Source organism: Neodiprion virginianus, chromosome 3 (assembly GCF_021901495.1).
Source record: "Neodiprion virginianus isolate iyNeoVirg1 chromosome 3, iyNeoVirg1.1, whole genome shotgun sequence".
Lineage (NCBI taxonomy): Eukaryota > Metazoa > Arthropoda > Insecta > Hymenoptera > Diprionidae > Neodiprion > Neodiprion virginianus.
This window is the reverse complement of record NC_060879.1, coordinates 9,671,693-9,815,871: the sequence shown is the minus strand read 5'-3', so window position 1 is coordinate 9,815,871 and position 144,179 is coordinate 9,671,693. Positions and strand designations below refer to the sequence as shown.

The window sequence follows — 144,179 nt, the reverse complement described above, 5'->3', positions numbered from 1 at the left end:
AGAAACGCAAGCTCCACTCAATGATTCGTTACAAAACAACATCAAGGGCAAAGCAAAAGTCAACTGGACACCAGCAGCTACCATCGCCTTCGAGAAAACCAAAGAAGATCTCGCGAAAGCCACTCTTCTTGCACATACTGAAGCAGGAGCGCCACTCAAACTAGTATGTGATGCATCGGACAACGCTGCTGGAGCAACATTGATGCAACTCGTCGATGGAAATTGGCAGCCACTAGGTTTCTTTTCTAAGAAATTTAGTCCAGCCGAAAAGAAATACAGTGCCTTTGATCGAGAACTCCTCGCAATGTACTTGGCAATCAAGTATTTCCGATACATGTTGGAAGGACGCGAATTTCAAATTTTTACGGATCACAAGCCTTTAATCTACGCTTTTAGACAAAAGTTAGATAAAGCTTCTCCGCGACAATCACGACATCTCGACTTCATCGGACAGTTTTCCACGGATATCCAACACGTGTCCGGAAAAGACAACGTTGTAGCCGACGCACTCTCGCGCATCGAAGCAGTTTCGCAGCCTCTGGACTACATTCTTCTCGAAGCCTCACAGCAAGATGACGAGGAACTGAAGAAATACTTATCTCCAGACTCTCCACTGCAGCTCAAACAAATACAAGTTCCAGGAACGAATGCCACCATTTTCTGCGACCTCTCAACGAAAAAAGCGCGACCATTTCTCACCGCGCCCTTCAGGAGAGCAGCCTTCAATTCTGTGCACAATCTCGCACATCCAGGCGTAAAAGCTTCGGTCAAGCTCATAACTCAACGTTATGTATGGCCGAAAATGAAAGTCGACCGCAGAGAATGGGCCAGAGCATGCATTAACTGCCAACGTTCGAAGATTACACGCCACGTGAAATCACCAATCCAGGACTTCCAAGCACCTTCCGGACGTTTCAAACATGTGCACATCGACATTATTATCATGCCATTGTCAGAAGGTATGAAATACTGTCTTACATGTGTCGATCGATTCACCCGCTGGCCAGAAGCTTTTCCAATACCGTACCAAGAAGCTGAATCCGTTGGACGTGCTTTCTACGATGGATGGATTTGCCGTTTCGGACCTGCTGATCGCGTAACCACGGATCAAGGCCGGCAATTCGAGTCGAAACTTTTCACCGAAATTAATCGACTTTCAGGTAATCAACGCCTACGTACGGCAGGGTACCATCCCGAAAGTAACGGAATGGTTGAGCGTTTTCATAGACAACTCAAAGCAGCAATACGGTGTCATGAAAACAACCAATGGACCCGCAGCCTCCCAATAGTACTACTCGGAATAAGAGCAGCCTGGCGAGAGGACATTCAAGCGACATCCGCAGAATTGGTCTACGGTGAACCACTTCGTTTACCAGGAGAATTCATTGCATCGACACCACAACAATCCGAAGATACAAGCAGTTACGTCAAAGACCTTCGACGAAGAATGCAAGAATTGCAACCAACTCCAGTCATTCGGCATGGTCAACGCAAAATCTTCGTTTTCAAGGACTTGCGAACAACAAGCCACGTTCTCTTGCGTCACGACGCTATCAAGAACGCACTTGAGAATCCATACGATGGCCCTTATCTTGTCATCAGTCGCGGCACCAAGGACTTCGTAATCAACAACAAAGGAAAAGAGATCACTGTATCCATTGATCGTCTGAAACCAGCTTACATTCTACACGAAGGTGACCAAGACGTTTCTCTTCAATCAACTGCTGAACGAACTACACAACAAGCTCCACCGCAGCCAACAGATTCGCAGTCCCAAACAGCTCCACAGCCACAAGTGATCGAATCTCCAATGCCAAGCAGTTCAGCACCACCGGCTCAAATCCAGAGAAGCCAGAACGAGAACAACAATCGCCGGACCAAGCGGCGAGTCAGATTCACCGAACGCTACCAAGCTGGATTCAATTAACATATTTAATCGCGACTTCATCACTGGCAGGGGGGTACTGTGGCGGCTTCGCCTCACAAAAATTAAACAGAAAATTACAACCGGACGTGACAAATCCCAAAAATCCCAAATGCACTTAAAAATCCATATTTCTCCTAATCCTCAATTATTGCACCGCAATTATGAACTCCTAAGTACTTAAATGTATTCTCGTTTTTTTTCTCTCAATACACTGTACTCTAGCCTTTACAACCGACGCCGCCGCGCGTCTCGAGTTTTTACAACTCGACCGCCCGCACGCAGATCCAAGTTTTATGACTTGATCGTGCATGCGCAGTTTAGGCACGTTTTCCTAATTACTGGGTTTTCCCCATTTTTTCTGCTTGTCATCTCCCTTGTACCTTTTCGTCCTATCACAGACAAGAAATCTCTTCCATCCACCTACTTCCTAACTGTTTCTTCGTGCATAAAACCGATGCACGGACACAGCGCAAGGACAGGACTCGGGGGACTCACTCTGACACTAAACAGTGACTGACGTGCACACTCAACAGTCACCCGCGCTCATCAACTCTGCCAGCGCGTATTCAAATATTACATTACATCATTTATTTTCTTTGTAATTTAATCAAGTGTTTTATAATAAATAATTCTTCTGTGTTAAAGTAAACCAATTGTGTCATCTACCTCAATCACTCGACCACTAACCCTAAAGATGTAAGAGTTCGAGAGAAATCGAACTGCAAAAAACTCAACACCATAAAAGGTAACAGATTCACTGTATTTTAATATTATTATTATTTCAACTATATTAATATTATCAGTATTCGACCTCGTATTCAACATTATACATACATATACATGTACCGACTGAATTGATCAGGTAAAGTACGTATCATCTTCCACATTATATTACATATAGAATACTATGTGACGTTGCACCTAGAGTGCAAGTCACAACAAACCCCAAACCCGCGGGCGCCCAAATTGGCGCCCAACGTAAATTACCCACATTTTTACCACAAATCCAAACAATTAAGAGACAAAACACAGGAATAAACGCTAACAAAATACACATAGACTCACGAAACAAAACTACACAGTCACGAAAATTCAAATAACGACAGTTGAACACACACACTACCAAACACGATACACACAATGGCAGACCAAGGACACAGGGAACCGCAAGGCCTAGCGCGCGAACACATGGACATACACACACCCGAACGCAACCAAAACAACTCGACACAGAGCGGGCCGCGCGCGACACGAGATCAACAAACGCCGACCCAACCGCAGGAAATAAATAGACGAGGCACGATAAATTCACCAAACACAATAAATAGAATCGATGCAGCTATCATAGAGAATACACACAATTTACACAGTACACAAATTCAACACCAAGAAAGCCCAGAACCAACAAATCACACACAAACATACAATACAATCCCCACACCTACACACACGCAAACTAACACGGTAACAACCAATCAAACGAACCGACACTTCACAGGAACAGACACATTTTTAGCCACCAACACACGTAACACACGATTTATACAAAACCTAATAGACCTCGGAGCATCACCAAGCGACAGAAACGTATACGAAGATCCACACATATACAGCACACAGTCAATACACCCCACAAACACAAACCACACATCAAACCCAAACAGTACATACTGGAATCAGCCAGCAATGGCAATGAAAACAATACAAACATGGAACATAAAATACTCAGGAGACACAAACGAAGACATAGACGAATTTTTACAAAATCTCCGCGACTACCAAACGGGTTATGAAATACACGATACACAATTAATCAACAACCTCAGCCCGATACTCGAAGGTGACGCAAAAAACTGGTACAGATTAAATAGAGGCAAATGGCGAACACTGGAAGAATTCGAGAGAGATATTACACACGCATTTCAAGACATACAACATAGGGACAGACTGGAACAAAAAATCAGAAACTACGTACAAGGACCAACACAAAAAATCACACAATTCCTAATACAATTTAGAACACTACTATCACAACTAAAACCACCATACCACCCACGAACACAATTAGACCTGGCATACAGAAACATGAAAATAGAATACAAGGCATACATAAAACCATACGATTTCGCGAATTTCGACCAACTGGAAATGGCCGCAAAAGAATGGGAAGCAAATATCGAATGGGAAAACACGAGACAAACAATATTAAACAACTACACACACCCGCGAGAAACCTACACACACCAAACACACCACACACAATACATCCCATACAAGTACACACAAACACAACCCCGCCCAGCAATACTCCCAACACCAAATATACCACCGGCACTCACATACAACATACGACGAAACCAAACAAACCAAAACACGCAACAGACTCGATACCCCGCAATCACGTATAACTCACCACACTACACTCAGCAACAAACACAAACGAACCCAAACACAGGCACAACACCACGTAGATGCTTTAACTGCAACCAACCCGGACACTTCAGATGGCAATGCACACAGACACAGAACCAGGGAAACGAGTAAGGGTTGACCCAGCAAGGGTGGAGGGCAACCCCACAAACAACACAAACACACCCGAAACAGTAGCACCTACGACAGACAACAACATAACGGAAAGTAGATTCCACATCAGAATCGAAATACACGGTCACGAATTTAACGCACTAATAGACACAGGCGCAACACACTCATACCTAGGCGCAGAAGTAATACAAATACTACACAACACAGACACACAAATAAACAACACACCCGACAGAACAGCCACAATGGGAAACGGAACACAGGTGACGATAGAAGGAGCAGTAACACTCCCAATACGCCTCGGCAACATAACAAAAGAAATTAAGTTCGGATTAATATCAAACTTAGGCTCGCAATGTATCATTGGTAACAGCGACTTAATAAGATTTGGAATATTAATAAATTATGGAAAAAACACATGGTCACTGATAGACGACCCACAGACACACTACCACATGCAAACTAGACCACAAGAACTACCAACACCACTCAAAGAATACACACAAATACATCAAACACGAGAATCACGACACCAATCAACACAAACACACACAAAACAAGCAAAAGCAGCAGAAAAATTAGAAGCAACGAAACAACAAACAAAGCCGAAAACAACAGAAAGACATGAAAACACAAAAAAAAAAACAACCATAAAACAAAAACCACTAACACCAACACTACCCAACACAAAGACACCACCGGAAAACACCCCCCAAAAAGACAACCCACAGAACACACAAATCACAAATCAAAAAATCATACCCACAAACGCACAAACAACAGACGACACACAAACCGACAAAGAAACCGAACCACAGATATGCGCAGGAATACAAGAACTCACACAATCACAACACACACAACTACAGACGACAATACAGCAGAAAATCTCAACACTACCAGGCCAACTCGGGCTAACACACCTAATTAAACACAAAATAGACACACAAGGACACGCACCCATAAAACAAAGATACTATATGGTATCACCAAAAATTAGAGAAGCCATCCACACAGAAATACACAAAATGCTGAGAGAAGACGTGATAGAACCATCAGAAAGCGAATGGTCGAGCCCAATTGTCATGATAAGAAAACCAAATAACACATATCGCTTCTGTCTAGACTTTAGGAAGGTTAACTCAGTATCAAAAAAAGACGCATACCCACTACCATACATGACAGCAATATTAGACAAACTACGGACAGCACAGTACATATCAAAAATCGACTTAAGCCAAGCATACTTCCAAATACCACTCGACAAAGACAGCAAACACATAACAGCCTTTACAGTCCCGGGAATGGGCTTATTTCAATTTAAAAGAATGCCATACGGACTGACAGGCGCACCAGCGACATTCCAAAGACTACTAGACAGACTCATAGGCCCAGAATGCGAACCATATGCATTCGCATACCTAGACGACATCATAATAGTAACACAAACATTCGACGAACACTTACAAAGACTAGAGCAAATACTAAAAAGAATTACAGACGCAGGACTGACAATAAACCCAGAGAAGTGCGAGTTCGGATGCGCACAAGTAAAATATCTCGGATACATAGTAGACAGACACGGACTACACATAGACCCCGACAAAACACAACCCATAGAAAACTACCCAAGCCCAAAAACAATAAAACAATTACGGAGACTAATTGGCATGGCATCATGGTACAGACGCTTCATACCCAACTTCGCACACATTACAGAACCACTAACACGACTACTGAAAAAAGACCAGAAATGGCACTGGGGGGAAGAACAAGAAAACGCAATGAACACAATCAAACACGCACTCACATCACCACCCACACTCGCATGCCCAGACTACACACAAACATTCACACTACAAACAGACGCTAGCGGAACAGGGATAGGTGCCGTACTAACACAATCTCTCGATGACGAAGAGCATGTCATAGCCTACGCTAGCCGTGCGCTAAGCGAGGCAGAACGTAAATACTCAACAACTGAGAGAGAGTGTTTGGCGGTACTCTGGTCCATCAAAAAATTCAGACCCTACGTCGAAGGTTACCATTTTAAAGTCATTACAGATCACCACGCACTGAAGTGGCTTAGACAATTGAAAAACCCCACAGGCCGACTTGCACGATGGGCACTAGAACTATTAGAATACGACTTTGACATTACACACAGAAAAGGTACAATGCACGACGTGCCAGACGCACTTTCAAGACGACACGAAGACGAAGAACACATAGACACAATAGAAGACACGACAGACAAGTGGTACACATACAAAAAAACACAAGTACAAACACGCCCAGAGAAAAACGAGTCGTGGCGAATCAGAAACAATCAACTATACTTCCACCGCCCGAACCCCCTACACTCAAACCTCCTACCAGACACAAACCCATGGAAACTAGTCATACCCAAAGACAAAATAACACACATACTACACGAAAACCACGACGTAACACAAGCAGGACACTTAGGGATCGAAAAAACATACCAACGAGTAGCAAAAACATATTATTGGCCAGGGATGTACAGAGACACAGTAAACTACATAAAAAAATGTGACACATGCCAAAGAACAAAAACAATACAAGCGCGACCGGCAGGACTAATGGGCATGAGAATTATCGAAGAACCATGGACAGTAGTAGCCTCCGACATCATGGGCCCACTCCCACGATCAAAAAAGGGAAACCAATACATCATAGTGTTCGAAGACCTATACACTAAATGGGTGGAAATCATACCCACACGCAAAGCAAACGCCAAAACAGTAGAACAGACATTCCACTCACACGTAATATCACGATGGGGTACACCACGCATACTACTGACAGACAACGGCACACCATACATAAACAAACTCATACGCGAACTGACACAAAAATTCAACATAAGACACGCAACAATCCCCCCATACCACGCACAAGCCAACCCCGTAGAGCGAGTCAACAGAACCGCTAAAACAATGATCCAAGCCTACGTAAACAACGACCACACAGAATGGGACATACACTTACAAGACTTACAATTTGCAATCAATACATGTACACACACATCAACTAAACACACACCAGCCTTTTTAAACCTAGGAAGGGAATTAAATCCCACACAATGTCTAAGAAATCAGTTAGAGAACCACGACGAAGTAGAATTACAAGACACAGACAGATGGACAGACCACTTAAGACGACTACAAATACTTAGAGACGAAGTACAGAGGCACTTGATAGAAGCAAACGAAAAACAAGCACACTACTACAACCTACGAAGACGAGACATTCAATTCAAGGAAGGAGACAGGGTACTAAAAAAGAACCACACACTCTCATCCGGACCAGAACGAACGACAGCTAAGTTAAATAAAAAATTCATAGGCCCATACATAATCACTAGAAAAATCTCACCCACAATATACGAATTACCAACAGAGAGCGGTAGAAATATAGGAAAATGTCATATAGAAGACCTAAAATTATATACATAATCAAATAACACACCCCGAAAATAAACTAACATGTGTATTCACTCCACAGAAACACAACATGGAAAATAAACAACCAAGAATACCGGCCCTAATGACACTACGACTGACGAGACCGACGACAATAACGACAAACACAGAGAGAACACCACTACTACAAACACCAGGACAGGCCCCACACTCACACAGATACGGACGCGACGGCACACACCAGACAGAGACCCGACGAACTCTACTACCGACACCCACTACACACACACAGGTAACAAAGACCGCCACGACAGTAACACACATAACAACCATTGCACCCACAACCACACAGAGACACTCACAAACACACACAACGATGACCACACACACAATTACACCCTCCGGACCAAGGCAATGCCCGAAGTGCAACGGGCTGGTCCGGGGCACCAAATACACAGAACACATACAAACATGCACACAAACTAACACAGACACACCACACCCACCACAAACTATCACACACCCACCAACAGTTATCCACACCACACGAACCACGGCCACACACACGACTACACACCCACCCACCAAGAAACAAACACCCCATACAACCACACGCCCCACACCCACACCAACACCACGGTACACACCACCCCCCACACCGACCCCCCAATGGGCACACACTAGATTCGCGAGACCACCACAGAAGACAGAGGACAGGATCTTACAGACATTCGCTAACATGGACAGACACACAGAATCGACACAGACAAAACAAACATGCAAACAATACACAGGACCAAACCCCGAGATAATAGCCATAATCGCAAGTTTAGTACCAGCAAGCACCCTACACGACGAATTACGAGCACATAAAGAAAGATACATGACCAGACGCGCACACGAACGCACAGACACTGACGAAACAGAAGCCAGCACCTCAACACACCAACCACACACCACACATCAAACAGCACCACACAAAACACAACCCCACAACACACCAGACACCGACAGCGACACAGATTCCACCACCTCCACCGCAGAGACAGTGATACACATCGAAACCACACACACAGGCACGCTACAAACACAAACGACGGACAACGACACAGACAGTAACACCGACACCACCTCACTCACGGACACAGTCGAACATACACGAACACCCCAACCAGCCACACACACCACACGAGACTCAAAACGATACAAAAAACGAAAATCAATACGGAAACAGAAAAAAGAACAAAACAGGAAACACTAGACAAACTGACAACACCAAACGGACGGACAAACAATGACGCACACACAACACGGGACGCAAGACGATACAAAAAAAAAAAAGGGACAAAACAGAAAACACCAAATACACTAACAACACCAAACCGACGGACGAACAACAACAGACGGAGGCCAAAGAAACAGAACACAACCCAAAAAGAGAGAAGAGAAGGGAGAAGAAACCACGAGCCACAAGGTACAAAGAACAACGCAAAAACTCACCAGGACCCACACCGACGAGAGCCACCGTACTGTAGGATTTTGGAAAAACGGCGACAGCGCCACGAGCGAGTGCGAATGATTTGTGTGTGTGTGCGAGAGTGCGTGTTTGAAAAGATCGCCGCCAGAGAGCGCGCGAGAGCCACGAGGCAGTTGACACGAGGCAGTCGAAGAGTAAAGTCGACGTCGCGAAATTAGCATCGTAAGATTCTTTGTTCAATTCAATAAAGTATTTTCCTCTTTTTTCATCAACCCCATGAATTCGTCATTACCCGCGCGTATGTTCCAATAACACCAGGAACAGAAATTAATCCCATAGTACCAAAACCAAAAATTCGAGTACAAAATAATATAAGAATAAAATAAGTTTATATAAGAAAAAAAAGAGACTAAGTAGAATAAGTAGATATAAGACGACCCACAACCCACACCAAACACACACCCCGCAAATACAACCCAACCTCCATCCCTTAACCCCGACAGATCGGAGCAGACAACACAAAAACAACAAAAATAACAAAAGGAGAATACACAGACGAAAGGACCACAAAATCCGTCACCGAAACCGGCTCACCCTATAGGCCTCGCCCCGCGTGGGGAGGGGGGAGTTGTGACGTTGCACCTAGAGTGCAAGTCACAACAAACCCCAAACCCGCGGGGAAGAGCCGAACGGGTGAGCCCTGTCCCGTCGGGAAAGACCCGAACATCACCGAAGCCCCCCGACGCTCGGCAGAGCCGAGCGCGAGATTCAGTACGATCACGGCCGTAAACGCAGCAACACCGTCGAAGCCAAGGATACGAGCGAAAGAGAGAGAGAGAGAGAGAGAGAAAGAAAGAGAGCGAAGCACAAATACACACACACCGATACAACCCCGCTACACGCACGCCGACGACTCCAGGAGAGAGAACCGGAGAGGCCCAACTACACTCCACCACACCTCGATACACACACACACGTTGACGACACCAGGTTAGCCTGCATTCTACAGCCGATCTGCTCCTCCCCTCGCAATACCAACCCTTTCGACCTCACACTCCCCGTCACACGACATCCCCCGTCCCCTGGCAATATCAACCCTCCCTACCTCACATTCCCCGGCACCTCACACTCCTCCCCCCCCCCCGCGCGCGTATCTGTAAGTTAGTATTAAGGAACGCTAAGGGCTGAGGCGTGATCAGCCACCGCTAACGTCTACAACCCTTTTGTACCTTCCGTAGTTTAAGTCGACTCATTCCCCCGATCGCAATACCTGTACACCCCCCCCCGTCACAAATATACACATCAAGTTTTACCGATTATATCCGCCCCGTCTCTAATTGTCTTCCCCACCCATATTATTCGTGCGGACTCAAAACCCGTCACAACTAAAAAAATATTTTCTAAAGGACACAAACTGAAAGTACATTTTTGTTGCAAGAAAAAAAAATATCTTAAAAAAATTACGATACCGTAAAAAAAAAATGAATATAATTTTGGGAAAATTCGGAACTTAAAAAAAAAATTATAATTAAAATAAATAAGGAAAAAGATTGAAAAACAGATTAGAAAAAAAACAATAATAAAAAATGATCAGAGAAAATAATAATAAAAAAATGATGAAAAACAAATTGAAAAAATACATAAAAAAAATAAAAAAAAATTTTAAATTGCAAAAAAAAACAAAAAAAAATCAAGTAAAAACAAAAAAAAACCTCTACGATAACCATTACCTTGCCGTCGGTGTAGAGGCCTAAACTCAGATTTATCGAGTGAACAAAATATGGTTGGCAACATTCATCATTATACTGTTACCATCAACAGACATTGTCATGATCAATCTGCGGTATTCATTGGTCGGTTTCATTTGATGGTGGATATATTTATGGCATTTTTGAAGAAACGAGGTCTTTCTGAGTTGTGACAGTTCGATTCTGGGGGTTGACATCTCGCCTCTTTTCGTCTTTTTCCGCCTTTTTTAGCACAAAGCTTGATCTTTGCGACACATACCCGAAGAAAAATGAAACAATTCATACAGGTCTGCGGGCTCCGTTTATGCATTGGCGTGAAGTAATTACATCATATGTCTCGCTAATGACGAGGATACAAAGCGTTATTTGGGTGGCACAAAGTAGAACAAAACGAATGCCTCAAGTTCCGTACCACCCGAACTCGTTGGGCCGTTTGCATACCTCGTCGGAGGCATATATCTCGGTAATGACGAGGGTACAAAACGTCATTTGGGAGGCACAAAGTAGCACAAAACAAATGCCTCAAGTTCCGTACCACCCGAACTCGTTGGGCCGTTTGCATACCTCGTCGGAGGCATATATCTCGGTAATGACGAGGGTACAAAACGTTATTTGGGAGGCACAAAGTAGCACAAAACAAATGCCTCAAATTCCGTACCACCCGAACTCGTTGGGCCGTTTGCATACCTCGTCGGAGGCATATATCTCGTTAATGACGAGGGTACAAAACGTCATTTGGGTGGCACAAAATAGCACAAAACGAATGCTTCAAGTTCCGTACCACCCGAACTCGTTGGGCCGTTTGCATACCTCGTCGGAGGCATATATCTCGGTAATGACGAGGGTACAAAACGTTATTTGGGTGGCACAAAATAGCACAAAACAAGTACATAATGTTGAGTGTCTTCCAACCTTGCGGGTTCTAACTTAACATTAAGTTGGAACCCGCTCCTAATTTCTTGCATATTTTGAGAATACTAATAGTACAAAACTTTTTTTTTGCGGTACAAAACAGCACAAAACGAGCACAATATGTTGAGCAAATTTTGATCTCATTTGGTCATCGGCGGGTTCCAAGTTGATAGAGCATTAATCCTGGAGTTAGAGTCGCGGTCGAAATTTGTTTGCCGATTTCCTCGATGATGACCGTAGCCTGAGTTTTCGCGATAACGCGTAGAGTCAAGTTGATCCCTGCAAAGTCTCGCGTAGAGTCGCGGTTTCGAGTGGGGAACAATTTCGGTTCGAAATTGAGTGTGGCCAAATTCCGCTGCACGGGGTCTCGTCGAGTCTGCGTATGTAAAAAGGGTCACCTCTCGTGGGGGTCGCGTGTTACTGTGCGTAGATGCTCGGTTTAGCGGGAAGGGTGGCGATCTTTGTGGAAATAATGACTATGACTGGAGCTCGGATGCGTCATAATACGCTATACACCCGCACCAAAAGAAAAGCTTCCTAGAGTTATTAATGCGGTCGCGATCAGCGCTTCGAGTCATGTCTTTTTGGTTCATTTTATGAATTATTGTGTATTAGTAATGTGGCGACTAGTGCACGTAGAAGTGAGACATCACCTAGATTTAATCACGATCGCGATTAGCGCGTCGATCATGATCTCGATTACGTTTTTGTCTAGCGGTTTATGATCAAGTGACAATTAGCGTCGTAGTGGAGGACGATCGCGGGCAGCGGATCGAGTCAAAATTTTGTTTTTGGTTTTTGTGAGTTAGGGTATTATTAAGACGGCGACTAGCGCACGTAGGCCGTAGAGGTCTTCTGGATTTATTCGTTTTTTTTCATTATTTTGTTTGTTCCTTCTTTTTTTTCATTTGGGTTAAATTCAAGCATTTGTATTTGGAATCGCGAAGAACGACTTTCGCAGTATTATTATCATTTTCTTTTTTTTTTTTTTGTACAGTGAAACCTCGTTTATACGATTCGCACTTGTACGTTTTTCTCGTTTATACGTAACATTCATTTGGCCCCGGCGGTTTCCGCATATAAACCATGTAGAAAGATTTCATTTCTACGTTTCTCGTTTATACGTTTTTCACACTTATACGAATACTTATTCGGTTCCCGAACGGTATTTTCTATTCACTTATACGTCATTATGACAGCTGATTTTCTGATGGATACTCGCGTTACTGTATTTCATTATCCTACCGCTAGATGGCTGAGCCTAATGTTTCGCTTCGCAACCGCTAGATGCCGCGGCTTACAATTTATGCGTATTCGCGTATAAGTTGTCTCGAACAAGTTCTGGCGTGTTCTGGTGTGTAGTGTCACCCAATATCGTGGTACATCATGGCAAATCCAGCAGGGGGGAGGAAAAGAAAAGCAATATCGCTGCAGAAGAAGCTGGAAATTTTAGAGGAAGTACATGATAACCCACAAGAACCGAAGATCAGTGTTGCAAAGCGGCTCGGTCTTCCATATTCAACACTGATGACAATTATCGCCAATTCGGCAGACATTAGGTCAAGTACGTCTAAGGCAGGACCTTTAGGCGAGAAAAGAACACGAACTCAAGAGGGCCGATTTTCAGACTTGGACAAAGCATTGCTCACATGGTTCCAACAAAAACGGGCCGCGAACATACCCGTTAGTGGTCCAATGCTGCAAGAGCAAGCTTTAATTTTTGCAAAAAAATTAAATGTAACTGCTGACTTCAAAGCATCGGCTGGCTGGGTGTTCAAATTTAAAAAACGTTGCGGCATAACCGGCAGAAGTGTTTGCGGGGAAGCTAACAGTGTCGACGAGGCTACTGTAGAGCAGTGGAAGAACATCGATTTGCCTCGAATCATAAAGAACTACGATCTCCGAGATATTTACAACACCGATGAGACAGGTCTGTTTTTCAATCTCCTACCATCTAAAACATTGGCTGAAAAAGGAGACCCCTGTCACGGAGGGAAACAGAGTAAACAGAGACTGACGGTGCTTCTAACAGCGAATGCAGATGGCTCCGATAAACTTCGTCCCTTGGTCATCGGGAAATCACAGAAGCCGCGTTGTTTTAAAGGCGTAAAAAGCTTTCCTACAGAGTACGCAGCAAACAAAAAAGCATGGATGACTGGAGCATTATTTGAGTCGCAGTTAGATAAGCTGAATAACAGAATGCGTCGTGAGAAGAGGAAAGTCTTGTTGTTGCTTGACAACTGTGTCGCTCACCCCCCGGCACTCCGTTTTAGCAACATTGAACTGGCTTTTTTTCCGGCCAACTGTACAAGCCATCTGCAGCCCCTGGATTTAGGAATCATCGCTGCTTTGAAGGCCAAATACCGCAAGATGCTGGTACAGCGGGCAGTCGCGGCACTCGACGCGGGAGAAACGATGCCGAACTTGCATGTTCTGCAGGTGAGTTCGTGATGTTTGGAAATTTTCAACATAAGCACATAAGCCTATAAAATCGGTATTATGCATTCAAATAAGAATGTTTCCGACACGTGATGTTTAGGCAGTGTTTAAATCTTGGAATTTGTTTCTTGTCTATAGGCAATGCAACTGACCGGTATTGCATGGAACCAAGTACAGTCTGACACCATTGCCAAGTGCTTTCAAAATGCAGGAGTCGTAAAGGCGAATGATCTCGATGCCTCTTCTAACGAAGAGAATGAGCTTGAGGGTTTCGAAGAGCCCGGAGATTGGGCACAAGTGTGTGCTGGGCTTCAGTTCGAGGATTTCGTTCATTACGATGAAGACTTGAGTACATGCGCGGTACAGGATGACGATGACATTGTAACTGAAATTCTTGCACAAGACTCAGACGGGGATTCGGACGAAATAGACGAAACTGTCAAAGAAGTCCCGGTGAAATTTTGTGAAGCTTTGTCGGCACTGGAAATTACAAAGCGATATATAATGTCCAAGGTTATCGATGGTAAAGGCATGCAACTCGTCAGTGACTACGAACGTTTCATGTACGAGTGCTCGTTGGCAGAAAAGAAACAAGCCACCATTGACAGCTTCTTCAAACCTAAATAACTGAATCAGCTTTCCTTATCTGACTTTTGTTCCTATTTTACTGTGATTGTTTTTAATCCGTACTTAAGACTAAATAATATATATGATACATAGTACAAATGTAAGAAATGTGCAATATGTACAATACGAATACATATTACTGATTAATTGCGGCGAGTTTCGTTCATTCAATAATGTGTGTGGGTGTATGATTCTAACCTCGAAATGTACCTTGATTTTCTTCGGAACATACAAAATTGGGTTATATGTATATTCCAAAATTCGAAATTTCACTTGTACGATATTCTCACTTATACGTAATTTTTAGCGTACCCCTTGAAATACGTATAAGTGGGGTTTCACTGTATCATCGTTGACTAGAAATATATTGTTGGAATTTTATAGTGATTTGATCAAACCACGCGTTGGCTTACGTGAGTTGTATCTCTCTCTACCCAAAAATTACCCCTCCCCTCTCCGCGGTACTGAGCTATCGAGTATATGGTCGCGGTATTTCGCATTACCGATTTCGAGGCGTGTTAATCACGCCAGGCGCCCAACAAATTTCGCGATATTGTTTTAGGTCCAGGGTACATCGTGGACGCCGATTTATTGTGCGCGAGGTAAGTTCTCGGTCATTTTCTCCGAGTGACCGAAGAGCGGGAAAAATCCATGGAACAATATATAATATATATATATATATATGAAGAGAACATTATTACAACACATGTAGCAATTTCATCTTGCGTCCGTTCCAGTCGCAAATGGTGCCAGAAGAAAACAGAAAATCTTACTTCTCTTGTTGGAATCTGCTCAATGACAACAAATTCTGTGCTGAGGTTGCCAGCGATCGTGATCATGCAATACGTATCATATCCACCCTGCAGGCCAATGATGCAACACTACCAATGGTTTTGACAGCCATGCAGACTACCTTCAAAACTGGCAGAGCTGTGTAGTGTATATTGAATTCCTAATTTTCATTTTAGGTTAGAATAAGTTTAGTTAGTTATACACTGTAACGTGGCGTTTCAGAGTCGCCCGTCACAAGAGCACACAACCGTTATTATTTCTTGTCTACGCGTCCTCAGTAGGGTACTCCAACCGAACTCGATACCAAATAGGCAATAACTATTTTCAACTTATTGTCCCCTTGTGAATTCTGTATTTCGCGCTTCGGCGCACGCCAATAAGGTACTTGGACGACAACGATCCCGACCACCGAGAGACCGATATCTACCGTTTCCAGCTCTCGACAACTTCGCCTATCGATACTGGCTACCAGACTATACTGGCTACCAGACTATATTGGCTACCAGACTATACTGGCTACCTCGCTGCACTTCCCTTGCTACCGGGGTAGCATCCACCCGAACCTTTCGTATCGCCTTGACAGCCGGTGAACAGGGAGATAAAAATCCTCCCGACGGCCGAGGGGATCGCTCCTCAAGAAGGAACCAGCCGCCCGCTCTATCGGATTTCGTTAGGATGGCGTGAAGGGCAGACCGTAGCCTGCCATCTTCCGACTTACCCGCCTGGTGCCGGACCGACCCCAAACCACCACGTCCACATTGATAACGCCATCGTTCCAAGAATCGACGCAGCCTTCCTGTCGGCAAGGACTAATTGTGTGGGTCGTGGTCCACGGTTAGCGAACCGTCTGACTGCACAACCTCGGGTATAGGCAGCCGGCTACTGCCTGTACAAAAGCCGGTGGAAGTGAACAGTGAGGCGTCACTCTCCACCCGGAAACTTTGGCCGAGAGGCACCCTGTGTATGCCTCTGTCAAAGAAGTCCCCGATGATAGGCAACCTGGACCGTAAACCGAAGCAGCTACAAAATCGTAAGAGTTGGTGTCAACGACGAAATCACGAGCAGCACATTACGCATCATCTAGCGGTAATTTTCGAAAACGCATGACCACACCGTGACTAATATTCGCCACAGGGGGATGGCCTATTTGCAGTGGGGGTCAACCCAACTAATCAAAGGGAAGAAGAATCACCTCACGACAACCGCGAGATCGGCGAGCCGAACTGCGACCTCCTTCTATTCTACGCTTGACCTGCTGAGCGACAGCTGTGTTTTCCGTATCCTCCCGATTATTCTCTCGCTTTAAGCTGCCGATCCTTCTTCCTCTCATTATACCGTTATTTTATCTATCGTTTTTCCATACCCTTTATCGTTGCACTATCGTTAACTTCTGCATGTAAATTCAAGTCCTTTACTTCCTTTCTACTTCCGTTTGGTTGTTCTAAGTTCGATTCAAAATAAATCCAGTGTTGTGTGCCTGAAGTCACCAACCAAGGTAAGGCTTCTGCCTCTGTATTGTATCGTTACGAAGTTGCTCATAATTTCTCTTCTTTCTTATGGTATTCATCGACTTTGTGTGAATCAAGGTCCGCGGCTTAGAGTTGCAGTAAGCCGCCGTGTGACTGCATGATTTCAGTAATTCATTATTTTATTGTCTGAACGACCTCGTAACTGCCGAATAATCATTTCTTCTGTATTTATGATTCTTCTGATTATTTGTGAATCACTATTAGACTGCTTCTCTACTTTCTATCGTATTTGGAGCCATATTGGCTATAGGTTTTATTCCGTACTCGTTTGCAATAGGAGTACGCTTCAAATTTTAATTCTGTTATTGCTTATTATATTTTTGGCTTTCGGCAATTTTACATCATTTCTGTCTGTTATTCTTTTCTCTGTATCTTGTTAAATTAAGTTCTGCAAATTATTCTTCTGTACTGCGGTGAATTCAGTGTATTTCTTTATTTTGAAAACTATTCGAAATTCTTACTCTCTCATAATTTTGTATTTTGTATTCTCTCAAAAGTTATGTTCAGGAATTCATTGTTTAATTCCTCAGGTCTGTGATCATTATAAATTATTGATTCTACCGTTCATGAATAATTCTACCGAAAGCTATTTAGTCGATCGTTTGCCGACTTTGTGAATTGTTAATGAATGTCAATCTCTCGTACTGGTTATAATTTATGGTAAAATCGTCGTATCATCTACCGAACTATCGTTACGTTGTTTTCTACCGATTGCAGTAAAGTTCTCTCGTTTCTAATTGACAGAATAATAATTTTCGTAGCGTCATTGGCAACTTGGGTAAGATCACGTCGCCCAGTGACGTGTAGTTTCAAGTAAATTCTTGCATTATATCGCATCTCCCGACCTACGTTCATTTTCCTCTCTTCACTGCCGTCTCTCGTTTCAAAGCAACCGTTCACTGTTATTCTACCGAAATTATTGTGAACAACGATTGTTTATTTGATTAACTACCGCTGTCGATATCATTTTATTTACCTGTCTCAACCATGTAACATTCTCGACAATGAATGATCGATTGACCTGTTCATTTTTCTTTTTGACTTGAGTTTATTCTTTATTTCGTTATCTTCTTTAATTCTGTAATTACTGTTAGCTGCCTTGAATACCGCCACTCTACCGGGTTGTACGTCTGCGTACCTGAGCCTAGCCAGCCATACGACGGGTTTTCTATCTATTCTATGTACGGTTTTGTGTTATTTTTATTGATTTGTATTATTGTTTGAAAATCGACGCTAACGGTTCTGGCGCTCAACATAATTGATTTTGTTATTTTGAATAAGTGGAGAATCGCGCCAAAGTGTCAACGGTAAGTCCTGATCCGAGGGCAATAGAATTTAGCGTTACAGCACATTACATTGAAAACGTGGTATGTACTGCTTATTCATTTGTAAAGTGCCCGAAAAACATGGCGGAAGTTAGGGCATGCGCACAAAAATTTTCAACTATTAAAAAGGCTATATGATTACGTATTATACTAGGAACGAGACTAGTTGTCGACTAATCATCAATATAAATCATTTTATTATTTTCATTTACAATTAAGTAAAAGATTTCATGTCATGAAAAACAAATGTCCGCTTTAATTGCAATAATTCATACTTTTCTAGTATTGTAATATGATGACGTATTATACCAGATAAGAGACTAGTTGTTGACTAATTTATAATATAGATATTTTCATTTTTCATTATTGATTCCAAAAAATTTTAGATTACATAAATAGACGTTTGAACTCTTCATGATATACCTTGTTCTTAAAAAAAAAAAATAAACAGAACTTGGTATAACCATAAATATATTTTTCTCTATTCAATTGTTTTGACTAAATTGTTTTAAAAGAGGAACGAATAAACTAATAGAGCGATCTAGCACGCCATTGGATTAGGGACGTGAAAAAATAATCGATTATGGAAATAATCAATTAACATTGATTTTTTTTAAAAGTAAAAATCAATTTTTATACTCGATTTCAATATTTCAAATAATCGATAATTAATCGATTTTTTTTTATACTGAAAAATCAATGATAATCGATTTTTTATCTGCCACCACCCGACATTAGGCCTGGTCTTTTATAACCCGGAGCGCGAACTATGAAAGACCATTATCTCCACGGAGATAATATTGCATTAACGCCATCTGTGCGTTTACGATGACGGCCCTTCTGTGCTTTTGAAACATTACTTCATGAATTTAGCTAATCAAACATTCACTAGATGGAGTAAGGCAACGATTGTACTAGTTATTTTACCAACATTCGGCTGATATGTCATTCGTTATTCGTTATTGAAGCACCATTTTTCAAACGACAATTTTGAAACTTTTTCGTGACAAAAAAAAATTAGTGTTTCGAAAAATCTTGTTTTCAACAATGTCAACAACCAAAAGAGCGACATGTTGACAATAATTCTGGCAATGCTAAATGTAAATATTGCCCTAAAATTTCAAATACGTGTAGTAATACAACCAATTTGAAGCAACACATGAGAAGGAAACACTATGGTATCATAAGTAGTATTAGAAATAAAGAGGTAAGTACCTACTATTTTCTGCTTTGAACCATCCAAATGGTAAATCAGGGCACTATTTAAGATGCCCGGGCAATATGAATACACATGTTTATATGAATAAACAGCTGGCAGGAAGAATCAATTGCAGCTTTGTCTGCTAATTGTAAGCCATCGACATCTACATATTCTGAAGACTCTATGATTGTGATGCCGACCACTTCCGCATCTCAAATTGAAGATCCTGTAGGGCCTTCATCTCCTGAACGACATAAAATGGGCATAGAACCATCATTCTCAAAAATATTAGAATTTGGATCGGGGGGTTCAAAAAACAAACGGATCCAGACGCTATAGCGCTATTGGTATAACGCGATAATTATTCCTTTTAGCCTGGTCGAAGTAGAAGAGTTTGGAAGATGGATTAACTTGCTTGCACCATCGATAAGTTAATTCATACCAAATGATTGTATTCATACAGTGCGAAATTATATGTCGGAATCTCTTGGACGGTTAGAGTCGATTATCATTGTCACACAAAATAGATACTCATCTGTCTACCAAGATCACAGTGCCAACCTTGCCGGCGGACCGGTGTGCGAAATGACCTTTCGCAGCTCAGCCGGCCGGCGGGTTTGGTGCAGTGGGATATATACCTGGCCGGCGTCGCTGGAGTTACGAGAGACGCGCGCCCCTAGCGCGCGCGTGCGGTACTTGAACAGCGCTCGGGGTACGGCGCGCGGCGACAAGATAGCGGCAGCGGAGGTCTGACCCTGAGACGTGAGGTGTTTCGGAGTGAGTTCCGAGTCGCTTCGATCTTTCTCTCGATAGTTCCGGGATAATCAAACACAGCTCAGGCCAGAAATATACTGAGAGAATACGCGTCTTGGATAACTCTAGTGGCGCGGCTCGGCGGCAGATTCAAACAACACATGGACGTGCGAGTGCGGTCAGCTGTGCGATTTATGTATTAATTCAATTAAAACGTACTCTCCGAAATAACCAAAAAATGGATGATACGAGGCACCATTGTGTTGTGGATTGCAAAAATACCCAATCGAAATATCCAGAGTTAACTTTTTATTCGTTTCCGAGACGAAATTGGGAAATCAGCAAGAGAAATGAGTGGATGAAGGCTGTCAGAAGAATGTCAGTAATATTATAACAATTTGATACAAGGAATTAACGTATTGAAAATATGCAAACGTCAGATTTTCTGTAATCTTTTATTTTTATAATACACCAGTAGTCCGGTCAAATTAGACCAAAAAATAGGGATGAGGTTACAAAAATTCACACTCGGCTGAAAATTGATAGGATTGTTCGAAACACTATTATACATGAAATATGAAAAGTCCTCATCGATCCGACGCCTGGAAAAGAATTTACTCGGGTTCAAAGATCACAAAATCGGGTTTTTCGCGATTTTCAGCAAAACGGTATGTTTCATCATAAAATTAGCCCCGACAAAAATCGTAGATCAGATAATTACCCATAAAAAATGTTGAAATACTTGTTTCCTAGGAGCCACTGTTTTAGAGATATAACGATTCCAAAAGTTGAAGGAGTTGTAACCGTCATTACACGTATAAGTACACCACGTTTACATATACATCACTGAAACTGTAATGCAAGTAAAAATATCGTTCTATCGCTCAGTGTAACTTACACATAAAATATTATCAATATGAGAATTTCGGGCGAAAAGAAACCCTGTCCCTCATTTTATACGCCAGTGTAACCTTGAGCAACATCTGTCTCCCGTTCAACTTATAAGGGATTTTTTATGGTTAACATCAGTTATGAAAATATTAGTGAGAGAACATTTTTATTTATTGGCGTTTTGACACAGAAACCGACAAAATGGGTTTACAAGGTGACTAAAAAATAAGAAAAAAGAAACCATTCACACATCACTCACACCAAAAAACTTAAAATACGCCCACCAGCCTGTGGTTTTCCAAATTAGAAAGGCAAAAATAAGGTTATACTTGTGACTCTAAGTACGAAAGGCAAATGATTCTGAGTTAAATGAAATATGGGTACAGGAAAAGATACTGAAAGGCTAGAAAAAGGAAAGTAGAAAATGACGTTATGTGTGACTCGATACAATGTTAAAAACTTATCTTGTTCGTGGTCTAATGGCCTGAGTAACGAACTGTGACACAAGACGACTACTAATTCGTTACTATCGACGTTGGCTCTCGCTGCGTTCCACGTGGCGACGATCGGAGAATGATAACGAATATTATGGTGTTCTGGTCAGATAACATTCCATCAGGATTCGACGTGCTCACTGGACAGTGTGCTAGCAGTTATATTCATACGATTCGATTCGACGAAGGAATTTAAATTAAAAAACAAAGAAAAATGGAGGCGGTCTACGAGGTATTAGGTGTGCGACTCATTGCCGTGGCGTCTTCTCGCAGAGTCTCTTTGCCGCGAACGGATATCCCGTGAGTTTGACTAGTATTGCTATATTTGTGAAGTATTAGTAACCAGGAGGTAGATTGAAGAATGAGGAAGGTTTAGTCAAAATCCGGTCAGGTAAATAGATATATTTAATTGTTGGGCAAACGAACATGTTTGCGTTTGCAACGTTTCAGCCGGGCCTTGCCGACCATCATCAGGCTATAATAATTACAAAATGTTTCAGAAGACAATTCTAATTGGAACAGAAATTTTATTTTTTAAATGTTGTCACGTCTGTCCAATATAACTTTTGCTACAGTCTCCACATGGTATTTTAAACACTCAATTGATTTTATCTAAATTAGGAGTTACATATCGTAAGTGAAAAAAAAAGAGGATATTTAGTAGTATTATTAGTTCTAAACGTAATTTCGATGCCTTCAATTTTCAAAACTTTTTCAATTTGGCTAGATGGATTTTCAACATAGGGTATAGAGATGGTGTTCTTAAATTTGTCATTATCATTAGGTTGATTGTTGGAGTCTATATTCCAATCAATAGAATTGTACATTTTTTCAACTCTATACTTTTTAATATCATTGATGAATTTTAAAGGATAGCCATTTGAAATAAGAGTTGTTTCCACGAGTTTTGAGTTTTTTTTTTTTTTTTTTTGAGAAATTGAGGGTTTGAAATTTTAAGACAACGATCGAACAAAGCTATGGCGACAGATTCTTTATATTCCATAGGATGTTTTATAGGATGATTTGAACGATAATGAATGTATCTACCATGTATCCATAAAAATCCACTCGAATCTTTGTGTCAAATAACTTCCAAAATAAATCAAACAAAAGAATTTTTAAAACATCATAATCACTTAGTCGTCACTGATGATGACAAAGGCAACATAACAGTCGTCATGGACAAGATGGATTTTGAACAAAAATGCAAACATATTCTTAATGATTCCAACACACACAATCTTATCTTTAGTGATCCCACCAATAAGATACAAAAACAAGTCAATGATATGATAAACCTGTGGCACCAGAAAAAATTTATAGATTCAAACTCGGCAAAAAATCACAAAACCTACAACTCTCTGCCTCCTAAGACATATTTGCTACCAAAAATACACAATATCAATGTACCTCTGAGACCAATTGTATGCAACATCAATTCACCTACGTACAAAATCTCCAGATTCTGCTCCAGTGTACTCTCTAACATCACAGGTAAATCCAACTATCACATCAAGGACACTTGGTCCTTTGTAAATAAAATCAGAAATACACCGATCCCTAGAGAACACCTATTGATCTCCTCAGATGTCAAATCACTGTTTACTAACATTTAGCAATTTCTATAATCAGTAAAAATTGGCCCAAATTAAAATCACACACTAACATCAACAAAAAAGAATTTCTTCTAGCTACAAAACTTTCTTTCAACTCTTGCTACATCCCCTACCAAGAAAAATTTTACCAACAAATTTTTGGTGTAGCCATGGGCTCACGAATTAGCCCAGTGGTAGCAAATTTAGTACTTGAACATTTTGAACAAAAAATTATCTCACAGCTCTCCTTTAGTCTCCCTTTCTACTACCGTTATGTAGACGATATTATAACTTGTGTAAGAAAAGAAAACTTACAATTCCTTCTGAATAAATTTAACAATTTTCACCCTCACATACACTTTACAATTGAGTTGGAAAAATATGGTGAAATCAGTTTTCTGGACACCTTGGTGATTAATCAAAATGATACTGTAATCCAAGATTGGCATCACAAACAAACTTGGTCTGGTAGATACAATTATTATCGTTCAGATCATCCTATGGAATATAAAGAATCTGTCGCCATAGCTTTGTTCGATCGTTGTCTTAAAATTTCAAACCCTCAATTTCTCAAAAAAAAAAAAAAAAAAACTCAAAACTCGTGGAAACAACTCTTATTTCAAATGGCTATCCTTTAAAATTCATCAATGATATTAAAAAGTATAGAGTTGAAAAAATGTACAATTCTATTGATTGGAATATAGACTCCAACAATCAACCTAATGATAATGACAAATTTAAGAACACCATCTCTATACCCTATGTTGAAAATCCATCTAGCCAAATTGAAAAAGTTTTGAAAATTGAAGGCATCGAAATTACGTTTAGAACTAATAATACTACTAAATATCCTCTTTTTTTTTCACTTACGATATGTAACTCCTAATTTAGATAAAATCAATTGAGTGTTTAAAATACCATGTGGAGACTGTAGCAAAAGTTATATTGGACAGACGTGACAACATTTAAAAAATAAAATTTCTGTTCCAATTAGAATTGTCTTCTGAAACATTTTGTAATTATTATAGCCTGATGATGGTCGGCAAGGCCCGGCTGAAACGTTGCAAACGCAAACATGTTCGTTTGCCCAACAATTAAATATATCTATTTACCTGACCGGATTTTGACTAAACCTTCCTCATTCTTCAATCTACCTCCTGGTTACTAATACTTCACAAATATAGCAATACTAGTCAAACTCACGGGATATCCGTTCGCGGCAAAGAGACTCTGCGAGAAGACGCCACGGCAATGAGTCGCACACCTAATACCTCGTAGACCGCCTCCATTTTTCTTTGTTTTTTAATTTAAATTCCTTCGTCGAATCGAATCGTATGAATATAACTGCTAGCACACTGTCCAGTGAGCACGTCGAATCCTGATGGAATGTTATCTGACCAGAACACCATAATATTCGTTATCATTCTCCGATCGTCGCCACGTGGAACGCAGCGAGAGCCAACGTCGATAGTAACGAATTAGTAGTCGTCTTGTGTCACAGTTCGTTACTCAGGCCATTAGACCACGAACAAGATAAGTTTTTAACATTGTATCGAGTCACACATAACGTCATTTTCTACTTTCCTTTTTCTAGCCTTTCAGTATCTTTTCCTGTACCCATATTTCATTTAACTCAGAATCATTTGCCTTTCGTACTTAGAGTCACAAGTATAACCTTATTTTTGCCTTTCTAATTTGGAAAACCACAGGCTGGTGGGCGTATTTTAAGTTTTTTGGTGTGAGTGATGTGTGAATGGTTTCTTTTTTCTTATTTTTTAGTCACCTTGTAAACCCATTTTGTCGGTTTCTGTGTCAAAACGCCAATAAATAAAAATGTTCTCTCACTAATATTTTCATAACTGATGTTAACCATAAAAAATCCCTTATAAGTTGAACGGGAGACAGATGTTGCTCAAGGTTACACTGGCGTATAAAATGAGGGACAGGGTTTCTTTTCGCCCGAAATTCTCATATTGATAATATTTTATGTGTAAGTTACACTGAGCGATAGAACGATATTTTTACTTGCATTACAGTTTCAGTGATGTATATGTAAACGTGGTGTACTTATACGTGTAATGACGGTTACAACTCCTTCAACTTTTGGAATCGTTATATCTCTAAAACAGTGGCTCCTAGGAAACAAGTATTTCAACATTTTTTATGGGTAATTATCTGATCTACGATTTTTGTCGGGGCTAATTTTATGATGAAACATACCGTTTTGCTGAAAATCGCGAAAAACCCGATTTTGTGATCTTTGAACCCGAGTAAATTCTTTTCCAGGCGTCGGATCGATGAGGACTTTTCATATTTCATGTATAATAGTGTTTCGAACAATCCTATCAATTTTCAGCCGAGTGTGAATTTTTGTAACCTCATCCCTATTTTTTGGTCTAATTTGACCGGACTACTGGTGTATTATAAAAATAAAAGATTACAGAAAATCTGACGTTTGCATATTTTCAATACGTTAATTCCTTGTATCAAATTGTTATAATATTACTGACATTCTTCTGACAGCCTTCATCCACTCATTTCTCTTGCTGATTTCCCAATTTCGTCTCGGAAACGAATAAAAAGTTAACTCTGGATATTTCGATTGGGTATTTTTGCAATCCACAACACAATGGTGCCTCGTATCATCCATTTTTTGGTTATTTCGGAGAGTACGTTTTAATTGAATTAATACATAAATCGCACAGCTGACCGCACTCGCACGTCCATGTGTTGTTTGAATCTGCCGCCGAGCCGCGCCACTAGAGTTATCCAAGACGCGTATTCTCTCAGTATATTTCTGGCCTGAGCTGTGTTTGATTATCCCGGAACTATCGAGAGAAAGATCGAAGCGACTCGGAACTCACTCCGAAACACCTCACGTCTCAGGGTCAGACCTCCGCTGCCGCTATCTTGTCGCCGCGCGCCGTACCCCGAGCGCTGTTCAAGTACCGCACGCGCGCGCTAGGGGCGCGCGTCTCTCGTAACTCCAGCGACGCCGGCCAGGTATATATCCCACTGCACCAAACCCGCCGGCCGGCTGAGCTGCGAAAGGTCATTTCGCACACCGGTCCGCCGGCAAGGTTGGCACTGTGATCTTGGTAGACAGATGAGTATCTATTTTGTGTGACAATGATAATCGACTCTAACCGTCCAAGAGATTCCGACATATAATTTCGCACTGTATGAATACAATCATTTGGTATGAATTAACTTATCGATGGTGCAAGCAAGTTAATCCATCTTCCAAACTCTTCTACTTCGACCAGGCTAAAAGGAATAATTATCGCGTTATACCAATAGCGCTATAGCGTCTGGATCCGTTTGTTTTTTGAACCCCCCGATCCAAATTCTAATATTTTTGAGAATGATGGTTCTATGCCCATTTTATGTCGTTCAGGAGATGAAGGCCCTACAGGATCTTCAATTTGAGATGCGGAAGTGGTCGGCATCACAATCATAGAGTCTTCAGAATATGTAGATGTCGATGGCTTACAATTAGCAGACAAAGCTGCAATTGATTCTTCCTGCCAGCTGTTTATTCATATAAACATGTGTATTCATATTGCCCGGGCATCTTAAATAGTGCCCTGATTTACCATTTGGATGGTTCAAAGCAGAAAATAGTAGGTACTTACCTCTTTATTTCTAATACTACTTATGATACCATAGTGTTTCCTTCTCATGTGTTGCTTCAAATTGGTTGTATTACTACACGTATTTGAAATTTTAGGGCAATATTTACATTTAGCATTGCCAGAATTATTGTCAACATGTCGCTCTTTTGGTTGTTGACATTGTTGAAAACAAGATTTTTCGAAACACTAATTTTTTTTTGTCACGAAAAAGTTTCAAAATTGTCGTTTGAAAAATGGTGCTTCAATAACGAATAACGAATGACATATCAGCCGAATGTTGGTAAAATAACTAGTACAATCGTTGCCTTACTCCATCTAGTGAATGTTTGATTAGCTAAATTCATGAAGTAATGTTTCAAAAGCACAGAAGGGCCGTCATCGTAAACGCACAGATGGCGTTAATGCAATATTATCTCCGTGGAGATAATGGTCTTTCATAGTTCGCGCTCCGGGTTATAAAAGACCAGGCCTCATGTCGGAGGGTGGCAGATGAAAATCGACCGTGATTGATTTTTTATTATAGAATAAATCGATTAGTAATCGATTATTAATCGATTATTTGGAATATTAAAATCGAGTATACAAATCGATTTTCATCGATTATTTCCATAATCGATTATTTCCATAATCGATTATTTCCATAATCGATTATTTCCATAATCGATTATTTTTCACATCCCAAATCCAATGACGTACTTGTTCGCGCAACTGTGTTATTATTATATTAGTTTGTAAATTTATCACAGCAAATACTTTAGTTTCGTTATATTCGTATGTTGTACTTATTTACCACGTATAAGGTGACTAAAGAGTCACAACAGTAGATTTACTTTCTTATTCCACATGACAAGTAGTTCAACGTTACAGTTATTCAAATTACGTACTTATCGTCCACGCCAGAAATTCGTGGGCCGATACTCGAATCGGCAGTTACGTACGTTCGCTTGGCCGGTGAGGGCACAGCGCAAGTTAGATAGTCTCGAGCGCTCGAATAGGTGGGACGTGTTAGATTTGCCTTAGACACGCGCGTCGATTATTTCGTTTCGCGTAGTTTCAAGATTTATCCGTTTAACACGGTCGGGGGAGACGTGGTTCACCCTCCGGTTGGGCCGGGGGTGCCCGTCTCCCGGGCGAGTGTCATTGCACTTCAGCGTTGGTTCCCGAGACGTCGGGACCGCTGACAGCACGGCATTGTGCCACCATGACTGTTGATGTATGTACTATACATTTATATTGTACACACATATATCTACACTCTGTAATGTATACTGACATTGAGGAAACCGAATCTGACCTACACGTATGTATTCTAATACCGAGCGAGTGTGTGAGAAGCAAGAGTGTTGTTTTTCTGTACACAGAGTCGAAGACAGTCGAAAACAAGATCGCAGACAAAGCGCCACGAATGTCAGGTGTTGTCCCGAATATTCGAATATTAACTTAACGTATTTCTATATAATAAATATACCAATAGAATTATTGGAGTCTCGTTTTTACCCAACCATTCTAACATGGTAGCAGAGGTCCGCGGTTCCTTCTTGGCCTGAAGTAAAGTGAAACGAGAAAGTGCGGGTATGTGAAACGCAGAAAATTCGAACACGAAGGAACATTCGAGAACGTTGGAGAAGATCCAAGATGGAGGAAAAAAGGACCACTATACCAGTGTTTGACGGGGAAGACTATAATATGTGGAAGATAAGAGTAATGGTGTTCCTAAGAATGAAAAAGTGTGATGAGGTGACATAAAGAAAAAAAACAAGTACAAATAAAGAAGAATGGGACGACAACGATCTAAAAGCGATCAACTATATCTACAGTGCGATTTCAAACAAGCAGTTGGAGTTCATGTGCGACGAGACGTCGGCTCACGGAATAAAGTGCGATGAAATATACTTGAAAGAATCTACGGCGCTACAAATTGCTTATAGAAACAAACTAGAAAAAATGAAGCTTGATCAATATGAAGACTCGGCGACATTTTTTAGTGAATTTGAAAAATGCGTGAATGAATTGAAAAGTGCGGGCGCAAACGTAAATGAAAGAGAAAAATTGAATTACATGTTGAATACGCTACCAAGTCAGTACAGTTACATTGGTGACTTGATCGATGCACTGAAAGAAGAAGATCAGACTGCAGCTTACGTGAAGAATAAAATTCAAATAGCAGAAATGAAGAATAAAATTCAAATAGCAGAAATGAAGAATAAAATTCAAATAGCAGAAATGAAGAATAAAATTCAAATAGCAGAAATGAAGAATAAAATTCAAATAGCAGAAATGAAGAATAAAATTCAAATAGCAGAAATGAAGAATAAAATTCAAATAGCAGAAATGAAGAATAAAATTCAAATAGCAGAAATGAAGAATAAAATTCAAATACCAGAAATGAAGAATAAAATTCAAATAGCAGAAATGAAGAATAAAATTCAAATAGCAGAAATGAAGAATAAAATTCAAATAGCAGAAATGAAGAATAAAATTCAAATAGCAGAAATGAAGAATAAAATTCAAATACCAGAAATGAAGAATAAAATTTAAATAGCAGAAATGAAGAATAAAATTCAAATAGCAGAAATGAAGAATAAAATTCAAATAGCAGAAATGAAGAATAAAAATGATCTCGGAGAAAGAAAATCGAATGTATTTGCCGCCAAAAAGGAAAAAAGGGAATACTGTTTCAAGTGCGGAAAATTTGGGCATTTCGCACGCGATTGCTATGCGGGATAAGATGGTGTCAGCTCTGGACGAAGCAATGGTTGGAGAGGCTCGCTACATGGTCGGACCAGAGGCAGAGCAGGAACAGGAAGCTATGGCAGAGGGCACGGAAACTCTCATCGGCAGGGAGCCAACATAGGTCAACAACAACGACACAGCAACGATTCGGGCGCAAGCGTATGGGTAGCGACGGCGCATGCAGCGCAGGGCGAAAAGTTAAGTAACAATGAAATTTTGTGGCTACTAGGTAGCGGATGCAGCGCTCACATTGTCAACGATGAGAAATATTTTGAAAAGAGTATAAAACTAAAGAAACCGATTGATATCTTCTTGGGGGATAATAGATCAATAAAAGCAACGAATATAGGGAACGTAGTGTGTTATTTTAATGCGTATGGAACAAAAAATGAAGTGAATATGAAAAATGTATTTCTCGCGGAAAAAATGCATGGAAATTTAATTAGCTATTGAAAAATAATGGAAAAAAACGTAATTGTCTCAAAGGGTAATACGTCGGAGATTATTGATAGTTATAATGAAGTAATTGCAGTAGGGTTCAAAGAGGATAAAATTCTAAAACTAAAAGGTACATTAAAAAATAATATGGGTAATGTTAACAATATCGAATGCAATAATACATATAAAATGAGTTTAAAAGAGAAATGGCACAGGAGGTTAGGCCATGTTAATTTTGGGTATCTGAACACATTAAGTAAAGAACAATTGGTAACAGGTATCCCTTGTGAGTTGGAATCCGAATACATGAAATGCAAAACCTGTATTGAGAATAAAATGCACTGTTTACCTTTTAATAACAATAGAACTAAGGCTGAAGACGTATTAGAAATTATCCACACTGATGTTTGTGGTAGTGTCAAAACAGCGGGTTTGAACGGAGAAAAATATTTTGTTTCCTTCATTGATGACTACAGTAAAGTAGCTAAAGTGTATTGCATTAAAACCAAGCGTGAAGTGTTTGATTGTCTAGTTCAATACATTAATGAAGTCGAGAACATAACGGAAAAGAGAGTAAAAATTTTGAGATGCGATAATGGCAAAGAATACCTGAATAACAGATTTTATAGCTATGCAAGAGAAAAGGGAATAACACTAAATAATTTCCCACCGTACGTGCATGAACTAAATGGTACGGCTGAGAAATTTAACAGGACAATAATGAATATGGCACGTTGTCTGTTAACAGAAGCAAATGTACATAAAAGATTTTGGCCTGAAATCATTATGGCAGCAACGTATTTAAAAAATCGTACCTTGACAAACACATTCGAAAGAAAAACACCGTATGAAATATTCTTTAAGAAAAAACCAAATATAGAGAACTTGAGGGTATACGGGAGTAAAGTTTTTGTGAAAAGGCCTGAACAATGTAGGGATTCAAAATTTGATAAGAAGGCCGAAATGGGTGTATTATTAGGTTACAGTGATGTTGGCTATCGAGTCCTACTCAATAACAGAATAATAGTTGCTAGAAATGTCGATATAATTGAAAAGGATGTAAAATGTATAGGAATTGACTATGATGATAATGATCTGAATAATAAGTATGATACTAATGAAGATGAGAACTCAGATGATGACATGTTGAAGGATGAAAATGAGTTGAATAAAACTGTAGTTGAAAGCCCAGAAAAAGATAATTTGCTAGAATTACAACTTCCACTTAGACCTGCGCGTGAAAGAAAGATTCCGGTAAGATATCCTTTAAATAGTGCACATAGCATTCAAGTAAATTCTTGTAGAGTCGATATACCTCACACATTTAAGGAGGCGATTAATAGTGAAGAAATAGAGTCGTGGGTTGAAGCTATGAACAAAGAGATAGAAAGTCTAGATGAAAATGGAACATGGGTCCTGGTAAATGAAGAAAAGGATATGAAAATTTTAGATGTAAAATGGGTTTATACGAGGAAATCTAATGGTTCGTATAAAGCAAGATTGGTTGTATTAGGATATCAACAAACAAATGTAATTGACGATATATATGCACCTGTAGCGAAGGCTCAAACTATGAAGATTCTATTTTCCTTTCGTTGCCAATATGGATTAATAATTGAACAATCAGATATAACTACTGCTTTCCTTAACGGCTTAGTAAGCTCAGAGATATATGTACGTCAACCTAGAGGTTATGAAGGTGGTACAAAAAGAATATGTAAACTGATTAAAGCACTGTATGGACTACGTGAAAGTCCAAGAGCTTGGTACGAATGCCTGGATGAGTATTTGACAAAGTTAAACTTTAAAAGGAGTGAAATTGATAATTGCTTGTACAGTCATGGAGTGGGTGAAAATATTATGTATGTGTTAGTTTATGTTGATGATTTACTGATTTGTTGTAAAACCGAGATTAAATTAAAAAAAAACAAAAGTATTGCTGTCAGAAAGATTTAAAACGAAGGATTTGGGAGAAGTCAGAGTATCTTGGTATAAACATAGTGTACGATTATAAAAGAGGTGATATGAAACTAAGTCAGGAAAAGTATATCGAGTCATTGGCATGTAAATATCAGCTAGAAGGCAGCAGACTATACAGCACTCCTATGGAAACCAATTTGAAATTAGAAAAGGCTAATGATTGTGAACCACACATCAAATATAGAAATTTAATAGGTGAGTTGTCTCACATAAGTACGAAAACAAGACCCGATGCTGAACACAGTGTAAATTATTTAAGCAGGTATCAGAATGAATATAACGAAACACATTGGAAGTATGCAATGCGTGTACTGAAATACTTGTACCTGACTAAAAACCTAAAACTGAACTATATTAGAAATAAGAATAGTGAAATAATTGGTTGCTTCGTAGATGCGGATTGGGCTGGGGATATTATTGACAGAAAGTCCACTTCCGGGTATGTTATTAGACTGTTTGGAAATGTGATCGACTGGAAAACGAGAAAGCAAAAAGGTGTAACGAAAGCGTCAACATATGCTGAGTATATAGCTCTTTCAGAGGCGGTGAGCGAGATAAAGTTTGTCAAAGAATTGTTAAATTTCTTTAATGTTAAAATGTTTGAAGCGATAAAAATTTTTGAGGATAACACTGGCGCGATAAATATTGCAAATTATGGGAACTTTACAAAAATTTCTAAGTACATAGAAATTCATTACCATTATGTACACGAGAGCGTAAAAGAAGGACTGATCAAAGTATGCAAGATCGATTCTAATGAAAACTTTGCGAATATATTCACAAAGGCTTTATGTAGGGAAAAATTTGAAAGGTTTAGAATAATGATGAATATCGTATAAGATAAAATGAAAATGATCAAGTGTACAATACAAATGTAAGGAGGCGTGTTGATGTATGTACTATACATTTATATTGTACACACATGTATCTACACTCTGTAATGTATACTGACATTGAGGAAACCGAATCTGACCTACACGTATGTATTCTAATACCGAGCGAGTGTGTGAGAAGCAAGAGTGTTGTTTTTCTGTACACAGAGTCGAAGACAGTCGAAAACAAGATCGCAGACAAAGCGCCACGAATGTCAGGTGTTGTCCCGAATATTCGAATATTAACTTAACGTATTTCTATATAATAAATATACCAATAGAATTATTGGAGTCTCGTTTTTTCCCAACCATTCTAACAATGACGCTCCGCATTCCCTGCTTCCACGAGTGCGTGGAAGTTGCGGAGCACGGTTTCTCATGGAGACTTAGATAAGTTGGCTTAAGATCATTGAATGATCATTCAATCTAGTTGACAAGGAACGCACCAGCGACTGTATCATCCTGTTTTATGATGATCTGATTTGCAGTTAATAAACACTTGTCTTGCTTCGGCTTTTCCCTCTGCACCGTGAGGGTTTTTTTGCCGAAGCAAGCGTCTTGTCTTTCCCGCGAAATCGTGTTATTTATTTATTCACCCCCTCACTCACTCATCTCATCCCGATTGAAGTTAGAGAAGAACTCTGGTCAAACGACCCAAACATGAGGTCAGGTCGCGGCCATTATTGGTATGAACAAATTTGTCAAATTAATCGTTGATCCGAACAAAAAATGAGTTTCGTATGAACAACGTGATATTTGAATTTGCAACTGCGTTGATGCTAAGTTATGAATCAATTTTACTGTAATAATTGATAGTTAAAAATGGATCAATTGCTTCTATTATCATTGTTATTAAGAGATTTCTTAGGAAGATATAAGATACTGTATCTCAATATTCAATCATACAAAACATGTATGCCAATGCTACTCCCTGCGCGTCCTTTTTGGACGTTGACTAACACCTTCGTCGCTACCTCTACCTTTTTTACCAATTTGTACCTGGCTTTGGGCGGTTAGTTGCAACGATATTGCATGCGTGTTCAACTTCTCGGTTAGTAACAAGTCTTTTAAGCCCTTCATTTTCTGACTGTACAAAGTTATTCTTGGCTTCTCACTTTCCAAATCGCTTTCAATTTCAGGATCAAGCGGTTCCTGCGATGTGGATGGCTCAACAGGCAAGGCGTTTTCTGGTGGTGCTACAAACGGCTCCCCACCTCCTTGTAGCAAGTAATCCCTGTTTAGTATTTTTTCACTGCATGCGGCAGTCAGAGCTTGAATACTCGGATGCATTGGCGCGGGAGTCGCGGGAACTTTTGATTCGAGACTTTTTATTAAATCGCGAGCTGTGTTATACCCCTCTCCTTCGTCTTGCAATAATTATTATTGTTGTTATTTAGCGTTTCGTCAATATTTGTCTCCCGCTTTTGTGCCTTATCATCTTCAGACTTCTGATCTGCCTTATAACATTCTATGATAACCTGAGCTCTGATACTCGCGTCAAACTTCGATATTGTGTGCCCCTGAGTCTTATAATCTCAAGGCCGTCAGTTCGATCCTGACCCGGGGCACCAATTCGAGTACGAGAACACTCACTAAACAGTGTGTGCGCCAGATTGTAAAGCGTCACGAATCAGAGAACGAATGAAAGTGTATTTGAACGAGACCAGAAGTAGCCTCTAGGAAGAATAACCAAACTCCACCCGGGTCCGGATAGCCTTGTAAGGGTGGTCACGATTGAAACCGCAACTACCACTCTACGGCGGCTCATCTCTCGTCTATGCCCGCTGCACCTCGAAGATGGTGGCAAAGGGCGTAGGGCAATGTCGGAGGCGTAAGAATTCGTCTGTTGGACGAAGGCGGGCGGGATATTCGCGCAACTTTATTATTATTATATTAGTTTGTAAATTTATCACAGCAAATACTTTAGTTTCGTTATATTCGTATGTTGTACTTATTTACCACCTATAAGGTGACTAAAGAGTCACAACAGTAGATTTACTTTCTTATTCCACATGACAAGTAGTTCAACGTTACAGTAATTCAAATTACGTACTTATTGTCCACGCCAGAAATTCGTGGGCCGATACTCGAATCGGCAGTTACGTACGTTCGCTTGGCCGGTGAGGGCACAGCGCAAGTTAGTTAGTCTCGAGCGCTCGAATAGGTGGGACGTGTTAGGTTTGCCTTAGACACGTGCGTCGATTATTTCGTTTCGCGTAGTTGTAAGATTTATCCGTTTCACACAGTCGGGGGAGACGTGGTTCACCCTCCGGTTGGGCCGGGGGTGCCCGTCTCCCGGGCGAGCGTCATTGCACTTCAGCGTTGGTTCCCGAGACGTCGGGACCGCTGTTTGCACGGCATTGGGCCACCGTGACGCTCCCCATTTCCTGCTTCCACGAGTGCGTGGAAGTTGCGGAGCACGGTTTCTCGTGGAGACTTAGATCAGTTGGCTTAAGATCATTGAATGATCATTCAATCTAGTTGATAAGGAACGCACCAGCGACCGCGTTATCCTGTTTTATGATGATCCCATTTGCAGTTAATAAACACTTGTCTTGCTTCGGCTTTTCCCTCTGCACCGTGAGGGTTTTTATGCCGAAGCAAGCGTCTTGTCTTTCCCGCGAAATCGTGTTATTTATTTATTCACCCTCTCACTCACTCATCCCATCCCGATTGAAGTTAGAGAAGAACTCTGGTCAAACGACCTAAACAGTACTAGATCGCTCTATTAGTTCATTCGTTCCTCTTTTAAAACAATTTAGTAAAAACAATTGAATAGAGAAAAATATATTTATGATTATAGCAAGTTCTGTTTATTTTTTTTTTCAAGAACAAAGTATAACATAAAAAGTTCAAGCGTCTACTTATGTAACATAAGATTTTTTTGAATCAATAATGAAAAATAAAATGATCTATATCAAAAATTAGTCAACAGCTAGTCTCGTTCCTAGTATGATACGTAATCATATTACAATACTAGAAAAGTACGTGTTCAGTGCCTGAGCGTCGTTTTGTGCCCGTGTCATTGCGATCTCCGTGCGAGCCGCGCTCGAACGATTCGTCTCCGCAGGGATGCCAAATCTCGCGTAGATGAGGAGGCGAGCGCGCATCACCCATTTTTTAAAACAGTCGAGTTAAGTCGTCCGTCTAGTGACGATCGTGAGTGACGCCGTGCGTTCTCTCATAACACAACCAAAAGACGAGAGGCCCAAATATCCTCTCGTATCGTTCGCTCCTCGGAGTAAGGTAGATGAGTACGGCCCGAGTGTCTCTCATTCTACACGGGACCGAGTGCCCATACACGCATACCAAGGGTCTTGCACCCTTCCATCATACAACGAGCCCGAGCGCTCTTGGTGTACTATCAACACCAATCATACTCTCATACACGTTCGCTCCTCGGAGTAAGGCAAATGCAAATCATACGAAATTCGATCGAATCGAATAAAACAAAAATCGCAATACGAAACGCACTCGAGATCGCGGTGGCATGAGCCAAACGGGCTGTAACCGGCATTTACACATTCATATACACAATCGACACATGCTTTTATACGTTTACAAATACACGTTCATACTTCGTGGGTTTTTATGCCGCAAGGCTTTTCCCACAAGAGCCAATAAACATTCATAATTCGATGGCTCAAACGCGAGAGTTTTTTTATTCAAGAAACCTCAACCTCTATCCTTCATACTAATAAAAAAGGTTCTATTCAAAACTACGAGGCAACTTCGCCTATGAAGAAGCTTCGACTATACAGTACGAATTATTGAAATTAAAGTGGACATTTTTTTTATGACATGAAATCTTTTACTTGATTGTAAATGAAAAAAATTGAATGATTCATGTTGATAATTAGTCGACAACTAGTCTCGTTCCTAGTATAATACGTAATCATGAAGCCTTTTTAATAGTTGAGAATTTTTGTGCGCATGCCCCAACTTCCGTCATGTTTTTCGGGCACTTTACAAATAAATAAGCAGTACATACCAGGTTTTCAATGTAATTTTCTGAAAAAAAAACAGTAATTTCAATCACTTATATGCTATAAGTAATGAAATTTTGATTAGTACATACTTGTAACAAAACGAAACAAGTATTTTTTTGAAATCAAGAATGTCATCGGTCAAAAAAGGTGCAACAAACATTGTTGTTATTGAGTATGCTTTAGTGATACCCGAAGTAAATCCTTTTTGGAGAGTTTGTGTTATCTTGTTGGTTTCCTAAAGCCGTGTTTTTATTATCGTCAACAACGTATTATAACAACAATAAAAAATATATAAACTTGCCCCAAGTGTGCCAAATGTGATTTGTGGGTCAAACGATGTGGACGAGGTGATGGTCGATTTCAAGGGATACATAATGTTAATAAAGACACATACATTTGTTCACTTCATTTCGATGGAGGAATGGACCCAACAACAGAATATCCAGACCCTATTAGTTCTGGAAAAAATGAATCTTGTATTAAGGTAATTAAAATACATTTAATTATTAACGTAACAGGTAATACTTTTACCTCAAGTAATAAATTTGCTTTCAGCTAAAAATCACAAGGACCTCGTTGGATCAAAAATATAAAGAAACAAATGATGTAAGATTATTTTCAATAATAACTGATGGTAAAATATTGCAGTTTAGTGAAAAAAATTCACATCTGCTCCAAACTAATGAAGAAAAATTTTTCTGTTTTAGAATAGCAATCGAAGTACTGAGACCCCAAATAATCCTACAGAAAACATGGATTGTGAAGATGGAGATGTTTATGAAGAGTCTATCAATGTTGGAATAAATGAAGAGACTATGAAAGATTTGTTAGGTCAAAATGTAACTACAACATTGGATTCTAACTCTTGTACTGCTGATGACACATCCAAGTCAACAGTCATCAGTGCTAACTGTGAGATTTTAACAACAGGAACTCACGAGGAAGATAAAATATCCCCGTACTTTACATGCGACCAAGGTATTCGAAATGACATTAGAAAATTTACTAGTAAAAAAATTCAAGTCAGTGTACGTTCAGCTTTAGTGATGTACAAATTTGAAGAGTCTTTGAAAAGGAACATTGAAAAAAGTAAATTTTACACGAGCCTGGAGTACGATGAAATTATTGCTTGACACAATTTTGTAAATTCGGATTGAAAAAGTGTTACAGAAAAAAATAATCAAGATAAGAAAAGTAATAATTGTCACAAAAAATTGAACCCAATACAACTGATTTTAGTGCTTATCCGATTACGTCTTGGCACACTAATTAAAGATTTAGCTTTGAGATTTGAAATTTCCACTGCTTTAGTTTCTAAAACTATCGAATTTTGGATACATCATTTATTCGATGAATTTACACGTAACTTGAAACCATTTATGTTCCCGTTCAGGAAAAAACTTGCCGAGACTTTACCAAAAACTTTCAAATCTTTCAAAAATATCAGAGTTATCGTTGATTGTACGGAATCCTAATGTCAGTCACCATCTAACTCCGAACATCAAGGAAATTTATACTCTTACAAAGCTCGAACTACTTATGAAGCACTAATTGGATGTACTTCAAATGAAGGTGTATGTTTTGTGTTTGATGTATTTGGAAGTAGTATTTCGAAGTAGTATTTGGAAGTAGTATTTCAGACCGTGAAATATTCATCAAATCAAATACTTCCGATCATCTGGAGCCAGAAGATTTAGTTTTGGCTGATATAGGGTTCACCGTTCATGACATTGTTGAATCGAAACAAGCATATTTAAATATACCACCATCTTTAAATGGCAGAGAACGATTATCAGCTCAAGAAGAAATGCTGACAAAACGAATCGCCAAACAACGTATATACTGTAACGCTAAATTCTGTTACCCTCGAAGGAAGACTTACCGTTGACACTTTGGCGTGATTCTCTACTTATTCAAAATATCAAACTATAACAAAATTAATTATGCTGGGCGCCAGACGCGTTAGCGTCGATTTTCAAACAATAGTACAAATCAATAAAAATAACACATAACCGTACAAAAGAATAAATAGAGAACTCGTTGTATGGCTGGCTAGGCTCAGGTACGCACACGTACAACCCGGTAGAGTGGCGGTATTCAAGGCAGCTAACAGTAATTACAGAATTGAAGAAAATTACAAAATAAAGAATAAACTCAAGTCAAAAGGAAAATGAACAGGTCAATCGATCATGTATTGTCGAGAAGTTTACATGGTTGAGACAGGCAAATAAAATGGTATCGACAGTGGTAGTTAATAAAATAAGCAATCGTTGTTCACAATAATTTCGGTAGAATAACAGTAAACGGTAGCTTTGAAACGAGAGACGGCAGTTAACAGAGAAAAATGAACGTAGGTCGGGAGATGCGATATAATTCAAGAATTTACTTGAAACTACACGTCACTGGGCGACGTGATCTTACCCAAGTTGCAAATGACGCTGCGAAAATTTTTATTCTGTCAATCAGAAACGAGAGAACTTTACTGCAATCGGTAGAAAACAAGGCAACGATAGCTCGGTAGATAATACGACGAATTTACCATAGACTATAACCAGTACGAGAGATTGATATTCATCAACAATTTACAAAATCGGTAGCGTAAACGATCAACTAGATAGCTTTCGGTAGAATTATTCGTAAACGATAGAATCAATAATTTATAATTATTACGCACTTGGGGAATCAGACAATGAATTCCCAAACATAACTTTTGAGAGAATACAAAATACAAAATTACGAGAGAGTGAGAATTTCGGAGAGTTTACAAAATAAAGAAATACACTAAATACACCGCAGTACAAAAGAGTAATTCGCAGAACATAACTTAGCAAAATACAGAGAAAAGAATAACAGGCGAAAATAATATAAAATTGCCGATAGCAATAGAGAAAAAGTGAGGTGATATTTAGGGGCTGATTCTACTCTCAGTTGTACTCCAAGGAACTCGATATATGATACAATAAGCACAAAAATAAATAAAAACATAATAAGCAATAACAGAAATAAAATATAAAGCACACTGCTATTACAAAAGAGTATGAAATGAAATGTAAAAGCCAATAGGGCTCAAAATACGGTAGAAAGTACAGAAGCAGGCTAATAGTAATTCACAAATAATCAGAAAGGTCATAAATACAGAAGAAATAATTATTCGGCAGTTACGAGGTCGCTCAGACAATAAAACGATGAATTACTGAAATCATGCAGTCACACGGCGGCTTACTGCAACTCTAAGCCGTGGACCATGATTTAAACAAAGTAGATGAATACCATAAGAAAGAATAGAAATTATGAGCAACTTCGTAACGATACAATACAGAGGCAGAAGCCTTACCTTGGTTAGTGACTTCAGGCACACAAAACTGAATTTATGTTAAATAAAACTTGGAATAATCAAACGAAAGTAGAAAGGAAGGAAAGGACTTGAATTTACCGGTAGAAGTTGACGATAGTGCAACGATAGAGGGTATGGAAAAACGATAGATAAAATAACGGTAGAATGAGATGAATAAGGATCGGTAGCTTAAGACGAGAGAATAATCGGGAGGATACGGAAAACAGCTGTCGCTCAGCAGGTCAAGCGTGGAATGGAAGGAGGTCGGAGTTTGGCTCGCCGATCTCGCCGTTGTCGCGAGGTGATTCTTCTTCCCTTTGATTGGTTGGTTGACCCCCACCGCAAACAGGCCATCCCCCTGTGGCGAATATTGGTTACGGCGTGGTCATGCGTTTTCCAAAATAACCGCTAGATGATGCGTGATGTGCTGCTCGCGATTTCGTCGTTGACACCAACTCGTACGATTTTGTAGCTGCTTCGGTTCACGGTCCGGGTTGCCTATCATCGGGTACTTCATTGACAGAGGCATACACAGGGTGCCTCTCGGCCAAAGTTACCGAGTGGAGAGTCACGCCTCATTGTTCACCTCCACCGGCCTTTGCACAGACAGTAGCTAGCTGCCTGTACTCGAGGTCGTGCAGTCAGACGGTTGGCCAGGCAAGGCAGCGTCGATCCTCGGAACGATGGCTTTATCAACCTGGACGTAGTAGTTTGGGGTCGGTCCGGCACCAGGCCGGTAAGTCGGAAGGTGGCAGGCTACGGTCTGCCCTTCACGCCATCCTTATGGCATCCGATAGAGCGGGCGGCTTGTTCCTCTTCGAGGAACGGTGCCCTCGGCCGCCGGGAGGATTTTTATCTCCCTGTTCACCGGCAGTCGAGGCGATACGGAAGGTTCTGGTGGATGCTACCCCAGTTGTATATAAAGGTGCACCAAGGTAGCCAGTATAGTCTGATTGGACCGTCGGTAGGCGAAGTCGTCGAGAGCTGAAAACGGTAGCTATTGGTTCCTCGTTGGTCGGGATCGGTGTCGTCCAAGTACCTTATTAGCTTGCGCCGAAGCGCGAAATAAAGAATTTACAAAAAAGAATTAGTTAAGAGTGGTCATTGCCCATTTTGTATCGAGTTCAGTTGGAGTACCCTGCTGAGGACGCGTAAACTAAAAATAATAACGGTTGCGTGCCCTTGTGACGGGCGACTTTGAAACGCCACGTTGCGATATATATGTACATTATACAGTTGTATAAAACGTGCACCCCGACTTACGTTTTTTTCGACTTACGCCGTCAATGCCGGAATGACCCATAGCGTAACTTCGGGGTATTACTGTATCGGAATCATTCTGAAATTGTACATCGCTTGTTACACACAACTCTACTGACAATAATGAAATAATTTTACGTTCGAAGCTATTTTACTAGTGAAAAGGGTTTCAAAAAATGATTATGTGTGATATTGTAACACTTTATTCATGTTACTATGGATTGTGACGTGGTATTTCGTACCCCGTCACTTTATTTAATTATCGCATTCCCCTAGGTACAGATATCGCTAAAAATAACAAAAGCACGTCTGAGGCCAATACTCCAAAAATGAACGACTAATTATCTTTAAGTTGATTTCTCTTTACTAAGCTAATTGTATGCTATTTTCTAATTCTGTAATGCTCTTCGAGAACCATCCGCGAGACCTTCACGTCAAGATACCAGGACACTGCCTGACAGGGGTCACGTACCAGCTCAACATCAACACCACCGCCTACAGACGAACGAATACCGCTGAAACCACTCCCGATGGATGCCTATCTAGTTGTCGAACAGGGTCGTGCGTGATGCACAAACAGCACCTCCAACTATTTGAGACTTATCGGCCAGGAGCCGAACCACGAACGAATGCTTCTACCGCTCGGATGCATCGTCAGGCGGCGTACAGGGCTGTGCGTCAAAAACACAACGAAGCCTCCCGTCGACGATACTTATCAGCCTGGAGCTGAACCGACCCTAACATCTACTAAGTCGTTGACTATCCAATAGAAGACGGTTTTCTCTTCACGAACCGTCTTATCGAAGGACTGCGGCGTGGAATAGGCTAATGATATGCTGACCACGTGGATCTGGTGGATCTAGTGTGGGGATCCGGGTTGAGGGCCATCACCACCAGATCGTTCCGGCATGAGGGCTTCGATGAGCGAGGGCCGGGATGCAGCGCCGACGAAATAGCTACAACGGGGAGTACCAGTAAAGCAAGGAGTGAGTTACAGTCTGTCGCAAGTCCAGGAGACCGGTGACGTAACATTGCCGCACGCCTCAATATCGCAATACCTGAGCAGTACGACCCCACCCCCTTCTCACCAACGATACCGCATAGCTACAGGAAAACATCTCTAACCACCTTCCGACGTCCTGATACCTCGATACCTGTCGTCGAGGGAAAAGAACATCAAGCGGCGAGGGATTATCGCCGCCTATCCGTGGACCAGGCCACGAGACCAGCTGGTCCAATTAAGATACCGCAAATTTTGGGAAGAATCACGTGACACCAGCTCGATGAAAATCAGGATCATCGCTCATCTCAACACTCTACGTTCAGTTACCAAACATAGCAGACGTGCCTTTTGTAACTCGACTTCCAGTTTCGTACTAGCGCCTTTATTAATCCGACCTTCAGCTTTGTTAATTGTACCAGTGTTCCCATTATCGCTTTGATTACCGCTATCGCATCGCTTTCTCTCGCACCTGTTAGATCTTCTTTTACGTAAGTGAGGTTCCTTTTCTATTTTGTGAAGCCACGAGATTACTTGCAATATATCGTACCTTTACCTTTATCTCTTTCTCTCTTTACCTTGCAGTTGGTCTGCTTGAGCCAATTGGGCTCGTATCTTTTCTCTTTACCTTGCAGTTGGTCTGCTTGAGCCACCTGGGCTCGTACCTTATTACCTCTTATCTTGTCCCTTTCTCTGTCTTATTGCAAGTAACTTCGCGACTGGTTGATTATTACTTACGCATTGTAGTGACTATCGCTTTATCTTATTATCTTTCTCTTTTAGAATATTTGAATGTCTAATATCGCTGTCTAGCAGCGCGTTCCGTTAAAGGATCAATTTTTATCTTAGCTATTGAGCATTGCTATTTTGTTATATCTTCTCTGATTAGTTTCTATCTGTCTCTTTACCTATTAGCGTTGATTATCGTATATTAGTGAGAGTACCGCGGGAGCGATCTTACATCGCTGCGCGGTCCCGCTCGTCGTTCATTTGACATTGGAGTATTGTGCCGTATCGCATAACATCTTTTTCATTATATTTTTCGCTAATATCGCTGATCGTAGTTGTCCGTAGTCTATTTGGTTTGCCGTACGTGGCATATTAATTATCTTGAATATTGTTTGTCTGATCTTGAATTGCCTTTTATCGTACCGAATATTATCTATCGTTCTCTCGCACTTACCGCAAACTATAGACTACGTATTATCTTTTATTCTCTATATTTTATAATAATTTTCTATTTGACCTGTCGCTTGAATCTACCTTGTAATTCATAATTCCTTGTCTGCCTATTTCTGATTATTCTGGTAATGTGATAACTATTACAATTATTGTATTTCGCATGTGGTTATAATTGCTTTTCTGATTTTATGATTTATTTGCTTACCGCTTAATCTAAGTACAGTATATCTTTTTCTGTTCTGCCTATCTATCATAAAACCGTGTTAATCATTACCTTTTTGTATCGCGAGCTTGCGCTTATTTCCCGCTTATTCGGAAAACGTTCCGTTAATTGTTAACTCTCTCGCTTAACCTTTCTCTGGCTGTAACTATTGTTAATTATCGCATTTATCGTAATTGTATCGCAACCTCTTCAGCTACTTGCTTGTCAGTAAACTTATCGCTTCTTGTTTAATATATTTGATATTATTCCTGCTTCACCTGTTTCTTATTTTATCTATTGGATTCGACTCCGCCCCTCTACCATTATCTTGTCTCTCTGAGCGAACTGTGCAGAACCGTCGTAGAACCTGACCTTACCTTTATCTATTACCTTTACCTTTACCTTTGTCTTTTTCTCTAATTATCTATTTTTGACGCATGTGCGTCTGGCGCCCAACAATCGTATCTTTCTCCCTTAGTATCTCTCTCTATCTAATTATTTAGGTTAGCGACTGCGCCGTAGGGTAACCAATTATCGTTATATCGTTTTACCCTCAAAAAAATATTGGTTACAGGATATATGAAACAATTGTTGACATCGACGTTGAGGATTATTTTTATACCCTCTGAGATATTGAATGCAAGGAAATAGTATCTGAGATTCGAGATATCTATGAAGCTGCGGGTTGTGCGAAACAGTTCCTTCTCCCGGTTGATGGGAGTTTCTAACATCCTGTGCGAAGTAATGTAATTCGAACACAGTTTACTACTCCATGAAGATTTCCTCGCGGCATGTGACATTGCGTCCGTCCGACGGTTACGACGGATTATCTGTAAAATATAAGCGTGTTCATTTGGTTGTTTCGCTTTTTTAATGCAGAATCCATAACACGATTAGTACTTGTCGATAAAAATATACTTTGTCACACAATTCGTGCCCTGCCCTCTCTATCATACAAGGACTCATACAAATACATGGGTCCTTTTCTGTTCTCTTACAACGATGTGTCGGCGCTATCTCAATATACCCAAAAATGTTTAAAGCGGATGGTCGAATCTGATGAAATGGAATAGTGTAATTAAAAATTCTGATCATCTTGAATAATCTGAAAAGTTGAGATAATTCTTTTGAAATTAAGATATTCATTTTTTAGAAATCCATCTAAATTTCACCGTGTTCAATATTTTACTACCGATAGCAGATATCTAATGTATGGTCATTCGGAATAAATATGAATGGGAAATTCCTCGTCAAACCCGACGGATTATTTGTAATCGGAAAGATTTTTTACAGAATGTATAAAATGGTAGAAGCCTCGCCAAAAAATGCTACCATTAAACAATTCGTTCGTTAATAACAATTACAATGTTCAATGTTTCCGGATAAACCAAAGTTTTCTACGAAAGCTTATCCTCTCTGCTCGCGAATGTGCTGTGAATCATTTTTCTACGTCAAATAGAACCGGAGATGAGATATTGATTCTTCAAGTTTACTGGGCGCTCATTTTGCAACAAAATTAAATGACTCGGCGCTTCCGGAAAAAAAATCGTAGAAATAGGTTTTAGTTGATTACTGTTATTCTTGGATATGAAGGTCACAACTCAAAACACTTTTTATCGTGTTAACGTTTCGGCCCTGGTGGGGGCCCTCCTCAGAACAATTTTATTTAAATATCTGTCACGAACAAAAACCAAATGATATACAAATAGGTTTTGACAAAATAAGACATATAGGTGTAAATAATATGCAAGGATGTTAAAGCAAATATAAAAGAGGAATTACCTCGTATGAGATGACACTTCCAATTACATAAATGCGTGTTGGTAATTGATGAATAAATAGAACAAAAAAACATTGAGGACAAAAACCGAAACACACTGCGTTCGCGACACGTAATTCCCACGAATTCATATTTATTGTTGGTTTGTTAAAATGAAATAAAACACACAGCCGTTATGGTTGAGTCCAGAGCACATAGGCACAAGTCGAACATCTAGTGTGTAGTGGGAGGGGGTCGATCACGATAGTTATCAGAGCAACGCAGAGTCAACGGGTTAAAAGGAAACCAAAAAATTTTTTTTTTGTTAAGGAGGTAAAATCAAGAGCAAGCTCAGTCGGTAATGGACAATTACAATGGTCGTATCACAGAGGTGTAAATATTACTTAAATGTTCTATGTCTTGTTTGCGGTTGACAGAATTAGGATGTGCTACAATATTGCACATTTCTAACAGAAGCCTATTATAATACAAAGGTTCTACGTCAATAATGCTGGCTTGAGAATAATTAAAAGAGTGGTCGAAATCGATGGCATGTCTCGTCAATGCAGTATAATTATCCTCATGTTCATGGATATTGCGTTTATGTTCCGTTATCCTGGTGTGTATTTGTCTACCGGTTTGGCCTATGTAAGCCATGTTGCATTGGTTGCAAGGTATTTTGTAAACTACACCCGAGCGCATACCCAGGGGTAAGGGGTCTTTACCCGAATCAAACATCGAGGATATATCATGTGCACATTTGCCCACAAATTGAATTTTGTACTTGGAGAATGTTCTGTTGAGTGACTCAAACAACCCCGCAACATATGGGATGGAAATATAGCTTTTTGGTTGGTTTGTGTAGTAGTTGTATCGAAATTGTTGTTAGGGCTGGTAGATGACAAGATGGAATCATATTTAAACTTTATATGTTTGTTGAGCAGGCGAGGTGGATAATCATTTTTACATAGTACCTGCTGAATCAAGGACAAATTTTTTTTGTGAAATTCCATACTTGAGAGTCGGATCGCTCTGTCAACTAAGCAATTTATTGTTCCAATTTTGTATGATCTGGGATGGTGAGAATGGTAATTTAAATACCTTTGTGACCAAGTAGCCTTGTGGAACCAATCAGTTTTAATGAGCTGATTGTTATTAATAATCAGGACATCTAAAAAGCTCATTTGGTGATTAGACTCTAATTCAGATGTAAATTGTAGTCTCGGATGGAAACTGTTGAAAACTGAAAGCATTTCTGCGACTTTATGCGACGGGACAGCTGTAATTATGTCGTCTACATATCTGAAGAAGAATGGAGGCTTGAAGTCTAGTTTGTTAAGACAGTATTGTTCAAGGTCATCCAAAACCAAATCAGACAAAATTGGAGAGAGCGGTGAGCCCATCGGTAAACCATACGTTTGAGCATATATGTTGTGGTTAAATTTAAATATGGCAGCCTTAAAACATATATGCAATGCTTTTAAGAGTTCGTTAAGTGGGACCGGAATTTTGTCCACCAGCTGATGCCAGCGCTGTTTGACAGCGTCTATAGCAAGGTCTTGTGGTACATTAGTGAATAAGGATACAACATCCAGCGAAACTAAAATATGGTCAGCTGGAAGACGAAGGTCCCTAATAGCATTCACCACAGCAAAACTATCTTTTATCCGTGACAAGGGAGGTATGATGTTGTTACCTATACATTTACTGAGGAAACGAGCCAAATTAATAGTCGGACTATCAGTGAAGGACACAATAATTCGTACCGGTGTATCGGGTTTGTGAATTTTCGGTAGTCCGTAAGCTCTAGGTGGTAGGCAATCCGTTTTTGCAATTTGACGTCTCAGTTGATCAGAGATAAATTTGCTTTTAAACCACTCAGTTGTTAGTTTTTTTACTTCTTGTTGCAAAGTAGAGGTGAGATCGTATCTAACAACTTTGTAAGAAATATTGTTAGAGAGTTGTTGCAACATTTTATCCTCGTCCATTAGTTTGTTCATTACAACAGTCTTGTTTCCCTTATCCGCCTTCAGAAACAGTAAGTCCTGATTGTTGTTTTGGAAGATCTTGGTTTCTTTGATTTTATGAAGGACATTCTTATCGGCATAAAGGGGAGCAGGAGTGTTGATGAACTTTTTTATTGTGTTGGTGAAATCTTGCCGGGCCGTATTACGAGAATTAGAAGGAATGCAGGAAATCTTTGATTCGAAATCCGATATGAGTTTTTTGGTTGGGATGCGGTTATTCTTAAAAGGAATGCCATATTTAGGTCCCATTTTTAGCACATCGATAACATTGACAGGAATATCAGTGTTACTGAGGTTTACTATCCAATTTTCAGATGTCGGGTCAATAGGATTAGAATTAAGACGTTTTTTGTTGTTAATCAGATTGGCTAACTTGTTGATGTTAGCCGTCTTGTAAGTGTTGAAGGCCGGTTCTAATTTCAAGTATTGTGTGTCAAAGAATTTTTTTGACACTTCAACCGGTAATTCAATTAAGATGTCATTCTCAAGTGACAACAAAATATTTTGGTATATGACAATGGTCGCGTGAGCGTCACTGATCTCTAGATTGAGTATCGACCTTTGAAATTTGTATACATTCTGTGAGTAAACAGTACGCGACTTAGACATTTTAAAATTAATAACGTTTGAGATAAGCTTAGGGAATTTTAAATGTGTGGGTAAAATCGATCGTTTCTTGCAGTTTAGAAGAAAAATGCGGTGGTTTTTTAGCTTCAACAAGGACTCGGATATGGTGGCCCAACGTCGCAGCTTTCCCGCCAAAGTCTTTCCATATGCGAGAGAGATATCATGAAAAAACCCCATGGTTCCCACGTTTTATTCCGTTAATATGATGAAGACGATTTATCTTGACCTTGGAGATTAGTTGATTACTGTTATTCTTGGATATGAAGGTCACAACTCAAAACACTTTTTATCGTGTTAACGTTTCGGCCCTGGTGGGGGCCCTCCTCAGAACAATTTTATTTAAATATCTGTCACGAACAAAAATCAAATAATGTACAAATAGGTTTTGACAAAATAAGACATATTGGTGTAAATAATATGCAAGGATGTTGAAGCAAATATAAAAGAGGAATTACCTCGTATGAGATGACACTTCCAATTACATAAATGCGTGTTGGTAATTGATGAATAAATAGAACAAAAAAACAATAAGGACAAAAACCGAAACACACTGCGTTCGCGACACGTAATATATAATAGGTTTTAACTCTTTATGCTCATACATCACTTCGAAAAAGCTTTCATTGTTTTGGAAAATACGCGGTCATTTTTTGTCAGGATGATATTTCTGACTCAAGAATCTAAATTTCGTCCCAACTGAAGTTTTATGGTTTATATGATGAAATGACAACAGTCGTAATATTTATTTTTCTCAAGATTTGAAATTTCTCGCATATTTGCATCGTACTTAGGGTACATGTCACACGTGAAAATTTCACCAATTATCGGGAAAAAAATTACCGTACGATTGTAATAATTGAACCCTCCGAGCATTCGAATCTAGGCTCCGACAAAATTCTTGTTCTGCACATTTCTAACGAAAAATCAAAATGATTATATACAAGTATATCAAGAAAACAAAGAAAAAAAAATTTGCAACACGTATGCAATTTGGTTACTGAATATTTTGTAAAATGTATAACAAATCATTTGAACATTCATAAGCGATTACCGGCAAACCGCCAATGCGCCAGTAATCGATCTGAATCTCTGTAAGTCGTAATTTGAATCGAGAGCGGGTGTCGTTCTAGCTGACAGTCGTATGACAGGCTCGATAAACATATTTCCCATCAGGATGTTTAGAGATACTAATGTCTTTATGCCATGATTCATGTAATCATTTCCTGGAATTCTTGTAACGGGTCGCGGCATGCTCACAGGAATGTGTAATGGCTATGTACTTCAATAACATAAAATTGTTCTAATTTAAATAATATTCTGATCATCTCCAATATTTCACAAACGAATGTCACGCCCAGTACTACAAATTTAGCAACATAGGCGGCTGAAATATTTTAAATAGCTCACAACTAAATACATATGATAGATATATTCGCAAGCTTGATTGTATGAAAAACTCAAAATTATATTAGTATGGAATTTTGTATTCTAACGATTACCTGCACCACGATGAAAGTACAACACAAATTACGTCACAGGAGATTCGTCACGAAGAATTTTTATCTGTCACACGACTGCCCGCTAGAACGATATAACCCTATCTCTCGATTGAAATTACGGACAACTGTGAGTAACCGTGATTTGTACATTCATCAGAAACGTGGTACGAGGACACATAACTGTAATATTATTTATTTGGCTTGGTCCTTTGCCTTACTTGCAGCCCTGTTTTCTTTTTCCTGACAAGCGTCTAAAATGTACTGTGGTTCTCTGGTCTCCATATTTCTTAGCAGGCGGCTGTCAATGATCTGAAACACCATACAACATCTATAGAATCTCTTCAAGAAGGGCTGCATTTTTTAGACCAGAAGTCGGCGTTGCTTTCAACGACTATACTTTTCATACCTCGTGGTGTCCAAACAGCAAAGATGCGGTACTTTCTACGGGTGACGTGCAGCTGTCCTTGCACTTGGTAGAAGTACTCGTGACTCTCGTTCATTTTCTCGCCTCGGCTGTCAAAAATACGATGCACTTTTCCTTTTTTTGTGCGATCGCTTCTTCCGGGGCGAAGTTCTTTATGGAAAACGGGCACTTGATTTCCACAATCCCATCCTCGCCGATTACACCGTTTGGCGACGCGCCGATTTACGGTAGCTCCTCATCGATGAACAACCCACACTCCGTGTTGTTGATATTGCGCTCGGTGGCCCATTGTTTTCGCGCCTGTTCTTCGCATTGCCGGCCATATTCAATAGCAGGAAGCCGCAACGATGTCGGAAACAGCAGCGATTTGACGGTGTTTTTACACGATGTATCACTTCGCATGCGACACACGCGTCCAAAATTCGATGCAGTCAATATCTTTTTCCGTATTGACAGCCAACGCTCGCTTTGTCCTTGCTGCCTTGTTGTCCGTTCAATTTTATCGCGGTCCGCTTGCCATTCGAGCAGCTGATCGTAGTGATACTGCGTTTTTATTGCATTTTCTTCCGCCGATTAGTCGGGACGTTGACAATTAGGTCCGTAGTCTTCGGTTGTGTTTGAACGTCCAACTTTTCGCGATGTTGCAGTCGAGTCGTTTTTCTTCTCAGCTTTTCGTTTCTCGGCACACCTGTCTCTGCTTGCTGCTTTATTCTCATTCGTCCGAATGCGCCGCTCTTCCATGTGCCTCAACGTCGCTGTTGGTTCCTCATTGACAGCTTGTCTCAATACGCTCAAAGATTTATTAGTATTGAACTGTATGACAGCCGCGGCACATCTTCCGGTATACGAATCTCTGGCCCCGTAATTTATTCGTTTACCACCGATGTATTTGCAAATTATGAAATTGTACCTCTCCACGCTATTGCTGTTTACGCCTAATATTATGCTGTCAGAGTAGCAACTCAGACTAGAAAAGGCTTCCTGTATCTTGTCGTTCAGTCCGAAAGCCTTTAGAGCTGGAACGTGGTTTTCTTCGCCTTCTTTCAACGATCCATCGCAAAAGTACCCCAGTTCAGCGCACTTTTTATGCTCACCAAACACGTGGCTCGGGATATTCAAAATATTTCCAGAAAGCTCCCGGGCCTTCAGGTTTGTGGGGCCGCCTTCCGTCGATCTGAATTTTGCAGCCTTTGATACGGCAGTTCGCGGCCTGAGTTCGCTACCTTCTACAACTTGGCGCAATTTCCCTATGCGACCTTTATTTTTCAGCGTGTCTTTTATTTTCGTTGCCAGATTACGCAACAAATGATTGATGCATTCGACCTTCTTGACAATCATATTCGGGTACGGATTGCTGTCCAAGATCTTCTTGTACACGCTACTGTCTCCATCAGCGATCAAAGTGGAGTAGATAAGTCCATGCGTATCAATGCTGGATGTGAATCCGTCGACGATAGCGTCACTCTCCATGCTGGTCGAACCGCGGTTTCGATCCCAATTTTTGTCGCACGTGTGCTCCGTAGGTTCCTTCCCAGCACGGGCCGCCCTCTCACACGTGGCACAAAATTTATTACGCACTCCGATGAAGAGGACCTTCTGCGTATGATACCCGAGTATCGCTCCAACTCCAGACAGAGTACCTTCCGGTTCGGTAAGATCGTTTCATTCAGCTACCATCCTCTACGACGGGAATATGAGGGATGCCATCAATGACGTCACCTCGTTTGAGAGCTAATTCCTTCTCAAGTTCTCCAGCAGCTCGCATTTCATCGTGGGCGGCATTCATGAACTTGACAGTTATATCGTTCTCGTACCTCAGATAGGTCCGCTGCGAGATGTTTGGGATATCAACCGCTGCAAGGAGTTGTTCCAATTCTGAATACCCTCTTCCGCTCGTTATGCATCCGGCCACCGTGCTATGATGTATGTCCGTGGATTGACGATTTTCCGGTTCAGTCCAGACGCTGTCTTTGTAAAGGCACATTTGACATTGAAAAAATACTCGTGTCTTCAAGCCTTGCCGGCGCAAATCCACGATTACCAGGGAACGCATCGGACAATTTAGGGCCGGTGCGTGATTCCCGAATTTCCGGATGAAATCAGTGAAAAGATGCTCCAAGTTTACAATACGGCGGCCATCGATGTGCGCTTCTTCTAAACGGTACGAGTCGAGTTCAGCGTCAGATACAACCAACTCGTAATCGGACAGGCCATTCAAAGTCGGATACTGCAGCGGCTCTCTCTATGTCGCAATCATTGTCGCGAACGTTATCGTGGTCCCCAAGTTCTTCGTCGCTATCATCATCTTCTGATCGCAAGATGCGTAACAGTTCGGGAGTCGACATGCGTCGGCGAGTACCTCCAGACGTGCTCGGTTCGTCGAGGTTCAATACGACCTCGAGTGGTTCACCTGCCTGCGCAGGCGGGGTCTCTGCGTGCGTAGCAGCAGCTATCGTAGCCGAAGAGTTGGCGGTCTCTTCGGCTGTTGGACGATTGAACGCCGCGCGGCGCCGCCTACACAAAGAGAAGATGGACAAATTCATTAGCAAATACCCCGCAGGCCTCACTTCTAATTATCTTCGGAAACTAAATTTGCCGAAAATAGCTCATTGCCCGGTATAATCAGAGATACAGAATAAAAAACAATTTCTCCACGGCACGGAAAATGAAAGCCAAAACAAGTTTTCTCATCTTATAAAATACCGGCGTTTGTTGTAATGAAAACAATAATAAGCAAATTGTTGTAAACAATATGTTGGAACATTTTAATCATTGTATGTCGCGTCACAATACTTAACTAACCGTGTTACAACTTGATCACCATGCAGTTGTCTAACGCTATCACAACTTGTTTTGGTTTCATTACGCATCTTTATCACAAATACACCTTACTGATAATTTTCATAGTTTCTGAAACACGAGAGGTCATTTTTGTGAAAGCAAAAGACATTTTTTCTCTCATTTCAAATCGGCGTAACTTTGTTCAGTATTGATATTTATTTTTGAAACTTTAACACGACAAACTTGAATGTATTCCGCGACTTTGAAGCCCAATCACAATCCTGAATATAGGATACAAACACAATTGCGATTTTTTCCAAAGATTTCATGCAGGATTCCGTATTATACTATACATTGAAAAAGTTGTACTTCGAAATTTGAAGTTTTCATTTTTCAATCACACCAACATTTCAACAATGCTTCGAAGAAGTTTTGTGAGAGTTTTCGGCTTCCTACCTCTTATTGTTCTGGAGCATTGTTAATTTTTCTACGAGCGCGTGTCGCAGTCATCATTATTTGTCCAGGCAACGCGTGATTTCGCTGAGAATTTTGGGTAGAACGCTATTTTTTTTTTTTCATTCTCTGGGGGGTCGGCCATGAGTGTGAAACTCAGTTTCCGGGTCCGAAAGGGTTAGCGAATGGCCGCCATCTTGAAATTGAGGAAGTGATTGGTTTTTGTTATTTGCCTCCGTAAACCGTGAGGCTGACAAGAATTTTGTTAAGAGCTTTTTTGTAGTTGATACAATTATCCATAACTTTTTCCCATAACTTTTTGCACTAATGTTAATAATATAAAAATTATAAACCAAAATCGATGAAAAATTAGGGAATAGAAAAATTTTGAGGCAAGATTATTAATTCATTTGAAATCTGACAATAAAAATGCAGCCAACCGTTTTTTATAGAGGATTTTGTTCTAAACAATTTAAATTATTATTTTTTTTTTCGCTTCGTTGTTATTGATTCTTACGGTAATTTTATTCTATTATTTCTTCTTCATTTAATATGAACGGAATACATCCGAATTCCTTTCTTATTTTATTTGTACCTGAAAGTAAATAATAATAATCCGAAGTTTAGAAATTTATAAGAATATAAAACTCGTATGATTATTGAATTCTTAATTATTCGTAATCGAGAAAAAAACTGTCGTTTCTCGAAAGTTTATTCGTTCTGTTTTTAGTTTTAGAAGGTATCCATTGCTTACGGATTATTGGAATTTATTATATGACGTTGAGCTTTATTATTTATTTATTTATTTTTTATTTTATACATGAGCTTTATTATATATTTGAATTGACTGAACACTGAGAGAAATTGAGTTCGATTTTCGGGTATTGTAAGCCCGAAATCTAGGTTTTCATTACCCAAATTTGTATGGCAGTTGAGGGACACATAAATATTCTGGTAACATATGACATACACGCGCAGCCATATTTCCATCAAGGTTTTTAGCGGATTGTCCTTATATGTATGGCAAACGATGCATTGCAAGACATCAGACATCACTTGAATGAGTATCTGAAAGTGTACAATGCGTACTTTACCGAGATGTAGAACTGTGAAGGAATGGTAACATATTTGATTAGCATCATTCACTGGTTTGATAGGATAAACTTCGCAGTAGTGTATGTCATTACACAGTATATAAGTATGTGACTTGATACGTCTCTCACTTGCAGCAATTGCCTTCCAATGGTGAACTATTCGTACCCACACCTTGTGACTATACTTTACGTTGCATGGCAATATCTACGTCAATAATATATGAGACAACACATTTCTGGTGATAGTAAGATTTGCTATATGTATGTGGAGTAGTTCCTCGTATACGTAGAGTGATGATTGATATTCTTCGAATAGATATTATTAATCGGTCTAGTAATTACCATTTTTCACTGTTCATATTATCCAAAATTTAGTCATCCAAGTCTAAACAAATATTCGATCGATGTATATTCCATAATTATCAGAAGTTTCAATTGAAACATATATCAGCAAATATTTAGTTAGAAAATTTATTTCTTGACGTGTTTCCAATCGCAAGCGTTATCGTTGTAGACAAAAACAAAACTTGTATTAACATATGCTTAAGAATGTTATATTTTCTCTTATATAAATTTGAGGAAGTGAAGGCAGAGATCAAAATACAATTTTTTTGGCGTAGGGTTTATTTACAAAAAAGTCCGATGCGTCCAAAATAGAACCATTATCTATTGAACAAGCTGTATATGTGTATATACTATGCAGGTACGTGTTTGCAATACTTATACTATTTTTAAAAACTAATACCAGTTCTTTATAACATAGGAACTGCTGTTATTTGTCGCAACTATATGCGATATTCGAAATGCATACCGAAACTGTGACCATGTAGTACAACACCATGAATCTTCATCTGTAGGTATAACCTTATAGGCTTGATAATGTACATCGAAAAAGCATTGTTCTAAAGTTTTAGCCACCAGAACAACTTGATTTTCTTTTTCCAGGAAAATAGTTTTAATAATAAAAAATTTCGGACCAGTTTTGGAAGCGCTCACTAATACCGAATTAGTCTTTAACCGTTGGCCTGAAAATTCTATCCATTCGGTAACATTCACATCTTGACTGATATTTAATGGCAATGCGGGACAAAAATCTGCATAGTTAGGTAACTTGGTCAAAAGGACGTTCCGCGTCAGGCCATGGGCATATTCAGCGTAGGGAACATAATTCATTAACCGATGATTTAGTTGAAGTTGATGTTTAATAGCTATGGTTCTACAAAGATTAACCCGACTGATCGAAACGTGAGATGTGATTTTTCCCTCTCTATGCTTACTTTCGTACCGCATTGAAGCCAGTTTCCATAATGGACCCATTTGAGCATTAATCCGAGGGTAATGAAGTAGGAAGTGGTGTTTTGGTGTCAGAGAATTCGGAAACAATTCGGAAACTAGTGTCAAATATTCAGTGATCAATGTTTCCAAATAATCACGTGTTGTCGGTTGGTGTGCTTTGCTCAAAATAATTTCAATTATGGCTTTTAATTGTATGATTATTTGCCAGTGTATATTTCCTTCCGGAACTAAATCACCGATAATAAGTGGTAAATTTCGAACAAAGATGAACATTTCTGAAGAACTCATCGACAAAGAACCGCTCTTCAAACGTGCGAGAGTGATTTCAGGTGGTTTGTTTGATTTGTCGTGAAAACTATAATGGAATCCATTAATTCTCGAATTGAGTTCTTCCAAGGTAAATAATTTGACAACACATACGAAGTAATGTAATACCTTTGAAACGTCACGTGGACATATACCTTCACCAAGATCATGCATTGGATCTACAGATCTGTTCCCAATAAACATTGCTGGTAAATAAATCGTAAGAAATTCGTCGAAAAATAACGTTGTATATAGTTGAATAATCGTTCAGCACATACGTTTTTTCTCGTGAAAAATGTCCGCCCTGATATAGGTTTTTTCGACTGCGCTCATCAACGTTTTCTGTTAGTGATTATGATCCGGATATTCCACGGTTGAAGTAAACGTCGAAATTACGGTTTTCGGAAACGTAATGAAACAAGTATGAAAGAACGCAATTTAAATGTTAACGTAGACGTTTAATATATACCTGTTATAGCCACCATTTTTCGTGGTTCAAACACGTTTAATAAGCGTGTTCATTGGAAAATTTTTTTTATAATAATACACGTACTTAATGTGTGTTGATTTAACGTAAAAACGATATCCGTAAACAATTATTATACGTTTAATTGAATACACTTAATCGAATATCACGCGGTTCCGATAAACGTGTAACAACCAACTTGAGAATATGTTTTCGGTATAATTTTTCATGTACATACTATATTAATACACAAGCTGTTAAAAGCTTCTTGTATGGTCAATATGGACTTATCTCAGGGGTTAGATGATACAGCAACGCTCACATTCTTAGCTATTTCAGTAATGGTAACTTGCACCAATTAAATGATATTAATTATTTTACATCCACACCTATGTATTCTTATGAGAAATACAGGACAACTAAATGAGATAAAGCACACACCTTTGCGAAACATGATATATATTTATTATAAGGTACTTTCATCCAAGGCAACAATGACAATAGTTACATTGCACACGTATCGAAATATCCGCTTTAACAATGTATCCGAAACATAACAGTAGTTTTTTATATACCAGTTTGTCTGTATCGTTGATGCGGACATTTTATTATGCCAACGATGTAACTGTGTGAATGTTGACTGAGATGTATAAATAAACATACAGTCTTTTACATATACGCATACCTCAATTGTACAGATGTACTCACAAGAGTATAGAAGTATAGCAAATAGTAAAATTAAGTAAACATGAACAAACAAAAACTTATATCCGATACAAGAGGTTTGATAACAAATAAAACATGAAACAAAATAATCATACAATGATTATACCCTAACGAGGAAAATTGTTAACTTTCATCTCGGGACTAGGTAAAAAATCACAATCCTGACAAAGTAAAATAATAAAAAGTATTGGCACATTATTTCAAAAAAGAACACAGACGCTATAGAAAGCGTTGTCTAGGTACGCAGTACGCATAAGTTTTAATTATTATTCGACCGCAGCTGGAGCATTCACTTCCTCGATATCACTGCTAATCCGTCAAATACCTGAAAATACATAGTATTTAACACCTGTATTCTAGGTAGAATAATCTTTATGTGCCATTTCAACGTTCTCTCAACGTGTCTTGACAGGTCTATTATATATCATTTCAACCACTGTGTGTTTATTGGGAAAAGATGCAGCCACTAAATGATCGTTCATTCGTACATGATACGTATGTGTTAGCGATCTATTTCACTGGATAACCTTATAAAAGAAAAACGATGCCTGCACAAGTAAGAGTGAAGCTAACAATAAATATCTGCGGCTTCTATTTGCAATCAGTATATATTCCATACCATACACATGCTTCTTATAGAATTATCTACAAGCAATTCTATTGTGCCTACATCCTTTCGGCGACGTTCAAAAGCAAGTACGACGCAATCACAAAGTATTTGTTTCTTCTTTTTATTGTCAGGTTATTTACGCCTGTATTGTCATTTTCGTCTGTATTGAATCATCGTGATAAATTTTTCCAAATAGAAAATACATTTGTACTTACCAGCTTATGAAGGCTCACATAAACACGGACGTGCACTGACCTCGGAAGTTGGTCAAATTAGACTGATTCACTGATAGCGTGAGCTGAGAGCCTTCGCGAACGGTGGTGGGGGGGGCATTCTGGCGCGTCGTCCTCGGCTCTCAGCGTGCAGGAACCGTACGAGTTACAACACGCTGACCTAGCGAGCCAATCAGAGGCAGAAAAAGAGGCGCGAGTATTTCACGCTAGGACATTCTCGATTCTTCGCGACCGCTTGTCGTTTGACACATGCGCTCATTATACGTATATGTAACATCCATGGTACACGAGCTTCATCTACGGCCACTCGCTTTCCTAGCATGGGTTATTCCAATATATACATTATGGTATAGGAAAGCGTATGTTTTACAATTAATAAAGACGTCGCGAAGGGATGCACTTATATGCTCAACTACGTAATTTCTTGGTGACCTTTGTAAAAAAATCTGTTCATCGATTTTTCAACTTTTTTTCCTATGTTGGGGAATTAACAATAACACAAGGAAAAGAATTTGAAAAAATGGAGGTAACATATTGTTCTACTTTACAATATTACGTAGAATAAAATTATCACTTCTAGTGTTATGTCACCTGAATTTTTTCATATTTTTGATGATACTTACTAGTTTATCGAATGAAAAAAAAGATTGGAAATCGAATGACCAGTTGTTTACAAAATTTAAGGTAATCAGAAAAACGTGCTGAGGAGGATAACAAAACGTTGAATTTTAGTCACTGCTAACACGAGAAAAACTTGAATATAATGATTATAGTTCCAAATTCAAACATCGCAACATGTAAGTAAATGATGTAAAAGTTGATTCCTGCCCTCACTATGTTGAAAAGGGTAGTATTCTTGGATATGAAGGTCAGAAAGGTAGGAAACAAATCTTGTTTACGTTTCGGCCCGAGTAGGTATATAATTCTGTGTATCGATATGACAAGTCTATGTACGACGTAATTTTCACGTATTACATGTGATCAGTAGATCAAAAGTGTATTGACTTAATTATTAAACAATTAATGAGAACATATTGGCAAGGTATGGTAACTATACGAAACGTTGAACTTGTGTTACTGGTGAAGGAATAAAATATGTATATTAGCTGTTCATGAGACTAGAAATATAATGGATTTTACCACACGTTTATACTACGGATCTCGCTTACCACAATAAAACGTTAATGATGGAACGCAGAAATTTCGTATTTTAATACCTACAAATATACCGATTTTTAACGAATTTAAATTGACAATTGAGCTAGTAAACAAAACGTTGATTATTAGTCTAGAAACCGTTGTTTAAATGTTGTAGAAAAGCAGTGAATGAAACGTTAAGCTTGTGTTACCGGTGAAGGAATAAAACATGTATATTAACTGTTCATAAGACTAGAAATATAAACGGTTTTACCACACGTTTATACTACGAATCTCGCTTACCACAACAAAACGTTGACGATGAAACGTAGAAAATTTGTATTTTAATATCCATAAATATACCGGTTTTTAACGAATTTAAATTAGCAATTGAACTAGTAAACAAAACGTTGATTATTAGTCTAGAAACCGTTGTTTAAATGTACGTGTAATGAAAATCGTATAATATTTGTGGAGAGACAACGATTAATATTTTACTGAAAAATTACCGTATATCGAACACGGTAATATTTTCTACCTATACCATAATTATACGACCTTATCGTTTCTTCAACCACATTTTAACCGGCTCATGTTTACTGGGTTGCGAGTTGAATGAAAATTACCTAGTTCGTGAAAAACACATTCCTCCACGATTCCTGTACGACTTACATCATTTAATGTCAAACCATAGTCATAATTACAAATATCTCGCAAGGCGCAGGATCGTTCATCAAAAGTGCTGTTGATTTGATCTCTATGAACCAAACAAAACCTACACGGAAAGTTCGCTCGGAAGCACTCCACGAAGCCCAACATCCCATGCATACCAAGATTGTCACCTAATATTAATGCCAATTCAAAGTACATGTGTATATTTCCAATTGGAGTAGACACCGTTATACCCTGTGCTCTAAGAAATTTAAGTTCATCAATAGCTCGAGAAAAAATTATTTTGTTTTTGAACACTTTTCTGTCAATGGTATTGAATAGAATGAATAAAAAAATATTTTCAAGTTTCGATTGATATTCAGCTGGCAAACAAGGTATACTCAGATACACAGCACCACACTTTCCTATTCCAGCATGGCTCCCGAGAGGATTGTTATTTTCATAATCATCAAAGTATAAGAACAGAGGTAAAACAATTTTATTTTCAAATGCTGACATTTTCTCTTTCCAAAATGAGCCTTGCACAAAATTTGAAATTATGTCCGAATTTTCGTGAAGACGTTGAAGGTAATTCATCGTGTCCCGAAACACGTTTGGCATCTCAAAAAACTTTTTGAATACTTGGCGAATGGGTACGCACTCGGCAGTGACAGGAATATGTATCAATTTTTGTACACCGTTCTCTTCTCTATATTCATTTCTTTGACCAAGTAGAACTTGTTCCGGTAGAATTAAGTTTCCAGATGAAATAAAGTATTTGAAATGAAAGTACTCAGTTTCGAAATTTTTGAATGGATTTGCGAGTTTATCGAACAAAGCAGTTATTTCGGATAAATTTTCAGGATTTTCATTAAGAGCTTTCAAACGACTTAGTACATGGTCTCGTACCACATATGCAGCACTTCCATTGGCTAGGTTAGTGACTTCCTCTACCATGAACTGTACTCTCTTTCTCGGTAAATCGGACAAATTGTATAACTTGCTTACGAAATGACTTGCTTGTTCCATTAAATATTTACATAATTTCTCTGTGAGTGTGTCCGTAGATATACTAGGAGTGACAGAATTTGAAGGTACTATCAAATCGGGTTCTTCATCATCAGACGTTCTGGATGAACAGTCTGAATTGTCTAACGCATGCAATACCTCCGCAATACTATCATCACCTAATTCGTTCGACGCACACTGTGACTGGAAGTCGAAATTTTTTGAATCAATCTTTGATGTGGAATTTGAATCGTTATATTGATCGATCGTACCTTCTAGGCTACTGACTGAAGGAAAGTTATTGGGCACTGTTAAAGACGAGGAAGGCGTACTTGCCAAAAAATGTGTTCTATGTCTGTGTTTACGGAATGAATTAAATAAAGAAAAACCACGCCGACAAGAATCTTCGTTACATCTAAATACAGTGGACGCTGGATGTGAAAGTCTTATGTGCCGAAGTAGTTCGGAGTTACTAGGAAATATACACTGGCACGCAAAGCACGACATTACGGTATGTTAATCTAGAGGGCTTGATTATAAGAGAGCACTTCTCCAATGAGGGTATTTATATTGGTACCAAATTTGTCACCCGTGTTTGTGATGTCATATGCTACCTTCTGAATGAAGAGCCAAATGTGAAACGCATGGATTGGATACTGGCAATCGGTAGCGTAAAATGTTTTAAAGGTAAGATCTAGTGCCCTCAGCGGAGACGTCGTCGTGTACCTGACATCATCTACCACTACATAGCTGGCTTGAATATTATCCAGCGGTCCGACAAGCACTATGTGGGGTTGCGCCGTTAGTCCTTGCTGTAGTAGCTGTGCCTTTTTATTAGCTATTGCCGGCTCCACGGACGCAGCATTCTGTAACCCGTTATAAATGAAAATTAATAATCAAAGTAATCATTATTTATAAATGACATGTAAAAATCAACTGCCTCAAATTTGTGAGTTACACACACATTATAGCCAAATTCATAAGAAGCACTCGTGTGTAAATTCAGTAACATTCCATGTCCCGGTAAACGTCACAAATGCTTGTGCCATGACGTTGGAATGTACCCTTTCGTGCGCAGCAATATACTTACATAGACATGTAAAACAAATGCTTCCTGTGACTCCAAGGTTGACGGTTTTTTGTTTCGTCCTTTTCCTACGCTGTTGCAACTGCTTTCTGAATCCGCGATTTTTCGTTTCTTGGTCACTGGCTGGTATTTAATTTGTGTCGCTTCAACCAATGTTGGTAGAAGGTATAATATCAGGGCATCTTGATTCTCTGCAAATATTTCTAATAATATGCTATTTGGCGAATTCCACGCTAAATCGACCTTCCAAATTGAAAAAGAAAATTCAGACGAACACCAAAATACGTATCTAATGGTTTTATATTATATATTTCATGTAAAAAAGAGTGTGAATCGATATAAGAGACATACCAAGTCATTTCTTCGACGATTTGAAGTGAAATTCCCCGCTTATTATACCTATGTATGTGTATACACCTGCATCGTATAGTGATTCTATACAGACTTTTAATTCCACACTTGACTAATTTTACTGTCCACGTACCATTTAGATACATTACTTACCAGGACTCAACGTTTTCAGTTTATTAACCAGCAGTTCGTTATCCAAACCTTTCGGTTTGCGGGGACCCTGTAATAATTCAGAAAGCCGTGTGCGAATAGCATCCCATCTGTTGAGCAGCGAATCACTTTTTCCAGGATAAAGTTTTTCAAAATCACGATGTATCTGAAAATTCATTCGATATTTATAGTTGTTATGTGTGCAGTTCATATATATATATATATATATAGATAAAATATAGGTGTATATATATATATAGATCTTCGCGTAATATAATAGATATAGATCGGATTAACGTTTTGGCTTTCCAATTGATCCATACCAATTCAGCTCCCAGCTCTTGCCGCAAGCAGCGGTACGTTTTTATATAATCCGCAACGGATGTATTATCTTTGAATAAATTGCGCCGTCTGATGTGATAAGTTCTGTCCCAATATTCCACCACGTGACCCCACGGTTCAATATAAGTTTTCAGCCAGCTAAGTTTATCATTATCCTCATCTACAACAATTTATAAAATACATCTAGACGTATCACTCACCCAGAAAAATTATGTCAGTAATGGTGCAAAAAATTAATCATTATTTAAATAAAAGCACCTGTAATTTCGCATGTTTCTTCGACGTTTACTTCCGGCTTGGTGTATTTATCTTTGCGCTTATTACGTAACAGGCCACTCTTATGCAATAAAGTTTTGGTGTAGTGGAAATGTTCCCAGAGCTTTCCGGATGCACAGATACGCTGTCCTTGTACTTTTGCATAAGGGATGTAATACGTTGCTATGGATTCAGTAGGAAAAACTTCGTGGATTTCTTTTGCCCAGCTTGTAAATTCATCTGTTGTAATTCTGTCAATATAGAATTGTATTTATATGGATTTGCCCAGATCAGTCTTTTCGTACGTCATGTAGCCTGTATAAACACGTGAAAATCCCTCATCTCCGCAAAATGCCATACAAGAAATCTAGAGTAATGCACATTTTAGACTGCTCAATCTATAGGAGAATCGGTATACAAGAATTCGTTTCAGGAGTGGTGGACTACCCCATATACCTACATTGCAATGACACCCGAATTAAAAAATATACCGTGGTTAACAATTCAATGTACCTGAACTCAGGAAGTACTTCACCAATCGAAATATCTTCAAAGGCTTCGTCTTGTTTGCATTTAATTATTTTTTGAACCAAGAGATTTCGAAGGCGTGATGTTAAATATCCTGTTTTACGGTACACCATTAAAATAGCTTTTCCATCGCTGTCCTTTTGCAATAATGTTTGTAGATCCTATAAAAATTGTTATGTAAAGCAGACTGTAACAATTCCAAAATTAAATTTAAAACCATCTATGAACGGCGTACAATTGTTGTACGAATATCGATTCCGTAGGACGTAATAATTTCGGCATATTCGAGGTAAATACCATAACGTTATATAAGGGGAATATTGATTGATAAATATAAAGCGTCCAGCGTCTCCCTTTAGAAAGGTGAACATTATTCTGCAATTGTAGATACCCGTGCAGAAATTTGAACTGGAAAGCCAGGCTACTCTCTAGCACCTCGTAGTGATTTACTGGCTAGCGCAACCTGTACAGGCCCTGCCTCGGCATTGGCGAGTTCGGCCCAATTCCGCGTTCCCTAGCCAACACTGTCCAGAAACTGGTCGTTGTTCGCTGATGAAAACTTATTACCGGTGTTTACCATTATTTATCAGTACTCCAACTTATAATTTTTAAAGTTTACTCCAGACGTCCACTGTGATATTTGTGAGTTGATTTTCGTAATCTTCGTAATGGGAATGTAGAATACCATAGTAAATATGTTTTGAAGGTAACATAACCTAAAAATTTCTATCCTATCATTTTTATGTTTTATTGTCTATCTATTTCAGCATAATGAATAACATAATTGAAAAACGACGACGAACACGCGACCGTGTGCGAAGGCATCGTTTCGTTCATCAAAACACTATTGTGCCACAGAACCATCCGCTAAATGATGACAGTGACTCTGACATCAACTCCGAAACTGAATGTGTGTAATATAAGCATCAACCTATAAGTGAAATAAAATTTCAGTTGTTATAAAGCAAGTATGAATTGCAGGTGTCAGTGATCAAGAAAATAGTAATAGGTCTGAAGAAGATGTATCCGAGGGTGGTATTTCTGAACAATTACTTGAACATAGCCAAAGTGAGATCGACGAAGAGAATGGTGACTCAGGTGACGGTTCTCAGATAGACCACGAAGAAAGTGTATCATCAGCCAGTGTCATTGATGAAAACAGTGATATCGGCTCATCTATAAATGAAGCGACTGACGATAGTTTGAATGAACGAAATGAAGCTGAGGAAATTCGAAAATGGGCAATAAAAGAACACCTTAGTCATTCTCAATTGGATGGGCTTTTGGTGATTTTGAGGAGAAGATTGCTGCCTGAACTTCCAAAGACAGCAAAAACATTTCTACGTACATCGGCAGTGGCCTATGATATACAAGACATGGAAGATTATGATGGAAATATGGGACAATTCGTGTACTTTGGTATTGCTGAAAGGCTTCGAGCCTGTGTCAATGAAGAAGTGCACTGTAACGGTTTTTTTTTTTGAGGTTCAACCGATACGTTTTGATTTTATGTTATATTAGAAATCTAGATATATTCAATAAACAAAATACATTAAATCAGGAGGAAACAATGTAGAACACAGATTTATTGAGTTTTGGTATAACCTTTTAAAAGAACAGGCAATCATAGAAAATCTCATTCACTCTTTCATTCACACGTTAAAATTACTCAATGCGATTACCGACGTTTTGTATATAATTATTCTGGTAAAATTTTTGTACCACATTAACGAAAGACTGGCTCTCTTTTCCTTTATGCTTCAAATTTAAAAATGATTCTAGTGAAAGAATGAATCTACTGACAAAGGACTCTAAATTATGGTGAGATTACAATAAAGTTAACAGACGAAGATATAAAATACTGACTTAAGAAGGCTATTACAGATTTGTGGCACAATCCACCTACAAATCAGTAATGAAAAGATGACTTAGCTCGGAATATCTCTGATGAAGAGAGGTGGCCTAACGGCTCCGTAGATGATCATGGATGTTGAAGTTCTTTGATATTCCTTTTATAGAATCGGTCTTCACCGATTATACTGCGTGGTCGTTCGTCGATCAGATATTTGGATTTGTTCTTTAGGCTCACAGGCTCCGAAAGATTCGGATTGCGTTGGGTTACACTTCTGGTATGAATCGTCGTCTTAATTTTTTTTTTTTTTTTTGTTTCCCCTTTTTTTTTTTTTTTTTTTTTTTTTACTTGTTTTGTTTTCCCAAATGTTAACGAAATTATAAGAATGTGAATATGACAGGACTAGACTTTATATCGACCGTTCGCTTCGACCCCGGCTCGCAGAGAGAGAGAGTTACACTTATTTCACCGGATAGGTGATCTTGACCGACGTGACACCTAGAGTTAAGCGTTTGCCCTTTATTTTGAAACGTTGTATGTGCTTAAGGCGCGTACATACGAATTACTTTATATTCTATGTGACTCGCATGTAATATCGTTACATCACCCCCCCCATTTTCGAGATTGTTGTGAGAACGAAAATATCGAAAATTACTCGTTATCCTATATTTGCAGTAAAATCTAAAAACCTCTCTTTAAATTACTTCTTACTTATCAATCATTCAATCCATTCATCCTTCATCATTCATCATTAAAATTATCATTTTAAAATCTAATCACATTTTCTTTTAGCAAACATTTTGTTTAACTGGACTTACATCTAAAAAATTCTATAATCTATGCATGTTGGACTTATTAGAACATTTGAAGGATTCATGACGAGTTTTTCGTGAATTTTCATTACAAAAAATTATCTGTTATTTAGCACTTGGATTTGTGGGCTGATAATATTTGCGTAAACTCACACGATTGAAAGTTCCCAAGTTTTTGTTTTTATTTTTTGTATCTATTAAATTATATGCATTTTCATTAACTTTTTTGTTTATTTTGTACGGACCTTTAAACAAATGGAAGAATTTGTGTGTTAATTTATCGATAGCGGAGGATGGATATGGTACACGTAGTAAAACTAGATCTCCTTCATTTAAAATTACAGTTGAAATTGATTTTTGATTCCGGCTTCTATATTCAAAATTTTTCTTCAAGTTTTCTTTGGCTAACAATATTTTAATATCGTAACTATTTTCAATTCTGTCTGGAAATTTTACAATTTTTGTTAATTCATCATGCGCTGTTTTATTAAAATGAAGTTCGTATGGAATAAAACCGGTGCTATGGTGTGTTGTTAAATTTAATAATTTTTCGATTTCTTTGACATATTTTGCCCATCTAGTATGCTTATCATTGCAGAAGGTACGGAAAAATCTCCCCAGTTCTCTCATCACTCGTTCAGTAGGATTGGATTGTGGGTGTCTAATTGATGAATAGCAAACTTCTACTCCTTGTTTTTCTAATTCGACTTTCCATCTAGCAGCTGTGAATTGAGTTCCATTGTCGGATAGCAATCTTTTTGGTTTTCCTACGTTTTTAAAGTACTCGTTGATTATTTTATTTAATGCTATTGTTGTAGTAGCTCGTTTTATGGGGTATAACGTAACTAGTTTTGAAAATGCATCTATTGCAACTAACAAATATTGGACTCCCCCAATAGATCTCGGCAGAGGGCCATAGAAGTCAATTGTAGTCAATTCGTTCGGGTGATCAGCTGTTACCTGCTTGTACTTTCCTTGCATGCTGTAGGATAATGCCTTTGTTCTTTGACATGTGTCACATGCTTGAATACGTTTTTTGATACCTTCTCTCATTTTTCGCCAGTAATAATATCTGTTAATATATTGGTATGTTTTATATACACCCATATGACCTATTTTTTCATGTACAGAAATTGCGAGTAAATCTACTATACTTTGTGGGATTACTACTCGCCAATTTTGATCGAATTTACTTTTATAAAACAACAAGTCTTCATGTACTTTGTAACAACCATCAGATGAATCTGTATTGCATTTATTTATGATATTTTTCAATTCCTCATCTTTTATTTGCAATTGTTTTAAATTTTTCAGGTTTCTTATCAACGTTGGATTCATTTTAATAGTTTTAGATGCGATTTTGTTTAGTTCGAGTTCTACATTATCTACTAGCAGTTGGTTTATTTTTGCTATTAGTAACTTGTTACGTTCGTTTGTACTTTGTTTCCCGTTGATATTTCGGCTGAAAAAATCTGCCACCACATTATCTTTTCCTTTGCAATGCTTGACTGTGAATGTGTACTGTTGTAAGATTACAACCCATCGTGATAATCGTGGACTTAAAAACGGTGCTGTATTTATAAAAGTTAATGCTTTATGATCTGTTATTATTTCAAATGGACTTCCAATTAACCAAATTCTAAATTTATCTAATGCATACATTATTGCCAGTAATTCCTTTTCCGTAGTTGTGTAATTTAATTCTGCTTTCGACAAACATTTACTTATAAGTGAAATAATTTTATGGTTATCTTCCTCATCAATTTGGTACAAAATCGCACTTATTCCAAGATCGCTTGCGTCTGTTTGTACTCTACATATGACGCCAGGTAAATAGTGATTAAGGGTTACACAGTTTATAAAACTTTCCTTTATCTTTTTAAATGCTTTCGTATGTTTCTCTGTCCATCTAAACGGTGTATTGTCTGTTAATAAATCTCTCAAGGGCGTGACATAGTTCGAATATTTTATGCTAAACTGCCGGTAAAAGTTACACGCTCCTAAAAATCGTTGTAAAATCAATTTACTTGTTGGTACTGGAAATTCTCTAATCACCTTGATTTTGTCTGGGTTGGGACTAACTCCCTCAGGTGTTATAACGTATCCGAGAAATGCGATTGACTTCTTACAAAAAAGTGACTTATTTAGACGAAGTGTAAAATTGTGTTTCATTAAACGATCAAATATTAGGCTTAGGTGTTTCATATGAGAATCAAAATCAGTTGAGGTTATTAAAAGATCATCTATATAACAAGTCAGAAAGGAGGTAAATTCATTACCTAATGCCATATTTAGGGCACGTATGAATCCACTTCCTGCCGTCTTGAGACCAAATGGAATTCTGCAAAAGTGGTATAAAGTGCCACCGTGTAAAAAAGCTGTATATTGACGTGAATTTCTCTCTAGCGGGATTTGCCAATATCCATGTGTTAGATCAGTAGATGTCATGTATTTTACACCATGATATTTTCTTAATAATTCATTTATTGGTGGTGGACATTCGTTATCAGACTCAATTATGTCATTTATATATCTGGCATCTAAACATAACCTCACTCCATTCTCCCTCTTTTGTACTATTCGCAATGGATTGCAGTATTGACTATTTGATCTTTCTATAATTCCTGCTTGAAGCATTTTCTTTATCTCTGCATCTACTGCTTCTCTAAGTTTAAATGGTACCGGGTATGATTTTTTAACGATTGGCTTGTCTTTTAGTAATTTGATAGAGTGTTCATAAATGTTTGTACATCCGGCTTTCTCTGAAAATAGTTTTTCATATTTAATTAGCAATTTTTCCAGCTCAGCTTTTTGCTCTTCACTTGTACCCATAAGATTATTCGCGATCGACCGGACAGATTCGAAAAAGTTTTGATCATTTGTTTGAGATCTTGTTACTTGAATTTGTTCTATTAAAATTGATTCGATATTTTCATCCAATTTATCTTTAAAAAAATTGTGATCTTCCGATTCTACTGTTTTCTGGCAAACTAAATTCTTTTTGTAAAAATTATGGTCTTGTGATTCTATTGTTTCTGCGTTATTTTGTTCATGTTCGTTTACATTTTGAAATACAGATTCATTACATTTTATATTATTTTTTACACACATCAAATTTAGATTTTCTAATTCATTATTTCTCGGATTATCTCTTTGATCTACCGATGCAATTTTATCAAATTCACTTATTGCTACACATATATTTTCCTTATCTACTAAAATATTTTTATCAATTTCATCATTTTCTACAAAGATATATTTTAAATTTATTTCTGTTTCTTCATCAATTTTATTCTCCTCTACACAATCAGATTCATTGTCAATTTGCATCACATTTTCATGTGTTTCTGACATTTTATCATCATTATCACATTCAGGATCTTTAGTTGTGATATTTTCAAAAACTGTTTTTATATCTTCATCATCATTTTTATTTTCTTCATTATTATTCTCTTTCTTTGAATTCTTTTTAAATATTTCTTTGCCTATTTTTTCATATTCTTTTTCTGAATCTTCAGTTCTTAAAATTTTGATATATATTTTCGCGTTTTGTGCAAATGAGCTCAACCTTTCCGCAGGTTCCCGGTCGTATGAGAAAAGTGGTGGAGCTATTACTTTACCTTTAATACTAATTGTTTTCTGACCGTAATCTAAAACTACTTTATTAATATCAAGCCAATCGTTACCAAAAATCACACTACTAGACAGATGCGGTATAATTAAAAAAGCTGTTGTGATTTTCTGCGATCCCATATGAACATCAACCAAAATTTGTCGCTTAACCGCTGTGGGCTTTTTCCCAATTGCTGGTAAAACTACTACATTTGTAACTGGTAGTTCATTTAAACTATGATTACCTTTGAGAGATTTATATACTTTTTCAGACATACATGTTACTTGGCTTCCTGAATCAAATAAAGCTACCATTCGATAATTTAACACATTTATTACTACATTTGGACCATTCGATAAGTTTTGTTTTACTCTTTCAATTTTTTCTTCAGCATCACCAATTTCGTGCATTAAGTCCTCAACTAAATTTGCATAATCCCAACTCGATGTCGGACTTATACACATCGAGCTGTTTATTAGTTTAAATTTCTATTTGGACTGGTTTGTAAATTATTGGTGTTAGTTTGCATTTGAGTTTGTAATGACTGTATCTGATTATTGGTTCCTGAGAAATAAGGTGGTGGATAATTGACGTTTGGTAAATTCATTTGGTTGCTTGTTGATGCTTGAACTTGCGGTTGATATTGCCATGGTGATAAGTTTGTACCAAATTGAGGATTTTGATAAAAGTTGTTTGCAGCATTTGGATAATTTTGTTGCCTACTTGTATTATTTATCTGTTGCTGTTGTTTATGTTGAATTTGCATGTTGTTTACATTATTCACTTGATTGTTGTTACTTTGATTTTGATATTTGTGTTTATTATTGTTTCTTTCTTCATAATTTACATCTAATTGCGATAAAGCTTGTTCTATTATTTTTGTATCCGCCATATTCACAGTTGCTAGAGTATCACGAATTTTATATGGTAATTGTTGGATAATGGTATAGTTTATTTCGAACTGGTCTAGTTTCGGTAATAGGTATTTTGCTTCCTTAAGCTGTTTAAAAAAATATGTTTGAAGTGAACCATCCTGTTGATTATACCGTCTTGAACTCCACTTTGTTTTGACTTTAACTTGGATTGGAATGGAATAAAATTTATTTTTAAAGGCTTCTTTAAAATCATTATACGTGTTGATAGTTTCTTTACTCGCTTCCCACCATATTTTTGCTCTACCTGATAATTTACTTTCGACTATCGACAATTTACACTCTTCCTTCACACATTTTAACCTGAAATAATTTTCCAAATTTTCCAAATATTCAATAGGATTTATAACTTCTTCATCTGTAAACTCGGGAGCTTTAGCATCAATGTGACTTCGTTGCAAACTTACTATTAACTCACTCACCGATATTTGATCGTTATTGGTAACTGGTTGTTGAACTGGATTCTGTATCTGTTGAAGAGCCTGTCTTTGTTGTTCGTTCTGGAGCTTCAACAATGCGACTTCGTTTGCCAGCTGTGCGTTAGTTGCTTGTTGTGCCTGTAGCTGTTCAATCGTATTTCGTAAACCCGCGAAACTCGCCATTTCCTCCTTCAAACGCTCCAGTTCTCCCTCCATCTCGCCTGTATTATTTCGTATTTGACTATTGCCTGCTTTTGATATGTCAGGTTCTGACCTCCTTGGTTTATTTGTGATCCTTGACCTAGTTTTAACAGGTGTTCTTTTAATCGTTGGTGCCATGTACTTTTGAAATTCTTATATTTCTATTTATCGCGTAATATATGTTTCTTACAATTACTACCTAAGGTCAATCATACAAACATTCAACGACGAAGTTTCAAATTTAATCCTATGTTTACTTTCTTTATGTCTAAACTTTATGTTCGGGCGCCATTTTGTAACGGTTTTTTTTTTTGAGGTTCAACCGATACGTTTTGATTTTATGTTATATTAGAAATCTAGATATATTCAATAAACAAAATACATTAAATCAGGAGGAAACAATGTAGAACACAGATTTATTGAGTTTTGGTATAACCTTTTAAAAGAACAGGCAATCATAGAAAATCTCATTCACTCTTTCATTCACACGTTAAAATTACTCAATGCGATTACCGACGTTTTGTATATAATTATTCTGGTAAAATTTTTGTACCACATTAACGAAAGACTGGCTCTCTTTTCCTTTATGCTTCAAATTTAAAAATGATTCTAGTGAAAGAATGAATCTACTGACAAAGGACTCTAAATTATGGTGAGATTACAATAAAGTTAACAGACGAAGATATAAAATACTGACTTAAGAAGGCTATTACAGATTTGTGGCACAATCCACCTACAAATCAGTAATGAAAAGATGACTTAGCTCGGAATATCTCTGATGAAGAGAGGTGGCCTAACGGCTCCGTAGATGATCATGGATGTTGAAGTTCTTTGATATTCCTTTTATAGAATCGGTCTTCACCGATTATACTGCGTGGTCGTTCGTCGATCAGATATTTGGATTTGTTCTTTAGGCTCACAGGCTCCGAAAGATTCGGATTGCGTTGGGTTACACTTCTGGTATGAATCGTCGTCTTAATTTTTTTTTTTTTTTTTGTTTCCCCTTTTTTTTTTTTTTTTTTTTTTTTTACTTGTTTTGTTTTCCCAAATGTTAACGAAATTATAAGAATGTGAATATGACAGGACTAGACTTTATATCGACCGTTCGCTTCGACCCCGGCTCGCAGAGAGAGAGAGTTACACTTATTTCACCGGATAGGTGATCTTGACCGACGTGACACCTAGAGTTAAGCGTTTGCCCTTTATTTTGAAACGTTGTATGTGCTTAAGGCGCGTACATACGAATTACTTTATATTCTATGTGACTCGCATGTAATATCGTTACAGCACATAGGTAATGAAATTTTGATCCAAGTTAATGTCGACGGACTGCCTCTCTTTAAATCAAGTAACACTCAACTGTGGCCCATTTTGTGTAAAGTTGTCCACGAACCAGACATATACGAGCCGGTGCCTGTAGCTATATACGCAGGTTCTACAAAACCAAAAAGAGTTGATGAGTTCTTGGATGAGTTCATTGAGGAAATGAACCAACTATCAGCGAATGGTATTGACATTAATGGCAGACTGTTTCAAGTAAAAATTCAAAGTTTCATATGTGATACGCCAGCTAGGTCTTTCCTCAAATGTGTTAAGGGTCATACTGGATATTATGCGTGTGAAAGGTGTACCGTGAGAGGATGCAGACCTGGCAGATCTACTGTATTTCCTGATGCGGATTGTCCTGAACGAAGTGCTGAGGACTTTAATAGACAAAGGCAGCGAGAGCATCACAATAGTGTTTCGCCATTGCTACGTTTAAGACCTGCAGTAAACTTGGTCTTGTTATTTATTCTCGATTTCTTGCACTTAGCTTGTCATGGTGTGATGAAGAAACTTTTGAAAGACTTTTGGCTTTTAGGCAATCTCCATCTCAGACTAGGCCGCAGAAGTCGAATCGAACTGTCTCGCAGAATGGAGTATTTAAAAATTCTGGTAACTTCTGAATTTCAACGTAAACCACGGTCCGTAGCGTTTATAGCAAAGTGGAAGGCCACCGAGTTTAGATTTTTTCTATTATATTGTGGAGTTGTAGTCTTGAAGGGTATTTTGAACAATAGACTATATAAACATTTTTTATTATTTCATGCGGCATGCAGAATTTTATGCTGCGAAGATCTAGCCCTCAGGTACAACAGGTTTGCAAAGAAGTATCTCAGAAGTTTTTTCTTAGTTATGCGCCAATATTATGGCCCAGATTCGCAAATCATGAACCTTCATAACTTAATTCATATGGCCGATGATGCTAAGAACATGAAGTGCTCCCTTACAAAGATAACTACATTTCCTTTTGAAAATGCACTCGGTCACATAAAAAAGTTAGTCCATTCGCCAAATCGACCATTGGCTCAAATCTGTCGCCGCTTGAATGAGAAATTTTCGATAAAAAATCATAAAGCAACTCTACCCCAGTATGTAGAGATACTCAAGGAGAATAGTGATATCCCAAATTGTAGGATGAATCACAAAGCGATATCGAAACTGAAATTCAAAGGGAAATATATACTTTCGGTCAAGGCTCCCGATAATGTAGTTCTTCTTAAAAATGGCACTATTCTCGAAATACATCTTATGTCGTACCCTGATGACAATCTAGAAGACGTGACAATTATTGGAAAAAAATGGAAAATCAAAGAGTCGCTGTATATGTATCCGTGTGATTCGAGAGTGCTGGAAGAATGGGTGCTTGAAGACAGATCATCTGCAACTACAATTACGTGCCCTATTGATCAAATCAAACGCAAAATGATAATATTACGTTTGCCTGGAAGAGAGAAAACATATGGAATATCTCTATTACATTAATTTAACACAGGTCGGTTGAAACGTGGTATACAGTGTAATGTTACGTATATACTTGTATTAATCCGAAAAAAGTAGCTGGATATCTTTTTATATTTTAACAATAAATAATATTTTTCAGTACTCTAACCTCAAAATCTCGACCAACGCGACTTCGTCGTGATTTCGTGGCTCTAGTGATGAAAAGTACAACTCGAAACTCGTATGGATAAGGTTTTTTGACATGCGTGTTACAAGCACTCGCCTTCGGCTCGCGCCGTAAACCTCACGTCTCGTCAAAAAGCCTTATCCATACTTGTTTAGAAATGTACTATTATCCCTATTTAATTTCAGGGCGAGTGTCACAAGGTGTAATGCGCAAGCTTATTTTCACGAATAATATATGTATAAATATACATATATATTATATATGTATAATACATATATCAATATTATTCGTTTGAGTATGGGAAGACCGTCAATCAATTGCCGACACTGGAATTATTTTTGACGAGGACGTTTCTGATGTGTCTCGATATTTAAATAACGCGCGTGACTGTGGCGACATGTCGATAGTGGCGACTTGTTGACTATCGTCGTTCCGGCACGTGTTGTGTACAGCGTCCTAAAAGCCTAGAAGTGCCTGGATTTTTCTTTCACGAAAATTGCAATCATTTGAAAAAGCTGGAATTTTTTTGTAAGTGGTTCATTAAAATTATTACGAAAGCAAGCTGTTTTGAACTTTACGAAGTGAGAAGTGATCAAAAGTGTACAAAACACAAAACGTGCTGCGCAAATACCGAACGGCTCGCTGAACGTGTTATCCCACGTGCTAACCTTACATTGCATCGCTTATCATTTTTTATAACAGCTACCTGTGCCATCGACTATTCTTCGTAAGTTGTCCTTGAATATTCAAGTACAGACATTTATATTTATTACGACACAATAAGAAACTATTTATATAAATATGACACGTGCGTACTCTACCCTAACCTAACCTAATCTTACTAAACCTGTAACAGCGCATATATACATATAACAGACGCCTTTATATTATGAACAGAATCCCTCTTCGTATTTTAAGCATATAATGGGAGATGATAAAGAGGCAGAAGAGGCCATCAAGGCTTTTCAATTAGTCGAATTCGATCCACCTAATAGAAAACAAAAACGAGGCACGATAGAATGCGTACCATCGACTTGGATTTCCTATAACCCATCGACTGGCAGATGCCAATGCAAATTCATGCCACCTCCGTATTCAGTAGAGGACTCTGAACTTTTGTGTTGGCTCGTCAAAGAACAAAGCCCTCTACAAGAATCTTGGCCTGTCTACCCAATAACACTCAAGGGACATGCGAGTAAGTAAATGATCTGTTGCGTTTTCTATTAGATTTGTATATTGTTCGGAAATAATCATCAAAGGGGAATAACTGTTAAATTTTGAAAAGATGACGTATTCAGTTCATATCACAAAGGTTCGTCTGTATAGTCTCACTATAACGCCATAAGATTCGATCAGTATTTAAAGTCACTGCTCTCAGAGAGTTATAAGTAAACCCAGTTATATGTCGACGGAGCTGAAATCAGAAGATATGAAAATCTTGGGTTCTGAGGGTCATCCGAAGCTCACAAGCTTGCACTGTGTAGCCGTCACATAGTCTACGTCTGAAACTTTTAACAGAGTCAATATTGTAGAAGCCGGCTTTGCAAAAATTCATATATTTTTGTGGGTTGTGGCAACGAATAACACAAGCACATGATTGATTTCGTGTCTTCTGATCTCAGATCTAGACGTATACCGATCAAATATACATTGAGCTTTTTAACACATCAATTTTGAATCGTGTACATGTGAAGACGAGCAATAAAAAGTTAAAATTATCAAAATTTATTTTTCACTGCCAAATAATTTGTATAGCATCAAAAAGTTCAGCTGAGAGCAACATTTCTTGTAAATAATGGAAGGTTAAAAATTTCTGTTATATTTTTTCTTCTTCTAGCAACTTATGATGATGCAATGAAACGTCTCAAAGTATTAGCAGACAAGAAATTTGTATACACAGAGGATGGAACGTTACCAGAAAAAAAATCAGAGGCAGCTAAAAAAGCATATCAGAGAATCAAAGTCAAAGGCGATAAAGCAATTGCTGAAAAGTTGATGCAAGTGCAACCCATTAACACCTCCAGGAATGACGATTATGCATCAAATGTAGACTGTAAATATAATATATACAATATATATATTATACATATATAAATTAGACACTTGGGTGACCAAAATGGCGGCGCAATTTTCGCTTCTTCGATAGGGCCCTCAAAATTTTCACTCTTGTGCAAAATCAGAAGTGCGGATATATTGTTACAGCATCCTTTGAAACATCTGACCCAATTCCTTGTATTAACAGCATCAAGGCCAAGAAAAAAAATACAAAACTTAAAAATATGACAGAAACTGACAATGAGTCAACAGCTGATGAAAACAGCAATGTGATCAAACCCAGAAAAAAACCGAAGCAAAAATCAAAACAAGAACATGCTTCCTCTACCGGCAAAAACCACGTTCAAGGTGTGTACAAAAACTATTTAAATTGTTTAATTCAATTGCCGTTTTTCGACATTTCTGGAACCTAATTTGATATGAATAATTTCTAGAAACACCAAGAACCTCGTCGAATAATACATCATTATAATTAATTTTTTTACATCAAAATTTTGTTCTAGAAATTGAACGAAAACTGAGCAAAAGATCATCACGTGAAGTGTCAAAATCCACAAAAAATGTGCCTAAAGAAAATAGCTCTGAACTGAATCAGAGAGATTGTGATATCCTTAGCGGACTGAGATACGATGTTCAAATGCTAACCAAAGCCATCGACAAACTCAAGGCCATCGTTGAAAAATCGGCCTTAGCGATGGATGCTCATGGGGCAAATGTCCAAAGTTTTACGACACAATATGATCTGAACCTGCCTGTAACGACTTTGAAGGACTTTGACGCATTCGACGAGAAATTAAAAGCTGACAAAAAATTTCGTAAAGAATTCGTGAGTAAAAAAATTTGGATACTGAATTTGTATTGTCACTTATACAATATCTCACTCATTGCTTCAATCTCTCTATAGACTAGTACATTGCATTTCGTTTTCGACCACAATGCAACCTTACCAAAAAATGTGACGGCATTATTGAAAAAAAATATTTCACGGGATGTGGCCTTGAATTTCAACGCAGTGAAGGCTGGCATGGATAAACGCATTTTCAAAGAGACACAACTTTGTGGAATATTGCTGGGTAACACAATTATCGTTAACCTCAATCGTTAAATCATACCTGATAGATTTTTGTTCACTCATCTTCGAAGAATCCGTATAGGTATGCCAAAAGGTTTTTCCCATTTTAAAAAGAGAAAAGACAACTGCCTGCTTTTCGTTTTTGAAGTAAATTACAGTACAATTCAGGGTATGTCAGACTTCGCCTTGTAGGTATAGTTGGATTCAGTCTAGGTAAGACCTATCATCGTGAAGACTTAAAGCAATTTTGAAATTGATGACACCAACTTTACAAACTAATAGACTTTCCACCACGATTTGCTCTTTTAGAAGAAAAAGAAAGCAGGGTTGTTTAGTTTTTTTAACTAAAGTCTTTTCTTCCAGATGTGCTTTTGTTGAAATACAAAGAGGGAGCGCAGGGATCAATGACACATGTAACTGAAAAGAGTGTTTATCGAGAACTCGGTAACTGCCTGAGTAATGCCGTCGATTGGGATGGGCATCGTAAATCTCGACTAAAGAAAAAAGCTGCAAAGAGTACTACAATCGCTGCAGTCCAATCAGTTTGTGTCAATGTACATTGCAGCGGCACCAGCATGGAATCGTTGTCTCGTAAATCCACAGACAAATCTTCTTAGTAACGTATTCGAAAACTTCCCAAAATAGTTGTGTACTTTTGTGCTTACTGATTAAAAAAAAAGTATTAAAAAAAAAGTCATTATTTACGTACTTTTCTACTCACTGATGGGTTTGAAAAATAAAAAAAATATGTGTTACTTACGTATTTTCTATTTAGTGATGTATTAAAAAAAAAAGAAATTCACTACTAACATATTTTTCACTTACATGTTTAAAAAAAAAAATCCTACGTACTTTACTGCTGACTGATATGATGTATTGAAGAAAATAATAATATAATAATATAAATGAATAGAACTTTCATACGTTGCGAAATATTCATTCTAGAATTTATCCTTTATCCTTTTTTCCGATAATTATATGAATAGCTACTTGCAAGGATTCTGGCTAGACCCTATTAACTTTACTGGTTAGACCCTAGTCAGACCTTCTGGCTAGGCACTGCGTAGAAATGTGTTACACGCCAGGACTGGCTCAGCCCAGCTGACCTAGCCATTGCCAAGCCAGATTCATGGAAAACTAGCCAGGTGCTAGGCAGCACCGGAATTAAATTTCTGCACGGGTACCTGATTGGATATTTTTGATAAGGTCTGTGAAAACATACCAATCTTTTGACCGGGTCGGAATTTGACGTCGATTGTGCCGAATCAGTAGCTGCGATACTTATTGTGCCGCTTGTACAGGGTATTTGTTTTTCACGCTGTTCAACTGATTTTAATTCCAGAAGAGTGGGAGATTTACTGGTAGTCTTTTGCGATAACTCTAGACCTTCAGAATTGGGTACTGCATTCGTTGCAATATTTTCCTGCATTACAATAGTGGGCTCTAGCCCTGTACATATTAACTCGCTTAAGTCTACATAGAAAAAAAAAAACAATATCAAGTATCTCGAAATCAACCCGAAAAATAATGTGGATCTGCAGCTATCTATCTCAACTAAACAGGGTGATTCCGAATTCTTGACGAATCTTTCACAGGCTCACTTGTTGTCAAAATTGAGATAAAAAAAAAACAATTCCTCTGAAAGGCGACTATTTTTTTAATTGAAAAAAAAAACAATACCAATCATAATAATTTTTCTCAATTTTTTTCCAATCCTCATCAAAATTAAGATCCAAAATTCCGTTTCAATTTCTTCATTTCATCATTTTCAACTTCAAGGATTGACATTGTGAAACGTTCGTCGCGAATTCTGAATCACAGTGTATCATATATATAAAAATATGAGCATGACTCGTGTACCTGGCAGTGTATCAAAATTCTGCGGGTCTATTATTGAGTCGGTTAACGAACAATTTTCAAAATGAAAGGATGGAAGGCTTCCAGCGCTCCACTTTGCCACCCTCTGGTTAATCTGACAATAATATGAATAACACACTCAAATAAATGCACCTTCAATTAAGTACATTATCTTATTCTGTGGAACATCAATTATTCGTACAGCATGACGTATGCAAATATTACGACGGTGGATATGCCACCCCACATGCAATGAACATTCAGTGCGTTTTTATATTTTTTACAATTATACCCAAGTATATAGACGTATGAAATGATAAAATCACCTATTTATAGGATAACTCAGCAACGACAGTAAGGAGTAGCGTATAAAAGTATGAGAGGATAAGGAGGATTAGTAGTACCTGCGGTTCTGAATTAATCTTACGCCACCCTTCTAGTTTTTCGAAGAAGTATACGAAATCGTTGACATTCGTTAAAACGTGTTTGAGGTCGTCGAATTTTAGGGTCGGGAAATCGGATAGGGATATTCCCGCAGCTGAATTGGAAAATAACACAAGCAATTGAAAGTAAATAAGAAATTGACAAAATCATGCAGATAATGACTGATAAATATGAAAACAAAAGTGTAATTTCAAGACAATGTATGAAAACTATACGTCGATCAAATAGTATTCGCAAAGTATTCACATAACAAACAGAGGCAAAAGAATCAACATGCAAAGAGGCCAGCAAACTGGAAACACCAATATTCATTACATTCCGCGAATGAGCTATGTATATACAAATATACGAAAAATATACAATCAGTGAATTTTACGATTCATACAGGAAAAAATCGATAGTTAAGAAAAAATCGGACGATTATTTTGTATAATTGTATTGTACATTGTATATTTTTCGCGCAGCATACGATAATATAAATGCACATGTTTTACTATACTGAAAATGTACATATGTATACATTATTTTACAAACTTACCCGTGGAAAGCTCAATTGAATATACTAACAAAGAAATTGGCACAGCTTTGTGTTTGTACCTATAATATGTGTACAGCAAAGTGAAGAGATCTATAGATCCTACTCTAATAGAACTGCATATATACGTACACATAGGTATATGAGACTTGTATATCCTATTAGGGTGCACATATGAATAATGGTACGTCTATTAGGGATTCAAGATAGCTGCACGAATTAGTGAGTTAATATGCTTGTGGAAATATAATGAGTGTTGTGTTCGAGGTGTACGGTGAATAAGAAAAAAAAAAACTTTTAAACTATAAATTTTAAACTAGGAACTGCGGATCGTATTCGAAAAAGGAGATACGAAATTAAGCACTTGCGTACCTTGATAATTGATGATAAAATAATAACAGTGCTGTACTCACCTTTGAGAAGGGATACGATGTGTTCCAAGCCCCACTCAGCTAACAAGTGATCCATTTTGATGCTCTTCTTCACACTGTTCCCACAAGAATGAGAAATACTTGTATTTGGACCGTTAGAGAATGAAATCGAACTGGCACTGCTAGCCTTCTATTTGGCACGCGATACTATTCGCTTAGCAATTAGTACCCATATGAATGGGAAGAATCGCCATACAGCTCAGCAGCAGACGCTTTTCGTCCGGGAAAAAAGACGTCGCGCGTTAGCTTGATTCGACCAATAGCGTGGCAACGCGAGCCACATTCGATTGACAACGTTTAGTCTAGTCAACAAGCACCTTTTTTTACGACTTTCAGTTACAGTTTTTCTAAAAATATGGTTGAGGTGTCATTCGAATCGGAATCGCGTCTAGGTACTTTTTTAGAAAATTCAAGATCCGCAACAAAAAATTACAAATGGTATAAAGAATTAAGTAACAAAAAAGGGTTTTCGTTTTTCGCGAATATCGCGAAAACTATTTCAAATATCGCAAATATAAAAAAAGATTCATAAAGAGCAGGAAATTTCCTACGGGAAAATCCCAACTCCCGGAATTCTACCACCAATATTTATAATTTTAGATCCTTAAAAAAATAATTTTCCCCAATTTTTCAATTAATCATGCTCTTGTTAATCAAGTCGTTTCTATAATTTGTGAATCAACATAAAAACTCCTGTCATTTTCAAACTAAGAACCTGAAGGAGATCCCCATTTGTAAACTTTATGAATACTCACTATACTTCATTTAATACTTGGTATCTGAAAGTTATGGTTAGCTTGAAAAAAATGGCTACCTCGAGGACATGAGAATATTTGAAATGATGTAAAAAATGGGAAAAAAGTATTTTCATCAAAAAGTTGTGCAGGGTTGTTTTCGTGTTTTTTGGTAGTACATGAAGAAAAATATAGTACGGATGTTCATTTGTTTATAACAGATTGTTTATTAAATGAACAATAAGGATATGGACAAGAAATCGTTTTTTGTCAGAATATGAAAGAGCACTGATAATAATGATTTTTAAAGAAATAATGGTTTCTTAGCATTAATTTTCAGCGACGAAAAAAAGGTGTTAGTTAAAAAATGCGTTTTAAAATTATAGGGAATTAGTTTTATGAAAGGATTTTTTTCCTATAAATCATTGCTTTTATCGACTATCTATTCGTCAAAAACAAATTTTCGATAATCTCATAAACAATGCACTTGTTTATAACAATATTTTAAAGAATCAAAGTAAAAAAAAATTTTAATTATTTTTGTATATTTTTCAATGATTAGAAACTGAAATAATCGAAACATTTTGAAAAAAAGTTTTTTGGTAGCTCTGTTTGATTTTTAAAAATTTTCATTCTTTAAATTTTTGATTAAAACATGAAAAATCGAAATTGAAAAAGTTTACAAATGGGGATCTCCTTCAAACCCTTTGAAGAAAGAATTCCAAAAGTTAAAAAAATTTTCTGGTCTTAGTTGGAATATGACAGGGGTTTTTATGTTGATTCACAAATTATAAAAACGACTTGATTAACAAGAGCATGATTAATTGAAAAATCACGGAAAATTGTTTTTTCACGGATTATTGTTCATTCATGTGTCTAAATGGTACCTGAATTCTTTTCGTCCCTGCATATTCATATTTAATGGGTTAAAAGATTTTTTGTTGTAAATATGAGCGAAACGTGCCGAGCGCACGGTCATCACACCGTCCGTTTTCAGCGCTATTTTTACCTCCAGATTAAAATTATAAATATTGGTGGTAGAGTTCCGGAAGTTTAGACTTTCCTGTAGGAAATTACTTGCTCCTTATGAATCTTTGTTTACATTTGCGATATCTGCAATAGTTTTCGTGATATTCACGAAAAACAAAAACCCTTTTTTGTTACTCAATTGCTTACAACCTTTGTAATTTTTTGTTGCGGATCTTGAATTTTCTCAAAAAGTTACTTGATGCGATTCTGAATCGAATGACACCTCAACCATATTTTTAGGAGAACTGTAATTGAAAATCGTAAAAAAGGTGCTTATTGACTAGACTGGTTCGCTACTTTAGTACTAATTACTACCCTGCGAACAGCAGAAATTGCCATGCAGCGTTGTAGCAGACGCCTAGTGACGATTAACAATGCTTGTATCACTTGGGCATTAAAATGGCCTTATACATGTATCACGCAATCTAAGAAGATAGTCAAGGATTGCCATACAGTATCGTAATCAGTGCTTCACACTGGCCAAATATACTATTCACTATCGGTTACCTCTCGCCATGTATACCAGAATCGTACCTATACCAGCATAGAATCTGATACGTGTCATAAAGGAGCACATAATGGGATTCCGAGTTTTGAAAATTATGATTGCTAATGGAAAATATGCCACAATCAGTAGCAAAACTAATTAATGCGTAAAACATCAGTTACTATTCGACTTGTTAGTATTTTCTACCATACTAGATTAGGTTTCAAACAGTGCAAAGAATGGTACACCTTCCGAGTGTTACATTATGTGATGCCAAACGTGACTAGCGATTTATGTCATTTATAAATATTGCCATACTAAAATCATTATTCTCTATTTTTTTTGTACGAAGTCATATGCGTAAAGGGTATGTCGATAGAATTTAGCATTAGGTACCAGAATTCTGAACTTCATTTCTCTCAGTGAATGTTGATAATTCGAAATGATTTCTAATAGAGAATTTTTAAATTCAATGATTTATTTGAATTCATTCAGATATAATATTTTTATTTTCAAATATCGAATTAGGATAAACTTCCGTTTAGAACATACCTCCGATCAATGCGAAATTTGGTATACTTATGTATTTTGATGCGCTGATCAAGAATATCATACTCAAAACACCCGCAAATTCGATTTTCAAGGTCAAATCGACAAAAAATCGATTTTTTAAATGTTTTTCACATTTATTGCAATAAATATAGATTTGAGAGAAAAATGTTTTAAACAAAAGTTATGGGCCATAATAAAACTGACATTTTTTGTTTTACACGTTTCTCGTGTATAACCGGTGGTTTCCGAGAAAACTGCTAAATTCACCCGAAGTCGGTATTTTTCGCCAAGGCTCCATTAGTTTCGATACTAATATTTACTCACGCACTCACCACGGGAAGGTTGGAGTTTGGTGTTAGAAGTGCAATTTTTTTTTGTTTTTGTATGTTTTAAATTTTTTTTTTTTTTTTTTTTTTTTTTTTTTTTTTTTTTTTTTTTTTTTTTCTTTCCACGAAGCAAATTCGCACGCACGCACTCAAACTCGCACCCAACTTACACACACACAAAAAAAAAAAATTGATTTGACCTTGGAAATCGAATTTGCGGGTATTTTGAGTTTGATATTCTTAATCAGCGCATCAAAATACATAAGTATACCAAATTTCAGATCGATCGGAGGTATGTTCCAAACGGAAGTACACCCCAGTTTCCTTACATAATACAGGTTCGTGTAACGAAGAGTCCACTACTTTTCCCCATAACGTATATATTGTGACGTGGATTTTTCTGCACCTCGGTCACTCGGAGCAAATAACCGGGAACTTACCGCGTGCACAATAATTTGGCGTCCGCGAGGTATCCTGAGCCTGAAACAATATCGCGAAGTTTGTTGGGCGCCTGGCGTGATCAACACGCCTCGAAATCGATAATACGACACACCGCGACTATATGCTCGGTAGCTCAGTACCGCGGAGAGGGGAGGGGTAAATTTTGGGTCGAGAGAATTGCAACACAGGTACGCCAACGCGTGATGTGGCTAAATTACCATAAAATTCCAATGGTATATTTTTCATCAGCGATAATACAAAAACAAAAAGAAATAAAAATAATAAAAAAAAATAAAAAGAATGATAATACGACCACGCAAGTCGTCCTTCGCGATTTCAAATACAATGTTACTTTTATCTAAACTAAATAAGAAAGGTAGAAATACTCCAAGTAAAATAAAAATAAAAAAAAATAATAACAAAAAAAAGGTGAATAAATCTAGGAGACCTCTACGGCCTACGTGCGCTAGTCGCCGTCTTAACAATACCCTACTTCATAAAAAACCAAAAACAAAATCGGACTCGATGCGCTGCCCGCGAACGTCCTTTACAAAATGGCGCTGATCGCCAACTTAATACTAACTGATGATGCAAACAAAAAAGAAGAAGAAAAAAAAAATTAATATTAAATAACTAAATTGATGCGAGGCTCGTCGCGACACCCGCGATCCTCCTCTAAAAACGCATACTCTTATCAGCACGCACCCGAGCTTCACTTCCTCGGCGACGGCGGGACGCCGTTGCGGATTCGAATGCTCCCCGTGAGTGCTCGCGACCTACACGAGAATGGAGGATGTACCGGACGAAGTGAAATGACCCCGTGTAACGGACTTCGGTCACACTCAAACTCGAGACAATAACGTCTCGGCTCAACCCGTGGCTCGACTCGATTTCATGGATCCCCCGTAATTAACGCTACTCCCTTTCGCGTAACTCAGGCTACGGTCACCAAGCAAAAGAATCGGCAAACGAATTTCGAGTACTTTTCGACACGCCAACTACAAAACGGCTATCCTTTATCGGATCAGCCTTTACTCAATTACCCTCGAAATTCGATCGCGAGAATGTTGACAACGCTTACCGCTCCACATCCACTGCACAAAACTGCCAACTCCCTCGTGACGGCTCATCGTCTTCCTCGCAACGAACAAAAAAAATCTCTCAACGGGCACCAAGCAACCGCAACTCTAACGCAAAAGGAAAAAAAAACGACTGCCTCGTTTCCTCGCCAGAACTAGAGTGATCTCGGATGGTCGCAACGCCGATCTCGTCGCGCTAATTTTTCGTGACGTCATCACCCTAAGAATGCGCAACAATCGATCGGTCATCGATTTAGGGGATTGCGCAACTTGCCGCGCACCTGTCGTCTCTACGCGGCGCAGAACTTAAGGCTAGATCGCGATGTCGTCTCCCGCGCAGCTCTACGTAGTCCTGGGGTTGGGCGGGGTGGTGCTCCCTCGTCGCTAGCTGGTGCCTCGCGGTTGCCTTGGTTGGGCGTAAGCGGGGCGAGCGGGGAGGCTGCGGCGCGCCGGCCGCCAGCGGGAATCGCGTCCGCCTTGGATTCCCTCGCTGCAGGGATGTGCGTTGCCTCCCCCTCCGCAGCCTCGGTGTCCTTTCCGCGAGATCGTCGTGGTTTCGCCTTGCCTCGAAAGATGTTCGGTGTCGGAGTTGGTCACTGGAGGGTAGCCGGTGCACTCGAAAAAAAAAATAAAAAAAAACAAAAACCTGAAATATCTTGGTCGCAATACTCTATTTCGTCCCTGTCGAAGCTCGGGTGCGTGACTCCAGTTCTGGCGCTCTCTGATATTATTCCGCGACTCGATTTTCTAGACCCTTATTCCGGGATCTCGCCCAGGGTTCAGGGAGTCTCTTGTAACGGGCAGGCCTAACCGAACTGCCACGTTTCAATATATATATATATACATATCACACAATGTACACCATGCTCAGACATAGTTCCGGAAAATACCTCTCTCTGTATGCGAAATACGTTGCTCTCATAACGGGGAGGCGACATCCCTTATCGTAAAGTCAACTCGTATCTTAGATCAAGGAAAATCAACGTTTGGTGGGTTTTACCGTGCCGTTGAGGCGTCGGTTATGTTTGCAAACGGCGTATCCATTGCGAAGAAAATTTCGAAAAGACCGGCCTAGGTATACTTCGTACGCCAAACGCGCCGATCACTCACGATTCTCGATAATGTTGCATGGCAAGAATGCATAATTTCTCATCTAGGAACAACGCCACGCAACTTCGAGGCGTCGAGTTCACTTGGATAAAATAACTTCGGCCGGTCAACCCGGGGCACTGCGGTGATAAAAGTTCGGGCACGCGAAAAAATGATTTCACTTAGCCTGTGGAAAAATTTATTGTATTAATCGCGACGACGCCGCGACGGTGCAAAAAGTGAAAAAAGAAGGAAAGGCGAAGCCCGCCTGCAAGCTCCCACGGAATATTACGAAGACCGCAGTTCCCGAAAGCTCCCTGCCTCTCCCTGCCTTTCCCGGGTGGACAGATAAAATCATATTAGGTCTACAACTTTGCTCCCGCCGTTTTTTTTTTAATTTTAAAAATTATATAAAAAAAAATGGTATCTTATTTATGTTTCAAAGTATTGTCCGTCACTTTCGACTACTTTGGCCCATCTTTCAGGCAACAAACGAATCCCGCATCGAAAAAATTCTTCATCCTTTGATAAGATCCAAGAATCGATCCATTCTTTCACTTTTTCAAAAGAATCGAAGTACTGGCCCGCCAGGTCGTGTGCCATCGACCTAAATAAATGGTAATCAGATGGAGCAACATCTGGAGAGTATGGCGGGTGAGGTAGAATTTCCCACTTCAGTGTTTCGAGGTACGTCTTGACTACTTTCGCCACGTGAGGTCGAGCATTGTCGTGTTGCAGAATTACTTTCCTTGTTTTTGGATCATCCCCAGCTGTTCCAGGCGTTTTGATACTGCTTGCTGAGTTACTCCCAATGATTTTGCTAGCTGTTCTTGAGTTTGGCACGAGTCTTCATTAAGTAAAGCCTCCAGTTCATCATCTTCAAAAGTTTTTTCTCTGCCACCGCTATGCCGATCTTCAACAACAAAATCACCGCTTTTAAAGCGCTGGAACCACTCGCGACACGTTCTTTCACTCATAGTATCATCACCATAAGTACTTGAAATAACCCGATGAGCCTCAGCCGCCGATTTTTTCACGTTGAAATGATAAGGTAAAATCTCCCGCAAATGACGTGAATTCGGTTTATAAGTTGACATTTAATTAAGTGTAACTATATGACGCAAACAAAAATTAACTAATATCGATGTAAGGTTATATTTATAGATGTCAAAACTGATGGAAAACAACTGTGATTTATTTATTTGAACTATTACTGACTACTAGCACCATCTTTTGGAAAACGGCGGGAGCAAAGTTGTAGACCTAATAATTTACATCCCAATTAAATTCCTCACCAAGTTATAATGAAGCTGTGTGTACATATATGTATATGCATTATACATATCGAGTGTTATATCAGGTATACAGTCTAAACAAGATATAGTGTCCGTAATGTCAAATGAAAATTCAAAAGCTCTACGAGCGATTCTTCCTTTCAACGTCGATGCATTCGCTTTTTTGTACACTCTAGCGTAGAATCTTGATTTTCGTTTTTGACGATTTTCTTGAGATATACCGCATATTAAATAATTGTAAAGTATGTGAGGTACGGGTAAAATTTTCCGACGAATCGGTCAACGCTATTTGTTTCGTAGAATTACTTTCGCACTGCGAGAAGAAAGAAAATTTTGAGAAAAGCAACTCAATTTCTGTAACATGTCGAAAACATCTTAAAATGATCCAAAAAGTGTTTCTTTACTCAAATAAAGGCATTTTTGGCTAATATTTTTATTTTAAATCAAACGGGTTAATTAGCTTGATCGACGGTAAACCTTACGAAAAATTGCGTGACCTCACTGAGAGAAATTTATAGTTGTGTCAACTATTTTTCTACTATAAAAAGTAGTAATTAAACGGACTTAAACCGAATTATAGTATACGTAACCTCACTAAAGAAGAGTTAATGCAACTAAAATCTCTAGTTCATATTACTATTTGCTCAACTATTTCGAGATAGTAAGGAGTACTATAACCTTGGCAACTAAAAAAATAAAGTTAAACGTACCATTGTTGTGCGACATGAACAAATGGACAGATTAGCACGTATGACCATTTTTTATTGCTCTCATGACAGTATCGTGCGGATTTGACCATTAGGGTATATAGTTGCTCGCATTAGACCAAACAGTTGCACTGACTTTTAACGATTGCTGTGCCAACCGCTCAAATTCGTGTTACCAAATACATGATAAAGTAAATTCAACGACTTCGTCAAGTTACCGTTACTCCAGTCTAATGTCAGTATTATCATCATTTAATAGTACACTCAAATTTAAAAAAACGCTTCTACAACAACATTTTGTAATTTTTGGAACTGCATCGTATGGTTGCGTTTACGATAGTGTATAATTGTTTCAGATATTATAATAATTACCTGTAGTATCGTGATTAGTAGTACGAACTATTTTGAATTGGCGCGTTAATTCCGCAGGATAGTTACTTTCGCCATATGTTATGTGATGTCTTCATACAGCAAGAATGTTCGCAACAACTATTTGAAATAATTATAGCAACTACTATAAGTGGGTTGGTATAAAAGCTACACACAGTATATTTGATTTTTTTTTTACAGTCAATTCAACTTTTTTGAAAAATTGCATCTGCGTGGACATAATCGTTCAGCTGATTTCGTGACACGATTACGTGTACAGATTTGAAAGTTAAACCAACTATGACAATCGCTGTGGTATAAAAGCTACACGTAGTGTGCTCAACTTTTTTTTTATAGTAAATTCAAATTTTTTTTAATGGTTGTATCTGCGTGGACATAATGGTTCATCTAAAATTGTAAAATAATTAAGGATATTTTTTTCATAGTGAATTCAACATTTCTGAATAGTTGTACCTGTATGGACATAATGGTTCGTGTGACTTTTTGAAATGATTACGGGTGCAGAGAATTTACGTTGTCCCTGTTGAAAATTTCTGTAGTAAATCCACATAATTCATCCGAATTCGTTCCAAATCCTGTGAATTTGCCGGATTCCTATATAATCCCATCGAAAATAGGAACGAATCAGATGGATTCCACGGGACATTTGCACTAGGGGTGATGACAAATTAAAAATGCAGATTATTACATATAGCTCTTCTACCAGCTGTTCATTTGACCGCACTATAGTATGGCCAACACACGGTTCTAATTACTGTCGCCACTTGTACATTGTACGCGTGTAGCATATTCGATCAAACTGTATGGTTTGATGAAGTAGTCAGATTGCAGAACAGCTTTCCTTCATGGAATAAGGCAGGGCATAAAAATCTGTTACTAGATATACAGTTTATAAACATATTTATTTGTACTTTCAAGTACACATTCATATTTGCACAGAAAGTCCTGGATGCTATATACCTATATATATATATATGTATAACAGTATTTCTGAAGGATGCAAATTAGTTGAACCTTAACATGTCTAACTTTTGTAAGTCAAATTTCAGGGTTAGGCTCAGTTTCTCAGACATGACCAATGCTTAATAAGTAGGTATATCTAGTAGAAACGAATCACAAAATAGGAACATGGGCTTACGGAGTAATATAAAGAATACATGTATAGGAAAGACAGAGATTATAGCTTATGTTATATTAAATATATATTATGAAAGGTTATATACATATAAACTTTGCAGGTAACTCAAGTTTAAGACTTGTATTAGATATGACACACATACCGGATACAACAACAACTAAATATTACCAGATTTTTCGATGAGGATAAATCAAAAGATGTCGTACATTGGCAAATATGATATAATTTATGTATGTGTATGTTCATAAAAAAACAGTTGGACGAATCACCTTTTGCAAATTTGTTTTAATGAAAAGGTACGTACAATTCGCGATTAGATCCAGTTACCATGAGCGTCGGTTTCAGAAATTTCGTCGAATCTATTTTTATAAATTCATGCGTTAGAGTTTCATATACTTCGTAGGATTGCTTATGATCGTTCTGGCAAACAACGTGAAAAACCTTTACAATGATTGCAAAGTCGTCTCTACTCGGCTTTGCCAACGCTCCTGATTTACAAAAGACGTGTTCAATCAGCCCAAATATAGGAAATATGTCGAAATCAATTTCAAGAATGATTCCAGACTTGAGCATAAAACTAGCTAAACTTGCCGATTTCACTTGGGTGTATGAGATAAGATTCTCAGATACATATTTCGTTAAATTGGTAGAGATAGGTAAATGTGTTTTTAATGGTCTGTACGTAATATTAACAGCGAATGGGTTTCCTAACAACAGCATATTACCGAACTGCAGCTGACTTTTGATAGCTATGGTTCGACATATATTTACTCGACTAGCTGACATACTAGCAATTTGTTTCAGTATCTGATGTTTGGCTTCGCCGCGCATCGACCAAATGTGACGTAATGGACCAATTCTTTGCATAACCGTTGGGTAATGAAGCATGAAGTGGTGCTTCGGTTTCAATGTATTACCAAACAATGACAGATACAGTAAATGGTGTTCTTCAATTAGCGAAGTGAGCAAGTCAATATATTCAGAAGAAATGAACGTTTGTAGGCTTATGGAAACAATTTGCCGGAGCAGTTTATGTAATTCCCAATGTGGATTATTTTCTTGAGGAATCAAATCACCAATGAGTAATCCAAGGTGCATGATAAAACACTTCATCTCAGATGCTGACATTCTCAACTGTTTTACCTTCAAGTTCTCAAGAGTAATTAAAGGAGGTACATTTGCTGTCGAAGGAAATTTGAAATATTTGATTCTAAAATTTAATTCTTCCAAAGTAAAATACTTCTTGACCAATATAAAGTAATGCAAAGTTGACGCCGTTTCATATTTACAACTACCTTCTAATTCATCATGCATAGCATCTACCGACCAGCACGCAGCACAATGGTAATTCAAAACAGAATTCCAGATGCACCTCGTTTTAATACCTGTCAGAGCCACATTGTTTTTTGCCACATCAGCCTCATAATTATCCTTTGTCCTCAGTATTGACTTGTCTTCAACACATAATGACATTGACACACCTTTACTAACTTTGCACATTCTACAGAAATAAGTCGCACTAAAACTTTCTACGTAACCTAGCATACTATTCAGACCCAAATTGTCCCCTGTTATTAATATCAACTGAAAACAAACTGTGATTGTTTTATCTTTGACGTGGATTTCTATCCCTTTGGATGCAAGCAAATTGAGTTCTGTAATCACTTCTCTATAAACTACATCTTGACCAAAAAATTTCACGTCATCCGAATGACATAGCTGTACCAAAAATATTTTCTCGACTTGAGATCTAAATTCTGGCGGTATACAGGGCAAAGTAGAATAAAGTGCACAAATTTTATGAACTCCACTATGCGAACCTAATGGATTACCTGTTTCAAAGTCATCTTGATATAAGATCAATGGAAATGTGAGATTATTTGATTGCGATGATCGTTCTTTCCAAAACTCAGTTTGAACGACATTGAAGATAATACCATCATTTTTTTTTAATTCAGAGTAATATGAATAAATAGTTTCAAAACAATCTGGCAGTTCTAAAAACAATCTCAAGGTATTACTTAGAGGTATGTACTGGGAAAATATTTTTTTATTTTCCAATACACCAGCTTTATTTTTGATTTCCATATAACCCAGCAAAGTCTTTTTTGGTGCTATGAAAATTCCATAATGTCGAAATTGTTTAAACCGTTTGTACTCTGTATCAACGAGTGAGAAAACTTGTTGAATATTTTCAATTGCTGCAGACACAATATCTTTTGTTTCTTGGACTGGTATGGAATTTAAAATGAACTCTGCAAGTGTATTGAAATATTGATTATTAATAAATTCTCGAATCGAATCAATGATACGCTGAGTTTGAACACGCGAAATTCTAGAGTCAGAATAGAATTTGGAAACAATAGCTAACGTGCTTCGCATTAATTTATCTTTTGAAGGAAAGTCTGGACCTATGTCACCTTTGGTCGTAACTTGACTATTGTTAGATGTAGAATTAATATCCAGCTGCAGTTCAATCTTCTCATCAACAATCAACTGTTCAACACTTTGTATAGCTGAATCATGAGTCAAAATATGTCTACGAAACGATCTTTGATTATCAAAGGATCTATTGCATGAAACATTGGTACACTTATAAACTTTGATGATTCCACGCTTATTATGCACATACTTCATATGCGTTATTAAGCGCTTTATTTCAATATGTTCGAAACACAATGTACACTGCAGTAACATTTTTGAAATAATGCGTCAATTGTTGTATCGAAGTGAAGCACTGTTGACAATTAAGGAATCGTTCAGATGACTTTTATTCAAATCGATTCGAACAGTTTCAAAAGTACTGAACAGAGAAAAAGGACAAATAGCGTTAATTGCTGATTGACAATAAAATGTCCTAAGCAGTCAAAACTAAAATCAAGTCTTCAAGTACCAATATAGTACCACCAAAGAGATTTTGAATAAACCGTTGAATGAGACGTATCAAGAAAACAAATCTACTGCATACTGTTTCGGAGTCTGCAGAGTGTATTATAAATTTAATACATAGTGAATCTTCAAACATATGTCAACTACAAATATAATCAATTGCGTGTTAAAAAAGTAATTCAAGTTTTGAACCGTAGTTAGGAAAACCTGAAAACCTCAAAATTTTTGAATTGTAGGCCGAAATCAAATTATGGGCACAGAGATATCACCAGACGGGTGAGTCTCTCCCTCCAGGTCAGACTGTTTGTTGTTATTACAATTTATGTATCTACGAAGACTTCTCTTTTGAAGCTCCGTAGCTCCCACTATAACAACTTGAATTAGCACCAATGCGCTGTCTTGGACGAGATGAGTAATAAAGTTTACTCCAATCTACTTCTATCGCGAAAGAAGTTGAACTGGATGAGTTAGTACGAATTGATGTACCGAGGTAAAGCACTGTCTACAACTAAGAAAACTTTCAACTTATATATGGGCGCACTCTTGTTAGTTCGACTTCTGATGAATACGCACGTTGAACTGGACAATATCAGTGATAATGTACAGCCAATGATAGGGAAAACAAAGAACAATAGAGAAAGGCACAGAAATATAGACAAAGAACATAAATTTAACATCAACCCATAGTCATTTGCATATTAAAGAAAAAAAAGTAATTCAAGTTTTGAACCGTAGTTAGGAAAACCTGAAAACCTCAAAATTTTTGAATTGTAGGCCGAAATCAAATTATGGGCACAGAGATATCACCAGACGGGTGAGTCTCTCCCTCCAGGTCAGACTGTTTGTTGTTATTACAATTTATGTATCTACGAAGACTTCTCTTTTGAAGCTCCGTAGCTCCCACTATAACAACTTGAATTAGCACTAATGCGCTGTTTTGGACGAGTTGAGTAATAAAGTTTACTCCAATCTACTTCTATCGCGAAAGAAGTTGAACTGGATGAGTTAGTACGAATTGATGTACCGAGGTAAAGCACTGTCTACAACTAAGAAAACTTTCAACTTATATATGGGCGCACTCTTGTTAGTTCGACTTCTGATGAATACGCACGTTGAACTGGACAATATCAGTGATAATGTACAGCCAATGATAGGGAAAACAAAGAACAATAGAGAAAGGCACAGAAATATAGACAAAGAACATAAATTTAACATCAACCCATAGTCATTTGCATATTAAAGAAAAACAAGTAATTCAAGTTTTGAACCGTAGTTAGGAAAACCTGAAAACCTCAAAATTTTTGAATTGTAGGCCGAAATCAAATTATGGGCACAGAGATATCACCAGACGGGTGAGTCTCTCCCTCCAGGTCAGACTGTTTGTTGTTATTACAATTTATGTATCTACGAAGACTTCTCTTTTGAAGCTCCGTAGCTCCCACTATAACAACTTGAATTAGCACTAATGCGCTGTTTTGGACGAGATGAGTAATAAAGTTTACTCCAATCTACTTCTATCGCGAAAGAAGTTGAACTGGATGAGTTAGTACGAATTGATGTACCGAGGTAAAGTACTGTCGACAGTTAAGAAAATTATAGAATCATTCATCAGCGCTGCTGTCTTCTACGTTCGACTTCTGATGTATCAGGATATCTGACCAGACAACTTCAACAGTAACAAAGTGCTTGCATCCTTTGATGCCGTAAAAAAATTTTTGCAAGAAAACCCAAACTGTCTCAGATTCTGGGGAGTACTTTGCATTTAGAGCATAGTGTACCTTGAAACACATATCAACTGCGCCGATTAAATTACTCGCAGCGTACTTAACTTCATTAACGATGACGTAAATTGCAGAAAAAGATGTTGGGTCTCCAACGGTTATGATCAAAGGTTGACAAGTCAATCCATATGAGCGAAGTTTTTCTTTGCGTTTGACCAGCATAGTTTCCAAATCTGCCATTACCTAAAAATAAAAGTTTTCAGTTATCTTTTCTTAAAGTGTTTATTATAAATTTGAATTTAAATTTGCTGAAAATTAATATTTTCCAAACACAGTACAGTGGAACAAATTTGCAGTACGAATTATGTTTGACCTGAAGAGTTAATCAAACTCAGTCTTATATTTTCAGTGATTTTGCTTTTAAGATTCAACCTTTCGTAGTCACCCTTCTACAGAATCTTGGGATAATCGCAATGGGTAAAATTGACCCAGCTGATTTTCAAATGGTTGCGATGTGAAGAGACATCTGATCGGGACCAAAGAGTCATGGAATTCACTTTAAAAATTGTAAAGAATATGTAAGAAGTGGTTACCGTAGGAAATCAAAAGACAATACGGAAAAAAAATCCGAAATATATCATGTGAATATCGCCAAATATCACTCGAAAAGGGGACAGTTTATTTCACTATGAAGGGTTCTTCGGATTTGAAAATATTTTATAAGATTTCACAAATGAAGTGTATACTCTGTTCGCTCGGTAGAGAGAAAAATAAGAATGTTGAATTTGTGAAATAGAACACTTACAGTAATGTTGCATATAAATCCATCAGCCTGCTCCTGAGATGACGGTTTCCATTTTTTAGAAGTTCTTGTTTTTACCAAGGAAGGTCTGAATAGGTAAGGCAATTTCAATAATCCCAAAACTTCAACTGGAATATTATCTGAAACAGTGATTGTAAAATGGTACAAAGTCCGCAGATGTGCAGCCTCAATGATACATGCAATACCTAATTGCCTAAAATACCTAAATACAATATACTCAATTCTTCATATCAGAGTTCAAATTGATGATTTGATAACCGATAGTTAAAATATCAAGCGGCCTTTTAGAGAACCGCTTCGAAGCCTTGCGATCTAATAATTATTAGATTGCTTGCGCCCCAATTTGTATCGCAGGAGGTTGAAAATCAATGCCACTTACTACTATAATCTACATAACTAAGCATGCCTCTGAAAACCTGGCTTTGTATACTATCACTTCATTTTACCAAAATCGACTTTTTAACTAGTGTCTTCCTTTGAATTTCCAAATTAAAATATCATGAACACCAAAAGACGAGAATATTTGCATAACATAAATTGAATTGCTAACAAGAGTAATTGAGTATTAATAAAATTCCATGGCAATTTCAGTTGGACTTGACCAAATAAATCAATATGTATACATTCAGAGTGAAACGAATTTTAGTTTCATAATTTGTGAATGATTGACTTTCGTAGTTAATAATTACAGTATTTTAAATTGCAAAGATAAAGAACGAGTTTCCAGACCGTTTAGCCGCTATGGAACGTTATGTTATGCATGAAATGCTTGTGTTTGTATACAACTAATAAATCATGAAGAATTTATTGTGCACATGCACACGAACAAACCTTCTTGATCGAACGACAGTAACTTCTTTTGCTTCGCAATTTCTACCACAGTTGCTGCTATGTCGGGCCATTTTTTTAGGAAACTCTCTGTATCAGCACATACGTTGGACAATTCAAAGTCCAGTTGCAACTTAGAACACAAGAAACAAAATAACTTAGGAAAGCTATCTTCAAATTATATTTCTTTGCGTTGGTTGAGTGCAAAAAGCAGAAAAATAAAATGTGATATAAATTTACTAAAGTAAGTCTTGTGAAAACTGTTTTTCAAATATCGTTAGGATCATTTATCTAATGTTCGAGAACTATGAAACTTGAGATCTAGTTTCTTATCGAAATATCAAATATATTTATCAAGGGTGTGGCATAACATAACAACTCAACATGAAAATGAAGTATTGTTACTTACCAGCGAAGATCCAATCGGCGTCGAGAGAATTGGATACTCCTGGTAGTAAGTATCAATTGGCTGGCTCTTATCTCTTAAACCGTATGTTTTTCCCCAGAGAGTCCTTGCTGACTCAAGGTCATCTGGAGAAATTGTCCTCAATTGCAGCAAATTTTTCTTGTCATCATCACTAGTTTCATCTGGTGATATTTTTTTATTTGCTGGTAAAATGTGGTGTTTTAGATACTTTTTGGTATTTGTGTACTTGCTCCAGAGTTTTCCGGTTGCAGAACGTCTGCCTACAGATTGATATGGTACAAAATATGTAGCTTTACTTTCACAGTCCCAGTAACCGTGAATCTCGCCAGCCCAAAAATCTAACGTTTCTGTCCGAATTCTGGAAAAAAGTCACAATATTATAACACAACATGTACAAGTCCATTGATGTATACTATGTTGGACCTTGAAGAGGATTGTATCACAAAAACCAGCATCATTTGAATTGGAAATAGTCTTAACGTACAATTACAGGCATGTTGTTGAATTGAGATGAAAATTAAAGATGTGGCACAAGTACATCAAACATTTTTCACATTTCCAATACCACTCTTACAATTAGGTACTCCGATAAGTAAGATCATAACGGGTGCGCCTTGTTAATAACAATCTAACTCACAAGCTCTATAGTTCCAGTGTAGCGAGCTTTATAATCGGACTATAGAACTCGCAAGTTAAGGTGTATTTAACAAGCCTCACAAGCTACAGTCTTATTCTTAGGAGTAGTCATTATGTGGACCAGATCTTAAGGACCAAGTTGATTAGAATTACAAAATATCTTTTATGGAGACTATGCTAATGTATGCAATGATAATGCAGAGAAAGTTCGATGTAAATATTTTTAACTACTGATCAGCCAGTAAAGCTTTACGTACTTTAAATCTGTTGCTAAAGCGTTTTCTATTATGATACCACACAGTTTCTGTCTATCACTTTCTTCCATTCGCTTAGTGCTTAAAATGGCTTGTCCAACTGCGCTTTGAGCCAATAGCTTCTTTAATTGCTAGAACAAAATATAAAGAATATCTGTGAGAGGATGGGTTTGGAAGATAGTTAAACTACTATGCAAAGTAATGCGCATAAAATAAATACATGTGGTAATGAATTGAAGAATATCAATGCGATAAAATCAAGCTTGGATCAGTATTGAACACCGTATTTTATGTTGCACACAATCAATGAAACAATCAGGCAATGAAACTACAATTCTTTTACTTTGTTTATCAATCAGGCTATAAAACTGTACGTAGATAGAGTATAATTACATCGCCAGGCTTTTGTGTGTGTGTCGATTTTTCCGAGGGTACTGATAAACCTTGCTCTGCTGTGTTGGTCAAAGTAATAGTATTTGAGGTATACAGGCTCGGTGAATTGGGTCTATCCAAATCGTCAGTATTGCTGTCAATAGACGATGACGATGCAAGATTCTAGAAATTATCAAAGTTTTGTTATTGAATGAACTGACGACCGTTGAATGTTTGCTCACGAATTCAATTATAATGAAGATAACAATTTTTCATAGTTCAAGCCTCATGGAATAGACGAGCGATTACATATCATTAATTTTAATTATATATAATCGAAAAAAATCTCACAATAACAATATTATCCTTTTGAAGAAGTTCGTTTCGATTCCTTAAAAATTTACATCTCGGTCCGACTTTAGGAATTAATTCTTTCACCACGTCAGGCGGCATTGTCAGTAGAGTTTCCTTATCAATGCCTTCATCTATAATTTATAAACAAAAATTGGCAAACTAATAACATTTACAGAACAAAAACCTATCTGCACGCACACTATGGGCACTGTATTTTATAAATGTACTTAAAACACGATTCAAAATAAATCATTAGGCGAACTATTTGTTTCTTCGTAAATTTTTTTTTATACTATTTGATTTTATTACATTTAAAAACTCTATTTGAGATATAATTAAATAGAAGTTTTTTGTAAACTGTCAGATACTTTATAGTGGGATTTTTCTTATCGCGTTCAAAGGTAAATACAATAGACTTTTAACCTGAACATTTTTTGAAACTTTTACAAGTTTATTTGGTAGAGTGATGAAAGAATTCGGCCACATTTCTTCGTTTTCGTCAAAGAGGCAAAGGGAAACTTGACAGCTCAGTGAAAGGGAACGTGAACCAAGTAAGCAATAAAGGAATAATAACGCGGATGATACAGGTAAAATAACTGGGCTAATTTTTTTTTTCACCACTAGTTATTGGCTATACGCCAAGTACCGAAAAACTAGGCTAATCGGCACGGAGAAAAGAAATGCACAGCAATGCGACGTAATTACCGCTCTTGAAGCTAAGCATATACTATAACTATTAGGGGAGGGGGTTGCTGGCCGACGCGTGACGTGACTCAATGTATGCGTTGTTCGCGGCCGATCCATCGCGTAAAATCTATGCCCGCACGCGGCCGCGCTGAATCGCGTGAAGTTGGCTGTGCACGAAATTCAAATGGGACGCGGTTAAGATGGCGGCTCTTTGCACGCGGCACGAGACAATACTATGGACAATACTGGCAAAGTGGCCAAGATGGCCAGGATCGACGCTATGACGCAACACTTCGTAATATGCGAATGTACACAATCATACGCAGCTAGACGTGAATCGGGCGAACTGAGTACATGGGTTACAAAAATTAGAGATGAAAAATGTACGATGTAAGGCAGTACGGGAAAATGACTGAGCGAAAATCAGAGAGAAACGGGTGATGCTATCGTCTTTTCGGCGTGGCGAAAGGAGGTCCGGACAAAAAATTAGCAAACTAGACTTTAATGAAAATTCGGCAATAAAAGTTAGGGACGTAAAATTAGATATAGGCTCGTCGGATTGGTTAGTAAAGCTAATCTAGAGAAGCCACACGAAAATCCGAGAAACGATATTATGCGACCCACGCGGTCGACAAGCAGAATGTGAGACAAGCTATCTCGGGGGTTCGAGCGGTAGCAATGCAAGCTCACCTACGTTAGAGGAGAAGAATGAACAAGGTACAAAGAGAGAAGGAATGAAATACGCCCGGAGGTTTCCTCAAATAAAATAAATGTTGTACGTACCTTGAAAAATCTGATTATATTCGCCCAGTCCCCATGACGATAGTTGATTTTCCACCCATTGCAGTCGATCATCAGATTCCGCCATCATCAGGAATACAAGACACGTTGAATAAAAACACTTGGAACAATGCACTTGAAACACCGGAACAAGCAAGAGTAGGAGTAGACAAGGAAATAGAGGACGAAGAAGGAAAGCAAAATGACTATGGGTTAAAGAAAAATTGATGAAATCACAGATCGGCCGATCCGCGACCCTGTACGACCCGCAAACACTGACGAACGGGAGCTCAGAGCTGCGGAGGATGCGCTACCCCGCGACCCCGCGATGCCGCAGCGCGGTTGGCGCGATTTACGGCATCGTTTCAGCACACATGAAATCATGTGACCTAACGACTAAATATGTGATTGGTGGACTGTAATTCACGAAACCAATCATAGATATTCTTACATCTAAGACGGAATTATTACCATATAAGGCAATATTCGACCAGCGGCCTGGTGAGCGTGGTGCGAAGCAGTATAGTTGTCTTGCTTCTACTCACGATTTTGCATTCCAGTAGAAGCTATCTGCGTCACACTTGTGCTAAATAGCACTCGTGAATTATTCCAGATTTTTTTTTTGATTAATTATCAAACATCTGAACAAGAAGGGAAATTTTATTTTCTCGATAAAAATCTTCAAAATTCTTCGTTCAGAGACGATCATTTTCGGCTTTACCCGGAAGTAAAAACAATTTTTTCTATATTTTGTATTTTACTTATGCAAAGACTTTCTTTCGTAAATTTTATTGACTGGGTATTTTTATTGGTAATTATTCATTTTTGTGCACCCAGCGGGTGTAAAATTATACATATATATATATTAGGGTGGCCCTTAAAAAGGTCATTTTTCAGCCGCCCCCCAAATTGGCTCTAAATAATTCAAAAATAATTCCCTGATTTTTTCAAATTTTCATCTCAACTCTAACACGTGCCTGGAAGAGCGTGGATTTCCACATCAAATCTACCGAACGGACTGAAATGAAGTTTGGTATATGTGGGTTTTTTGGGTCGCTGATTACGAATCTAAACTCAAAATTATAAAATTCAAAGTGACGGATCCAATATGGTGGATCATAAGCCCAAAATTCACTTGATATTGCCATATTGAACCCACTATTTCGAATTTTGTAATTTCGTGTTCAGATTCGTGATCAGCAGCCTCGAAAACCCTCGGGTACCAAGTTTTATTGAAATCAAATGACTTTTTGGATTTCGCTCCACCATATTGGATCCGCCATTTTGAATTTTCGAATTTTGAGTTCAGGTTCGTAATCAGCCACCCAAGAAACCCTCCTCAACCAAATTTCATCTAAATCCGTTCAGTAGATTTTATGTGAATCTGAAAGGATTAAATGGAATCCATGCAGCACCCTCGTTCAGGCACGTGTTGATAGTACGGTTAACTCAATTATCTCAACTGTCGCGTGCAACGTACGAGTCAACATAACGTATAGTACGGGTAACCACGTGACTCGGTACTTTCAACCATTGGCTCGTTCGTAGCAACGAAAAAAACGACTAGACTCAACTGTCGCGTGCAACGTACGAGTCAACATAACGTATAGTACGGGTAACCACGTGACTCGGTACTTTCAACCATTGGCTCGTTCGTAGCAACGAAAAAAACGACTAGACTCAACTGTCGCGTGCAACGTACGAGTCAACATAACGTATAGTACGGGTAACCACGTGACTCGGTACTTTCAACCATTGGCTCGTTCGTAGCAACGAAAAAAACGACTAGACTCAACTGTCGCGTGCAACGTACGAGTCAACGTAACGTATAGTACGGGTAACCACGTGACTCGGTACTTTCAACCATTGGCTCGTTCGTAGCAACGAAAAAAACGACTAGACTCAACTGTCGCGTGCAACGTACGAGTCAACGTAACGTATAGTACGGGTAACCACGTGACTCGGTACTTTCAACCATTGGCTCGTTCGTAGCAACGAAAAAAACGACTAGACTCAACTGTCGCGTGCAACGTACGAGTCAACGTAACGTATAGTACGGGTAACCACGTGACTCGGTACTTTCAACCATTGGCTCGTTCGTAGCAACGAAAAAAACGACTAGACTCAACTGTCGCGTGCAACGTACGAGTCAACGTAACGTATAGTACGGGTAACCACGTGACTCGGTACTATCAACCATTGGCTCGTTCGTAGCAACGAAAAAAACAAGTAGAGTCAACTATAGCGCGTATCGTACGAGTGAACATTCTGCATGTTGACAAATACCAAATGATTTGGTATGTTCAACTCTAAGTACTGTTAAGGTAACTAGTGAAGACTTTGTCCATAACTATAACGTTTTAGTAACTGACTGACTAAAATATACAGTTAATGCTACTATACTTATAGTAATATTTCACAAATAAATCCATGTTGTTGATCTTACCATCTTTGAATAGTACGGAGAACTATTTTTTAGTAGGCGTTACTGCAATAATAGGTCGCCTTGACTAAAACACGTAAACTAAAATATTTTAGTACCGATAACCAAACCATTTCTCTCAGTGCTGCAATCGTACGCTCGCCAAATTCCTAAAAGAATACCCTGATCTATTTGAACGTTGACGTATATATCTTCAAATATTGAAGTCCAGGTGTCTCAAACGTTGAAAAAGACTCAACAGCCCCATTCTATACGCGATAATAAATGGCAGGACTCTACGAAGCCGCGATAGTAAATTCGTAGATTTCATTCCATGTCTTTATTTCTGCGTCAAATGAAAGTGTATTGGAGTGTTTTTATTCAGAATTGTGTGTACAATAAGGCTGTTAAGCCCTTTTTCGCGTTTATAATACATGGACTTGGATATTTGGAGAGATACACGTCAACTTTGAAATCGACCAGAACACCCCCTTAACCTTGCATTGAACTGAGTAGAAAAGCACACTCTTTACCTTTGACATCAGCCCCTTTCCACCGTAGAAAAGAAGGCCAATTATTAATAACGTCGAATAAAAGCCCACCGAACAACACATCCGAACCTCGGTGCGACCGACTTCCGGGGGTGGTGGACAACCCCCGGGGCGATACGGCAATGACGTCACGAAGACACAACTCCGACGCGTTCAGCCGAGAAAGTCACTCGCTTAGTCACTCACTTACTTGCTTGGAGTTCGGTTTATGAATGAAGAGAAACGGGGACGCCCGGCGTCGGCGCCGTTCGGCAACGCCGACCTTCTCCTACTACTGTGTTTACACACGTACCTCACATACTGGATCCGATTACGAGACGTGTGTGAACACAACATGTCGGGTAAAACAAGTACAGCTGATGTTTACGTTGTTAAAGGTATATGTATAATATATATATATATTTATATATAGGAAAGAAGTTTGTGACCAGGAGGTAGATTGAAGATGAGAGTTCGTCGAAATTCCGGTCAGGAAGAAGAAGAATTTAATACTTTGAAGGACGTGAATATAAAAAGAGTCGACGTTTCGGCCGGGCCCTGCCGACCATCCTCAGGAATAAATTCTATAATAATTAACAAAAATAGGATGCTTCAGCATAACAGATCTGAATTGGAAGCAAAGAATATGTTTAAAAACAATATTTGTTGTTGTACAAAATTAGGTGAAAATTAAAACAGTTTCAAGAAACTGTCAGAATGACAGTTTTAGGTTAAGTGTCAAAATTTTGAAAATAGGTTAATCAGAGGAAAAAATTGGTTGATGAGCAATACAAATATGTCAGAAAATGCTTATTATAATTTAGGAAATGGAATTGGGAAAAGATCAATTAATTTTGAAAAGATTACTCACAAAAAATGACGACCAGTACATGCTTAGGTGTTGTTAGTTGTACAGCATTTCGGATGGAAGTGAAGGTTAGCGGGAATCGATCCGTAAATCTATGTTGATCACGTGTGAACTTGATCTATGTTCGAAAGTCACGGAGTACAAAGGCAGTGACCAATCAGAGTGAGGGGCGCCAATGATTTGAAAACACGATAATGTAAACTAGAGAATGTTAGAGTATAGGTGGCTAAGATGTTCAATATCTGTACGTTTGTTAACAGAGTTACTTTTGTTCTTAAAGATATGGATCATTTCTTTGATGATACGTTTATACCAATTCGGTTCTGTAGCTAGGGTTATAGAGTTGTTGAAGTCGAAATTGTGACCCAGGGTCAAGGAATGATCTGCTAAAGCGCATCTGTCTGTGACATGGCATTTAATATTAGAACGATGACCAGAGATTCTGTTTTATTTATTGTGTGTTCCTATTTTCTGATAGATGTGCACTTAAGGGTTGCGACACATTGAATTCATGTTCTGTGGTCACTTTACAGGTCTTTTTCTCGTCCCCCCTTTTAATGCTTCCAAGCCTTATTTACTTTTGACTTCAATCAACCCTAAATAGAGCATAACTGTTGAGTAGTAGGATACTTCTTCTCTGACCACAACTCTTTCGAGTTGCTTATTGTCAGCACAATATCCATCGTACATCTCAGCGGCAATATCTATAAGTTTTCGAAAGTTAGTCGAGAAACTTTGGCTTGTTTCTATCTCTATCACCGAAACATCAACTCCGAATATAGCTTCGGATATGATTAATTCATTCCTCTGACTAGATGTTGATTCGGACTTATGGATTGGTGATGGAACTTTCTGCGTTCTTAGTGCAGTATGTTTGATAGACACTTTCGGTTTTTGGGATTGCTTTGGATCATTTCGTTTACCTGGTTTGAAATGTTTCCCGCTTTCCACGGTTCCCGGGTGCTATCTTTTAAATCTCATCTGATGTGAAGACTCTTTGTGTGTCACTCATCTTGATGTAGATTTAGTTTAGGTCTGTGTTTTGCTTCAGCGCCCAGTTCCTAATCTATATTTATATATATATATTAGGGTGATTAAAAAAAAAACAAAAATTTTTTTTTTCTCGCAAACAGGCTTAAAAGTTTCCTTTTGGCGTAGAAAAGTGCCAGTTAAAATTTGAGCCCTTAATATTAATATTAAAGTTGTCCGCATCGCGCTTTTCTATTTCCCATAAGAATAACATGGGAAAAATTTTTTTTGCACCTTCTGATTTTTGTTGCTAGCCTATCGTGTGTCATAAAAAAAAAACCATCACTTAATCTTGTAGAAAATTGAACGCTCTACAAAAAAGGTCTCTTATGATTTGTTGCGGAAACTAATAGTTCAAAAGTTATTCGAGGTCAAAATCCAAGTTATCGCAAATTTTACCGTTTTTAATGCATTACAGCGAATTTCATGGTTTGATTAAAAAAATTTATCAGAAAATTTGTGTTTATCTTGAACTTAGTCTTAAGGAAAAATAAGTTTGTCAATAGTTTTTTGGTATAGTGAGGCCAGTGATACTCGTTAAGAAAATTTTTAGCGTCAGTGAGCCTTAAGGTAGTACGGTTATGAAAGCAATGTTTTAAGAATTTCACAAAACTCAGCTTATAAGCTAGTAGATGTATAATACACATGCTGTTCAAATTTGAAGACGATTTACCTCATCATATATGAGATATTCGCAATTAAAAATAACATTAATTGTACATGTAGCATGGGGGAAGCGTGGGAAACTGATCAATTTATTTAAATTTACCAATGAATGACTTTCACCATCTCGATGAAAAACTATTATTTGTTAGAATACTATATTTAGATGATATAAAAAAAAAACTAAGAATTATTTACCTCCCAGTTTTGATAAAAAATTAAAATAAACAACTCGTTTCAGCGATAATTTTCTATGGAGGGGATATAGAGACTAATGGCATGGAAACGATGTGGCAACGTTGTCACAAATAAAATGTCGGAGCAGATAGAAATAGCGCGAAATTTAAACCAATTTAATATTGTTAAGGATAACACTTCTCAGCTTTTATTTAATAAATCATAACAATTATTGATAATTATTAAAATGAGAGAATAAATCTTATAGAGCAATCTTGTGATTTATTATTAATTATAACAATAAATACAAAATATATTGAACAATATGATATATAATCAACATTTAAAAACGAAACTTTTATGACAATAAATTTTTATTTATTGCAATATTTTATGATAAAAACTTTTTCTTATTATTTCTTATGAATATATATATTTTTCTTATTAATATATTATTTTTCTTATTATTATATATATTTATCAGAATATATATCACACTTTTTCCGTAAAAAAATTACAGAGCTTATCTATAACTCGTTTATCTTTAGTAATTTTTGGTTTATTATCACTTCCTGGTTCTTTACAAAATTTAATTAACTCTTCAATTCCACCATTTTCATATTGATTAATTAAATCTTGGTATTTAATGGCTTGAGACGCCATTTTTCTGATTATATGTCCAGATAATACTCCTTTTAATGGAGATAAACAGTCCATTCCAGATGCAGTTTTCTTGAGCTTATTTATATGAATCAAACACTCTCTATAAGATTTAGAGCTTTCAAATAAATACTTGTTATCCGTCAACGAAACCAGTTCTTCTAAAATTTCGACATCGTATAAGGCTTCATGAAATTTCTCGTCCGAGTTAACATTCAAATGCTTTTTAGCTAATTCTGACAGTTTAAATTCACCGGGAGTTTTATTAGATGTAAAATTTTTCTTAAATAAAGGCAAGCTATCAGAGAATCCTGCGATTTGACTGAAATCTGATACCATAGAACATTTTAAAATTGAACGTAGTAAATGTGACTTGTCGAAAGTTACATTATGTGCAACAAGTAGACATGGCTTGGGTGATATTTTTAAAAATAATAAAAAACTCCGGAGAGCCTTTTTTAGAGGCAACGATTCAACTTTTTTACCGTGAAAGTATAAATGGCCGTTAATATTCTTCAGTCCTGTATGAGCAGAAGCTTTATCATCAATGATATTAGTAGGATTAATGTAGACACTAAATTTACGTCCTTCACAAGATGCAGCAATTTGAAGAATTTCGTCACTCTTACGGAAGCCTGACGTTTCTAAATCAAAGAAAACTAAGTTACATGTCTCTGCCGATATTTGAATATTTGGACCGTTAATCAGTGATTCATCAAATGCTTCTAAATCTTCACAGTCTTGTGACAAACCGCAGTTAGATTTATATTGAACACCTTCTGAATTTTCATTATTCTTTCTCAATTCCTCACGCTCTTGAGTTTTAATTATTCGACGTTTCTTCGCAGCCGGTAGTTTAGCATCTAATGCACGTTTCTGTCGCTTAGCATCCAATTGCTTTGTATAAAACAAAGTGTGTCGCCCTGGTGACAACTGCAGTTTTTGCCTAATTTCTACGATACAGGAGTCACCATCATTTTTTGTGCACACAGAACTTGCAAGACGATAGCTAGATGATTCACTTCTACTGTAGCAAATATTTTTTGGTGACTTATGAGCCATTATATTATTAAATGATTCATTAGCTTGGCTGGAAGCAGGAATTGAAAATTTATTTGCATTAGCGGCGTATTTCTCACATAACGCTGATAGTTTATCAAATAATGAGAGATTTGTGAGCAAAATAGTTTGTTCCTTCGATCCACTTCTGCGGCTACACCACGATCCACAGTTTTCATGGTTATCGTACAAGTGATCAGGTATATTACGTATTGTTTTAGCTAAATTTTGAGCATCACCCATATTTTGAGCCAATGCATAACCAAAACATTTTTTTATGTGGTCAATACTTCTTTTTTTAATTTCCTTAAAACTCGTCAGCTTCCATAAATCTCGGCTAAAATTTTTTTTTAAATGATTTTGATCTGCAAGTTTGAAGATAGTTTTTGGGTTTCCTCGACGAACGGCCGCGATTGTGCAACTGTCTTCATCGCCAATTAATACACGTGCTTCAAGGTTTGCTTCTTTAAGAATACTGCTGTTGTTAATCAACTCTGCTCCTGCAGATGCTTCCATTGCCTTGGCACTACCTTGGAAGTTTTTTCGGCAATCATGGTCATCTTTCTTCCTACCCGAGTCACAAAATTTGCATTTCCTTATCCGTTCTGCGTAGTCGAGAATTTTTCCACTCAAAAATCCTATTATAGTTCCATAACCATTGAGACTGTCGTAGCTCTTTCCATTACCTCTTTTACTCCATCCCATGTCATAGGAGACAATTATATTAACAACCTCTCCTATAGCTGTATCATATGTAGTGTTGTTGTTTTCATCAGGATCATCAGTTGCAAAGATTAATTTTCTACGATGAGGATAAATTTCTTGAACAATCTCTAGTGGCCTAATAAAAGAAAAAGGAGATAAGAATAGGATGGTAAAAAATCAATATAGTAAATTATAATTTTTAAATTTCATCAGCATTTATTTATTCAAACAAAATAAAAATTAGAATAAACAATGCTAGTATGTATTAGCAATAAAACAATAAGTCATGTGAAGTTTGACGGAGTATTTAAAATCAATCAATCTTATTTAGAATGTATAAGAACAAAAATTATTTTTTAAAATATATACAATTAGCATTTTCCATCTACTCAAGACTGAATATAGATCATTATGCAAGTGTAGACAATATTGACGTCCAAAAAATTATATACAATTGAAAAAAGTTATAGACTACGAAAATTTTAGTTTCGTTAATTACAATAATTCACACAGCTTATCAATATTTTCATTAACAAGCAGTCGCTCTTCCTTAGCAGCTCGTTTACAACTCTCCTTAGCAGCTTCTTCGATTGCAGGACCAACTTCCCTTTCATATCGTTTAAATAATTGTGGCGATATTGTCGGAATATTGGCACATGCCAATATTTTGTTCAATCCAGAGCAGCCATAGCCAGCATGTACAGCACCTGTAATAAATATATTTTTACTAGGGTTGGAACTTCTGCATATATACATTTAATTATTTTTGTTTTTAAGTGAATTCAAGTGATCTATTTTTTTTTTTTTTATCAAATATTATATAGATTGAATAATTATTGAACTTACCAAGAATTACGCCTGTATTGACGTCAGAATGTTTGGATTGACTACCAGCCACGCTATGACTTTTACTCGTTGGAACTACTGATATTGTCTCACATTTTGTGCACTTGACTTTTATGATTGATTTCAACCCTAAATGCTGTTCATGTACAATATTTTCCAGGCAAAGTACTTCATAACATTGTACACATTTTAATTTTTTGCCTAAAAATTTTAAATCCACCAAACGAATGCCTTCGCATAGGTTAGATTCACTGGTATCATCGTTGCCTTTTCTTTTTTCTTGTAGAGCATTTTTAATTTTTAATTTTTTATCGAGAACTTTTTTTTTAATAAATCTTCCTTTATGACGAATACGATCACCCATAATTATTTATTTATTCGAATAAAAATAGCGAGTTGTTTACGTTTGACTGTGCGTATAAACTATAAGTAAGCTCAGTGGTTAGGAGAAATAACAATAACAATAACGCGACGTTGCGACATTTCCATACAGAATTGAATTTTATAGTATGTGTGTATACGTATAGGGGATATAGTAGTGGAAGAAGTACAGTCACGTTAAAAAACATATCCTACAGTCATAGTACTGCTGATATGCTGAACGTTAGTACTAAATCAAAAACTTTTCGACTGGACTGTCGCGGAGGAACTACCTTAAAATCATAGTTTGTTTCCTTTTTGTTTGATCTAAGGGCAATAAATTTTCTTTCAGTCATTTAAAATACTTACATGAGGTATAAATTTAGTGACGATTGGTTTTGTTAAGAAAAGAAATTTATTTATTTTACTTGTACTTATAAATTATTGCGAAAAAACTTATTCATAAATCTGATCTAAATTATTATTATTGAAGATTTTTTTTCAAACAGTCTGGATAACGTTGCCGATGCTCTCGAACTACTTGTAATAAATACCGTACACGGAAAAAAAAATTCTGTTCGGCGAGCTGTATTCTACAGCTCCAGTAACTATACGCACTCTACGGTCTATGTTGTAGTTACAGCAACTATATATTAGTCAGCTCTGATAGCTGCAAGTTGTTCAGCTCTCACAGCTGAATGGTTTTGCTCTAAGAGCTGTAAGTTGCGCTGTGCTCTGGTGCGTTGACATATTTCATAACCTTCAAATTTCATGAGTATGATTTAAATACAGTTGATAGATGATTGTTTAAATAGTCCATTCAAATATGTAAATGACACTGAATAAATGATGATAATAATGATGAAAAATAATACTAATAGCAATATAATTGTACTATTTAATAATAAGCGCTGTGAGCGGAGCCGAAAAATTCTGGTCTAGCTCTTCGAACGAAGCTGTTTAGCTGAGAGAGCTGAACAACGTACAGCTATGACGGCTGACTAACAGTCAGTTATACGAACCATGCAGTGCTCTTCCAATAACAGAACGTTTAGTTCGACGAACTGTTTACAAGTAACTATCTAATATTTAGTTCCACGAGCTGAATTTTTTTTTCCGTGTAGTTGCTCTTCATCTTTAGTGAGGTAATTATTATATTCCTCAATCAACGCGATCCCTCTCTCAGCTACGTCATTTTTACTTTTAATGTTTTAAAAAATTCAGCACATTCAATGTAACTATCATCATTAGATCAAGTTGAAATGTCTTTTTCTAAAAAATCGCTCGGTAAATCAAATTTTTGGAACAATTCCAATGATTTTTTTGATACAAAATCACTTAAATCTTTTTGCAATAACAATTCTAACTCATTTCCGAGTACTTCATACCGCTGATTTGTCGTTTTAGAAGCTGGTCGAGAATTAATTGCTTCAATCATCTTCCTTTTCACATCGACGGAGACATTGGTATCAAATAAAGAGATTACAGCTAATTCTTCGTTTAAGTACCACAAGTGGTTACTTATCTTGTCACAAGCTTTTTGTGAAACTGCCTGATTAACTCTATCATAGGAAATCAATTTTTTTAACAATTTTAAATCATTATTTGGTGCCAGAATAGCAGATGTCGACGTATACCACGCTTTGATGTAGAATAGGATAACAAAAATACAAACTTGCCGTAAACTGTTTGTTTCACGGGGCGAAAGATAGAATTGATCTCGAAACATGAATATTTTTAAGCTGAAGATAGCTTTCGACATCCATCGTGCATGATGCATGGCACCAGGACGCTTAAAAATAAATTTCTCTGCTGACCAGCTGTCAAGAAAAGCTAGTGATAGTAGTAACAATTATCGATAATCATCTCGAGGTTGAGAAATCTAAAAAAACGTTAATAAATTATGTTATAATGAATTGTTTTAAGTGGACTAACAAAGTATAGTAATAGTAAACAATTTTTACCTGTAAACAATTGTTAATATATATGATGATTTCAGCACGTTCATTTGTTAAGATGCTTGCAACAGTTTCATCATCCATTCCACTTCTATACATTGACTGATCAATTTCCTCCCAAGAATTTTCGAAACGACCAAATGTCGGAACATTAGGACCAGACGTCGTATTCCAATATACTTCAAAAACTCCCCGCAAAATAATTTCCATTATGTGATGGCGGCATGGGAGCCATACTAATTTCCGGTTTAATTCTTTTTCAATCAAGACACATGTACCTTTGTGAATACCTACAAATGAAAAATTATTTTAAATTATTAAAGAAGATTGAATATGAAAATTTTAGAGTAATTTATTTATTGCATAAACTTTACCGGTATTGACGAGCGGCGTGTCAAAACACATCGCTTTTACGTACGGAGCTACGTTCCATTGGTTTAAAGCTGAAATAACAGCTGAAGCTTGTTGATGTGCTGTCCCATCGTCAGCTTTTGGAACTGCAAGAAGCTGGTCAACCCCAGAAACGGAGAGAAGAATCGCAATACGATCGACGGATTTCTTTTCAGAAATATCGCATAGAATCTTACTGTCCCAATGCACAACATAACGGTCTTCTGTGCGAAATTCCTTTTTCAAATCTTCGACTATGTTCATTCTAAACTTAATACGGCCACGATAAAGTGTACTATGACTAAGATTGAGGGTTGAAATATCAATTCCTATACTCTTAAATGCAGCAGTCAATATGAAAAGAGCATTTCTATTACTAATTTTTGCTCGATCAAGTGCTCCAGCAAGTTCAGGTGTCATTATGTCAATTTTTTTTGGTTGACTCATCAGAATTTCAAAGTCAGACGATGGGTTTGATGTTTGACTAGACATCGTCGCTGATAAGTCAGATTGAAGTAATCCAGATTTTTGAGCGGCTAATAGCATATTACTTGCAACCTCACCTACGACTAAAAATAGAAATATTAATTTATCTCAAACTAATAATCATTTCAAATCAAAATAACTATCAAAAATGTAATAAACCTACCAGCACAGTCAACAATCATATGTTCATCGATCTCTTCTGATTTTGGAGTATTATCAATTAATCCAAATCGACTTTTTGATCTTTGACCGGCAAGGAATAATTTCTGATCATGATTGATAAATTTTTCGACATTAAATTGAGCGATGTCGAATAAACTTTTCAATTTGTGATCAAAATTTGACTCCTTCTGTTTTTGTGTCTTTGACCGTCTACGCTTAGAACTTTTTTGTAAATTTTTTACTTGATCTAGCAGGCCAGAAAGTTTTTTGACTGCATAATCTTTTCCACACGTTGGAATTCCTGCTTGTGACCACTTTTCTCGTACTTTATCGATGGTAATCAAAAGACTTTCTTTTCGTTGCAATTTTAAGTTTTTTTTATGATAAAGGTATACTGACATAGCCTCTTGTACGGAAGGAAATTTACGTCCAACAAAGTCTTCGGTTGGATTGTCACCAACAACGCGACTTAAATAATCCATGGTTAATGAATTACTTATAACAAACAAAATGATCTTACGAAACAAAATTATTAAATAACCATCAGTATTTGAGAAAACTAGGATTTCAGAAAAACAATAACTGAAGAGCACGCAAATATCAATTTTCACAAGTGTCAACAAACTAAACTATTTTATCTACAACTCCGCCTAGTGGAAAAATAGTTACATTATCGATTGAGTCCAAAAGTTTTCCTTTTTATCGATCAACCCATGATGATAAGACAAATGCTCAAATATAATTTTTAGTAATGAAATTTAACAGTCATAACTTTTAAAACATGTACCGAGACTACTAGAAAAACAGAAGAACAATTTGATGCAGTACTTGACTTAACACAATTTATTTTGATTTTATAAAACAATTTTAAAAATTTACTTCGATAAATTGTTTTAAACAGTCCGCTTTTTTTAGATGATTGCAAAAAATTATTGACAAACTTATGTCTCCTAAAGACTAAGTTCAAGATAAACACAAATTTTCTGATAAATTTTTTTAATCAAACCATGAAATTCGCTGTAATGCATTAAAAACGGTAAAATTTGCGATAACTTGAACTTTGCCCTCGAATAACTTTTGAACTATTAGTTTCCGCAACAAATCATAAGAGACCTTTTCTGTAGAGCGTTCAATTCTCTATAAGATTAAGCAATAGTTTTTTTTTATGACACACGATAGGCAAGCAATAAAAATCAGAAGGTGCAAAAAAAATTTATCCCATGTTATTCTTATGGGAAATAGAAAAGTGCGATGCGGACAACCTGAATATTAATATTAAGGGCTCAAATTTTAACTGGCACTTTTTTACGCCAAAAGGAAACTTTTAAGCCTGTTTGCGAGAAAAAAAAAAATTTTTGTTTTTTTTTGAATCACCCTAATGTATAATATATATATATATATATATTTACATATATATTGTAACGTGGCAGTTCGGTTAGGCCTGCCCGTTACAAGAGACTCCCTGAACCCTGGGCGAGATCCTGGAATCAGGGTTTAGAAAATCGAGTCGCGAAATAATCCTAGAGAGCGCCAGAACTGGAGTCACGCACCCAAGCTTCGACAGGGACGAAATAGCACGTTGCGACCAAGATATTACAGGCTTTTGTTTTTCTTATTTTTTTTTGAGTGCACCGGCTACCCTCCAGCGACCAACTCCGACGCTGAACATCTTTCGAGGCAAGGCGAAACCACGGAGATCTCGCGGGAAGGACACCGAGGCTGCGGAGGGGGAGGCAACGCAGATCCCTGCAGCGCGGGAATCCAAGGCGGACGCGATTCCCGCTGGCGGCCGGCGCGCCGCAGCCTCCCCGCTCACCCCGCTTACGCCCAACCAAGGCAACCGCGAGGTACCAGCTAGCGACGAGGGAGCACCACCCCGCCCAACCCCAGGACTACGTAGAGTTGCGCGGGAGACGACATCGCGATCTAGCCTTAAGTTCTGCGCCGCGTAGAGACGACAGGTGCGCGGCAAGTTGCGCAATCCCCAAAATCGATGACCGATCGATTGTTGCGCATTCTTAGGGTGATGACGTCACGAAAAATTAGCGCGACGAGATCGGCATTGCGACCATCCGAGATCACTCAAGTTCTGGCGTTCGTAGAGAGCGGGTGAGCTAGGCTAGTTTGCGTGGTTCTTTTCTCGGTGGTAGCGAGTGTGCGAAAAATGGCAACCAGGGATCACGAGGGAGTGGGCCCGTTCGTGCATTGGATGTGGAGCGGTAAGCGCTGTTAACCTTCTTGCGAGAGAATCTCGAGAGGTCATTAGTAAAGGCTTGCCGAGGACGGATAGCCAGTGAGAATTGGCGTTAGCAACTGTACTCGAGATTCTTTAGCCGATACCTTTGCTTGGTGACCGTAGCCTGAGTTGCGCGTAAGGGAGTACCGTTAATTTCGGGGAATCCAGGAAATCGAGTCGAGTCACGGGTTGAGCCGAGACATTATTGCCTCGAGCTTGAGTGTAACCGAAGTCCGTTACACGGGGTCATTTTACTTCGTCCGGTACACCCTCCATTCTCGTGTAGGTCGCGAGCAGTCTCACGGGGAGCATTCGAATTCGCGACTGCGTCCCGCCGTCGCAGAGAAAGTGAAGATCGGGTGCGCGCTGATAAAAATATGCGTTCTTAGAGGAGGGTCGTGGGTGTCGCGACGAGCCTGGCCTCAGTTTAGTTTTTTTTTTTGCATAATCAGTTGGCATTAAGTTGGCGATCAGCGCCGTTTTGTAAAGGACGTTCGCGAGCAGCGCGTCGCGTCCGATTTTGCTATTGGTTTCTTTTAGTGTGTAAATTAGCGGTCACTAGTAGTATAGTGACTGGCGCACAAGGCCGTAGAGGTCTTCGGGATCCCTTCATATTTTTGTCTCCTTTTTCTTTTTTTTTTCTTCTTGATTGATTATTTTGTTTGCTCGTTCTTTTTTTTTTTTTTTTGTAAGCTAAGCGCTTGCGTTTGAGATCGCGAGGACGAGCTTCCGCAGTATTGTTATTATTTTTAATTTTTTTTACTTTTATTATCGCTGTGTTGAAATATATTGTTTAACTTTCTCGCTAGTAGTGTATATATGAGAGTTCTAACTCAAAGATGGCGGCGCTCCCCCCTAGCTCCCCCCTGCCCCCCCCCCCCCCCCCCGACTCACGGCGCACCCGCTCTCACCCCCCCCCCCCCCCGCCGGACATTTTCGGTGGCTATTTTCATAGGATTTGACACACACACACACACACACACACACACACACACATGCACGCACGCACGCACGCAAAATAATTCCTGTCGAGACTTGTTTGGCGTCGGAAAGCCGCACATAAATCGGATAGGGTAAACATCCGCTAGATCTATTGAAAAAATTCCAGGAAATTGCTCTTTGAGATGGTGCCGACAATGCACTTAAACCAATCTGGGATAGTGGGGGAGTGGTCCCCATAAAAATTCCTCGCACAATATGCGTGTCGAGACTTGTCCAATGGAAAAATTGTAGTGGGGGTGGGTGGTATATAAAGCGTACGTCTATCGTGATCGTCACTCTGTTCTCATCGTATTCTCATTGTGAACTGTTCTCGCTCGTGAAATAACCTCGAAACGCGATGGATCTAGCAAAAGTTAACCACGTCAGCCGCCTGGAGAATCTGCCAACCAAGAAGATGTCGGAACTCGAAATTGGGGGAGTGTATGACGTCATCGGGTTACGACTGGTCAAAACAAAATTCGGGGTACGTGTTCTGGCGGCAATCGATGGAGAATACAACGTCTTCTTACCACCGAGAATCGCAAGAGTTCTACAAGAAGATTCCAGTCAGCTGACTGAAATGTGTAGCATGGCCGGAGAAAATCGTCTGCAAATGAAATACCTTGGTGGAGAATTCAACAAGTTCGAATTTTCATGCAGTTATGCGCCTTAAATGAACTATGCGATCCCCCTCTACTTCCACAAACTTCATCCACGAGGGGGTAAAAGCGGGTGTGCTGGAGATGGAATAGTCAGTCTTCCACATACAATCCGTCAGTATATAATCGAGCGCAACATTCCCACTCCTCAACATGGCGATGATCCTAGACGTGCAATGTTTTATCGGTCATAACATGAAGTTTGTACCCAAGGAAGTCGCAGTCGTGAACGTAAACGGGTCGGGTCTGGATTACATCATTTTCAAGCCGCCCTATGATTTGGCAAGCCTACCACTTGAATGTAAAGCTACCAATGTATGGTTGACGCACAATCACCACGGAATATCATGGAATGCAGGCAACAAATCTCACGAGGATGTGACGAAGATTGTGAGAAAAATGGTTGGAAATGCGTGTTACGTATACGTGAAAGGGGCGGAGAAGAAAGCATGGCTGACGGAGATCGTCGATGGTACAACGAGGGTTATTAATATGAAAGATTTGCATATCATACCCCCCGCAATGGAAAAATTGAGGTATATGGAAGCGGCACCGTGGCATGACGTGAACCATGGATACTCTCCAGCGGATAACCTCCAGCAAGCAACAGCGCTAGGTTCAATTTGGTATGATGACAACTCTGAATACATCCCGGCATACAATTGCGCCTTTGAAAATGTGCAGCGACTAAGGAGTTGGTATTCGAAGGAGTGTACCAGCTCCCTCGAGAAATCCTTCCGTCTGTACAAAGAATTGGACGGTTTAAGGGCAATGATGTCCGAGGATATAGCTTTTTTACCAAAAGAATTTATCTGCACGTTCGCATCAAACTCCATCAATGATGCGTGGGATAAACTACCAGAGAATATGAAAATGGACCACGCCGTCGCAAGGTTCCGCAGATGTAGCATACATTATACACCAGGACCCGATGGCGATATCGTGGATGGACCGAATCCTCTAATTAAAGACTGTTTAGCTTGCAATCGTGTGTATAGATAATATGGACAATATTTACCAAAATAAGAATAGAATTTATTACGATATATACAATTATATTCGCGTTTATATGTAGAATATTCGATAGAATTAATCCCAATTATATCATAGCTTATACATAGAATTAAAAAAATTTACTATTCGATAAAATTATAATCTAGAAATAGGATACATCTTATCTTCTTCTTCTTAATATATATAAATCTCGTGTCACGATGTTTGTCCTCAATGGACTCCTAAACCACTTAACCGATTATAATAAAATACGCACACCATGTGCAGTTCGATCCAACTTGAGAGATAGGATAGTTTAAATCTCAAATTATAGTCGCAATTATAATATATTGCTAATTATTTGTCTGTTATTATTTGACAGTCACAATTATCTGTTAACTCCGAATGATTCTAACAGATGTCGATACCTTTCGACTGGGTTGAGTAAGTAATCAATAGATGGCGCTGCTATGGTAAATCTACGAACGTGTCATATAAGCTACATTTTAACAGCATAATTACCACGTGTTGTTGACGCTATAAAATTAATTAAATTTATTTTGTAGTGAACGAAATACCGTACAATTCAATTATTTCCACTTTTTAAATTTTTGGTGTTAGCATAGCCGGCCACGTGTTACTTAGACGGAAGTGTAAATTGCATACATATTATAATCACGATAATACAGTGAAATTAATCCTGTTTTTTACTTATTTGTGCTTCAGTGATCAAAACTTTATAATTTAACTAGCAGCCCATCCCGGCTTCGCACGGGCATATAATAATATTAAGTAATAATATAAATGTTATTTTTCTAGAAACTCACTGTAAACATTGTGTATTTTCTTTTATTATATTATTATATGCCCGTGCGAAGCCGGGATGGGTTGCTAGTTACAAATATATATCTTTATAACTTTACTTATACCCATTCTTCTCATACAAAATGTAAATGTTATGAATTTTTACTTGTAAAAAATATATAATCAATAATTATGAATTTAGCGTGGTTTATTCCTCGAAATAATCCATAAAATCATTATCGCTATCCTGTTCGTTAACATTATCATCATCATCGCTATTTTCGACATCTATAATTATTACAATAGTTTCATTCGCCCATTTTTCTACAATTATTTGCATACATATATCACCGTAATTTATATAATATTGGCTGTTTGGTCTCACTCGAGCAGCTCGCGCATCCTCAACGAGATCCCGAAGCTCCTCCAACGAGAACTCGCGTGTTGCTTCGGAAAAGCCTATAATTATCTCTTCCTCAGCCTCCTCATCCTCGCCCCAATCAACGCTCGACCACTCGTCGTCATCATCACTCGAATGAGATGACATTTTTTTTCTTTCCAAAATGGATTCGCGATGAAAAATCTGTAAAAAGAGCAAGCCGAAATAGAAAAGTTGATGCTGCTGCACTCATCATTTATATGCATGATAAATCTCCAATTCAAAAAAGTTTCCACCTATTCAAAATGAGTGATACGGAGAAGGTGTGGAAGATACTAGAATTTTATTTTAATATAGTGCTACTCACCAATCCTCGTCCGAATAATAACCATCATCGTCAGCTCTATCTATGTCTCCCAAGATTTCACGGATTTCATCAATCTGTTCCAGAAGTAAACCAAATTCAATGCGTGCGTCATTACCATCACCGCCATTCCAAACACCCTCCACCTCCGCTTCCTCCTCCTCCGCCTCCTCCTCCTCCTCCTCCTCCTCATCCTCCTCCTCCGCCTCCTCCTCCTCCTCCTCCTCCTCATCCTCCACATCACTCGATGATGATTCGAGATGATGCTCGCGAGCCAAATTATGTTCAAACTCGCGATGATCATCACCAACACTATCGTCAATACATCGCTCGGGGTCGATAATTAGCGTATGAGCATCACTATCAGTCAATTCATCCTCATCATCCTCCTCATAATAAGCCGCCCCTCTGCATACCCGCTTATATGTCGGCGATCGTGGTGGTGAATGGGGTGGGGAGTTTGATGTCCCCCTTTTCTGTCCGTTCATATTTTTTCGATATGATTCTAAAATTTTTCCAGAATTTTTATGGATACGATGATAGGGAATACAGAAAAGTTGAAAGAAATCGAAAAAAACTTTTGTTAACATACTAATCAAATGCGATAATCATTACGGAATTCAACATTCACAGTATCGTAAGAGGATTGGCGTAGCACCATATACATATATATGTGTATTCTATAAAGTACTCACAAAAAATGTAAACTCGTTGAATTCTCCACCAAGATATTTCATTTGCAGACGATTTTCTCCGGCCATGCTACACATTTCAGTCAGCTGACTGGAATCTTCTTGTAGAACTCTTGCGATTCTCGGTGGTAAGAAGACGTTGTATTCTCCATCGATTGTAGCCAGAACACGTACCCCGAATTTTGTTTTGACCAGTCGTAACCCGATGACGTCATACACTCCCCCAATTTCGAGTTCCGACATCTTCTTGGTTGGCAGATTCTCCAGGCGGCTGACGTGGTTAACTTTTGCTAGATCCATCGCGTTTCGAGGTTATTTCACGAGCGAGAACAGTTCACAATGAGAATACGATGAGAACAGAGTGACGATCACGATAGACGTACGCTTTATATACCACCCACCCCCACTACAATTTTTCCATTGGACAAGTCTCGACACGCATATTGTGCGAGGAATTTTTATGGGGACCACTCCCCCACTATCCCAGATTGGTTTAAGTGCATTGTCGGCACCATCTCAAAGAGCAATTTCCTGGAATTTTTTCAATAGATCTAGCGGATGTTTACCCTATCCGATTTATGTGCGGTTTCCGACGCCAAACAAGTCTCGACAGGAATTATTTTGCGTGCGTGCGCGCGCGCGCGTGTGTGTGTGTGTGTGTGTGTGTGTGTGTGTGTGTGTGTGTGTGTGTGTGTGTCAAATCCAATGGAAATAGCCGCCGGAAATGACCGGGGGGGGGGGGGGGGGGTAGTGTGAGAGCGGGTGCGCCGTGAGTCGGAGGGGGGGGGGGGGGCAGGGGGGACTAGGGGGGGGCGCCGCCATCTTTGAGTTAGAACTCTCATATATACACTACTCTCGCTGCTTTGTGAAATAACTTGTCAGCGTACGTGTGGCGTATCTCTCTCTACCCAAAGATTACCCCACCCCTCTCCGCGGTACTGAGCTACCGAGCATCTGGTCGCGGTATATCGTATTACCGATTTCGAGGCGTGTTGACCACGCCAGGCGCCCAACAAATTTCGCGGTCTTATTGCAGGCTCAGGGGACATCGTGGACGCCAAATTATTGTGCACGCGGTAAGTTCTTGGTTATTTGCTCCGAGTGACCGAGGTGCAGAAAAATCCACGTCACAATATGTAGTACACATATGAGGGGGGCAGGATCTCGAGCCGTCGATTTTCAAACTCTCCAACTTTCGCTGGCGTCTTACTCTCTACGTATCCCTGATATTATTATAAGTATTGTCATTCGCTTTTTTGGTTTTTTATCGTTTGATCGGTCAATTTAATTGAGCTTGCGGAAGGAATTTCAACGATTTATTCTTACCGCTTCGGATTTGTTGTACCGTTCTCGTTCACAGCAAAGGTTCAAATGATTTTATTTAATTTATTTTTTTTTTTCATTCTTGGATCTGTAGGTATCATATATTATATTTCAAAATGTATGCAGGCGCTTCAAAACTTGTGTGAAATCTATGAATTAAAGTAAACATTTTTGAAGAGGACTGGCTCAGCCAGAAAAGCGTGCGGGATCGGTTATCGGATGTTGACGCTACGGAACAACTCGACTTGAGAGCCCTGAGGAATGCTCTCGGAGGAAGGCGGTCCTGGAGGCATTCGATTGTTAGCCAGGACACGAGACGGATCAAACCGAAACTTTAATATTCTCTACAATTGTAATTCTGTTAAATAAAGTTCCTGTTAAAATCAAGTTCCTTCTACGGAATCTTTTAACGATATTTGAAAAAATCAAAAAACGACGAGACTGTGGACTAAAATTATTTCGCTAGAATTGAACATTTTTTGGCAAAATTGAACAGCTTTGTCGGATTGATTTGGGAAAAATTAATACGTAATAAAAAAGGTTGCAAGGTAAAAATTCATCGCAGCAAGTTTTGAAAAACTTTTAAAGAAACGCGTCTGAAAAACTGGTTTTCAGTTTGTTAGACGGAAATTTTTAGTTATTATTGCCACGGACTAGTATTGTTTTTCGAGGTGTGAGAGGAAAATAGCCTTAATTGAAAATTGAAATAGGACTGAAAAGTTCGTGCTCCAAATTTCGAGTAATCCGTTTTCATACAAGTTAACATGCAACTTAGCGTAAGATCCAATGATTCTCTATGGTAGAAGATTTCGGCACGTATCGGTAATCAGCCTGAATATAAATGACGATAAGAAATGATGTATAAAAAATTTTTAATGTTGTGTGTTAATGTAACGATGTTTGAAGCTATCGCGCCTAGGTGAGGCACGCACTGAGAAAAATTTTAGTAAAATAAATATTGATCAAACGACGGTTGAAATAGTTGTAGAATCGCAAGAGAAAGTGGTGCAAGTAGTTATTTAGCATGATTGTAGTAATCGGTATTACATTTTCTGGTTAACGCGACATTAAATTTGTTTGTTTACAAGTTGAGGACTCCGCAGCAGGTATAACCTGTACAGCCGTAAAATATGCACTGCGAAAAAAAAAAAAAAAAAAAAAAAAATTCGCACCACCGAACTTCGATCATGCTATGGCTCGATTAATAACAAAAAATATTAATAATAAAAATAAGAAGCGGTATTCGAAAATTAATCTAAAAGAAGCCTTTTTACAAGTTCCCGTTGAGGAAAATTCGCAAAACTTATTAACTATCAATACTCATAAGGGCTTGTTTAAATGCTTGTATATGATGTACGGTATATCATCGGGACCTGGGTATTTTCAAAAGCAAATGGAGGAAGTTTTGAAAAATATAAACGGAGTCGCGGTGGTAGCAGACGACGTAGTGGTAACGGGAAGTGATGATGAGGAACATTTGCGAAATTTAGATATAGTATTAAGGGGGTATTCTAGTGTAGAGGCATGAATTTGAGGTGTTTTTTGAAGTGCTATAAACAAAAAACAAAAAATATTTTTACCATCCATTTTTTTATCAGGCGTTTATTATTATTTCACGATTACAAAAAAAAAAAAAAAAAAAAAACAAGTCAAAAAATACAAAATTGAAAGTGCTATGAGTTGTTGAAGTGGGGGCTACAAAAAAAATGGCGCGCCAATGTTGTCACGATTGCAAGCATTTTCAAAATCAGAAAAAAAAAATAAAAGATTATTAATCTACATAAATGCAGCTATCGTACTAACTAAAAAAAAGTCGAAAAAAAATTTTTTTTTTGCCAAATTACGGCTGTCCTAAAAAATAATACGTTTTTTTTTGACTTTTTTGGACGTTTCTGAATTTTTAAAAAATAGTAAAAATTATTATTTCGTTATAATAATAGTTGGTGCGATAGAGACATGTATTGAGAAGATTCTCACCAAATTTCAAGTAAATCGGTTCAATAGAACTTGAGAAATCATGTCAACCGTTTTGAAAAATGTAGTTTTGAGAAAAACGCGTTTGAAGTTTCGAGTAAAATTCGTTCCAGCCGAGCCAGTATTGAAGACGTGTTACTAAAATAGCTATATCTCTGAAAATAATTGAAATTTTGACTTGTCCTTTTAAGGACACATTCTTGAAAGGTTAAGCTTTGAAAATATAAAAAAAAAAAAAATCGATTTTTTCAAATTTCTACACTAGAATACCCCCTTAACGAGTTTAGAAGAATGCGGTTTGAAAGGACGAGTAAACAAATGCGAATTTTTCAAAGATGAAGTTAATTATTTAGGATATAAGTTACGGGATGACACTATTACAGTAAATGAAGAAAAGTATAGAGCAATAGTTGATATGAAAGAACCGGAAAATCACAAAGAATTACAGTTATTATTAGGTAAAATCAATTATTATGGCAGGTTATTTAAAGATCGTGCTAAAATTCTAGCACCATTATATAATTGCAGTAATTCGAGAATTTTTGAGTGGGATCAAAATTGCAAAGAAGCGTTTAAAAGAGCGAAAATAGAATTAAAAAGAGTGCTTGTAAACTACAATCTATCTTTACCATTAAAATTAACATGTGATGCGTCCCCAAAAGGGCTGGGTGCGTATATCAGCCAGCCTTATGAAGACGGCGATAGACCAATAGCGTTTGCATCAACGAGGTTGACAGCCGCGCAAGAAAATTACTCGCAAATTGATAAAGAAGCAGCTGCGATAATATTTGGAGTAACTAAATTTTATGATTGTTTATTCGGACGTAAATTTCTTTTAAAAACGGATAATAAACCGTTATCTAGGATCTTTTCTCCTGAAAAGGGTATACCAAAAATGGCTACGAGTAGATTGCAAAATTGGAGTTACTTCCTATCGGCATTTGATTATGAAATAGAGTACATTAGTACAAGAGATAATATTGTGGCTGATACTTTATCGAGATTACCGATAAATTATGTAGAAAATAATGATGTTTTAGAAACTGAAGGCCGATTTACGTATTTACACTATGTATATTCAACAAACATAACATGTTTAAATTTCAAAGCAGTAGCACGCGAAACTGCTAAAAACGAGACTCTATCCATCGTGAAGCGGATGGTAATAGAAGGATGGCCTGACTGTAGTCTTAAAAGTTGGCCTAATGAGTTGCAACCATATGCACTGCGTAAAGACGAAATTCACGTCGAAAAAGTATGTTTAATGTGGGGACAGAGAGTTATCGTCCCACCTAAATTAAGAGAAAAGGTAATCGAAAAATTGCACGAAAGTCACTTTGGGATAGTTAAAATGAAGAGTTTGGCAAGGTCGGTGGTTTGGTGGCCTGATATAGATAAAAATTTAGAAGATAAATCTAAATATTGCAAATGGTGTGTAGAATCTAAAGACAATCCAATTAGAATGGAATTAACTCCATGGCCATGGCCAAGCCAACCTTGGCAAAGACTTCATGCAGACTTTGCGGGGCCATATTTGGGGCAAACTTACCTTTTAGTCATCGATGCCTATTCTAAGTGGCCTGAAATTTTCATTATGAAAAATATATCAGCAGAAGCAACGATAGAAAAATTCCGAGAAATGTTTACAACGCATGGGCTACCGAACCATATTGTAACTGATTCAGGAACGCAGTTTACGAGCGACGAATACAAAAAGTTTCTCAAGCAATTAGGAATAAAACAAGATTTTTCAGCGCCGAAACACCCAGCGACAAATGGAGCTGCGGAAAATCTTGTAAAAACATTTAAGCGTAAACTCAAAGCGATTGTACAAAGCTCGAAAGTAGATGTGAGAACTGCTATACAAATGTTTTTATTCTCATACAGAATAACAAAACATGCAACAACGAATGAAACTCCGGCCAACTTGTTGTTTAAAAGAGAACTGAAAACTCCTTTGTTATTATTACGGCCAGAAACGAGATATCACGTTGAATCAAAGCAATATATGCAAAAAAAGCACTTCAAAGGTAGTAGAAAAGAAAACTTTGAAGAAGGCGACGTAATAATGGCAAAGGATTTTCGAAAACATTACCCGAAAATGTCGGAAGCCAAAATTGTTAGGAAATCACCTCCAAGAAACTGTATAATAAAATTTAAGGAAGGAGGAGAGAAAGAGCACAAAAGACATTTCGATCAAATACGACATTGGCGGGAAAGCGAAAATGATCAAAGTAAAATAGATGTTAGTACTAATGTGCGAGATAATGTAAGCAGCGAAAATTCGGCGATAGTTTTGAGAAAATCAACTAGATTAAAGCGAAATGTAACACCATACGATGCTACGCATTATTTGTAAAGGTATAAAGTCTATCAACTTTGATAACTGAATAAAACGGGAAAGGGTGTAAGATATGCGATGTACGAATGTGTACGAATGTGTGTATCTATAACGATAGTATAGAATGTGAGAAGGCAGGCAATAAAAGTAGTCTTCTTCATTTACCTCTTCCTCGCATACACAATAACTTATCTCGACGCAAGCTTGACTGGAATAAATTTTCCGCAACGCTTGACGAGAATTTCCCGGGATTGGCGCGGATCCCCGGGATAATCAGGGATAAAAAGTAGATTGCAAGCTTTAACTGGGTTTTGTTTTTACGCTCGAGCTGCAGACCCGGTGGCGCAACGTAGGTCAACTTCTACCTAAGCACCTAGACCGTACATATGTATATACGTTGTTGGTCTTCAGGGGTGGGAGATAAGGTTCGACGCCCTTTAAGGTGCCGCTGACCTGGATCTAAAAGTTGTAATCGATCGAAGCGCCCTCTGCATAAGTTTCCTCGGTTCCAAACCATTCGAAGGTGGTACTCTCCACCGGGGAGTAGCGCAACACAATATTAGACAAAACGCGGTCGGTAAAAGGCCTGAATCTGAGTCGGTAACAATACCACCAGAATTGACCCGAATTTTGCATGCAAATGATGACGTCATGTGTGTAGCGATTGCATCACGACCGAACTGATTATTTTGATAGTTTTACGGTGAATATAGCAAATTCAATTTATTGTTCCGTGAAACACCCTTGAATATGGGACATTCTTTGACGAATCGGAGAGATTTAGATAAAAATCGACCGACACAAGTTTGATGTAGCTTAAAATTCTTTCACGGGTTCTATATCGAAAAAATAGGGATACGTATTCGAGGATTTTTTTATTTTACATATTTCGTAACATAGAGGGGATCGAAAATTTGATAATTTGGTGTTTTCTGGCACGGAGAACTCATTTTCAAAAATTCATAACGCCGGCTCTGTTTGAGCTGAAAAGTTCGTTTTTTCAACCCAAAACTAATAAAATAAATTTTAATGCAACAATTGTTTCATTTACGATTATTCCGAAATTTATATTGTTATAAATAATTAATATGTTTAAATCGATTTTTAGCAATAGCCTTCACCTCGTAGCGAGTTCTCAGCACGACCATCGTATTCTCCATCAATTCAAAATACGTTATGGATGAAAAATTTGACGTAGAATACGATGGTTATGCTAAGAACTCGCTACGAGGTTGGGGCAATTGTTAAAGATCGGTTAAAACATATTAATTGTTTATAACAGTATAAATTTCGGAATAATCGTTAATGAAAGAATTGTTGTAATAAAATTCATTTCATTAGCTTTGAGATGAAAAAAACGAACTTTCCAGCTCAAATAAAATCGGCGTTATGAATTTTTGAAAGTGAGTCTTCCAAGCCAAAAAACACCAAATTATCAAATTTTCGATCCCCTCAATTTTACGAAATATGTGAAATAAAAAATCCTCGAATACGCATCCCTATTTTTTCGGTATAGAACTCGTCAAGAAAAATTTCAGCTGAATCAAAAATGTGTCGGTCACAAAGGTGTTTGGTTGTAAAAGAATGTCCCATATACATTAAAACATATCGCGCAATATTAATTTTACACAGCACGAAGTATTTTCAAAATGATTTCATAAATATCACCATTCACCATTTGTAAATATTTGGAAATATGTTCGAAAAATACGATTGAAAGAAAACGGGTACGAATCGTTGTGGTCTCGTTTTATGAAGTTACGCCATCGGTCGCCCCCCCCCCCCCCCCCCCCCCCCCCTCGCCCAACTCCGTCTCTCCTTGTCGGCAAACTTGAATGGTCATGTTTATTTTCCGTCCGTGCATTACATTGTATTCGATTATTCGTTCAGTCTACGGATAGTGACTGTGCGCGAGAAAAAAAAATCTTTGTGTCGGCAGACGACTGTGGTCGAACATTTTATAATTGCAAAATAAAGAGTATTTCTCATTCTTCTTCAGAGGTTTTCTATGAGGTACATACATGATTATCTCTGGTGAGTATTTATACATATATATATATTGTAACGTGGCAGTTTTACTGCGCGTTCCACACGGCTCCCCGAACTCTAGACGGACCACAGACTTAGGGAGCACGCGAAGTAGACCGCGGCTCATTTCAAAAAAGAGCGCCAGGACGATAGTCACGCATCCGAGACTCTAAGAGGGGACCATCGCCGGTTTAGCGAATAAGACTTTTCAGGATTTTTGTTTATTTTTATTTTGGGTGGCGAGTAAATGCGGCTTCGGACAGGGGATCGGCAGCAAATTCGAACGATATTACCGGAGGGCAATCGCGGCGGATCGCAACGAAAGGAGGGCCTCGCACGAGGCTACGGAGAGAGCGTCAACGGAGAGCTCTGCCGCGAGGGAATCCAAGGCGGACGAGATTCCCGTTGGTGGCCGGCGAGCCGTAGCCCCCCCCCCCCCCTCTGGCGCCCAACTGACGACAGGTGCCCTCGCGAAGTCATCACCCCGCCACTGTCAAGCTACGGGGTACACGAGACTGGTCAGCCAATCAACACCCCGCGACAGCGGAATCCAACGACAGCGATACGCTAGATTGTAAGAATTGCGTAACGAGAACCCCAATGCGCGCGAGAAGATTTTGACTAGGGTTGACGCCTATGTTCGGGGCATGTTCGAATTGCGGCTCCAATTTGCAGGACCCGTCACTTGAGTCCTGGCGACCGTTAGCGTGAGTGAGTGGCGAGAAAGTTGCGAGAGAAACGAGAATTGCTGGAATGGCTGAGACGGACGTTGGTGGCTTTTTGGTGTGGCTGAGGAGCGGTAAGCGCTTATAATTCTTTGCGGGCATATTTCGAGCGCCAGTTAAATTGGCACACCGATAAACGGTCGGCCCACGAAATTTTAGAGTTAGAGTAGCACTCGAAATCTGTTTGCCGATCTCCTTGAGGATGACCGTAGCCTGAGTTTTCGCGATAACGCGTAGAGTCACGGTTTCGCGTGGGGAACAATTTCGGAGTGAAATCGAGTGTGGCCAAATTCCGCTGCCCAGGGTCTGGTCGAGTCTGCGTACGTGAAAAGGGTGGTGAACTTAGCGGGAATAGAGACTACGACTTGAGCTCGGATGCGTCATAATACGCTATACACTCGCGCGATTAGAACAGCTTTCTGGAGTGATTAATTTGGTCGCGGTTAGTGCGTCGAGGCACGTCCTTTTTGATTTAGTTTAGGCATTATTGTGCATCAGCAAAGTGGCGACTAGCGCCCGTAGAAATAAGATACCAGCTAGCTTTAATCAGAATTACGATTAGCGCGTCGAGTATGATCTAGATTACGTTTTTCTTTCTTTCTGTGTTTAGCGGTTTATAATTAAGTGACGAGTAGCGTCGTAGCTGAGGCCGATCGCGAGCAGCGCATCGAGTCCGATTGTGGTTTTGGTTTTTGTGAGTCGAGGTTATTATTAAGACGGCGACTAGCGCACGTAGGCCGTAGAGGTCTCCTCGATTTATTTATATTTTTTTTTATTTCGTTGTTTCTTCCTTGCTTATTTCTTTTGGATAAAATTTAAACCATTGTATTTGAAATCGCGAAGGACGACCTGCGCAGTCGTATGATTGTTTTTATTTTTATTTTTATTTTTAATTTTTTTTTTGTAATATCGCTGTCGAGAAATATATTATTGGAATTTTATAGTGAATTAGCCAAACCACGCGTTGGCTGACTTGTGTTACATCTCTCTCTACCCAAAATTTACCCCTCCCCTCTCCGCGGTACTGAGCTATCGAGTATATGGTCGCGGTATCTCGCATTACCAATTTCGAGGCGTGTTAATCACGCCAGGCGCCCAACAACAACTTTGCGATATTGTTTTAGATCCAGGGTACATCGTGGACGCCAAATTATTGTGCACGCGGTAAGTTCCCGGTTATTTGCTCCGAGTAACCGAGGTGCAGAAAAATCCACGTCACAAATTGGCGCCCAACGTGGGGCCTTCGCGAAATTTCCGCTGAAAATTTCCGAGAAAGATAGTAGCGTTGCGCGTTTCGGAAATTTCGACTTAGCAACGGTTAGCGCGCGCGGAACCAAACAACAGCGTTCGGAGAATTCGGGGGAGAGAGGTCGCGAGACACTTCGGTCAAGCGTGTTGACGTTTGGAGCACAGCGGGACAGGTGTAAATACGTAGCGAGGAAATAAAATTGAATACAAAGGGTGGCGAATAACATCGAAAGGTTGCGATTTACGACTCAGGCTACGATTTAACGAATATACCGGGTGACGAAAAAGTACCCCGTGTATATTCACACCTTACATTTCTAGTAATAGGAATAAAATCGCCTGCCATTATCGCCTATCTCTTGATTGTGTCATATTTTATTTTCTTTTGTTATTATTTTTGATTTCGAATTTCTTTTTGTTTTACACTGTCTTCTGCGGTTTCGGAATTATTTTTTTTTTTTTTTTTTTTTTTTTTGTTGTTTTTTTTTTGTTGTGTGTTCAACGACGGCTTTTAGCATTGCGGTCAAAGATTATTTTTTTTTTTGTTTGTTACTGACGCGACAATATACTTTTCTTTTCTTTTCTCTCTTTTCTTTTCTTTTCTTTTTTTTTTTTTTGTTCTTTTTTTTTTTTCTTTCAGCTCGTCTTTTGTTTTTGGTTTGTTGTTTTCTTTTGTGGTTTTGTTTCATTTTGTGTGCAATATTTCCTTTGCTGGCGCTTTTGTTTCGCAAATAATGTATCATTAAAATATTAGCGGTGATTTCACTAATACGAGGGGTCCAGATTGGATACCCTTGCTTGCGTTCGGACTCTACCTACGGCTTTTGTCTTGTGAATCGAACAGTTTGATTTTGCGTGCTTGTACTTTAATAACTATCCCTTTCTTTTTTTTTGGGCGTACTTTCACTTTCATCCCTTTTTTTTTTGCGTGCTTCTACCTTCATTTCTGCTCTTCATTTTCGCGGGTAAAGTCAACATGGCGGAAGTACCCATTGGCGCGTGGTTGTACGACATGACGAGCGATGAGCTCGAGTTGGCGTTAGTGACCGCGAGGGTAAATTCCACCGGTAGCCTACTGGTGCGTCGTGACCGATACGTACGACACCTCCTGCGTGAGCGCGGGGATTTGACGGTCACCTGGGAACCAGAGGACGAGGATGTCTTCGCGGGGTTGGCCGAATTAGCGACCGTTACGGAACCGGTGCGGGAACAACCCCGAAGGGCTAGCGATTCGCGGCTATTAGAGCCCGTGAATATTACCATCGCGACCCGGCTAACCACGGTAGCAACGACGAGTACGGTGGTGAGCGTAGCCGTCGCCTCGGCGGCTATCACCACCTCGGCGGTGTATGGTAGCACCTCGCGACCGACCGCGTACCAGGTTCCGACGCGAATACCCTTCCACTCGATTCCGTTTTCAATGGCTAGCGGAGTCCAGGGGCACTGGGGAGAGGCCTCCCCGATCCAGGGGCACCGACACGGGCTCGAAGAACCCATCGTGGATTCTACCCGGCAAGTCGCGGGGCCACCAGCTTCGCGGGTCGAATTCCGGTCGTTACCGGTCGATCCCGCAACAATTCCTCGCGATATGGCGACCGCTGCCAGGCCGACCCGTACCCGGGATTCAAACATCGAATCGCGTACCCGGGAAACAATCCGTGACATCCCGAGGGCCCTGCGAGGGTGGAACCTCAAGTTCTCTGGGATTGGCGAGCCGAGTGTCGAGGATTTCTTGACGCGGTTGGAAGAGTGGCGTAGTTTGTCGGAATTGAGCGAGAACGAAGTGTTGAGTTCGCTCACGATGATCTTCTCGGGCGTAGCCTTGGAATGGTTGCGTTGCGAACGGGACAGCTGGGTCACGTACGATGAGTTTCGCGCGGCATTACGTTTGTGGTTCGGGGACGGGACAGTCGGAAGTCGCGTGGAGGACCAGGCTAGGTCGCGAACTCAGGGACCAGTAGAGTCAGTTACGGAATATCTTTCCTGCGTTCGAGGGTTGTTGAGACGGATGCCGCGTCCGTACACGATGGAACAGCAACTAGACCTGGCCTTTAAGAACCTGCGTCCCGAAATTCGCGAAGTCCTCCGTCGAAGGGAAATTCGTACGTGGAGCGAATTGATCTATCTCGCCACGGAGCGGGAAAGAAACCTCGCATTATCTCGCGAATACCGCCCCCCGCCCACGCCGAAAGAGTCCTTTATTAGCGAATTAGCGTGCCGGACCAAAACCGCGGCGACTCGAGGCGAACATGGATTAGCCGCAATTACAGAAGTAGGGATTGAGCCCACCGTAGCGCAGACGATCGAGAAGCTGCTCGCGGCCCAGGTGAAAGGGCTCGAGGAGAAATTATTGAAGGCAATGGCGGTGGCGACCCAGAGGGGTAAAGCGAGCGGCGCACCGCCAAGTCGCGGAAGCCCGACTCCAACGAGGCGGACCTCACCAACGCGACCCGCGCGAGGGCCAAGGAGGGGAGCGACCCCCTCGGTTAACCAGCCGGCCCCTGGCGTGTCCCGGGCCGACCAATTTCGTGGCGACAAGGTGTGGGACGAAAAATTATGTATGAATTGTCATCGTCCCGGTCACCGATTTAGCCGTTGCCCGGACCCCTTGCGAACCTTATGCTACCATTGCGGGTACGACGGCGTCTATTCGACAAATTGTCCGCGGTGTTCGGGAAACCAGGGAGGGCAGCCTCGCTAAGTGTCGGCGCGGCGCCCCGAGTGGAAGACACCACGGCATGGCGTGGCGTCGAGGGGGAAATCGCGACGTGTTTTCCGATGCAGACCGTGGAGTTCGGTCAACGCTGGTTTTTGCGGGTGTGCATCGGGGGCACATGGGTCAGGGCGTTGTTAGACACCGGCTCATCGCGAACATTTCTCGGTACGATCGGACACCAAATTGCGTTAGAGTACGGTCGACCGGTAAAATCACCCAGCTGTTCGAGTGTCGTATTGGCGAATGGATCGGTGGAGTCAATCACCGGAGAAGTAGAGCTGCCGATAACGTTGCTGGGTGTCGCGCATAAGTTTTCGTTGCGGATTATCCCCACCTTAGTTGGAGATTGCGTTCTGGGCATGGATTTCGTGCGAAAATTTGGCTTTTCGATTGACGGCGCGCGCGAATCATGGAGAATCGCGAATATTCCGGAATACGAGGGAAAATTTGAGGAGGGTCACCCGATCCCCGTTACCGAGGTGTCAAGTTGTAGCGGTATCGTAGAGCTAGGGGATACCGAGAATCGCTAATTACAGGAATTCTTAGCGAAGGAATTACCGAAAGTCTCGGGAGACTTGGGTCTCACTCATCTCGCGGAGCACAAAATAGACGTGCAGGGAAGCGCCCCGATCAAGCAGCGGTACTATCTCGTATCCCCGAAAGTGCAGGAAGCTATTAACGAGGAGGTAGACCGTATGCTCGCGGATGGAGTGATCGAACCCTCCCAAAGTTCGTGGTCGACGCCAATCGTGATGGTCAAGAAGCCAAACGGGAAATATCGGTTCTGTTTGGATTTTCGAAAAGTAAATAGCGTTTCGAAAAAGGATGCGTACCCGATCCCGTTTATGAACGGGATATTGGATAAATTGCGGTCGGCCAAGTACATCTCGACTATAGACTTGAGTCAAGCTTACCACCAGATTCCCTTGACACCCGAGAGTCGCGAAATAACGGCGTTTACGGTCCCCGGTCGCGGATTATTTCAGTTTGTGCGGATGCCATACGGGCTTACCGGAGCCCCGGCCACCTTTCAACGGTTAATAGGCAAATTAATTACTCCCGAGATGGAGCCGCATGCCTTCGCGTATCTCGACGACATTATTGTAGTGACCACCGATTTTCGTTCGCACTTAAAATGGCTATCCCGCGTTATCGAACGGATAGTGTTGGCCGGGCTTACCATCAACCCGGAGAAGTGCGAGTTTTGTCGTAGCGAAGTTCGGTATTTAGGGTTCAAGGTGAACCAGGACGGCCTACAGGTCGATGCCGACAAGGTGGAACCGATTCTCGAATATCCCGCGCCGAAAAACCTGCGGCAATTGAGGCGATTTTTGGGTATGGCGTCGTGGTATCGAAAATTCATCCCCGAGTTCGCGAGCGTGGCGGAACCCCTTACGGGGGGGGTAGGGGTTAACACGATTTTCAAAACACTTTTTTTGACAATTTTTTATAAAAATATGGCTGAAGCTATTTTATTAAAATCAATTACACATTATTGTACATCATTTCGACTATCTTGGAAAAAAAAATCATAGTAAAATATCTAATAATAAGCCCGTGAGAGAGAATTTGCTGGAGCATGTTTTTTGGTAGGTGCTCTGCGGTGATCTTCGCCATTTGTCGTAGAATCATCTGAAACCAAAAAAGTCGAGTTTTTTAGTTAAAGTATAACGTAATCCCGCCCCCCCGGGTGGCGGAATATTTAAAAAAAATTTTTTTTAGTTTTGGCGAAGAAAAAACTCAGTAACAGCTGTTTTTGACTGAAAAATTCCGTCATTTTGCAAGTAAAAAGGTACCTTAATGAAAAAAAACGAAAAAAATAATAACGAGGGGGGGAGGTATTTTATGCTTAGAAAAAGTGTACCAAGTTTGAAAAGAATCGGTTCAGTAGTTTTCGAGATATGAAGATCACCGACTTTTCAAAACTCATTCCGAGATAAACGCGTTCAAAGTTTTGAACTCTGAAAAAGTAAAGAAAAAAATTGTTTTTACGTACCTTAAACGGAATCATCGATTCCAGCTCCATATAGAACATTTCCTGCAGCAATGTCATTGTCCTCTGCTTCTTTTCTTGCCAATCGATGTTGAATTCGGACCTCTTTGCTGTTCTGGTCAGCTTTTATGTTAGCTTTCTCGATGCGCTCAGAATCGTGTGATCGAGCGTACGCGTGAGCGCTTGGTCCCATGCCGATTCCCATCGCATCCATGAATGTTAGCAATGCACCAGTACCTTCGTTGAAGGTACTGGAAGCAATGTAGGCTGCAAATTCAACCAAATTTTTGCTTCCTGATAGCTTTTTTGGTGCAATACGCCAGATTATTTGGTTTAAACTTTCGTTTGCGTTTTGCGTGTATCCTCCGACGCATCTCTCCAAAAGTTCGTCCTTACTCAAATCGTCATAAACAGGCTTGATGGCTTGTACAACATCGTCGGGGAGAGGATTGTAGTTGTGTTTAAAATTTTCAATTGTTCCTGCTGCCAAAGCTTTTTGATATGAGCACCATGAATTTTTACCACTCATACATTTTTCATGTTGTGGTTTTTCGTCGGTCGATTGCTGGTGGTAAAAAGTCGCCCAGACGGCAGTTTTCATTTTTTCCACAGATTCGCAATTGTTTCGAATTGCAGATCCGTAATAGCGACTCAAGTTGTCAATCATTTTCCCTGTTAATTTTCCTTTTCCGCCCAGCACCTTACTTCTTCGTTTTTGACCAGCACTTTTTCCTGATTTCACGACTTTTTCTTCCACCGTACTTTTAACCAACTCTCGTAGGCGGGAACCCATTCTTTTTTGAACGTGGCCAATACATTCTTTTTTTTCAATGACGAAATGTTCACCGTAAGGCTTCGCTTTGATTAAATTACCAAAGGTTTTGGTGTCTCCATCTCCGACGTAGTTCTTGATTTTCGCACCGTATTTTTCTTCGGAGCGGCGGAACATCTCGATCACAGCACCAACTTCCATATTCCCGGAAGGTCCTGTATGGTTTGCTTGGCAATTTCCTTCTTCTACATGCGTTTGGTGCCATTCTTTGAATTCTTCTGTTTTTAATTTTGAGTCCCAGAGTTTACAAAGTTGACAGTGTAAACTGCTAACAAAAATATCAATTACTTTGCCTGTCCAGTAACCGATCAAACTTGTAACACCAAACAATGAAGAATAGCCTTGCTTCATCCAAGTACCGTCCCCAGAAGCTGTTAAATCTTCAGAATTGGTGTTTTGTAAAGTTTCTTTCTTTTCTTTTGTAGCAGCAGCCAACAAAAATTGTTCACCAGTAGATTTGACGGATGCACATATTTTTTTCATACTGTCAAGATAACAGGTTTTGCTGAGAAAGTTGCTCGTGATATCCATCAATCCGCAGAACTTTTTACATCCGTCATAACCCAAGCCTAGTATGCGCATAATAAAAACAAATCGAGTGTTTACTTCGTAAGTCCGACGAATTCTTTCGCTTGATGGAACGTAACGCGGTTCACATTTTGCACACTTCACTTGAATTTGGAATCCAAGACCTTCTTTATCACAGCACTTGAAATCAATTTTTCCATCACATTTTACACATTTGACTAATGTCGAAATCGTTGCGAAAACAAGGAGAAAATCAATAATCCGATAATGCTTCTCAGTATCTTCCGGCACTTTCCTGATTGTATTGACATTGATTTTTTTGGACGATGTACTTCTCGTACTCAAATCATCATTTTTTTTCTTGAAAGGATTTTGTACCTTTTTTGTTTTGTTTAATTGTCTCTTAGTATTTTCACGATCCAATCGAGAAACTTTAGACAATCTAGGCATGTTGATTAAAATTCACTTTGCACGATCACTGAAAACAAAATAGCAGCACGGCAACTGCTTGGTTGAGCGTGCAACAACGGACTGATGCTTCCTTCTCTCTTTCGAATACATGTACGTAAACTGTATATTCTATGCTACAGATGTTTCTTTTGAATGTAACAGAACTTCTAGAATCATAACAAAATAGCGGAAAGGTTTCGGAGCGGCTAAATTTTATACCTGCTCGCTGACAGCCGACCGCTTGGGGATTAGCGCGCAGCTGTCGATGTGCCGCTACATGAGGCGGGGTCACTAAAACGGCTCCAACTTTTCGAGTTTTGCTCCGATCGAATTGAAATTTTAACACAACATTTTTGAGATGATTTACTGTAATATAAGCAAATAAAAAAATCATCGATGATTAGCCCCTACCCCCCCCTTACCCGGCTATTGCGTAAGGATAAGAGATGGGACTGGGGTAGCGAGCAGGAAGCGGCGTTCAAACGCATAAAAGCCGCGTTAACATCGGCTCCAGTTTTAACGTGTCCCGATTTTGAGCACGAGTTCGCAGTACAGACGGATGCGAGTAGCTTTGGCATTGGCGCAGTCTTGACCCAGACTATTGGCGGTATTGAGCGTGTGATCGCGTACGCGAGTCGGACAATGTCGGATGCGGAACGGAAGTATTCCACAACCGAACAGGAATGTCTCGCGGTGATTTGGGCCGTTAAAAAGTTTAGAGCATACCTAGAAGGATATCACTTCACGGTAATAACCGACCACGCGAGTCTAAAGTGGTTGCGGGAATTGCGAAATCCGACGGGTCGGTTAGCTAGGTGGGCGCTCGACTTACTCGAGTATGATTGCGAAATTAGACACCGAAAAGGGGCGATGCACCATGTGCCCGATGCCCTATCGCGGATGTACGAGGGCGAAGACGAGGGGTCGGAGCAGCTAGCCGCCCTCGACGTGGCGGGGGACGGCAGACCAGGAACGGAGCGTAAAGCCGTCTGGGATGTCGTCGTCGACCCCTGGTACCAGCATCGCGTAAAGGACGTCCTGGACTACCCACACAAGTTCCGAACTTGGTCGGTGGTCGAGGGGCGCCTATACCATTTCCGGACGGACCCCTTAGTCGAGCCAATACTAGCGGACTTGGCGCCGTGGAAATTGGTGCTCCCGAGGGAGCAGCGACCGCGGATTTTTGCGGAAGTCCACGAGGATCCCCAGGCAGGGCATCTTGGCGTCGAAAAAACCTACGCGCGAGCGAGGGCCGACTACTACTGGCCCGGAATGTATCGCGATATAGTTTTGATGGTCCGAGCGTGCGAGCGTTGCCAGGAGTGCAAGGTACCACAGGTGCCACCAGCGGGCCTCATGGGCCGACGGGTCGTCGACACGCCCTGGACTGTGGTTGCGGCGGACGTTATGGGTCCATTTCCCCGAAGTCGCGCCGTTGCGGAAATCCAACGCGAAAAACATTCTTGCCGCGCTGGAAGATCTCGTGCTGTCCCGATGGGGTACCCCGGAGGTGCTCCTGACGGATAACGGCACGGAATTCGCGAATAAGGCCGTCAACGAACTGTGCGCTGCGTACCATATTACCCACGCGAAAGTACCGCCGTACCACGCGCAAGCTAACCCCGTGGAGAGGGTGAATCGCGTATTAAAAACCATGATCGTGGCCTACATCGAGGCAGATCACCGGGATTGGGATGTGCACCTTCACGAATTTCGATTTGCGTATAATACCGCTGTGCATAGCTCACTGAGAGTCAGTCCCGCGTTTTTAAACTTGGGTCGCGATCCCAAACCACGGATGCAGTTGCGACGACTCGCGGAAGGTCCCGCGGAAATCCCCGTTCCCCGTCCCGAAGTATGGGGGGACCGAATGGCGAAATTGGGTGAGCTGCGCGACTTAGTGACTAAACACCTCGAGGAAGCCCACGAGCGACAGGCGCGCTATTATAACCAAGGGCACCGGGATGTCCGCTTCGAGGTAGGGGATTGGGTTTGGAAGCGAAACCGAGTCCTGTCGTCAGCGGCCCAACAGGTCGCCGCAAAATTGGCGCCAAAATTCACCGGTCCGTTTCGTGTCGTAAATGTAATCTCGCCCGTCGTGTATGAGTTGGAAGATAGCGAGGGAAAGTGTTTTGGAAAACAGCACATTAAGGATCTGAAGCCGTACGTAGAGTCCGAAGAGATTAGGGAATGAGACGGGAGGCGTGTTACCCAGAGGTGGGAGGTGCGGTATACTTTACCTCCGCTATTACTTTCCCCACAGTGGACCACACCGCCGCGGAGGACCCGGAGGTACTCCGCGCATTCCGCGACGTAGCGCGGATCGCGCTATTGCCCGGGCCGGGGGCCGTCACCCCCCCCCCTTCCGCCCGCACGGGGACCGTGGCCTCAGGGGGCCCCCCAGGCAACGTGGAGGAGGTGGCTGCCGCCCGGGGGGTGTTTCAATTGTTGGGAGAGGGGGCACGGGTACCCCCGATGTTACGCCCCGCTGGGGTTTTTCTGCCGCCAGTGCGGATGGCCTGGCATGACGAAATTTACATGCCCAGAGTGCTGGAGGCGGCCCAGCGGGCCATGGATTAACAACACCCCCGCGGCCATAGCCGCATATGAACGGGGCGAGCCGCGACCGCGGCTGGTCCAAGAGCCAGTCCCGCGGATCCGGGACTTACCCCCGCGAGCCCGCGTCGCATTGGAAGCCACACTGGACGACGAGAGGCTGCGGGCCCAATGGCCGGCCATCCAGCCCTTGGTAATCGCGCTGGAAGCCCGCGGGAGAGGACGCGGAGTACCGCGCCACGGGGCGACCCCGCGAGCCCGCCGCCGGGACTGATGACTGGTCCGCCGATGGCCCCAGTTCTTTTTTTTTTCTTCTCTTCCTTTTTCCCCCCCCCCCACTCCCGTTCGTTTTTTTTGTTTTGTTTGTTTTTCTTGTTCTTTTTTTTTTCCTTTCTTTTTTTTTGGGGTTTTCGGGGTACAATCGCGGAAGGGGGTGTGTAAAATAACATAACAAAGAATAAATGAATAAGGACAAATTGTATTGCATTGTTTTCTTTTGGGGGTTGGGGTTGTGAATGCCGGCAATAGAGAGGGAGCACCCTGACCCATTGACGTCAAGGGCCCTAGGTTCCGGTCACTCGAGGAGTTCGGTTCGCGGGAATTGGCGCTGGCGCTCTGTCACCCCGCGATCCGTCTAGGGGGGGGGGAGTTGTAACGTGGCAGTTTTACTGCGCGTTCCACACGGCTCCCCGAACTCTAGACGGACCACAGACTTAGGGAGCACGCGAAGTAGACCGCGGCTCATTTCAAAAAAGAGCGCCAGGACGATAGTCACGCATCCGAGACTCTAAGAGGGGACCATCGCCGGTTTAGCGAATAAGACTTTTCAGGATTTTTGTTTATTTTTTTTTTGGGTGGCGAGTAAATGCGGCTTCGGACAGGGGATCGGCAGCAAATTCGAACGATATTACCGGAGGGCAATCGCGGCGGATCGCAACGAAAGGAGGGCCTCGCACGAGGCTACGGAGAGAGCGTCAACGGAGAGCTCTGCCGCGAGGGAATCCAAGGCGGACGAGATTCCCGTTGGTGGCCGGCGAGCCGTAGCCCCCCCCCCCCTCTGGCGCCCAACTGACGACAGGTGCCCTCGCGAAGTCATCACCCCGCCACTGTCAAGCTACGGGGTACACGAGACTGGTCAGCCAATCAACACCCCGCGACAGCGGAATCCAACGACAGCGATACGCTAGATTGTAAGAATTGCGTAACGAGAACCCCAATGCGCGCGAGAAGATTTTGACTAGGGTTGACGCCTATGTTCGGGGCATGTTCGAATTGCGGCTCCAATTTGCAGGACCCGGCACTTGAGTCCTGGCGACCGTTAGCGTGAGTGAGTGGCGAGAAAGTTGCGAGAGAAACGAGAATTGCTGGAATGGCTGAGACGGACGTTGGTGGCTTTTTGGTGTGGCTGAGGAGCGGTAAGCGCTTATAATTCTTTGCGGGCATATTTCGAGCGCCAGTTAAATTGGCACACCGATAAACGGTCGGCCCACGAAATTTTAGAGTTAGAGTAGCGCTCGAAATCTGTTTGCCGATCTCCTTGAGGATGACCGTAGCCTGAGTTTTCGCGATAACGCGTAGAGTCACGGTTTCGCGTGGGGAACAATTTCGGAGTGAAATCGAGTGTGGCCAAATTCCGCTGCCCAGGGTCTGGTCGAGTCTGCGTACGTGAAAAGGGTGGTGAACTTAGCGGGAATAGAGACTACGACTTGAGCTCGGATGCGTCATAATACGCTATACACTCGCGCGATTAGAACAGCTTTCTGGAGTGATTAATTTGGTCGCGGTTAGTGCGTCGAGGCACGTCCTTTTTGATTTAGTTTAGGCATTATTGTGCATCAGCAAAGTGGCGACTAGCGCCCGTAGAAATAAGATACCAGCTAGCTTTAATCAGAATTACGATTAGCGCGTCGAGTATGATCTAGATTACGTTTTTCTTTCTTTCTGTGTTTAGCGGTTTATAATTAAGTGACGAGTAGCGTCGTAGCTGAGGCCGATCGCGAGCAGCGCATCGAGTCCGATTGTGGTTTTGGTTTTTGTGAGTCGAGGTTATTATTAAGACGGCGACTAGCGCACGTAGGCCGTAGAGGTCTCCTCGATTTATTCATATTTTTTTTTATTTCGTTGTTTCTTCCTTGCTTATTTCTTTTGGATAAAATTTAAACCATTGTATTTGAAATCGCGAAGGACGACCTGCGCAGTCGTATGATTGTTTTTATTTTTATTTTTATTTTTAATTTTTTTTTTGTAATATCGCTGTCGAGAAATATATTATTGGAATTTTATAGTGAATTAGCCAAACCACGCGTTGGCTGACTTGTGTTACATCTCTCTCTACCCAAAATTTACCCCTCCCCTCTCCGCGGTACTGAGCTATCGAGTATATGGTCGCGGTATCTCGCATTACCAATTTCGAGGCGTGTTAATCACGCCAGGCGCCCAACAACAACTTTGCGATATTGTTTTAGATCCAGGGTACATCGTGGACGCCAAATTATTGTGCACGCGGTAAGTTCCCGGTTATTTGCTCCGAGTAACCGAGGTGCAGAAAAATCCACGTCACAATATATATATATATATATATATATGTACATTATACAGTTGTATAAAACGTGCACCCCGACTTACGTTTTTTTCGACTTACGCCGTCAATGCCGGAACGACCCATAGCGTAACTTCGGGGTATTACTGTATTGGAATCATTCTGGAATTGTACATCGCTTGTTACACACAACTCTACTGACAATAATGAAATAATTTTATGTTCGAAGCTATTTTACTAGTGAAAAGGGTTTCAAAAAATGATTATATATAATATTGTAACACTTTATTCATGTTACTATGGATATATGAAACAATTGTTGACATCGACGTTGAGGATTATTTTTATACCCTCTGAGATATTGAATGCAAGGAAATAGTATCTGAGATTCGAGGTAACTATGAAGCTGCGGGTTGTGCGAAACAGTTCCTTCTCCCGGTTGATGGGAGTTTCTAACATCCTTTGCGAAGTAATGTAATTCGAACATAGTTCACCACTCCATGAAGATATCCTCGCGGCATGTGACATTGCGTCCGTCTAACGGTTACGACGGATTAACCTGTAAAATATAAGCGTGTTCATTTGGTTGTTTCGCTTTTTCAATGCAGAATCCATAACATGATTAGTACTTGTCGATAAAAATATACTTTGGCAGAGAATTCGTGCTCTCCCCTCCTTATCATATAAAGACACATACAAATACATGTGTCCTCTTCTGTTCTCTTACAGCCATGTGTCGGCGCCATCTCACTATACCCAAAAATGTTAAAAGTGAATGGTCGAATCTGACGAAATGGAATAGTGTGATTAAAAATTTTGATCATCTTGAATAATCCGAAAAGTTGAGATAATTCTTTTGAAATTAAGATATTCATTTTTTACGAATCACTCTAAATTTCACCGTATTCAATATTTTACTACCGATAGCAGATATCTAATGTATGGTCATTTGGAATGAATATGAATGGGAAATTCCTCGTCAAACCCGACGGATTATTTGTAATCGGAAAGATTTTTTACAGAATGTATAAAATGGTAGAAGCCTCGCCAAAAAATGGTACCATTAAACAATTCGTTCGTTAATAACAATTACAATGTTCAATGTTTCCGGATAAACCAAAGTTTTCTACGAAAGCTTATCCTCTCTGCTCGCGAATGTGCTGTGAATAATTTTTCTACGTCAAGTAGAACCGGAGATAAGATATTTATTCTTCAAGTTTGCTGCGCGCTCATTTTGCAACAAAATTGAATGACTCGGTGCTTTCGGAAAAAAAAATCGTAGAAATAGGTTTTGACTTTTTATGCTCACATATCACTTCGAAAAAGCTTTCATTGTTTTGGAAAATACGCGGTCACATTTTGTCAGAATGATATTTCTGACTCAAGAACCTAAATTTCGTCCCAACTGACTTTTTATGGTTTACATGATGAAATAATAACAGTCGTAATATTTATTTTCCTTAAGATTTGAAATTTCTCGCATATTTGCATCGTACTTAGGGTATATGTCAACACGTGTAAATTTCTCCAATTATCGGAAAAGAAAATTACCGTACGATTATAATAATTGAACTCTCCGAGCATTCGAATCTAGGCTCCGATGAAATTGTGGTATTCGCAACGAAGCATTCAGCAATTCTTATGTTCTGCACACTCCTAACGAAAAATCAAAATGATTATATATGAAGAGAACAGAGAAAAGAAAATTTGAAACACGTATACAATTTGGTTACTCAATATTTTGAAAAATGTATAACAGAACGATGATCGAAACAAATGTCAACAAAACGACGATCTTTCGAACGCTACGCTTTCGAAGACAAGACGATTTGTTTTCTACATTTTTTTTTCTATACTATGAAAATGCTGGAAGTCCCTCCCCACTCCTCAACGGTGTACATTTTCGTAGAAATACAATGAGCATCATGGGTACAGTGAGAACAATCTGGGGCGAGTGTTTCCATACTTATGAACGGTAGTGTATATTCATTTGAAGAAAAAAACGGCAATTTCTCAAATAATGAATTGAAAAATCTGAAAAAATTCACGCAGAGTACCTTTTAGTAGTACTGCGATTTAACCAATTATGGGGCAGATCTGAGATGGTCGAAAAAACGTGGCCGAGTTGACGGAGAATCCTTCCTTTTCGGGTTAAATTCCGAAAATATCGATTTTTGGAAAAAAAGGTGAGAACCAAAGTTGTTCAGAATTTGATTATCAACAAGTTTGTTGCTATTCATTTATGCCATTAAGTTGAAAATAAACGAGATAATGGAAATATTTCGAATTTGTCGCTTTTTTCAGGTTGAATTCCAAAAATCTTGATCCTGGAAGAAAAACTGTAACAACTAGACTTGTAGAGAATCAAAATTGATACAACTTTTGTTCCGACGGTTTTTCTGTAAAATCAAAACCGGCCGAGTTATTCAAGAAAAACCATTTTAACCTAAAAAAAACCATTTTTCGAATAAACGCATAAGCATGATTTGGTCGCCATTCTGAATTTACACTCCCAGTGACCCCCCCGAGACAGCTGTGAAAGAAAAATTTTCGTAGAAATTATTTACAAATTAACCGGGGAATTTCGATATCAATTCTGACGATGACCCAAGAAATTAAAAGGTTGATCGAAACAGAAATCCGAAAAAATTAAATTTCCATTTCTTTGAATGAAAAAAGACGTTTTCCCGAAAAATTTCTTAGGAACTGTCGACTCCAATTTTGACAAAGATTCGCCCTGTCAAGTATTTGCTGTGAATTACGAATCACCCTGCATAGCAAGTGCAGATTTGACAGGATTCTTGTAAATGATATGTATAATTGCATAACAGAAATTTGCAGTATAAAACACTTACCATTGCAACGAACGATTCGTTCGTCGGCGCGTCAAATTCAACCTTTTTTCGGTTCAGCCGTGCGACGTAACTCATCCATTGTTGCACTCACAAGATTATTGTTGTATACTTTAAATATATGTATACACACTGGCCGCGTGAAAATTTGCACGTGATTAGAACTTGTGACACGGCAAATTACCAAAACACTCGCGTTTGCTTCGTTCGCCGCGAAAAGTGAATGTGGACGGTACGCGAGGAAACGCAGAAGTGACGGCCGCTCGGATAGTGGGGACAGTGGGGTGTGAGGGATAGTACTCGGA

At 39.1% G+C, this 144,179-nt stretch overlaps 6 protein-coding genes and 1 long non-coding RNA gene across 10 annotated transcripts; 4 read left to right on the top strand and 3 right to left on the bottom strand.

The window, feature by feature from the left end:
* The first annotated feature begins 1,207 nt into the window (after positions 1–1,207).
* LOC124299509 (uncharacterized) lies at positions 1,208–1,927 on the top strand. The gene has a single exon (XM_046752763.1). It carries the CDS (start codon positions 1,208–1,210, stop codon positions 1,925–1,927), a length of 720 nt encoding a protein of 239 aa, XP_046608719.1.
* Positions 1,928–13,440: 11,513 nt separating this feature from the next.
* LOC124299508 (tigger transposable element-derived protein 6-like) lies at positions 13,441–15,120 on the top strand. Its single transcript, XM_046752762.1, has 2 exons — positions 13,441–14,493; positions 14,632–15,120. Exons 1-2 carry the CDS (start codon positions 13,441–13,443, stop codon positions 15,118–15,120), a joined length of 1,542 nt encoding a protein of 513 aa, XP_046608718.1.
* A 30,031-nt stretch (positions 15,121–45,151) lies between these two features.
* On the bottom strand, positions 45,152–49,989 carry LOC124299507 (uncharacterized). Its single transcript, XM_046752761.1, has 3 exons — positions 49,790–49,989; positions 47,186–48,670; positions 45,152–45,155 (listed from the first exon to the last, which is right to left on the bottom strand). The coding sequence occupies exons 1-3, from the start codon at positions 49,987–49,989 to the stop codon at positions 45,152–45,154; spliced, it is 1,689 nt and encodes a 562-aa protein (XP_046608717.1).
* A 6,931-nt stretch (positions 49,990–56,920) lies between these two features.
* On the bottom strand, positions 56,921–58,682 carry LOC124300276 (uncharacterized). Its single transcript, XR_006907192.1, has 2 exons — positions 58,609–58,682; positions 56,921–58,108 (listed from the first exon to the last, which is right to left on the bottom strand). It is a non-coding gene; the product is annotated as an uncharacterized LOC124300276 (long non-coding RNA).
* A 5,893-nt stretch (positions 58,683–64,575) lies between these two features.
* On the top strand, positions 64,576–66,218 carry LOC124299506 (uncharacterized). Its single transcript, XM_046752760.1, has 3 exons — positions 64,576–65,045; positions 65,117–65,605; positions 66,154–66,218. Exons 1-3 carry the CDS (start codon positions 64,907–64,909, stop codon positions 66,216–66,218), a joined length of 693 nt encoding a protein of 230 aa, XP_046608716.1. The 5' UTR covers positions 64,576–64,906.
* Positions 66,219–73,855: 7,637 nt separating this feature from the next.
* On the top strand, positions 73,856–78,946 carry LOC124300275 (uncharacterized). Of its 4 annotated transcripts, none has more exons than XM_046754186.1 (8): positions 73,856–73,899; positions 74,561–74,779; positions 75,100–76,109; positions 76,752–76,967; positions 77,117–77,317; positions 77,473–77,795; positions 77,874–78,042; positions 78,405–78,946. In XM_046754186.1, the coding sequence occupies exons 3-8, from the start codon at positions 75,839–75,841 to the stop codon at positions 78,656–78,658; spliced, it is 1,434 nt and encodes a 477-aa protein (XP_046610142.1). In that variant the 5' UTR covers positions 73,856–73,899; positions 74,561–74,779; positions 75,100–75,838; the 3' UTR covers positions 78,659–78,946. The 4 variants fall into 4 exon arrangements, with proteins under 4 accessions (XP_046610142.1, XP_046610145.1, XP_046610144.1 ...); XM_046754189.1 differs by having other exon boundaries at positions 74,561–75,442; positions 75,812–76,109; XM_046754188.1 differs by having other exon boundaries at positions 74,561–75,641; positions 75,812–76,109.
* An 11,914-nt stretch (positions 78,947–90,860) lies between these two features.
* LOC124301549 (uncharacterized) lies at positions 90,861–92,681 on the bottom strand. The gene has a single exon (XM_046756736.1). The coding sequence runs from the start codon at positions 92,661–92,663 to the stop codon at positions 90,861–90,863; it is 1,803 nt and encodes a 600-aa protein (XP_046612692.1). The 5' UTR covers positions 92,664–92,681.
* Positions 92,682–144,179: the final 51,498 nt, after the last annotated feature.

Bases quoted from the DNA above. Each gene is read 5' to 3' on its own strand.
- LOC124299509 (XM_046752763.1), top strand. From the start codon at position 1,208: ATGGTTGAGCGTTTTCATAGACAACTCAAAGCAGCAATACGGTGTCAT.
- LOC124299507 (XM_046752761.1), bottom strand. From the start codon at position 49,989: ATGCCGCGACCCGTTACAAGAATTCCAGGAAATGATTACATGAATCAT. The intron at 48,671-49,789 runs GTAATCGCTTAT...CAAATTTCAAAG, and splicing joins GGCGCATTGGCGGTTTGCCG to GTCGATACTCAATCTAGAGA.
- LOC124299508 (XM_046752762.1), top strand. From the start codon at position 13,441: ATGGCAAATCCAGCAGGGGGGAGGAAAAGAAAAGCAATATCGCTGCAG. The intron at 14,494-14,631 runs GTGAGTTCGTGA...TCTTGTCTATAG, and splicing joins CGAACTTGCATGTTCTGCAG to GCAATGCAACTGACCGGTAT.
- LOC124299506 (XM_046752760.1), top strand. From the start codon at position 64,907: ATGAATAACATAATTGAAAAACGACGACGAACACGCGACCGTGTGCGA. The intron at 65,046-65,116 runs GTGTGTAATATA...TATGAATTGCAG, and splicing joins CATCAACTCCGAAACTGAAT to GTGTCAGTGATCAAGAAAAT. The intron at 65,606-66,153 runs GTTTTTTTTTTT...TTCCTTTTATAG, and splicing joins TGAAGAAGTGCACTGTAACG to AATCGGTCTTCACCGATTAT.
- LOC124301549 (XM_046756736.1), bottom strand. From the start codon at position 92,663: ATGGAAATCAAAAATAAAGCTGGTGTATTGGAAAATAAAAAAATATTT.
- LOC124300275 (XM_046754186.1), top strand. From the start codon at position 75,839: ATGGGAGATGATAAAGAGGCAGAAGAGGCCATCAAGGCTTTTCAATTA. The intron at 76,110-76,751 runs GTAAGTAAATGA...TTCTTCTTCTAG, and splicing joins AACACTCAAGGGACATGCGA to CAACTTATGATGATGCAATG. The intron at 76,968-77,116 runs GTAAATATAATA...ATATTGTTACAG, and splicing joins TTATGCATCAAATGTAGACT to CATCCTTTGAAACATCTGAC.